The sequence below is a fragment of the Ailuropoda melanoleuca genome, chromosome 4 (genome assembly GCF_002007445.2).
Source record: "Ailuropoda melanoleuca isolate Jingjing chromosome 4, ASM200744v2, whole genome shotgun sequence".
NCBI classification, from domain to species: domain Eukaryota; kingdom Metazoa; phylum Chordata; class Mammalia; order Carnivora; family Ursidae; genus Ailuropoda; species Ailuropoda melanoleuca.
The window spans coordinates 94133544-94262094 of NC_048221.1; the positions used below are offsets into that span (position 1 = coordinate 94133544).

The 128551-nt window shown below is 47.6% G+C and overlaps 1 long non-coding RNA gene across 1 annotated transcript; it reads left to right on the forward strand.

Annotated features, from left to right (window-relative positions):
• The first annotated feature begins 6333 nt into the window (after positions 1-6333).
• On the forward strand, positions 6334-109461 carry LOC109488954. Its single transcript, XR_002141851.2, has 4 exons — positions 6334-6396; positions 6571-6656; positions 97368-97474; positions 109316-109461. It is a non-coding gene; the product is annotated as an uncharacterized LOC109488954 (long non-coding RNA).
• The last annotated feature ends 19090 nt before the right edge of the window (positions 109462-128551 follow it).

A 128551-nucleotide genomic window follows, 5' to 3' on the forward strand; every position in this document is an offset into this window, starting at 1 on the left:
TATTCATGCGAAAAGACTGAGCAGACCCTCACCCGGACTACTGGGGTCCTGAGCCAATTCTTTAGAAAGATCTTCTCCATGGGAAGTCCTTTGGTCTAGAGTGATGGGAATTCCAGATTTAGGGTACACAGAGGCCTTCAGGGAGAACAGAGGCAAGAACCCAGTCTACCTAGGGAGTGTCACAGCAGAAGCCTCAGCATGTGGACCTTGGGAACCCACACTGCCTTGCTCCTCTGGAATCCCTCAGGGCACTAGCAGGGGTGGGGTGAAGGGTGGGGGCCTGTGTCAAGGTGTGGGCAATGTACAAGGGAGCTGGGATCTGCTAGACTAGAAATGAGGGGTGGGTATTCACGGGGGTGGGGAGGCTGTCGAGGACATTGCGGATTGATGAGTGGTGTTCATAGGGTTGATGGCAACAATGATGCAGGTGACTGTATTTGCGACAGTGCCGATAGAGACAGTGTGACGGTGGTGATGAGGCACTAATGGCAGAGACTGATGGCCTCAGCTTCGCTCCACTGGACGCCCACATTTTTGGGGTGGAGTGGACTATCAGGTTGGTGAATCTTCCCCAGCTTTCTCTTCACCTGGATCCTGCCCCCTCATCTCCAGTCCTCAGGAACACTTTGGATTTCATTGGGCAGAGTCCTGGTCTTCACCCTTGAGCGCCCCTCCCCCAGTCCTCAGCCCTCAGCCAGGAGCTGACTGACCCATTCTCTCTGCAGAGAGCAGTGGTGTGGTGTCAGCGTCCCCGGTCACTTTGGAATCCAAGCAACTCAGGTTCTGGGGGAAGAGGTGGGGCCGGGAAAGGCAGGGTCAGGGCTACCGTGGAGTCCCTGCTTGGACCCTGCTCTTCAGCCAGGCCCTCCTCCCACTTAACCCAGGCCCAGGCAGGCCTCTGGCCTGCACTTCCTGTGCCACATGGCTTGGGCCCAGATTCCCCCTTCAATGTTTTAATTAGATCCTGAGCTCATTAGCTGCCCAAATGCCTTCCAGACACCCCACAGCTGCTCAGGCCCTCCCCACACCTGCCTGTCCAGCTGGGCGTCCCCCACACCTGGAAGACATTGAGGCCTCCAGCCAGGGCCCCAACTCCAGCCCCTCCTTGTGGCCTTGAACAGCCTTGAACAGCCTCCTCAGGAGAGGAGAAGCCGCCTGCTTGTCTGAGGGAGGGTGGGACGTCCCAGGAGGAGCTCCTGCAGGAAGCCTGGGAAGTGAGTTGTGGACCCAGCGCAGGAGACAGGGAAGTAAAGGGGGAAGAGAGGGATGACGCTTCTTGTCTGTCATGGCCAGGGGAGCCAGGTCTCTAGTCCTCTTCTGCCTCACCATGCTGAGGCCCTAACTGCTCGGGGCCCAGAGAGTTCGCCTTCTGGATGTGTGTCGTGGCCAAGAAAGGTGCACAAAGGAGGCAGATAGCTCAGAAAGGGGGCTGTGGGAAGCTGGGCTTTGATCTCAGCAGGCTTTCCTGTGGGATTTGCCAGCCCAAATCATCACTCAATAAGTGGCAGAAAGAGGGTCATATTCAAGGTAGTGGAAAATGACCCGGGCTTGAACTCAGATTGGCCCTAGTAGCAATCCCCCTTCCCACTCCACTGATTTGCACTGACTCAGGGGGCACCAACCACGCAGAATCAAATGAGTGAATTCATGTAATATTCACTGACCTAGTACTTGTGAGTGTTGTAAGATCTTTACAGATATGCACTCACTTCATCTCACCAAAACCTTATGGGCGAGGTCCTACCTGCCCCCCCTTAACAGATGAGAGCCAGAGCTGTCCAACAGCTTGCTCAAGCTCACACAGGTTCTAAGAGGCTGGTGGCGAAAGGATTCTGATCCCTACTTCTGTTCTCAGTCTTCATGTCCTGCTGCCTCTCTAGAATGTACTGTGAGTAGTGTTTCCTGGACTGGGGCAGTGGTGGCCCTATTTAAGTCTTCCTCCCAGTAACCCATAGCTACTGAAATTGCTGCCACCCCAGGGAAGATGAGAGATCCTGGCTGTGTGGTCAGGGGCAGGCAAGTTAGCTTATGTCTTCCAGACTCTGTTTCCATAGTGTCAACTGAGAGAAGCATCCTTAGCTCTCAGAGCTGCCTTGTGTATTAAGTAGGGAGTTGCAGATCTTCCCCATCGTTCTCTGTCACCACTGTGATCCCTGCCTGGTGGCCAAAAGTGTCAGCTGCAGCTCAGCACCCCTGCTCCCCAACCCCACCCAATCCCTAGGATGATGGGTTTTTTAAGCTGTAGATCCCTTTCACTGAAGGATATATGAGGGCCCCAATTTGTGAAAGTCAGTGAAAGCCGAGCTGATCTGGTTCAAGTCCAGTTTGGATGGGAATGATGTGGAGGTGGTTGGTGGGGGTGGGGGTGGCCGCCCCCAGCACTCCTCTGTCCTCTAAGGCACACTGAAGAGCTCTAGGCCTCCCCAGACCTCAGAGTTATTGTCCGGAAGGGTCAACTGCCCATATTTTCGGGAGTCATCTGGTGTCCTGGTTCGCTCCCCAGCCAGTTCCTCTAGAGTCCGAGGTAGGAATCTCTCTCTCCCTCACGTGGTGGTGATGACAGGCTGAATGACTGACTGAGTTGGTCTGGGAGGATACGTGGAAATCAGAGCAGTGAGCTAGGGTTCATGAACATGTGGGGAACAGAGCAGACGAGCAGAGAGCGAGCGTCCCTGCCCAACAGCCATCCATGCTGTGTGTGTGTGTTTAGTACCTTAAATAGTTTTTCCATCCACCCTCCACCCCTCATTGTCAGTTTCCCTGGCAGGAGGCTGGGAGGAGCTAGCTGCCAGGACCAGCTCTAAATGTCAAGGCCTGGAAAAATCCAACCATCCCCCAGGGCCCTACATTCCTACCCCAGGCAGCAAGATTGTGGGGGCAGGCACAGGAGGAGAATGACAAAGTGAACCCCCCACCCCCATCCTTCTATGTTCTACCTCTACAGGGTCATTCTACTGCTGGTCTGGCCCCTGGGCCTCCCATATCCAAGGTCCTTCCCAGCCATCCCACACACCTAGACCAACGCAGACCATGTCATGCCCTGCTGCTCAAGAACCTACACGGGCTCCCTATTGCCCAGCCGGGAAGCTATCTGGTCCTAGTGTAGTACTAGACTTCCTGCCATCAACTGGTCTCACCAACTTGGATCCTGGTTACTTCCAACATGGCTACTCTGTGCCCCCTTCTAGAATCACCTTTTCCAGGAAACCTTTGATCAACACCAATTTTTCTTACTACACAGTCTGTGCTTAGGGAGACAGCCCCCTATTTATCGTGAGTGGGAATATCATACCATGCTCAGTCGACTACGGCTGCTGGACAGTGGGGGACTTGTCTTCTGAGTCAGTCACAGCGAGATTGAATTCCATGTGCCCAGTCCTGCCCAGCTATGTGACTTTGGCCCACTCACTTCATGCTTGGGAACTTTCATTTCCTCACCTCCAAACAGGGATCACAGTCCCTCTCCCATCTACATGAACTTCTTAGTCCCCTGGAAGATCAAGGGTGTGAAAAGCACAAGTCTAATCCTGCTTTCCTAACGCGAGTTCCACGGCATGCTTTTAGATAATATTAGTCTGCTAGGGCTCCCATACAGAATACCAACAACAATACAAATTAATTTTCTCCCAGTTCTAGAGGCTAGAAGTTGAAGATCAAGGTGCTATCAGGGTTGGTTTTTGGTGAGACCTCTCTTCCTGGCTTGCGAGTGGCTGCCTTCTCCCTGTGACCTCAAATGGCCTTTCCTTTGTGGAAGTACATGGAGAGAGAGAGAGAGAGAGAGAGAGAGAGCGAGCGAGCTCTGGGGTCTCTTCCTTTGCTTGTAAAAACATCAGTCCCACCGGATTAGGGCCTCATTCTGAGGACCACATACAACCTTATCTTCAAATGCAGTCATATCAGAGCCTTCAACATATGAATTTTGAAGGGACACAGTTCAGTCTATACCAATGGGTTAAAGAGAAAAAGAGTTCCACAGTGGTGTAAGTGTGAAAAAGGATGAGTTCAAGCAAATTAAATAGGGTTCTTGACTGCTAGTCTTCTTGTCACCTTCCATTGTGAACAAAAATGCTCCAAGTGAGGCTGGAGGAGATAACAGTTTGTCTCCCAAACACGTTTGATCTTGATGTTCATTTCTGGCTGACCTCCTTGAGCTAGTGTTTGTAGAGCTCTATTTGGGACCCACTGCCCTAATCAATTGCCTATAGGCGAGGTCAACATCACTGTTTCAGAACGGAACAGTAACAGGGCAGCTCTTCCTGGTTAATGCTAGGTTTCTGATGAGTAATCCCAGTTTGACATGTCAGCCTGGCCTGCTAGAGTGCTGAGTGAGGTCCCCAAATCTACAGTTTCTTTTCTTTTTTCTTTTTCCCTCCCCCCCTTCCTTTTTTGTGTGAGGCCTAGCTAATACTGACTGGCAGCTGTACCCTCTCCTAGATCACAGCAGTTCAGCCTGGGGCCCTGGAGGGCAGCTCTTTGCCATCCTATGCCCTCACGTCTTTGCTACATTTCAGTTGCAGCTTTGCCTGGAGGCTGAATGACAGACAACCGTCAGTGTGGGTACCCTTTGTCTTCCCCTTTCACCTTACATGCGTGATCCCTAGGCCCCTTTGCTGGAATTGATGCTGACCTGGGACTTGTGATCCTCGGGGACTTTTTCTCCAGGGTCTGAGGACAGCAACATTATATCCCTTGGGCGCTTATTAGAAATGCAGAGTCTCAGGTTCCATTGCAGACCGATTGAACCAGAATCTGCATTTAGCAAGCTCCCAGGGATGTACAGGCAGGTTCATTAAAGTTTGAGAAGTACTAGTCTGGAGCAGTGGTTTTCAGAACCACAGGATATGACCCACAGTAGATTGTGAAAACAATGTCCTGGGTTGCAATCAGCATTTTAAAAATAAGAGTAGAATTGAAAATAGAGCATGCATTGACTTAACAAGGGCAAGTATTTTGGGAGAATCTTTATGTGTTCTGGGTTGCAGCATAAAAGTGTGTCACTACCAAACTTTGAAGACATCAGTCTAGGCTCACTCGGGGTGATGAGATAGGGAACTGGCTGTGGTGACCTATGCCTGGCCCTGCCCACCCCCTCCCTACCTGGCCTCTCTCCCACTGTCCTGGATGCCTAAGGGTTTCCCTTCACGGACCACACACACCTTGTCACCACACCCTGTGGCCCAATGCCTGGGCTTTGGGGTGTGGTGGGGGAGAGCTAGAACCAAAATGAGTGACTTTTAAAATAGGTCCTTCTCCAGCTTTCTTTTTCCTCAGCTCCTTCTCCCCCTTCCTTTTCTAGCTCCTTGCCCCGGTTCCTCTTTCTCCCTCTCCTGTTCCAAGCTGGAAGGCAAAGCCAAGTCCAGCTCATCAGAGACCGGAGTCTCTCTGCGTCTACACTGTAGATTTCTCCTTCCCAAGGCCCCCCACCCCATGCCGAGGAGTCAAAATAACCCGGCTGACCCCGCGCCGGCAGGGCCATTCCTACCTCTGGCAGTCGGCCACCAGCCCCACGTCTGCCAGAAAATTTATCTGATCTTTGAACCTAGCACTCCTCTGGAGATAAACCTGGGCGGCTGCTAAAGGCATCAGTGCACGCGGCCTTACAGTCGGAGAGCCGGGGCATGCGGAGGTGAGCAGGGCGGGGAGAGGGCAAGAGGCCCCGAGCAGAGTGGCTGCGGCCCTTTCTTCCTCCCCTCACCTCCGCCCCTGGCTCATGGCCAAATGGAATGCCTGAACATCTAGCAGGGGCTCTTCCCTTTGGAATTCCTCCCTTCCGCTCCTCATTATCACTACTGTGGATGACATAGGGTGATCCCAGGTCCCCATTTGCCTGGAATGGTTGGGATTCATACCTGTTGTCTGGGTATAATTATTAATAGTGTCCCTTTTCACTCTTAAGAGTGTTCCAATTTAGATTTTAAATTGTCACCATATATAAGGAAGCTAAACTAAAGAAAACCTTGCCAAAGGTCAAAAAGCTACTAAGCACTTCAGCCAGGACTTGACCCAAATCACAATCTCCTCCCAGAATGCCTCACAGCCCTCCCAGAATGCTGGACGCCCCTCCCAGGACGCCGCACGCATCTCCCAGGACAGCGCACGCGTCTCCCATCATGCCTCACGCCCCTCCCATCATGCCTCACGCCCCTCCCATCATGCCTCAAGCCCCATCCAGGATGCCGCATGCACCTCCCTGATGCTTCACGCCCCTCCCAGAATGCCTCACGCTGCTCGCCGCTCTCCGCTCTTCGGAGGCCTTCCGCCGCTGCCCGGATGCCTCACGGCCCTCTCAGAGGGGCTCACTTTTTGCCTCTCCCTCTACCCGTGTAAGGGTAGTGGGTATGGGAGCGTGAGCCTGTGTGCTGGGCTCCTAAACTCCTGACAGGCCTTGAGAGACAGGTGAAGTCACTTCGCTCTCTAATAATCTTCCCCAGCTATAGGGTGCAACAGAACCTGGAGAGGTTTCTGAAACCTCAGATTTTGGTTCATGGGTGGCAGGGCTGAGATGGAGGTTGAAGTTTTACCCAGGGCGTGGGATCTTTTCTCAGGGTGCTCTTTGGTTTTCCTCCTCAGGCTTGCTCAGAGTCCTGGCTGTGAAAAATGTGAAGTTCCTGTGGGGTGGAAGACACACAGGCTTCCTCTTCTTGTTCTCTCAAAGGGTGAGTATGGAATGTGGAGCGAGGCAGGTGGATCTGGGAGCTAGTGGTGGAGTGGGAAGGCAGGAGCTAGTGCTTTGTATGCTGATGGGCTTGGGGCCTGGGGCCTGGTGGCAGGATTTTGGGAGAGAAGGACAGCATTAGCTGCAGGCGCTTGTGTGCTGGCAGTAACTGCCCCATGAACTTGGACTTGGTGTTGGGATAACAACTTTGAGGCAAAAGGCCACCCCCAAAGGCTCCTGGTAGCCTTGTTTCTCCAGGCCACCCATGGGCACTGAACTGCTGACAGGTTTCTGGCTTCTATCAAGGCTACTGGCCACAGACTCAGGAGGCCTGGGATGTTGTCCCACTGGACCCAAGCCCTGAGGCTTTGCTGGGAATTTGCCATATCCAGTCCAAGGACTGTGTAGGAAACACAGGTGAAGGGGCACTGCAGGGTGCTTTCCCCAAGAAGCAACCTGCTGGTCAGGGATGGAAGAGCAACATATTCTCAAACACGCACACGTAGGCACATCCCGTATGTACCACATTCACAATATCCTCATAGCCCATGCACACCCACGCTTATACAAAACACAGGCACACTCCCATCTAGATACCTCACACATACTCATCCATATCTATGTACATGTGTACACATACATGTGCATAAGTACAAACACACACAGTCACACACACATTTGTGCACACGTGCATGCAGATAAATATGCATAGCAGATATAGATAAATATGCAAAGCAGATACTCACAAGTGTGTGCAGGAATGGGGACTGGGCCCCTGCCATGGGAGAGGGGAAGTGCGGAGCTCTGAGAACAGAGGCTGTGAATGGAGAGTGCCCTGGTTCTTAAGGAGTCGAAGCTCAGGAATACAGGAGAGGAAGGAGTGGGTGGCAGTTGGAGCTTAGGTGCAGTAGTTGGCATGGGAAGGTAGCATGACCAAGTCATCCTCAAGCAGGCTCCCACCCCATTGTCCACACTCCCAGTGTCCCAAGGAATGAACTTCTCTTTGCCCCTTCTGCCCCTTAGCCCTCTCCTCCTGACTTATTGGAGGAAAGAGAACAGATTACTTACAAAAAGAAACCCAAATCAAATTGGCACCAAACTTCTCCCTGGCAACGATGTACACAAGAAGGCAGTGAAATCTTATTTAAATAATTCCAGACTGGTCCGTATTGAAATGTGTTGGGGGAAACGAGGGGAAGGTGCTGTGTCTAGTGTTGAGTTGGAAGGTTGGAGAGAAAAGTTCTTCAGTCATCCTCTTAGAGGACACTTCCCGTCAGGATCATGTGGGTCAAAGACCTTTGAAAACCTAAGTGGAGCATTCAGACCAGCCTCCTTGGGCAGGATTAGAGTTAGCAGAAGAGTTGAAGGACTGTTTGGTGGGGAACTCCAGGGCAACGGTCCAGAGGTCAAGCAAGCTGGTGTGTTTGACAACTGTTTGGCCCTTTCAAATGTTCCAGAAGGTGCTTCTGAGTCATCCTGTCTGGGAGCAGTCATTCAGGACCTGCTTGCTGCAGGTAGCCCTGGATTTGCACAGGACAGACGTTCCTGCTCCTGGCCCACATGGCTGTCACTCAAGTGTAGCTAGACTGGTGCACCTTTGGGCCCATGAGGCTATGCTATGGTTTGGTGCATTCCGCTAATCCTATTTCAAGGTCAGAAGTCAGTCTGTGGTCAGGGTCAGGGTCAATTTTGTAGCTAGGGTCAGGGTTAATCTTTGGACAGGGTCAGTTTTGTGGCCAGTGTCAGAGGTTGGTCTTGGCTAGGATCGGAATCAGTCTGAGTCAGTGTCAGGGTTGGTCTGTGGCCACAGTTGTGGTCAGTCTGAGGTCACGTTGATGTGATCAGGATTAGGGCTGAGTGTGACTGGGAAGCAGTTTATCTTCAATGTAACTGATGTGGATGAGACTGACCTCACAAAGCCCTAGATGATGAAAGGTTGCCCAGCCCCTCCTCTAACGGAGACACGTGCAATGTCTTGAGATTTGAAGAGCTGAGTTCTGAAGTCCTTGCTGAAGCCTGGGGTTGGGAGAGCAGCAGATCTGCCAGGCCATGTGTCCCTACAGCTGGAAGGTCCCAGCTCACAACTAAAGGGACTCTTGCACATGGCTGCAGTCTGGGGGGTCCTATGGGAACTATGACAGATGGTGGCCCTGACTGGAGCTTGGCATCTGGAGGCCAGGCTTTGGCATGGAATGTGGCCCATGGCAAGGGCTCTTCAGATGTGCATGGCTGTGTGTGGGCCTTCAGCATGGATGGGTGACAACCCTCGTCCCATCCAGGCCCATTTTTTCATCCCCGAAAACAACCCGTGTACTTCGTGCTGCTCCTCTGCCGAAGAGAAAGGGCAATTGAATGGTTCCTTTGCCCTGAGCTCATGCCTCTTTCAGTGTGTTGTCCCAGAAACTGCTTGTTCTAGAAGGAGAAGCAGGGAAAGGAAGGGGCTCGGAAGGCTGGGAAGAGTACAGGCACCTCTGCTCTGGGTCAGCCCGGTGTTAGAACAAGCTTGCAGGGAATGGGGTGGCCTGACAAGAGGGCTGGAATCCTGGGACCCTCAGGTGCAGGTCACCCCAGTGGCATCACTTGAGACCCTGCTGTGCTCTAGACCCTGGCCTGGACTCTGCAGGAAATTAAGAGACGAGCCAGATTCAGTTGTGCAAGTCTTCACATAAAGGACTAGAGAAATGGATCCATTTACTGTATGTGGACTCACAGCGAATGTTAGAGTTGCTCCCCTGCGCAGTGGTCCTCAACCCAGGCTGCACACTAGAATCATCTGAGGAGCTTCCAAAAAGTGATGTGTGTACTTTCCTCTAGATGAGTTGTAGCCTGAATGTAGGTAAGTCAACAGCGAGGGAGGAGCCTGGGTATCTCCTAGGCCCTATGAGCAGAGGCTTCCTTAAAGAGAGTCGGAAATGGCAGTGACTCTGATGCTCATGAACAGCAGAAGCAAGAGCAGTAATAATAACAGCTACTCTTTGAGTCCCTGCCTCGAGCCCCCAAATGCTCACAACAACTGTGCTGGCTTTAAAACATGGCTGCCACGATCTCTGACAACTTTCCCAGTGAGAGGTGGCATCCACGTCTGCTCCCCTTGCACCCGGGCTCTGGGACAGCTTGGCCAACAGTATGTGGTAGAAGTAATGCTGTGTGAGCTTCTGGGACCAGGTCTTAAGAAACCGGTGGCTTTCACTTCCTAACCTTTGGGATATTTGCTTTGGAAACCATGGCAGTGAGGGAACCAGACAGCCACGTGGAGAGGTCACACATAGGTGATCTGACCAGTCGTTCCAGCGGAGGAGGTCCCCACTGACAGCTGCCTACCCACCGCCAGACAGGTGAGTGAGCTGGGCTTCAGACAGTTTCTTCCCCTGAGTGACTCACTCCCAACCTTAAGCCACCTCACTTGACACTGGATTGAGCAGAGATAACTCGTCCCCAATGAGTGCTGCTCCAATGCAGATTTATGAGCGAAATAAATGACAGTTGATGTGTTAAGCCAGGGGCTAGAAAACTTCCTCTGTAAAGGATGAGATGGTAACTTTTTGGTCTCTGTGGGCCCTTAGGCCTCTGTTGCAATGACTCACCTCTGTCGTCCTGTAAAAGCAGCCATAGGTAGCACGTAAATGAATGGGTGTGGCTGAGTTCCGGTAAAACTTTATGTATACTGATGTTTGAATTTTGTATAATTTAAACATGTCGTGAAATAGTATTCTTTTGATATTTTTTGCAACTCTTTAAAAACCTAAGGAAACATTCTAAGCCCATGGCTGTACAAAACCACAATGTGGCCCAGAGTTTGCTGACCCCTGTTTTAAGTCGTTAGGGTTGACGTGGTATGTGACGCACCCATAGATAACCCGAACAACAACCCAGCCATGTGGATGATTTTGTGAAATTTATGTGAAATTGAGGTACAGGGCATTAAGAAACTCCTTTGAATTTACAGCTACAGTAACTGTGAACTTAGCTCATTTACAAGAAAGAGGTCAAGTGGGTTGGCATGGTGAGATTAGAATTAAAAAGATCAGAGAAACAGCTGCTTGCTAGTTGCCAGCCGTATTCAGGGAAGAGAGGCTCAGGAAATGGCGGGGAGGGGGTCCACTTGCAGAGTTATTTTATTGGGCTTCCCTAGACCAAAGTAAAATTTCCCTCCAAATCAATCCACAACTCTTTTCGAGTTCCACATTCACCAAGCCATCTTCTGGGTAAGATTTTGTCTTCTCAGGTAGTAGCAGTTGTTATGATTAACATTTATTGAGTGCTTAGTGTATGCCAGACACTGTTTTAACCGCTTTGCATGTATTAACTCATGAAGTCTTCACGATAATCTGTTATTATCCCAAATTTGTAGTGAGAAAATGTAAGCTCAGAGAGCTTAAGTGAAAATAGAGGGCTAGGATTTAGACTCAGGCAACCTGGCTCCTGACCTCATGTACTTAATTATACTCTGTTATTCCTTTTTTTTTTTTTTAGGTTTTAAAACTTTTTATTGCATATTAAAAAAATTGTGCATTCCAATAATTATATACTCTGCTATTCCGTTCTCCACCCTGACCTTGGGAAAGGGTATCCTGGAGTGGAGGGTGTATTGTAAGCGCTAGGAAGGGACAGTCCCTGCTGCAGAAGAACAAATTGGCATCCGGTTTACACTCTGGCTTGGCTAAATTGAGTTACTGCAAGTCTGTGTCAGGTTCACTGAGACCCTTCCGCCTCCGAGGACTAGAGAGGCAAAGGCTTTCACCTGGAACGGGAGGCCCTGCAGCCTGGCTGGGGCCTGGAGGGCACCTGGCGGGGAGGGCAGATAGGCAGCTGGCTGCCCCTGTGGTTGCTGCCCGCACAGGTCATCCTGGTTCTTATTCTACTTGACATCTCAGCAGCATTCTACTTTATTCTCAGACTTTTTTTTTTTAATCACCTTCTCTTAACCTTCTAAATCTTTACAGCATCTGAAGAGATGTCCACTTTCTCCTCCTGATGTTGGTTTTTGTCTTCTGTCATTTCATCTCTCTTTCTGTCTCTTGATCATTCTCATTAGTGGTTTGTCAGTTGTATTGGTTCTTTCAAGGACTCAATTTTTCTCTTTGTTGAACCTCTTTATTATATGTTTCTTTTTCTATTTCATCACTCTCTGCTTTTATTTTTAATATTTCATTTTATAGTCTTCGGGTTTATTTTGGTGTTGTTCTAACTTAGCTCATTGATGCTTAGCTCGTTATTTTTCAGCCTTTTGAACTATATCTACTATAAGGCAGTAAATTTTCCTCCTTCTGCTTTGGTTGCATCATAGACTTTCATATATAATATTTTCATTATTGTACAGTTGAAAATATTTCCTAGTCTCCATATGATTTATTTATTTATTTAAAATATTTTATTTATTTATCGACAGAGATAGAGACAGCCAGCGAGAGAGGGAACACAAGCAGGGGGAGTGGGAGAGGAAGAAGCAGGCTCACAGCAGAGGAGCCTGATGTGGGGCTTGATCCCACAACGCCGGGATCACACCCTGAGCCGAAGGCAGACGCTTAACCGCTGTGCCACCCAGGCGCCCCTCCATATGATTTATTTTTGACACTTGGGTGTTTTTAAATTTCCAAACATAAAGGGATTTTTCTGTTACCTTTTTTTTCTTTTTATCACACTTTTCTTGTTTGCGCTGGGATTAGGGAGCATGCTCTATGATTTCATTCTTTCACATTTTTTGAAATCAGCCTTGGAACCAAGTATATGGTCTATTTATAGAAAACTTCAGGGGCACCTGGGTGGCTCAGTCATTAAGCATCTGCCTTCAGCTCAGGGCGTGATCCCAGAGTCCTGGGATCGAGCCCCACATCGGGCTCCTCCGCTGGGAACCTGCTTCTTCCTCTCCCACTCCCCCACTTCCTTCTCTCTCTGGTTGTGTCTCTCTCCATCAAATACATAAATAAAATCTTAAAAAAAAAAAAGAAAACTTCTAAGTGTGTTTGAACAAAAAATGTATCTTCTGCACTTGTTGAGTCCTGTCTTCTACATAGGGGCATTAGGTAAAATTTGTTAATCCTGTTTTTCAAAATTTCTATGCCTGTACTGGTATTTTTTTTCTTTTTAGTATGTCAGTGACTAACAGAATATCTTAAAATCTCCTACCATGATTGTGGATTTGTCAGCTTTTTTTGAAGTCCTGATAATTTTTATGTTTTACACTTTTGAGGTTCTGTTATTAGGTGCATAGAATTTAAATTAGTTTATATTTCTGATGAACTAAATCTGTTATGATTGTGAAGGAATCACCTTATCTTTAGTAATGCCTTTTCCTTGAAGTCTCTTGTCTGAAATGACACAGCTGCTTTAGCTGTTCTTTGGTAAGGGCCTCCATGGCATATACCCTTAAGTTTTGATATCTTCTGTAAACACATTTAGTTGGATTATAAAGTTATCTTTTTACATAGCATAATAGCGAAAAAAAAACCAGACGAAAAGTATGATTCCAACTACATAAAATTTCGCGATGTGAGGTGCCTTGAACTCACCCAGTGATGCAAATTTGGTTGGTGGTTCAGTGGAGAGCCTGTGTCTATTTTATGACCTCTCAGTGATGGCTTTTCTCGTCTTCTATTTCTCCTCTTTTCCTTCTTTCTTTTTTTTTTTTTTTCCCCTCTTCTCGCCAAATCTGTTCTGTGTCAAGTCAGCTCTGGACAGTCCTGGGGGGCATGTACGCGTGTGCGTGCATGTATGTGTATGCACATGAGTGTGTGTGTATGCATGTGCATGCGCGTGTGCATGTATGTGTGTACGTGCGGGTTGCATGTGTGCACGTGTGCACATGTATGTGTACGTGTGTGTACGTGTGCACACATGTGCACACATGTGTGCGTGTATGTGTGCATGTATGGGTTGCATGTGTGCACGTGTGCACATGTATGTGTATGTGCGTGTGTGCATGTATGTGTATGTGCGTGCATGCGTATGCATGTGCACACACGCGTGCATGTATGGTATGTGTGTACGTGTGGGTTGCATGTGTGTGCACGTGTGCACATATATGTGTATGCGTGTGTGTGTGCATGTTGAGCATGTGCACATGCCTAATCCTCTGACCTCATTTTTTCCAAGCTTCTCACACTACACCGTGATCACACTGGTCTTCTTTCCGCTCCTCAAAGACTGCAAGCTCTTCCCTACTCAGAGCCTTAGCATTTCAATCCTCTCCTCTGGCAATGGCTTCAAAGAACACCTGACCTAAGGTAGGCCCTTTTCCCAAATCACTTTTTATTATTTATCCTTTTTTATTATCTTCATAGCACTTATCACTACCTAAAATGATCTTGTGTTTGTTTTCTTGTTGATTTTACATTGCTGCCATGCCACTAGAAGGTAAACTTCTAAGAGCAGAGAGCTTGTTGTAACCCCAGTGCCCAGCAGAGAACTTCATGTGTGTGAGAAACTCGTTGCATCACTGTTGAGTAAATGAATGAATGAATGTGTTACTTCTCTCTGTCTCTCCTGCTCACATCAAGTATTCACCATGTCTTATGGTTTCCATTTCCTAAATATGTCTCAGGACTGCTCACGTCTCTTTACCTCCTTCTATGCCTGAGTTCGGGTTACTATCACTGCTCACCTGGACATCTGCAAGGGTCGCCTAACTGGTCTGCCCACATCCCGGCCGGGCCCCCTCCCGTCTACTCTGTGACCAGAGGATCCTTCTCACATATACATCGATTGGGTCAACCCCTGCTTAAAACCCTTCAGGGCTCCCTGTTGCCCTCAGGAGGAGTCCAGGGCACGATCTGGCCCCGACTCCCTCTTCTAACCGTGTCCTGCACCTCCTGTCTCTCCCCCTCTCCTTCTGAACACCAGCTATGCGGCCCTTCTTCCACATCTTCAGATGGCCTCCCTTCCCCTCACTCAGGCCTTTTACACACCGGCTCGTTGCCTAGAATCCCTTGCCCCCTCTGCCTTCCTGGCCTTCAGAGGCCTTCCCAATCCCTATCTGTCACCAGCTGGGCTTCCCATTGCCCTCCATCAATGTTTTTGGCGTACCTGGTTGTGAGGGGGCTCCTGGCTCTCGTTCCTTCTGCTACCCTCAGTAACTAGCATACCACCTGGCTCATGGCGGCTCTTGGGGCATCTTTGTGGAGTGAAGGGCCAGTGCCCCACACTGGGACATGCATGACCCAGCCACTTCCCCCACAATGTTGCAGAATCCCTGACAGCCACAGCCTGGGGAGCCTGAGGGGTGGCTCTTGGCATACTCCTTGCTGAGCTGTGCTGAGTACTTGGCCCTGGCTGTCAGGGACAGTGAGGGGAGGCCTGGGCCTTTTCACCTTCTAAAGTGGGGAGTGGGGTATTGCTTCTAACAAGACCACACCCAAGAGGGATTCCTCCAGATTGGAAGGCTGATAAAGGGAGGGCAAACACAGTGTACTAAGTGTGGATCATATTCTCGATAGAGAGAAACTGTTGGACCTTGTGGAATTTGGGACCCAGGCAGTGATGCTTCAGGACCTGTAGTACAGTAATGGAGATGGGGATGTTCTCTTCATTTCTCCAAGAGACCTTGATGGATCAGACCCTCCTCCAGGGAGGATCAGAAGGAAAGCAGTGCTTTGACATTCTGCAGGCTTGGTGACCTTGGGGGCTTGGGGACACCTGGGCATGGAGGGGGTTCTCAAGGGATAGTGGTATCAGAGGTAGGGTGAGACTTCTTCAGATGGCTTATGGTAAGCAGGTAGGTGAGGAGGCATATCTCCAATTGTCAGGGAGCCCCTGCTTGGGATGTGCTGGGAATGCATGGGATGCCTCTACATAGGCAGGAGGGCCTGAGACCTGGAGTCATGCACCTTATTTATTACTGTCTATAAACTCCTGAAGAAGGGCCATGCAGACTTCAAAATTTAGAACTCAGAACCAAGTTTGTGCCCCAAAGGAGCAACTGAGAGGAAGGGCCCTGAGTGGAAACTGTTAAGAGCAGAAAAGTTTGTCAAGGGTGTTGGCTCAAGCAGCACCTTGGCTCATCCTGGGGCCAGCTGGTCCTGAGGGAGGGAGGGCCCATGGTTGCTTTTTCTGGGCCCCCCCTGCCTGAGTCAGGTGCCTACTGCTTGCCTCAAAGATCCCTCAGGATTCTGGATTCCAGAATTTTCCATGTCTCTCACCTCCATTTCTGCCCTGGCCTGAGCCTTCTTGGAGAAGTGGCCTAAGCGTCAGTCCTCCCAGAATTGGAAGATGCATGGGGTCTTCACCAGCTGATTTGGGGAATGAGATATCCTCTGTTATCTGCCTCAGGGCACACCCATGCTTCCCTGATCAGGTTGGCAATTCCAGAAGATGCCATTAGAGCCACTTCTTGGTCTCCAGTTTGTTTGCAGACTTCCCCAGAGCCTTGGGCTCCATCGTCATCAAGATCCCTCCAGCTCCTCCCTTCAAGTCTCTGGCTTTCATTTCCTTTGGGAAAAGGAGATCCAAGCCGATTTGGGAAACGCTCCCTGCAGAGGAGGCTGGCACCATGTCCAGGTCGGCAAGGCTATATTTAACTGCTATATTTGCAGTTCCACTCACTTGTCCCAACCCCAAGTCCCGCCTGCCACCCTTCTCCCCCCCTCAGAAGCCTGTCCTGCACCATCAGGGCCCTGGGTCGCCCCTGCTCACCCTGCTCCAGCTGTGCAATTGTGGTCTGGGCCACAGGCTATTTTTTGCTTGGTGCCAAAGATTATTCAGTTATCAGGAATGTGTGTTTAAGTGGCCGTCTCCGGAACGAGGATTATAAATAGGAACTTGGGGTCAAGGCCTGGGCCCCTGTGTCCTCCTCCTCTTTGTCCCAGTTCCTTTCCTGCCTCCTGGATTTGACTTGGGGTGAACACCAGGAGGCCATGGCGAAGTTGTCTGGGGAAAGGACCATAGGCTGGAAGGCCAGAGGTCCAGGACTGACTGTATCCTGACAGGCAAGTCACCCAATCTCTTGAGACTTGCTTTCTCCATCTGGGAAATGAGGAGACTCAGACCCATTTGTTGAATGGCAAACACATAGTGGATCTCTGTTAGTCTATGGATGGAAATCCAGGTTAGACAGATGGGTATCTGGGAGAGGAAAGTATCAACCATTTGAATGCCAGTTTTTTTTTTTTTTTTTTTTGCTTTGTTTTGTTTTTGCAGGGGAGATAGCAGGGTATTAAAAAGAAAAGAATAATCAAGAAATTGTCTTGGGAGTAAACATGTAAAAGTGGAAGGGAAAGAGATGCAGGATTGCCTTTGGGGAGCCCCCAGTCTGATGGTGGAGGCTGGGCCCAGTCTCAGTTCCAGCACAGAGTGGCCTAAGCAGAATGGAGTGGGCACATTTGAGCACAGGTACTTGGGATAAGGCTAAATTTTTCTATGACAGAGTGAGGGCTGATTCTCAAGATGCCAGTTCTCTTAGACAACAGGTCCAGGCCAGAGGCCCTGGTCCAGGCAATTTGGCTGATGAGAGTGGTGAGGGTACCTCGTCAAGAAGGCAGGGCTACTTCCTTGTGACCAGTGGCCCCTCCTGTCCTGTGGAGAGCCATCCTCTATGACCTGGTTCAGGAAGCTTTGGCTCCACTTCACCCCACCCAGGGAGATGAGGGACAAGGACAGGGCTCCACCAAAATGTGGGGCTAGGACTGGTGGCTTCATGCTGTTCCCATGGGTTCCCCATCAGGCTCCTGCCTATGAAGGAGGGTGTTAGCAAGGGAAGGACACAGTGTCATCATTTTACCTCAGCTTTTCCATTGGTAAAATGACGGAAATAATGCTCAGCCTCCCTCCTTGGAGTTGTTAGTTATGAGAAAGATCAAAAAGGGTATTGTTACCATTGTAAATGGTAAGGATATCCTGAGCAGAAGGGCACTGGCTGGCCTGACAGGGGCCAGCCTTCTGACTGTAGGCCCCACGCTTTGGGCTTCAGTCTTCCCGTCAGATGTAGTTCTTTTATTTGCCCTGCTTTTTCAGTTCTCTTTCCCACTCTTCTCCCCACTGAAGCCTGGAGACCAGTTTTCCCCTCATTACAGCTTTCTGGACCCAGGAGGCACTTAGCTCTTTCTCCTCTTTGGGTGGGGCCAGCACCCGTCCCCTATTTTGTTAACAGGGTGGGGCTGCACTGGCGGTTAGGGCATGGCACCTGCAGCTTTAGTCCTTATTCTAGAGTCATCAGTATACACAAAAGTCTCTTCTTTCTGATCATGTTGGTGCATTGAATGTCCACTATAACTGGAATCGATTCTTTTGTATCTTGGTAATACTTTCATTTAAGTTCACAAGTGAGAAAACAAAATCCGTTGACAGACTACATTTTTGTTTTTAAAGAAAGTAGCCATAGGTGGAGGAATGAGGTGTTTCCAAATGGAGGTGGGGCTTGGGCAGGGGGCTTCCCCCGGGCTAATTCAGAGGGCTCTGCAGTACCCTGAGGAGGGTGGGCAAATGGCCAGGTTAGCCACCTGCCAGGATGGAACTCTGGGGATGGCAAGCACGTGGAGGGTCTTCATGACAGGCTCTTATGGAGCCCCTGCTGGGTTGTTGCCAAGGACTTCCTTTGCCTTTGCTTCTGGGGACTATTCTAGCTTGGTTTGACCATGCTGAGGGTCCTAGGGGACCTCAGTCCAGTTCCACAGGCAAAAGCAGGTGACATCTGAAGGAATTTTCCAAGAGGCCCCCATGTACAGTATTGGGGGGTGGTAATCAGGAAATAAAGAGGAAGTCAGAGAGAGGGGACATGCTTGGCTTCTTCAAGTCCTGGTCCCCATGCCCCACCTGGCCCCCTGCCCCTGGCTGCTCCTCAGCTGGCTCATGTGACAGCTTCGGGGATGGGAATGTGGACTTGTACTAGGCCTCCACCAAGATCCAGTCACACCTAGGACTGAATAAAGAGGGAGGCTTGAATAGTTTTATCTGGTGGCACAGCTGCCACCTCCCTTTTCAGTGACAAGACCAGGATGACTCCCAGCCCAGCAACTTCCTCAGCCTCTGGCCCTGTAGCCTCCACAGGAGAGAACCCATTTCCTTCCCTCTTCCGACATGAATGCTGCCCTTGCTCCTTGGTTTGTGGCTTCATCACTTCGGTCTTTGCTTTCATTGTCATACCCCCTTGTCTCATTTCATCCTCTCTGTCCCCTTCAGACCAAGCTGGCAGTGTTTCTGTTGGTATGACATCCTCTAGAGCCTCACCTAGGTGACCCAGACTGGACCTTCCTCCCGCTCCTGTCAGGCTTGCATCTTGAACCCTGCTGGCTTCAACTGCCTGTGTTGGATAATAGGCCTTCTGTCCTCCCCCAGGGGGCCTGGCCTAGAGACCCGTCTTCTCAAGAGAAGCAGGACTCTGACCCCAGAGCCAGCACTGGCGGCAAGGAGAAGTGGTATTGGCCAGCATATCCTCAGCCTGGAGACTCTGGAAGGCAGGGCCAAGATTCTAGACCTGGACCATATTGCCGGTGGGCAAGTCCACTTCTTTCAGGCAGAGGCAGGACCAGGGCACTGGGGTATTACTCTTCATAACAGCAATCTGAAGTGGACGTCATATCACTGGTGTACGGATGAGGAACCAGAGGCCCACAGAAGAACAGAGGGTTACCTGAGGTTATATAGCCAGTAAAAGACAGAGCTAGGACAAAAACCAGGCGTTGCTGCCTGCCCCTCAGCACTTCTTACTGTAGAGGTATGAGGTGATCTGCTAAGAGGTTACTGCCTTCAGTCCCAGTACCATCCTTAGGCTTGGGCATAAACGGCCCTGTGCCTTGGAGTTATTTCCTTGAGATATTTGAGGTCCCCTTCTGTGGTTAGAACTGACTGGGGTTGGCAGTGCCCTCTGAGTGGGGCACCCTGAGCTAGACTGAGCTAGATGATCTCCAGCCCCTCTTTCTCCTCCTCCAAGTACCCTCCAACCCTCTATCCCATGTGTGGCATTGGCCAAATGCTCCCAGAAGAAATGAGATTCATGCCTATGCAGTCATCCTGAGGCCTCATGGACAGGCTCAGTTGCAGGCAGGCAGTCTGGCAAGTGAATTGCTCCCCTGGCTGGTGAAGCATTTTTTTTGTGGGATCACACGAGACTGGGCTTTCAGAATGGTGCCAACACACTGATTTTGACTGACTCAAATTGTTTACATAGACAAGAACCTGGCAAAAAAAATTTTTTCCTGTGGTCCCATACACCTTAGGGATGGCTCTGCCATTCCCCTGACATTAAGCCATCCTGCTGTATTATTGCTTATTGTATTAATTGATTTTCCCTTTGTTGCCTTGAAACCTCTTTAAAAAGACCTACACCAAGGGAGATTTCCCAAATTCCCTTTATTACCCCCTCCCCACCATGTTTCACAATCCTTAGATTTTAAAATTGGATCCAGATCTGACTTCTAGGCCTTAATTCTTTAGCTCAAACAATCTCCCTTTGTCCTGGCCTCTGTGGACAGTGCTCAGCCCCACCTGACCCTTAGCCTTCTTGCAAAAAGGCAGGAGGCCCTCTCACACCCTGGGATTTCCAGGAGCCCTAAGATGTAATAAAACCTGTCACAGATCATATGGCTGTCCAAAGAGGTATGGATTGTCATTTTATACTTCCATTCTGAAGCGGGTCACTCTGGGTTGTCAGTGGAGAATGTGGCCAGAGAGCCTAAAGGGCAGGCATCATTTCTGCCTGGCACCTGCTCCTCTTTCCTCTTTTTTCAGCCGCCTTCTCCAGGTCCTGACCCCCTGCGCCTCCTTCTAAAGCATGCTCTGGCCTGTGCTCCCCAGTGAAATTGGGATGAGGGCTTGGAATGGAACAACCATGGTCTGGGGAGTGATCGTCCCTTGGCAGAGAGAAGCGAATGGACCATCCCTCATCCCGGGAGGTCAATGCTATGAACCACGTTTCCTTCCCAGCAGCATCTGCCCATGGGCCCCTTTCTGAGCCTCTTTGTCTCTCTCTTCTCAGTGGGGCTGTCAAAAGCTGAGCCTCACAGGTTGTGACTAATCACTAGCAGATTTTTTTTTTCCATCCAAGAAGAAGAAAAAGCTGAAGGAGATGAAGAAAAACCCCAACAGTGAATAACTCGGAAGAGTTTCCAACATGTGGGTGTTTTTCTGGGACCAAAGATCAGGAAGATTCCAAATGTAAACAATCCCAAAATAACTCAGCTCTCTCAACCCCAGGCATTCCCAGGACTGGATGTCCACACTCCCTCCCTCTCCCTCTGGGAACTCAAGGTCAGGGAGAGGTGGCAGGCTTGGGCACTGTGAAGAGTTGCTTCAGTGAGGCCTTCAGGCAGGGCATAGTCTCTTTGAGCCTGGAATCAAATCTTCTTCATCAGATAATAGTCTTTTTGAGAGAGGAACTTCTTTCTGCCTCATCAGATCAGGTCTCCCTGGGATCAGAGACCATGACTATGGCTCTCTTTGCGCAGAGTCATAACCCATTGTGCTTAAACCAAGCTCCTGAGGTTTCTTGCCAGCATAGTGTAATGGAAAGAATATGGACTTTGAAGTCACACAGGGTTGGAATCTTGGCTCCACCACTTATTAATTGTGTGGCCTTGAGTATGTTATTTAGCATCTGGGAATCTCAGTTTCCTCCTTGTAAAACTGGGGCAAGGATTCTTACCAGAGAAAATACTCTAACTAATGTGCCTAATAAGATGCCTGTTACCTTGAAAGGGCTCAGTGACTCTTCCCTTTCCCTCTCCCTTTTCCCATGTAGTTGGTTTAAGCTGGGGAAATCAGTACTTTCTTTTCTACCTCTCTCTTTGAAGGATTCTCTGTGTTCAACGGTAGAAATCATTCCTTCCCCACATAACTGAAAATCACTAGCGCATCTCATATGGAAGAATATATTCAATATATAGTTAAGAAAACATTCTAGAGGTGATCATGCTGGAGGAGATGGTGGAAGTCTCAGCAAAGAAGACGGAAGTGGTGATGGTGATGTTGATGGTAGTCATGGTGATGAGATGGTGGTGGAAGGAGTGGTGGTGATGTCAGAAATGATCATAGTTATGGACACCATGGAGCAGATGATGGAGAAGGTGGTTAAGGTGATGGTGGGGGCAGTGGTGGAGATGGTAGTGCAGGCTACACTGAAGTAAATGTGAGGGGAATGGCAGTGATGGGACTAACAGTGATGGTGGTCGTAGAGGCTATGTTAGAGGTGATGATGTTTGTGTTGTTTGGGAAGACTGTTCCACTTGATTTAGAGTCATGGTGAGATATATGATCAGGACTACCTTCAACAGTTGTCCTCTCCAGAAGAAAGGCACAGAGGGGGCAGGCAAAGCAAGGTAGAAGAATGTTTTGTGATTAACTGTTACTTTGGCCCTAAACTCCAATAGAAAACATTAGACTTCTTAATCATTGCTGATTGAACACACACGTTTATCTTGGCTACTTCCAGAAGCCCCACTAATGTGTCATTAATGGATTTTTTTTAAAAAGCATAAACCCACAGGGAAAAAGAGAATGGGAGAGGGAACAGGAGCAGACAAGAGAAGTCGAGAATTTGGAAATTAGAAGGTGTATGGATGAGTGGTACCTGACTTAGCAGACCACAGAAAGATGAAACTCAAGCCCACAAGGTTGTGGGGATAGATGGCAGGAACTGATAGGTAGCAAAATATTTTTAGCCACGGATTCCCAGAAAAGCCTGGGAATTGGAGGCACCAGTTATTTCCGAAGGCGGGTTCAGTATGAGGGTGGAAAATAGGAGGATTGATTGTAAGTTTTTAAAAAATGCAGTAAGAACCTCCCCATCCTGGATTTACTCCTCTACCCAGTGCATCCAGGTAACCATCCCCTTCCATGCTGGCAGAAGACAGAAGATTTATGCTTTGAGATGTTGAACCTAAAAGGTTCTGGACATTGGAGCACCAGACACAGCTAGGGGAGAGAGAAGAGTCATTCTGAAAATAAGCATTAAAGATAAGCCTGTTTCCTGAAAGGTGAAGCTCTCAGCTCTCTTCCTCATCAGTCCCCAGAACACTGGAAGCCAGGGTAATACCACACAGGCCAGATATTGGAAGAAAGTTTCCTGGGGAAACTGATCTTCCTAAGTTTTCTTCTACAGGTTTGGTATTTGGGCTCCTTATGAAACTGCAAGTCCCAATCAATTATCCTTTGGTGAAGCCCACGTGTCAATAACTTTCTTCTTCCACTTCTTCCAATGAGAACTGCAGTGCATCACACATCAGTATGAATGGACAGCTAAGAATTAGTTGATATTTCAAGAAGGCGTTCAACATGAAAGGCAGACATCCAAACTAAGAGGAAAAAGGAATAGAGAAAAAAAAAACAGTGAAGAAGAAAAGCACAGAAACTGATTAACATTTTTAGAATGATAAAAGAAGGTTATGCCTTCTTTAAATGAGAACTGGGAGTGATTTTTTTAAAAAAGGAGCAGAGTAAGAAAATTCTTGAACATGCAAATGTAACATGTAACATCCATATCTGATTAAAAGTCAAGAGTTGGACTATAAAATCAGGACAAAGTCCCAAAAAATACAACAAAGAAATGGAAATTGACAGAAAATTTAGATGGTCAGTCTAGGAGTAGCATATAGAGAGAAATAAAATTTAAAAAGGAGGAAAATTTCCTAGCACTGCAGAACGTAAATTTACAGATCAAAAATTTTCTATGAATATATGGCAAACTGAATTTAAACACAAAAACAACTCACCCTAAGGCACATTGCAGTGAAATCTCAGAACGTTGAAAGGAAAACTTTAAAAGTTTCCAGCATGGGGAAAGAAGTTTATGTACAAATTATTGTGAATTAGAATTGTATCACAGATCTCTATAGCATGTAAGTAGAAGAAAATGAACAATTCTTCTAAATCCTGAGGGAAATGATTTTCACAGAGTTCAATACCCAGGCAAACTAGCAATCGAGTATGGCAATAAAAATAAAGATATCTTTGGATATGAATGGTCTTAGAAATTTACCTCCTAAGCAGTATTTTCCAGGAGGATCTTGGGGAGTGTTATCCACCTTACTTAAGAAGTAAACCAAGGAAGAGGAAAGAGACAAAGGATCCTGTGATCAGGATAGAGACAAAGGGAAGTTGAGAATGATGGTGAAGAAAAGCGTCAGGATGACAGTGAAGTAAAATATGTAGAGAACAGTCAGTCCACATTAAGCCATGAGGATGCAGAACTCCAGGAGGGAGGTCTCCAAGAAGAAAATGAAACTGACGGTAATGTACGTTCAAAGGAAATTTTTAGTTCCATTGGAAAGTTCAGAGATGAATTCGTAAATGATACATGGAAAATTAAGCAAATGGCAAAGCAAGGTAATTATTATTTTCAAGGGAAACCAAACAGTTGTACAAGAAAGGAAAAGTGGTTTGATTGTGAATGATAGTAATGCAAATCCTGAATATGATTGTATTCAATATCAATGTTGCGTGTGTGCGAGAGAGAGAGAGTGAGAGAAAGAGAAAGATATGGCATAAGAGAGCTGAATTCTCATTTTCCATAGTAGAGGGTCAATAGATAAAACCTAACCCTGAAAAATATAAGAAATATCAGTATTACCGTGTCCATTAGAGATAAATACTAGAGGAAAGAGTTAAAATAATTCAAAGTGCTTGCCTCAGGAAAGGAGGACTCAAAAGTGAGCAGGATTGGAGCAGAAGTCTTATGGTTTTCATTATAAACCTTGTAGAACATTTTACTTTCAAAAATATGTACATGTATTACTTTGATTAAAAAAATAAAAATTTAAATAGAATATAAAAATGAGAACTCTACTGAGCCATGCTAGATTATGTGGAGAACTTCTTGACCAAATAAGTCAGTCCAAATGGCTCAGGACCAAAATCAGCTGAAAGACCTGCTCCATCTACTGCCTTTAGGTCCAAACCCAAGTCTTGGATGTGTCCATGTTCACCAGAAAGCCACAAAAGGGAGCACAAGAAACACAGAAACATCTTGCATTTGCTCCATTTCTCAAGCCTTTCCAGGACCATGTGGCTGCCACATGGAAGAAAGAGAGAGGAATGGAGAGAAGAGGTTCAAGCCAAAAATAAGGAGAGATGATTGGGCCTTCTCCCTGGGGGAGCAGGCCCTAACCCTCATACTGCACCCATGTGGGCTAGATGTTCAGTCTGGCACTCTTATCTCCCTAACTAGCACAGTGCACCATAAGATATTCTTAGACCTGAGTAACTATTGCAACACTCCTCCTTGAGGGTAGAGCAAACAGGGAGGGAAGAGCTGAAATCCAGTAGTGATGGTAGCAGTGAAGCTGGAGGTGATAGTGTGATGATGGAACTGCTAGAGGTGAGGAAGTGGCAATGACAATGGGAATTTCTAATGAACATAAAAGGGGGAGTGACTGGAGAAGTGATAGATACAGAGATGGTGCTAGTGATAGTAGAAGTGATATTGACGATGGTATTGGAAGTAGTGGTGCAAATAATTCTAGCGGGATGATGAAAGTGACTGTATTCATGATGATAGAGGTGATAGTGGCTGTAAAGATGAGATGTTAGAGGAGGGGATATTAGGAATGATAATGGAGGTGATATGGTGGTGACAGTGGCATGATGAGAGACATGGTATTAGTGGAGTTGATGGCTGTAATGGGAGGTAAACAAAGGGAAGTGATGGTAATGTGGATGGCACTGATGATTATAGCAATGAAGGTGGAAGTAATGGTGGTGGTGCTTGGTGCTGGGAATGGTGGGAATGATAGGAGTGATCATGGCATTGGTGTTGGAAGTGGTTGTGCTGAGAATGTCGGCAGTGATGATGGATTTCATAGTGGTGTGGATGCTGGAGTCATTATGGCCAAGATGGTGGACTTCATGATGGTGAGGATGGTGGTATTGGCAATGGAGGCAATGATGCTGGACTTAACAATGACAAACACAATATTATAAATATGAGAATATTGATCAAAATCATAAGACAGATGCATATGTAGGGCATCTAAAGACAACAGTCTGAATAGGTTATGCTATAGTAACAAACAGCCCCTTTGGGAGTATATATGGCAAAGTTTAATTCTCATGCTGTATGTTAGAAGGTGGTTCTGCTCTCATAGTCACCTATGGGCTGTGCTGATGGAGGATCCAATTCTATGTGCTTTTAGGATCACTGTGGCAGTAAGAAGAGAATGTGATGAGTCATGCATTGTTTCTGTATTAGTCAGCTTGGGCTAGGTTATGGGGTGGTAATGCAAAACCCCAAAATTTCTGTAGCTTTCAACGACAGAATTTTTCACTCAAGTTCTGTGTACATTGCTCAGAAGTGACACGTATCATCTCTGCCTAAGAAATGGCTGAAGTGAGACTAATTTCAAAAGAAGCAAGGAAGTGCAATCTTCTCAGGTGCCTAGAAAGAGAAGAGCTGGAATATTTGTGTACCCTTTAATGACAGTCATTGTTTGCTTGTAAGGTACAGAAGGGAGTAGGGACAATGTAGGTATCATGGAAGGCTACTGTGGTCATAGAAGAAAGACTTGGTCAATGTGGAGGGACTTATGGAAAGGGGAAAACAATTTAGAAGGAGGAGACACCAGGAGCTAGAGGCAGGACAAATTATGGCAAAGTTCACAAACATGCTTGCCATTGCTTCTCAGTTCCCCTGGTATTTCTGGGTTCCCAGAAATCCAACAGATTCTAGGAAAGTTTATTTGGAGCATAAGACTCATAGGCAGAAGCAGCAGAAGACAAGGATGGAAAGGTCAGCTAGAGCCATAGCATGGAGGGCTTTGAATGCCATGCTGAGATATTTTGCAGCATAAACCACAGATAAAATGTTACATAGCCAAGTAAGCTTAGGGGGTGCTGCATGCTCTATCACGCTCTTGTACATTAACTCTCTTCACACTGGGAAACCCACTGGTGATAACCCTGCCGTCTTCAATACGTGGCTTCCAATACTCTGGGTGTTAACATCCTGGTCAGCAGGATGGGAAAGGACAAGGAGTGGGGCATGGGAGAATTTTATGGGCCAGGCCAGGAGATGGTGCACATTGCTTCTGCTAAAGTACCATTGGATATAACTTAGTCGTGTGGTTGCACATAACTGCAAGGGAGGCTAGGAAGTGTAGTCCAGAAATTTGCTCAAACAGGAGAGATGAAGTTTTGGAGGGCAGCAAATGTTCTCTTCACAACAGCTCTCTTCAGATCTATAAAGGGCTTGAAAGTGAATGAAGGCTAAAACTTTCAGTATTGCTTCAGAGGGGAGGAAGAAATAGGGAGGCAGATGTTGGTTCAATGAATGGAAGGACTTCTTTGACTATTTTAACATAAGCCTGGACTGTCAGGATTGGGAGGGACCTGGTGTGGTCCAGTCCGCTTTCCAGGGCTTGAGACCCACTTCTAAGAACTCTGTTTAGAAACCTCTGGGGATGGAACCCTCTCCATGTATGAGGTAGCGGTTTCATTTCCAGAGGTCTAATGGCTGCAAGTGTTGGCCACTGAACTCACACAGAACTCTGAACAGGAGCATATGAGCAAAGGCATGTATTTTTACTTCTTGTGTCAGTCCCCACCTCCGTACCTTTCTCAACACCTGGCTGGCCCTTAGTTTTGTTTGATGGACACCTCACCCCCACAAATTTCTTCATATTCCTAAGTACAGGGCCACATATGTGGCAGCTTTTACTTCCATTCTGGGGGTAATGTTTTAAAGGTTGGATCTCTGAAGGTGCAGCCCAGGTGGGAGCTTAAAAAGTGACCTCTAGCCCTTGCTGTTCTGAGAGTCCACCCTCACCTCTGCTGCTCATCCTTATTGGCTGCAGGCTTGGCCTGGCTATCGTATCTTGCCAAGCTCCAACCCTCTCCCCATTCGCAGGCACCATTTCCTGTACCCTTGCGTTCTCTCCAGACGTTGTCAAATTATTGTTTTCCTGTGTTGAGAAAAAGACTTTCCTTAGTGTTCCCATATCTGTTCTCTTAGGCCAGCTTTGCAACCACATGGCTCTTCAAGGCACTTCGCTTCACGCGAATGTGTCTACTTAGAAGAGGCATTATATCATTCCGATAGGAGGCAGGATTACTGCAGTTAGTCAGGGGTTAGATCAGTTGGATTCTTTTCTCCCACTATTCAACCATCCATTCATCCATCAATCCATTCATTCAGCACCTTATTTATCAATCACCTACTGTGTGCTGGGCACATAGGCAAAGTGTCTACCACAGATCAGTGACTCAATAACTGGTAGCTCATTTCCTTCCCTCCCTTCCCTTAGAAAATTCTCCCTTCAGGTGAAATGACAACACCAAGAGGCCTCTAGTTCTAGATTCTGGGGAGAGCAGTACGGCTGTGGGATTGGCTGCCCCTGAGTGCAGGGTCCCCTGTCCCTCAGGCTCCCACAGTGGAGACAGTGATCTAAAGAGGGGTCACACCTGAGTGTTCAACCTCCAAGGCCACTTCTGACCTACAACATCTGTGATTGACAATGGCAATAACCCTGTTATTGGGGACAGTTCGATGTTCCCTGCAGGACAGGAAATCTAGTCTTTACAGTTGATAACCTCACAGGGATCCTGGGTAGTCCTCCAGGGATTTCTGATCCAGTCTTGCAGATGTCAGACCTGACCAGCATTTTGCTCTCTCTTCTGTAGTTCATTGATGGTCTCATTAACTGCAGTGTGTCTGATCGTATCCTGACTTCACGAGATGCAATGGGCTGGCTTCCTCCTGTTGCCTCCCCTTGGGAAGCAACATGATCTCATTTAGATTAGAATCTTCCACGCCAGACTATTCTTCAGGTATCTGGCTCCCAGAGAGCCACCCAATGGTCAGATGACTAGGGTAGCCCCACTCCCTGTGCAGGGAAACTTCTGGACAGCCATTTTTCCTAGCTACAGAGTCAGGTCTGCAAGTCTGTACCACTCCCAAGAGCATCATTCACATCACGGGGGCCTCCATTCTTACGGCTGCAGTGTGAATGGTGGCGCCTATGGTTGTACCATGTAACAGCCGTAAAGTAAAGTATACTTTACTTGCATCACTAATGTGCTCTCCTTGAATGCAAAGTACTGAAAGCTTCCAGAGCCCAATTCTGTGCTTTCAGTTGATCCTCGGAACACTCTAAGGTCAGGTGGCATTTCCATTTCATGCAGGGGAAACTGAGGAAGATAGACAGTGGCTTCCCCAGGGTCACACTGCTATGCATTGTGGAGCAGGAGGTGGGCCTGGCCCTATGCTCAGACTCTTAGCACAGTGCTCTGACTGCAGCATCGTGTGGCAGCTCCTTGCCTCCTACCCGATGTCTCCAGCCCCACCAAGCTCCTGCCACCCTGTCTACCTCCTCTGCTCTGTGTCCTATTTCTTTTGGGTCCCAGGACCCTCATTTACATAACAAGTATATGGTAAATAGCGTGGGCTGATGGGAGAGGACAGCAGTGCCATCTCTACAGGTAACACAGACACATTTTTTAAGGGGCCTTGTCATTAGGGCTTCCTTGGTCCCTTAAAATGGGAAGTGGAAGGGAAGGTAACACCTCTGCATCTGGCCTAGGATGAGGCAGGGGAGGCCAGTGCTGGGGTGGAGGGGAATACTGCTGGCGCCCTACATCCCACCTGATGTCTGTATCCCAGCCTTCTTCTTGTCCTCCGCTCCTGTCTGTCAGATGCTCCTGACATCCAGAAATCTGAGATGCCTGGAAAAGAGGGGAAGAGGCAGCAAGCGGCAATGAGCTCATCCTTACTGGCCGGCGCCGGGCGCCCCTGCGGGACCCTTTTTCCATGGCGGGGTCCAGACTCCTCGGGTGGCGATGACTTCAGGGCTAGAGATTCCCCACTGGCTGCCCCGGGGGATGGACACTGGCTTGTAGTGCATTCCAGCCATGCTCCCCTCAGCCCCGGCGACGTGAGAACCAGAACCCTCGACCCTCTGTCTCCCCGCTACTCTCCAGGGGAGCCTCAGGCCCAGCATGTCCCCAGCCATCTACTCGGCACCTCCTCCTGACCCAGACCTTTCCAGTCCCCACTCTTCCTGTTCCAGGGATGGAAAGCTCAGGACCAAGAGATGGGTCCCTCCTTCTTCTTCCCCTTGGCCTAGCTTTCCCTTCTGCCTTCCTTCTTTCTCCAGTAGGTCCCCAATCTGCCCCTGAGTCTTTGGTTCTGCTTGTCCAGCAGACAGCAGCTTGGACAGAGCCAGTGTCCCCAACACCGGACAATGATAGCCCCATGAAAGCTACCTGAAAGCTACATGAAAGCTACACTGTCTAGCCCTTGTCCAAACCTGCCTCCTGACTAGTCCCAAGAAGTCATTGATTCTCCCACCCCATCCCACATTGCCTTCACAGCTCTTTCCATTCTCCTGGTCTCCTTCATGATCTTGGGGTGTTTTATGGGGCCTGTGGATTGGGGTGTTCCTACCCAGTAATGACACCTCCCATGTCCATGCCAGCCACCATGCTCCAGCCTGGGACTCAAGAGTATTCCCATAGCTATAGGGCTTCCCCGTACTCTTCCCCTCACTCCCCCTCACCTACTCGCACTGCACGCCTCTTATCATTGTCCACACACTGTTAGTAATCCAGCCCACAGCCCGTCCCTTGGCTCCCACCCTCAGCCTTCCTTCTTGAAGCTCTTCACACTTGCTTCTCTGCTTCACTTCCACTGGCAGCTCAGCCTGCTCCACTCAGACCCCACAGCTGCACTGAGTCCGTGCTTACTGAGGTCACCAGTGACCTCATTGCCAGGTCGTTCTCTGACCTCACTCCTTTGACCTCTGTGGTAGCTTGTTATACTGACCATCCTCCTCCCTGGCCTTTCTGCTACCCTCTGAGTCAAAGGACCCCAAAATACAGTGGCTGAAGCGAGATGGAAATTCATTTCTCTCTCAAGGAGGCTGGGGAGATGGCTGGTGTGGCGGCTTGATGGCGTCAGGGTCCGGCTCCTTCTTGCTCTGCCATCTTCTCTGTGCCACTTAGGTTTCTTGGCCCTGGATGGCTGCTCCTGACCCTGTCATCCATGGGAAAGGGGCGACAAGGAGGGGAAGCCATGCAGCTTCCCTTCAGAGGCAGGACTCCGAAACTGCAATGTCCCTTCAGCTCACGTCCCACTGGTCAGAAGGCAGAAGATGGCCACACCTCGCTGGGAGCTGTGATGTCAAGCCAGGCAGAAATTCTGTTGCCATGTAAGGAGGAAAAGATGGATACTGGTGGACAACTACCGCTGATTGTTCCCTGTTAATATTTTCCCTGGGCAGTTCTCTATCTGCCCCTGAAATGTTGGTGCTCCCTTTTCTGGCCTGCTCTCCTCTCTCTCTACATGTTCTTTACTGGTGACTTAAAGCACCCACGGATTCAAACCCCACTTCCCGAAGTAAGGTGTTCTGCAGTCTGTATCTTTGCACAGAAGTACTTCCTGACCCTGCACTCGCACTTCCACCCCACAACTATAATTTGTTTTGGAGGTCCCACTAATACCTCAAAAGCAGTAGACCCCCAAACCTAACTCATTATTTTCTTCCCAAATCTCCTTTTCCCCATAGGGCTGTTGCTCCTGTGTGTGACACTACCCCTCTGGCCCCAGGCTCTCTCCATCAGTTCCCATGCAATCCGTCCCTCAAGCTCCCTCACAGCCATTCCTTTCTCACCGTCCCCCCCCCCGACCCCACCTTGGCCCAGGTGTCTTCCCTTTCCTTCTGGCCTTGCAGCTGCCTGCTACCTGTCCCTGTGCCTCCTGTTTGCCTCCCCAGGTATGCAGAGCAGCCAGACTGTCTAAATGTGTACCCCCTGCTTATACACCTTCCATGGTTCCCCACTGCCCACAGAGCTTATTCCAGCTGGCCGTGCCTCCTTCTTCCAGCCCGTGCCCTGCATCTTCCTATTCCCCCTTTGCCATTCCGAGTGGTTTCATGAGCTCTGAAAACTGCACATCCTGTTTCTTGGTCTGTGTTCCTCACCCATCCCTTTCTCTCCATCTGCCCAACATGGCAGATACCTGCTCAGCCCTCAGAACTTGGCCTAAGTGTTTATCTCTGTGAGAAGCCCCTTCTTACCCACTCCCATGCCTTTTGGGAGCTGTGAGATGTAACTCTAGCCCTTGGCCTCTGTGACACAGCCTCTGTCTATGTCAGAGCAGAACTGTAATGCTCCATTTCTGTATCCCTCTCACCTGCCTAGGGGCCCTCTGAGGGCATGTACTTCCCTTCTTCCTGGCCCCAGCATCAGGCACGGGGCCTAGAAAATAACAAACTTTCAGAAAGTGTTTGTTGAATGAATAATTGATCATGTCACCCTGGCTCAGAAAACATCAGTGACTCCTCATTGACTATATAAAAAAATCTAAGCCCCTTTCCAAGGCGTTTAAGGCCTCACATGATGGGACCATCAGGGTTTTCAGGCTCACTGTTCAGTCCTTCACCCAGACACAATGTATCTTGTCATAGGCTCCTGTTCTCTTAGGCTCCTGTTTTTTTTTTTGTCCCTTGCTTCTACCAACCTGGAGGGCCTTTTCTCCTCTTTTCACCTGTTGAACACCTACTCATCCTTCAGAACTCACTTGCATGGTACCTTCTTTTGGTCTGCCCAACTCAGTCACATATTCCTCGCTCTGGATTCCTGCTGCACATGCCTAATGGTTCTGTATTATTACTGTCAATAGAGTGCTGTGTCCAGCTGTGTTATTAACATCTCGTACCCCTCCTTCCATCTGGAGTTTCCTCTTTTCTCTGCTCTCCCCATCAGCACATGGTTGAAAAGAGGGAACTGCCTGGTATTTGGCAGCCCTGCCTTTACGGTCACTGTTGGGTCTTTGCCAAGCCGGATCAACCATAGCTCCTTACCCATCTGGTTCTAGTTCATTGGTTTAAGACCAACCCCTTCACTCAATCCAGGCCACTCAGAGTCATTCCCTGATACGTTTTCGTAAAACAAAAACTGAGATGGGGCGCCTGGATGGCTCAGTTGGTTAGGTGTCTGTCTTCGGCTCAGGTCATGATCCTGGGGTCCTGGCATTAAGCCCAGTGTTTGGCTCCCTGCTCAGCGGGGAGTCTGCTTCTCCCTCTTCTTCTCCCTCTGCCCCTCCTCCATCTTGTGCTCTCTCTCTCTCTCTCAAACAGATAAAATCTTTAAAAAAATGAAACAAAAACTGAGAAAGAGAACGAGGTAGAAGTAGTATGATGCAAAATTTAGAAGCCGTTAGAGGCCATGTCTTCTTTGTATGATGGAAGCCATTGTGCAGTAAGAGAAGGAAATGAACACGTAGAGATGCATGGAGATATATATATATAGTGAGAGAGGGAGAGAGAAGAAGATAGAAACTGGCCTAGAAGAGCTTGAAGGATTTCTGAAGCCCATTTGCATCCTTGCTCTTGCCATGACTTAGTTGGATTCTCTGAGTAAATAATATCCATCTTTTTTCTTAATCCGGTTGAGGTTGCAACCAAGAGTCCTGACTAATACATATACCTATTTGGTTCTGCACAGTACTGCAGCTATCTGAGTGCAAATGAGACCCCTCCTTCAGTCTGTCTCTGAGTTTGTAGAGGTGCAGCCACCCCATTGGGTACCCCCCACCCCCTAAGATGAGAGAGTCCCCTCTCAGGCCTATGGCCCTAGACCAGGGCTGGTTCATCTTTGCTAATTCATGACTAATGAATTGCTAATTCGTGACTAAATGCTCCCACACTGGGTGACTGGGTTGCTGCCTGACCATGGCTTTCTTCCCATTTAGGCTGTGTAAACCCATCAACAATCAGCAAATTAATAGTCTGTGAGCCAAGGTCACTCGTGGTTTGTTTACTGCAGCCGCTGTTCCCCTGGGCTGAGGAGTCCTTTCCACAGGTGTTTCTTCAGCCTGGGCTTAATTTATTCCTTTTCCCTTCCCTCCCTCACCCAGGCTAATTATTGCTTTTGTTTATAATTGAGTTAAGTAAACTGACCTCCATCTTCTCCAGCAGAAGCCTCCATGCCTACACGGTCCATTAATACCGTTGTGGTGTGGCTGGACATCAGCCAGGCTGTAGGACACCAAACATCTGGTAACTGAGAAGGCTTCAAGGGCTACTGCCGAAGGACAGTGTCAGGGCCGGGGGGAAGGGACGCGACAGCAAACTTTCATCGCCAGTGACCCGAGACTTGGCCTGGCACTCACACTAGACCATTCCTGAAGCGTAGTAGTGAGGTCAGCCTGGGTGTACATTCTGAGCTGTGGGCCAGGCCTGGGAGGGGAGAAAGATGTCTCCCTGGGAAGAGACCATGGAGTAGATCTGTGGAAGAAGCAATGGCCAAATGGTTGTGGATGAACAGAGGAAGCTTTGATGGGGGAGGGGAGGGGAGGACAGTCCTCTGTTCAGCTGGGCGCTACTGGCCAGTTACTGGCCCTTCCTGGCGCATCTGCCTGCAGGGGAACTGGAGATACAGGGATGGAGTCCAGCACTCTTCAAGGGCCCATTCCAACCAGGGACCCATAAATATTGGTCTGGTTTGGGTACAAAGACCAGCCCCAGGCCCATCAGCGGGGTGTTTTCAGCTGGGAGGAACAGACATACTCTTTCACTCTGGCTCTCATGTGGCCTAGCACATGGGGAGCTGTCTGGGTGGGGGCTACCAACCAGAGCTTGGCTGCCCCCCAGCCTCTTGCCCGAAGCCCTGACGTCACAGCCCAGACATCTGGCTGTCAGATCTGATTGAGCTCATGCTTGGAGAGAGCTGGCAGGCCAGGAAGCCTAACTTCACACACATTCATGCCTACCCAGCCAGGATCTGCCTTCCTCCTGGGGCAGAGCACTAACCACATAGAGTCTTGATGCTCTCGTGCATGGAATGGGGATCATGATAACATCTACCTGGGAGGCTTGTCACGAGGCTTAATGAAGACGATGAGCTGAATGTAATCAGCATACAGGACCTGGCAGATTTTAAACATCCAACTAGTGATAGCCACTACAGTATTACATAACAAGGTTCTCCTCTTATTCTCTGTGACACTAATGTGCTGTGTGATCTTAGGCAAGCCACTCTTTCTGAGTCTCAGTTTCTTTCTGTAAAGTGAGAGTATTTTCATCAAGCTTCCTTTTCTAATCCAAAGTTTCACTCTCTGTGAAATGAGGATAACATTATTTTCTTATTTTATCTATTGGGAGGATGGAAAGAAGGAGGCTCAAATGACATATAGTCAGTGTGATAAAGCTTTGAAAAATATAAAGAACTCTTCCAATTCAAGAGATAATAATGATAATGAGTCAAGATGATAAGTGCTAATTAATGCTAGTAGTTTCCCAATATGCTTTTCTTTGCTTGCTAAAGGGTTGGAGGGGAGAATTTCCAGTGTATGTGCTGGGGGGGAAGCCTGGCAGAGTGGTTCTGGGCAGAATGTAAATTATGCAAGGATGTGGCTGAATTGGAGACATTCAGCCAACTCTTGGGATATTTCCAGCGCATTAGGTGTGTGGTTTGGATAAGCTCTCCAAGTGGTTCTGAAACTCTTGACTCCCACCCCGTTCCCCTTCTTGGGTATTCCTGACTTTAGGTCAAGGCTTTGAGGCTTATTTAAATTCAATGCCCCAAGGATCCCATTCATAGCTATTGTCAGATACTCATGCCTGTGTGTGATTGGGATTCCTGTAAGGGAAGAGCCTGGGCTAAGAAGGTGGTAGACTTAGAATTGGAATAATAGGCGAGAGCTCCATAGAAGGAAAGGCTGCAGGCCAGTGGTCCTTACCTTACATGTCTCCCTTTTGTACTGGTAGAGATAGTTCAGCTGCTGTGTTCTCAAGAGCCAGCATAGGGTCTAGATTAGGGCATCTTGGCCTCTTTAATCCCATATTTCGCTCCCTGCCCTCCATTAATCTGCCCCTCTCTTAGAAGGAATTGTTACTATTTTTTGCATATCTCCATGACTCAAGCATAGTGTGGTAAACTTTTTTTTTTCTATACCTTGTATTGTGAGGATGATACACATTTTATTTTTCAAACATAGAGTATTATGATGTCAATTAAGTGTCTGAGGTTGGGATCCCCTAGAAGTAGTACTAAGAAAAGGATTTGAGTGCGAGTAAGGAAGTGCTCTCAGAAAGCACTGAGAGAGTGCAGAAAAGAGAAAGAGAAGGGAAGGAGCCAATAAAGGGAGTGCCATTGAGTAGCTATTGGTGTGGGGAAACTGGGGCACAATCTCACTAAGTTGTCCCAAGCAAGGGGAAGGAAGCTGAGGTATCTAAGCACCATCTCCCCATCTTTGACTGAGGACTGCCTCCAGGAGCACTGAGCCTCCATCAGCTCTGGCTTTCCTGTGCACCGGCCGGGACAGGTGCGTGGCAGATAGTCTGCAGTCTGGAGGTGGCACTGAAGACTGTGGCAGAGAACCAAGAGAGCCTACTGCAATATGCTTTTACAAATGAGGTGCATCCCCCACTCCACCTCACCAAGACTCTGATGTGCAATTCAGAGTTTGGGGTCTCTAGGCTGGTGCACTATGACACAGTTTTGGATAGTGCCATGGCCGGTCATCATGAGATGGGTAAAAAAATCTGTTGAGCCCCCTGTTGGAAGACAATGCTCCATGTGTCTCATTTTTCTACACATCTTGCCAGCACAGACATGGGTTTCCTTTGTTCTTGACTGCCTTTTCAAGGTTGTGTAGTTAGCAGTCTAGGGAGACAGAAGTGTCTCCCTGTGGAGTAGAGAGCAGCTTTGTTTGCTGTCCAGAACAGTAAAGAGAATGTCTACTTCTGGGTGAAAATTTAGGCATGCTTACCGCCTATTATAAAAGATTCAGGCTCCCTACGCTCAGAGATGTTCTGTGATGCAACCCACAGTGCAGGTATCACCTAGCCTCTTTTCCTAACCCTGTAGAAATTAGGGTTCCCGGCACTGGCACAAATGCTGATGCTCCGGATATTGTTATCACTGTGAGTAATAGAGTCCTTTGTCTCTGACGGAGGAGTCTCATGTCTTCTGCCATCATCCATGAAATAGTGGCAGGCAAGCTTTCTCGCGTGCCAGAAGGGTACAAATTTCAGCTCCTTCTACAGTTCTTGACACCTCTCCTACAGGCCCCCCAAATCAAGTGCTTGGTCATCATGTAAGTGATGTAAAGAGACATGAGAACTTCTGCTCACAAGCTCAAAATCTATCTGGGCAAATAAGATAAAAGATAGGAGGTAAAAAATCTGCAACATAGTCTGATCACTAATAGCATAGTGCTTGAATAGGGGCTTTGCAGATAGGGGTTTGGAGGGAGAGAGAGGAGCTAGAGCAAAGCGGGGAGTCTGGGAGTGCAGGCCAGTGCAGTCCACACCTGGTGTAGGTGAGGGTCAGCCCCAGCACAGAGAGGCAGGAGTGCCCAGCTAAAGAATGCACACTGAGTTCTGACAGTGATAGGGAGCCCTGGAAGCCCTTATATCCTGCTGCCGGTGTCTCCCGTGCACCATCCTTATTTTTGGGACTCACTGTTCTGACACCTTCATTTCCATTGGCTCACTGTGTCCAAGGTGTCTTGGAAAAATTCCCACAGAATACATGGCACTTTGGTGAGGCATGTAGTTGTTTGTGTGGCCTGGGAGCCAGGGCTGAGTCCAGAGTCCATAGATCCCTCACTCACACTCCTGGGCAGCAGCCAATGACCACCAGAAATGTCCAACAAGGAGATTTATAGCCGAGCTAGGAAGAGCATCCCTGTGAAGATACCTACACAGTCGTTTCAACAGGAGAATTTACAAGCATCCATCCTCCTTCACTTGCTACTGAGTGGAAAAATACACTGGGCCCAGAGCTGTGAGCTCCTTGCCAAGGCCTATGACTCATCCCTAAGTCATAAATAACGGGTCCCTTATGACAAAGCAGAGAAGGGAGCCGGGCCCAGGGCCACGTATTTATTAGAAAAGAGAGTAGAACCATTAGTCGGGGGGCTTGGTTTCCGGAAAACTCAAACCCACACCATGTTAGAAAAGGTCAGGAGGCACTTCCACAGGAATTCAGACCTGACTTGTTTTTCTTCATAATCTCAACCTTTCTTCTGGGCTGGAGACCCATGATGCATCCCCCCCAGAGTCATCCCCTGGCCACACCAGTCCCATGGATGAAGGCGAGGCTTCGCCACATCCCAGGCCCTGCTGGGTGCCTCCTGACAGCCATGAGGGGAGGGAGCACCATGTGCCCCGGTGACCACCACACCGTGAGCATCAGGAAACATTTATTGCCTCAAGTGTGACCCCTGGCAAGTTACGGCTCCTCCTGGAGCCTCCATTTTGAAAGGCTTCCCGGGCCGCTATCAGAATGAGGTGGGAGGGGAGCTGCAGGTGCTGTGGGGGCCACGGAACTGGCTCATGCATGTGACGGGCATAGTCTAGGGGCAAAGGGAAAGAGAAGGAAAGGTGTGCTTCTCTCTGGAATGTACTCTCTGGAGCTCTCTTCCTGTCTCTCTGCCTCTCTCTGTCTGTGGGTATATAGGACTGCAAATCCAAAGGGTAATGGATGCAGACAGGGAGGAACAATAAATCATTTGCAGACTGTCGATGAAACCTTTAATGCTTGAAGGAAATACAGGCATGTGTGATTCTGGGAAAGCTGAACTTGTTATCTTCCCCCAAACCCTCTCCTGTGTGTTCAGCACACACACTTTCAACACAGTTCAGACCAGAAAATTGGGTGTCTAGGATGATACCCCACTTCCCGCCTTCCTGCACCTGCTAAGGGCACCACCACCCCTCACCGGATGGCTTCCTCCTATCTTCTGGCTAAAGTCCACTCCCTTCGGTGTGACTCCCAGGCCTGGTGGTGCTGCACCATTGAGGCTGTCTGACCTCAGTCTCACCTGCCCAACACCTGCTCCCTCACCACAGCCCAGGGCCAGTGCCTCTGTCTGCATGCTGCTTCCTTAGAGCCACCTTGGCCAGGTATATACCAACCTCACCTCCTGAAGCCTCAGTGGCCCTTAACTGCTGCTGCCCATCCATGTCCCCAGCCTGGCCATGAGCACCTCTGGGCAGAGATGGTCTTACCGAATCCTCCCTGTCCGCACAGACCCTGCTGTACAGCTGGAGCCAGGGAGAACTCAAGGAGTGAACGATGAATGGCCAAAGAGATGAATGGAGTGGTGAATCAACCCTGCCTTTATGACAGCCCTTGGCACACCCAGGAATGTGTGCTGAGTCTGCTTCCCCTCTCTGAACTGTGCCCTATTTTCATTGCCGCCTTCTGGCCTCCAAAGCCAAGGGCCTTAACTAACAACTCCTGGCCTTGAGCACAGATGACTAACAGAAGCTCCATGCGTGAGTTAGCTGTTTGATCTTTGCTACCTCGGCTATGAGGGAGACTGCACTCTTCTACTCTGAGCCACGCTGGGCATTTCAGGCAGTGCATGAGGGCCGTGAGTCTTTGTTAATGTGGGTTTCCAGGGCTCTGGTTTTGGGTTATTGTGGTTGGAAATGCATTCCCCTATTGTGTTTCCGTGCATACTGCAATCAGAGCATGAGCATTAAAACAAAACGGAATCCCAACTGTTGGATCTAAGAAGCCTCGTAGGAATCTTCTGGACCAATCAATGCCTTCACCATAGAGATGAAGCCCTCAGAGACAAGGCTTTGGTCCACAGTCTTCAGTGCTGGTGGGAGGAGTGGCTCTGGAACCCCAGGGGTTCTTGGTGAACCCATTGCCCTGGGCAGTTGCCTCAGAGTCCTCACCTTGCCACTGCCCTCTTCCTCAGGTCTTGAGACCCCCGGGCTGGCCAAAGCCTCCATAGCCTCCCAGGCCCTTGCTGCATTTCTCTGCTGCCTTGCTGGTTTCCAGGTTTGCTTGTTTCTCCTCTGCCTTCCATTAAGCACCTGGCGCTCAGGCTTTATTGGGGGCATGAGAAGACCTAAGCCTTGTGGATGAGACCTGGGTCTCAGGTCTTAGAATCAAGTTCTGGGGACAGATTTAAGGTAGAGGGCCATCAAAGGACATTTCTGATCCTGTCCGAGTGCCTGGCAGGCTCAGCCAGGGCTGAGAAGGGCCTGCTGTGGAGTTACTACAGGCCCATCCATCTCAGTGGGGCCACTGGGCGCTGGCTAACTGGGGAGAACAAGCCCAGCCACAGGCCCCAGACAAGAGAAACAAGGGTGAATAAACACACAGCAACCCTGGGCTTGAGTCTTGAGTCCTTACCACCCAAGTCTTCTCAGAGTCAGGGGGACACTTAGTGAAGGTTCTCTGGAGGGGGATAAACTCTGGGAAGTTTCAGGGCAGAGACAGCCTGGGAAAAGAGGACAGGGGCCAGAAGGTTGCCCTCTTCTCTGGGAATTCTGGTTAGCGTTGGGGCTGGAGTAGTGCCGTGCCTCACAGCCCTGTGGCAGGTGGATGGGAAGGGAGGGGGAGTTAGATTCAGCCTAGAGGGGCCGTTCAGGCTGGTGCCCTGGGCTGGAGCCCTCAGCCTCACTTGCCTCAGGCTCCGGTTGGGGGGGGCATTACCTCCCTGCTGACAGGCTTCCCCACGCCCTTCTGAGCCATCTCTCCTTCCACCTGGTGGCCCTTGCTCCCTCAAACCCTGTCTCTGGAGAGACACAAAGTCTCCCGATGAGCAGGGAGAGCTGAATTGCTGGTGTCCCTCCTGACTCCAGTCAGAATCAACTGCGTGTGTGGGGGAATGAGAACAGAGAGACAGGGCTTCTAAAGGGCACGGAGGCATTAAGGGGGTGCTCAAGCTTTACCTGGGCAGAGGACGGCAGCTGGCCGTGCTGGTGGCGCACAGAAGTCCTCCCAGGGAGCTCTCCAGCTTGGAGAGAAGTCAGTACTGTTGGTCTCTCTCACTGCCGACTGCCGCCCTTGGCCCCCACCCTTCACCTCCCCAGCTCTGGAATCATCTGCATATTCCAGGTGTATGCCCAAGCTGTTTTCTCTACTCAGAGCACTCTTCCTACTAACTTCCTAACCCCATCTCAGCCTTCCTGCCCTGGATAATTCCTACTTGGTCTTCCAGAGCCCCTTCGGATACCAGGCACGTGATTAGCGTTTTTTAAACAAAACCCCAAGCCGTGATCAGGGGCTGCAGGGACCGAGAGGTCTGAATTCAGGCTCGGGTTTTTTTGCAGATAATCTGCATCTAATTTGCTTGTGATCTTGGGCAAATCTCTCCCGGTCTCTGGCCTCAACTTCTTTATCTGTCAATGAGGCGGCTAAGTTGGCTGAGCCGTGAGTCTTCCAGCTCTGACACACACCCTGGGTGGCAGTGAGGCCAAGGTCCCGGCCCCATGCTCTCCCCGCTGGCCTGCCTCACCCTCCCCAGCTGGGAGGAACATCCTGAACAGCGTTAAGAATAATAAACACGGGCTGATAAACATCAATAGGCCCACCCGGTGCCAAAAGGGAAAGAGGGAAGACTGTGCTGTGCTGGCTGGAGCCTCCCTGGACCAAGGAGCTGCTGCCAGCTCCTTAATCATCTGGAGACAGCCGGCCGGCTCCCCCAGCCCCGCCCCGGGCCCAGGGCAGGCAGAGGCCAGGCCAGGCCCTAGGGGAGCCAGCCACTGGGTCCTTAGCCACTGGCTGGCCACAGATGGCCCCCTGACCCCTGTGCCAGGGCCTCTTGCTGGGTGGGGGTTATGTCACCACCCCGCCTGAAACCTGCGGTGGCTCCCCACTGCCCACGAGACACAAGCTACATGCCCCAGCCTGGCATGGAAGGGCCCTCAGATGTAGGCTGTCTCTCCAGTCTCATGGCTCACCTGGTCATGGACTGCAGCCTTGGAGTGCGTCTTGCCATTTTCCAGAAATGCCAAGCTCTTATTCCTCTGAGATTTCTCACAGACGACTCCCTTTTGGGGAAGGCCTTGCTGCCCTGGCAAAATGCTACTTTGACACTCAATTTAGTCATGGGTTTAGAGTTAGCATTTTTAGCTGGAGGGGCTCTGTATTCTAATTATTTGGTTCATTGCCCAGCTGTCTCATAGACCATGACTATTGAGAGAGGAGCCCTGTTAGTGGAGAAGTAAGGCAGGCTGCCACCTGGAGCCCTCAGCGTCACCTGCCTTGGGTTCTAGAGGGACATCACCAGGAGCCAGGCATCACTTTGCCACGCAGTCTGAGGCAAATCACTTAGCCTCTCTGTGCCTCAGTTTCCAGTAAGGTAGGGTAGCATGAAAGGCTGCTGTCTGGCTTACATGGGCTGACACATCTGGAGCACTTAGAAGAGGCTGAGGCCCAGCAGGGCCCTCCAAGGTAGCTCTTTTTATTTAGGTTGCCACGTCATGCACTACCAGTGCTCGGCACATGGTAGGCCTCAGCCACATGTGTCGAATGACTGTGTGACTGTCTGACTCATGGCTACAGAAAGGACCATAGACCTGGCTCCTCCATCCAGTCCTGGTCTGTTATTGTTAGGCAGTGACTGTCTGCTGAGTGCCTGACTGTGGTGGCCAATGGTGTGGCCACAGGACAGGCACCCCCTGGGCAGGAGCTGCATATTTTTCCACCAGGACAGGGAGATCATTTCACGTGGAGCCTGTGGGTTTTGGTGTACTGGGGGACTTCTGGTTGCCTAGGCCTCTCCAGGGGTGCTGATGAACTCAGTGGTCGGTGGCTCTGGGTGCTGAGTCATGTCACTCTTGGAGTTAGTGGTGGCTGGGGAGGGAGGGTGGCCAAGGCAGGAAGTGGGCTGCTGTGTCCAGGGCAGGCTGCCCCTGTGACCTCCTGGGCCTCCGGGGCTCTTCCCAGAGTTAGTGACCTGGCTCATTCATTAAACCGCAAGTCCAAGGGCACCACCATTCCCAGGGAGGCTCGGCTCGCCGACTTCCAGCCTTCCCGCCTCCCTGGGGAAGCTGTGTCTCCCTGCTTTGGTTCCAATTTTCCATGTGGGATTTCCGGAGACACCAAATGGGTCATGTGATAGGAGACATGGTTCGGGAACTTCGTACATTTCTAAAATTCCTGACCCTGTTTTCAGATGCCTGTTCCCCTGTGCATACCCTTCCCCAAGCATACCCTTTTATTATGAGCAATATCCTCCTTTCCAGTGGAGAATAAGAAGCATTAGTAAATGCATGAATCAGAGTTCCAGTGGGTTGAGAATCATCTCTTAATTTGAGAAGGTCTTTCTGCTAGACTATGGTTAAGGCTTGTCTGCGGGGTCCTGGTGGGAAGTGTGCAGGTTGTGGAATACGAAGACCCTGGAGGAGACTCAAGCACTGTGCTATGGGTTGGGGATCATGTATGGTCTGTTTACTTACAGCAAGGGGCTGCCCTGGCCTGTCCATCAGGGAACTTGGGAATGACCTTGCCTCGGCTGTCCAGGGAAAGTCATGTTACAGCTCTGTGTATCTGTGGACCAGAGTAATGTGTGGGCACATGCCAGCTATGGGCTTTCCATTCTTAGTCGCTTAGAGATGGGGAATGTGTGCTAGATAGCCCTGAAAAATAGGTACCAAGAAATGGTTGGTTATGGGGGTGTCAGGCAGCGGACAGGGAGTAGGGAGTATACCTGGGGAGACTGGAGTTATAGAAGGAGGCAGGGCCAATGCCATTAACTAGAGGAGGTGGGGCTTGGAAGGAAGAGGGCACCCAGATACATGCCTAGCACTAGCTGTGAGCCAAGACCACACCTTTGAACAATCAGGAAAAGGTGCCAGAGCACAGCCCTGAGCCAGAGTGCAGGCTTGGTGGGCAATGGCTGGGCCGGATTTCAGCCTTCTGAGTGCCCCTCCTGCTGGACCCTTATGCAATGAAGGCATGACCCACACAACCTTTAGGCTATGGCCCAGAGCCCAGAAACAGAAGCACGTGTGTGTGTGTGTGTGTGTGTGTGTGTGTGCAAGCGGGAGCTTCCTGGATCAAGGACTGTGTCTCTTCTCCCCTCTATGTCCTCCTACTGTTCCTTCTAGGGGAATCTCTCCTCTATGGGGCCACAGTGTGGGGGCTGTGAGGCTAGCATGGAGGGGTTGGCTGCTGTAGCCTGGGGCCTTATTAATGGAGCACTGAGTGCGGCCAGGGTGCCCTCCTTCCCTCTGCTGAGGTGCCCTGGAGACAGCTGATTAAGCAGGTTGGCACCATGTCTGCAGTGATTTACGGGCTACCCAGAAGCCTCCGCCTGGAGAGCTGGGCTGCTGCATTATTCATGGAGGAGAGCTGTAAATCTGCACCTGGAGCTGGGAGCTGGCTCCAGCTCTGCCCTGGAAGATGAGGAAGGAGGGAAGGGGTGGGGGAGGAGGGGCAAGGTACTCAGAGTGCAGGGCAGTTCTGAACCCTGCTTGTTGGTCTGGCATGTAATGACCCCTGGAAGTCATCTTGTCCATTTCCTTGCATTTCAGCGGTGATACTTTATGCCTGCCTTTGCTGACGCTGGTCCAGCAATCCTCCTCTTGTCTAACCTGGATACTTTTTGCTGTAGCTGAAGTCCAGGGTTCCTGCCTGAGGCAGTTCTTAACAGGACTTTAAAATATCAGATCACATTTCTTTAGAACAAATGATCTGGCGAAAGCCCTATCAAGCAGTGGGGTTCTCCATTAGCAAAATCCAGACTGATCCTCTGCTAGTCTTACTTCTGGCTGTGGTTACTTTTATCTCATTCACTAATATCTCTGTGGGAGAAAATGCAGGGCAACACATAGCCTTGGGCGTGAGAGGAACCATTTGTGCAGTTAATTTCTTAAACTTGAGCTTGCATCAGAATCACTGGTAGGGGTTGTCAAAACGCTGATTTCTTGGCCCTGCCCCCAGTGTTTCTAAATCAGGAGGTCCCGAGTGCGGCATTTCTAACAAGTGTCCCTGTTGCTGCTGACCCAGGGATCACACCTTGAGAACCACTATCTTAGTGTAATTTAACCCAGCTTTGTTATGCTAACATCACCTAATGAGGGCAAGAACCATCAGTAAAATATGCAGTCATTAAATTCATTAATTAATTCATTCAATAAACACTGATACCTACAGATACGAAAAACTATGGTTCAGTGGGGAAGAGAAGGACATGTGAGCAGACTGGGCATTTGCTAAGTTGAATCAAGCAATTCAATATATTCAGCCTTTGTTGAAGTCTTATAAATGCCTTTACTGCCCACTGCTGTGATCTAAATAAATAGAGAAGCCATAGTAGCATGGTGCTTTCTTTTCCAAGGCTGACTGGAGAACCACTTAGAGATGGCATGGGCTGGGAGTTGGTCAAGTCCGAAGGTACTACTCTCCTAAAAAGGAGATGTCCTTCCAGATTGGGAGATGAGGGAGTCATCATAGAGGAGGTGAGACTCGAAGGATGAATTTGGGAAGGAGGGGAAACTGGTAAATATGGCTATCCATGCTAGAACAATCTCTTCAACTTCACAAATGTGACTGTCCACCTGCTTTCTGAGCTTTAGGCTGAAAAACCTTTCCTCTGACCTTACTGGTCCCAGGTCTTCAGTTTCTCATAGTTTCTCATCTGCATTTTCTCCTGGAACTTCCAGACAACAAATATGCTTGTCTCAAAGACTTGCAAGTGCAAACAGAGTAAAGAGTAAAAGTAGTCTGGGCAGTGTCCGAGCCTGAGTTGGGGGAGAGGATAAGTAAGGAAGAGGTTTTGTGACAGAGCAGAAATAGGCTGCAAGGAACTGTAATGGGGGTGCCTGGTTGGGAAAGGGAAGAGGGCGTGGGGTAAGGAGCAGGTTTTTTAGATGCTATAGCAGGAAGTCCTCTTAAGACCTCTCGAGACTGTACTCCATTCCCATCCTACTGCTCAGAAGGAAGCATTTTAAACTATTTTAGTGTTTCTTTTGGTATTTCTATCTGTATTTCTAACTAAAATGAATGCATTGCTTTCTCTTTATCCATTAACTTCGGACATTATTGACTTTCTATTATGATAAATGAAAATATAAACTCACTTATACACACTCTCCTACACCCCCTATTCTCCTAATATCATTAATACCCAGATCCTTAGTTAAAATCATTTTCAGTTTTCATCATTATGGTATAAATTGTTCTCACTGTTGACATAAATGGTATAGTCTAATTACATTTCATTTGTTGTACAACTTTTAGCTTTTCTTAAAGTTAATAATTGCCTCCGATTTTCATTTGTTTTATTTTCTTTAAATGGCTAAGTAATTTCACACTCTTTCATAGCTCTGCAAAATACCTCTCAGTGCAATTTTCTGATTGGTCAAGCCTACCAGATAATTTACCACTTTCATGTTCTCTCCTCTGGAGTCCTATCTTCTTGCACTCTGAGATATGCAGCTCTATCTGGACTCACTTCTCTCTCTGGCTACTGCACAGCCTCATCCTGCCCCTTCCTCTCTCTAACATCCTGGCATTGCCTTTGCCCTTTCTTATGTTTATTCCTAGTTGCTTTGACTCCATGTCATGCCTGCTTATTTCTTGATTTACTCTCTTGCTTTAGTGGTACACATCCTCCAATATCTTCCTGACAAAGTACAACAGAAATAAATGTTAGGAGATTATGAATGTCTGAAATGCCTTTATTCCACCCACAAACTAGACTGAATATAGGTGGAGAATTGTCAGGTGAAAATAAATTCCCCTCATATTTCTAGCTGCTAGTGTTGCTGTTGAAGGGCCCATGCCATTCTTATTCTCAATCCTTTGTTTGGCTATCTTTTCTCTTTAAAAGCTTTTAGATATTTATCTCTGGTATGCTAAAGTTTCATGACATTGGGTCTTGATGTGGATTTTTTTTTTTTTAAATTGAATTTCGGTCTGGAGACCCATGATCTTTAATTCTGGTATGTATGAACTATCTAGCTGGGGACAGTCAACCTAGAGAGTTGTAAGCAATAAGATTCTTATTGGCTTAAGCCATTAAATTTTGGAGTGGCTGTCATGTAGCAGTAGATAACCAGAATAGTGGGAGGAGAGAGCTTAGGGCTACACTGAATGATTCATTCTGCAGATTTTTTATTCAATGCTCTTTATTAGCTGGCTCCTTACCTCTACTCTCTCTACACTTAGATTCAAGAGCTTCTATGGTTTGGACATTTATTGGCCCAAATTTAACTAATGATAGTGGCTCCAACATTCAAATTGTAGTGTTCAAGATCTCTACTCTGATATAGGTCAAGCCTAGAATTTCGCACTATAATGATTCATAATTTTTTGATCCAATATCCTGACTGTAGCTAAAAACCTTTTTCATCAAGCTTGCTCCTCTCCCTAACCTAGGACATTTCCTTTCTAATCTTTTCTTCATAGTCCACCTGTATCTTTTGAGAAAATGGAATTAAAATTCCTTCTGCACAATGTCTTCCTAGAATTACTTCACTCGTGCAGTTCCTCCAGCAGATGTAATACAGACCTCTACCCAACAGCAGTTCTTGACTGCTAATGATTTTAACGGAGACAGGGTTTGCAGGCCCTGATGTAACCTGTATGATTGTCCCTCTAAAAGTCTTAGAAAAACTTAGAAAGAAATGAAAATGTGTAACATCACTGAAAACCAAGGCTGATGAACAACATATTATCAGATTATAAGAGGAATTCTTACTAAACACAATACTGATAAAGCTGTATCACAAAAGCAAAAACAAATGGCACACTCATGTTCCTTTTAATATAAAGCAGAACATTTCTTTTCTCCTCCTCTGGTTGCCCTGAGACATTCTGATACCAAATGAATTAAAAAACTATGAAACTGTCCCAGTACTGTGTGAGTGCAGATTATTTTGCCTTCCCACTAACATTTCTACATTCATTTGGAGACTGAAACTGCTGCAAAACAACAGGGCGATATAGGGTGACCTCAATGGTAGAACTTTGCATTCAAGGAGGTGTATGGCCCTCATGTGTAGCCCCACACCTGTGGGTGGGACAGAGCCTTAATAGATCTGGTAGCAAAATATGCTGGGAATCATAGTTTTCAAAGTTCCAGGAAGCCACGAAGTAGGGGTATGACAAAGCTCTACAACAGCATGGCAGTACCATATTAAAAGAAAGCCTGTGAAGCAGACCTTGTGAGTTGGGCTGAGGTCTCTATAAAATATAGAGCCCTCAAAAGCCCTGCTGCTGTAGATATGAGAAGGGGATCCAACTGATTCCCAATAAACAGTGGGACACCGAGGGAAATCTACACGTTTTTGTTTGATGCTAAATGGAATCTTGATATGTCTCTTTTATTTTGAAAATGAATAAAAAGGGAAAACACTCAACTTGATCTATTAAAAAAAGATGAACTGTGGAACATGAGAAAGGAAACTTTAGCTTGATGACTCAGATGTGCAGAGAGTAACAAGAATTCAATTTTAGAAAATTGTTTGGAACCCTCACTAAGTTGAAAAAAAATGTGGCCTCTGAACAGCTAAAGAAAATCATAAGGGGAAAGAAGACCATGATCAAATAAGATGAAATGAAAAGATGCCAAAGTGAGGCGAAAAGGGAACTAGGTAGGTTGTTGGAATGTGTCAGGTTACCTACTGCTATGAAATGAACTACGCTAAAACCTAGTGACCTAAATCACACCATTTGTTCTTCATAATTCTGTGGGAAGGAATTAGAGCAGAGTGAATTGGTCAGTTCTTCTGCTCCATCTGATGTGGGGTCTGCTCCATGAGGTGGTAGCGTTTAGTTGGGAAGTAGCTGGAGCTGGAATGTTCAAGATAACTTTACTTCTCATATCTGGCACCTGGTGGCTAGAGAACTGTGGGACCCTCTCTCTCATGTGGCTTAAGTTTCTTTATATGGCAGCTAGATCCCCAAAGTGAGAAAGTGGAAGCCGCCAACCCTCTTAAGACTGAGGATTGGAAGTCTTATGATATCCTTTCTGATGCATTCTATTGGTTAAATCAGGTCACAAGACCAGCCCAGATTAAAGGGGAGGGAAATAGTCTCCACCTCTTGATGGGAGGGGATGTGTGCGCGCACAGGTTTAGGAGGAATAACTCACAGTCATTTTTGCCGTCTTTCTACCCAGGAATTGTAGTTTCAAAGGAAGGATGGAAAAGAAACTTAAAAAAAAAATTAACATCCACACCAAAGGAGGTGAGGAGCAGAATCAACACTATGGAAAATTGGAATAGTGATGTGGAACACAAATTTGAGTAGTGGTCCCAGAATGTATGAGTGGATATAGAGATGAAAATAATGAATGAGAGACAGAGGACAAAGAAGCAAGGTCCTAATGGAAGTTCTTTTCTATGCCTGTGGAATTTCCCCTGTGAGGTGTCTTGGTGGCAGAACTGTCCCACACATAGAGTCTGAAAAGGCCAGAATTCTTTTTTTGTAATAATAATATTTTTTATTATATTATCTTAGTCACCATCAGTACATCCCTAGTTTTTTGATGTAAAGTTCCATGATTCATTAGTTGCGTATAACACCCAGTGTACCATGTAGTACATGCCCTCCTTACTACCCATCACCAGCCTATCCTATTCCCCCCCCCACGAAGCCCTCAGTTTGTTTCCAGAGTCCATAGTCTCTCATGGTTCATTCCCCCTTTTGTTTACCCCCCCTTTCTTCTTCCCTTTCTTCTCCTACCAATCTTCCTACTTATGTTCCATAAATGAGTGAAACCATATGATAATTGTCTTTCTCTGCTTGACTTATTTCGCTTAGCATGATCTCTTCCAGTCCCATCCATGTTGCAGCAAATGTTGAGAAACCGTTCTTTTTGATGGCTGAGTAATATTCCATTGTATATATGGACCACAACTTCTTAATCCAGTCATCTGTTGAAGGGCATCTCAGCTCCTTCCACAATTTAGCTATTGTGGACAATGCTGCTGTGAACATTGGGGTGCATATGGCCCTTCTCTTCACTACGTCTGTATCTTTGGGGTAAATACCCAGTAGTGCAATGGCTGGATCATAGGGTAGCTCAATTTTTAACTTTTTAAGGGACCTCCACACTGTTTTCCAGAGTGGCTGTACCAACTTGCATTCCCACCAACAATGTAGGAGGGATCCCCTTTCTCCACATCCTCTCCAACAATTGTTGTTTCTTGCCTTGTCTATCTTTGCCATTCTAACTGGCGTAAGGTGGTATCTCAGTGTGGTTTTGATTTGAATTTCCCTGATGGCTAATGATTTTGAACATTTTTTCATGTGTCTGTTAGCCATTTGTATGTCTTCATTGGAAAAGTGTCTGTTCATATCTTCTGCCCATTTTATGATTTGTTTATTTGTTTCTCATGTATTGAGTTTGAGAAGTTCTTTGTAGATCTTGGATACCAGTCTTTTATCTGTAGTGTCATTTGCAAATATCTTCTCCCATTCCGTGGGCTGCCTCTTAGTTTTTTTGACTGTTTCCTTGGCTGTGTAGAAGCTTTTTATCTTGATGAAGTCCCACAAGTTCATTTTTTCTTTTGTTTCTCTTGCCTTTGGAGATGTCATGAAAAAAGTTGCTGTGGCCGATGTCATAGAGGTTGCTGCCTATGTTCTCCTCTAGGATTTTGATGGATTCCTGTCTCGCATCGAGGTCTGAAAAGGCCAGAATTGTCTTTTCTCAGGCTGATTGCTGATGTACCAGCATGTGACCTGTGCCAGCCAGTCAGGCACATGCATCTGGAACTTTGAAAAGGAAGCTTGTAGCACAAAGATAAAAGGACTAAGGAGAATTTACTTGAAGGGTGGCAGCACTGGGTTCAGGACACCAGAAGCCGCAGCCAAGCTGCAGGGTCCAGGGCTGGAACAGTAATGCTGTGAGGAGCTCCCAGCATTTAATGGTAGCATCCTGGAGTCCTCATTGGATGTGTTCTGTGGTGCAACTTGGTTGTCATTCTGGTTGCTGCTGAGCCTCATTCTATGCTGCCCATTTTCTGAGCCTGAGTCTTGGGTTTTTTATATGTATATATATTTTTGTAAGATTCCCAGTAACAGTTTAATAAATTCTCACTACTAATGCAGCCAGAGTTAGTTTGAGTTGCTTGAAATTAAGATCCCTGACTTGTACAAGGATATGAACAAAGACTAACAGGTGTTGCTGTGGGAGGAAAACCAGGATAACAGGAAGAGGCAATGATCAGTCAAAACAAATTTTCTTTTTCTTTATAAAAGTCAAAAGGGAATCCAAGTATGTGTCCAGAAGTGTTTTTCTACATTTTAGGCAAGATAATAGAGATCTCATCTGGACATATCATGGAAATAATTATATTTCATAAGAAAAAAATATATAGGAATCAAGAAGTGAAAAAAATAGATTATTTGCAAGTTAGGATGACTTCAAACTTTTCATCTGCAGCTCTAACTGCCAAAAGAAAAGATAGCAATGTTCCCATTTCTTTAGTTTTGTGGGTAAGAGTCTGCAATCCACATTTTTTCTTTAAAAAGAATTTCTTGAAGATGTTTAGCCTGAAACTGAGTGAGTGATTCTCACACTTCATTCTTCTTTCTCAAGATTGTTTAAGCTATTCTAGGACCTTTGCCTTCAGCGCAAACTTCAGAATAAGCTTGTCCATGTATACAAAAAAAATCTTTCTGGGATTTTGATAGGAATTGCATTAAGTCTATAAATCAGTTTGAATAGGACTGAAATCTTTATTATGTTGAGCCATCTAGTCCATGAACACAGTATGTCTTTACCTTTATTTAGATTTTCCTTGATTTATTTCATCAACACTTTGTAAATTTTAGCAGATAGATCCTGTACACACGTGTTTTGTATATGTATACCTAAGTATTTAATTTTCCTTGGAGTTATTGTAAGTGGCATCATGTTTTACATTTCAGTTTCCATATGTTCATTGTTAGTGTATTGACGTGCAATTGATTTGTGTATGTTGACCCTGTATCTCATACTCTTACTAAACTCATATATTACAGTTTTTTTAATAGATTCTATGTGATTCTATATAGACAGTCATGTCATCTGAAAAAAAAGACAGTTTTATTTTTAAACTATATGCCTTTTATTCCTTTTTCTTGCCTTATTACGGGGGCTAGGACTTCTAGTACCATGCTGAATAAAAGCAGTGAGGGCAGACATTCTTGCCTGTTCCCGATCCTAAGAAAAAACAGTTTTTTTTTTTTACCATTAAGTCTGATGTTAGCTCTAGGTTTTTAAATAGATGCTCTTTATCAAGTTGAGGTAATTCTCCTCTATTCCTAATTTGCTAAGAGTTTATTATGTGGGTATTGGATTTTGTCAAATGCTTTATCATGGACTTAAATATAAAATATAAAGCTATAAAACTTTTAGAAGAAAATAGAAGATCTTGGGATCTGAATGTAAGCAAAGAGTTTTTAAATTTGACACCAAACTATGATCCATAGCAAATAAAATAAAATAAAATAAAGATAAATTAGACCTTATCAAAATTGAAAGCCTTTTCCCTTTGAGGGTTCATATGAAGGGGATAAGACAAGCCACAATATTTGCAAGTCACATATTCAACAATGACTGGTATTTAGAATATGTAAAGAACTTTAAAACTCAGTAGTTAAAAAAAAGTTCCCATTGGAAAATGGGGAAAAGAAATGAACAGATATTTCACATAGAGAGAATAGACAGATGGCAAATAAGCACCTGAATATATGTTCAACATTATTAGCTTCTTTATTCATCATAGCCCCAAACTGGAAACAACCCAGATGTTCTTCAGCAGGTGAATGGTTAAACCAACTGTGGTATATCCATACCATGGAATATCACTCAGCAATAAAAAGGAACCAACTATTGGCACATGTAATAACTTGTATGAAATTCGGGTGAAAAAAAGCCAGTCTCAAAAGGTTACATATTATATGATTCCATTTATATAACTTTCTTGAAACGACAGAATTACAGGAATGGAGAGCTGATTAATGGTTGCCAGGGGCCAGAGACAGGGTGTGGGGGCGAGGGAGTGGAAGCAGGAGTGGCTATAAAAGAGCAACACAAGGGATCCTTGTGATGGAGGAACTGTTCTCTATTTACTGTGGACGTGGATACAAGGACTCGGATGTACGACAAAATTCTACAGAATTAAAACACACACACACACACAAATACAAGTAGAACTGGGGAAATTTGAGTAAGATGGGTGAATTGAATCAATGTTAATATTCTGCTTGTAACTACAGTTTTGTAAAACATAACTTTGCAGGAAACCTGGTAAAGAATACATAAGGTCTCTTTATGACTTCCAACTACATGTGAATCTATAGTTATCTCAAAAAGTGTAATTAAAAAAATGAAACAGGCTGTTTACATTAGAAGCCGGGCAGAGATGCCCTCCATAACCATTATTTGTTGATACTGTTCTAGAAGTTTTAGCTAATACAATTATTTAGGAAACCAAAAGAAGAAACTAAGAAATAGGAAATGAAATTATCATAATTTGCATATAATAAATTTTTTCTACCTTGAAAACCCTAGGGAACAACAGAAGAGAGTTCATAAGGGAACCGGTCACAAATTGAACTCAGTTAACAAAGTCTTATAAAATAGCAATAGCTAACTAAGAAAACAAACAAAAAGATTTCCCTGGCATGAACTATTGAGAACTGTGAAGGACCCATAGGAATAAAACCATAAAACGTTGCTGAAAGGCATAAAAGAGGTCTTGAATAAATGGGAGGATATGCTGCTTGTTGGGAAGATTCAATATGCAAAAATGTCATTTTGCCACAATTTAATTTATACCTTTAATAAAATTCTGATAAACATCTCCGTGGAAGTTTTTCAGAACTTAAAGAGAATACAAAGTTCATTTGGAAAAATAAATGGGGAAGAAGTGCTTCACTATTATACTAAAACATTAAGCACTCAATGCAAGAAACTTAAAAAAAAAAGGAAAGAAAGAAAGAAAAGAAACCAAAGGAAACAAGGAAAGAAAGAGTAATAAAGCAGTGAGTTACACAAAGAAAAATAGAATTGATAAATATAACCAACAGCTCTTTCCTTGAAAAAAAGTAATAAACACATTCTCTCTGATACTGTTCATCATAATAAATCCTGGAAGAAATAAAGTGTAAGAAAAAATAAATCTGTAATTCTATTTTTTTTTAAGATTTTATTTATTTTAGAGAGAGACAGATTTCAAGCAGGCAGAGGGGCAGAGGGAGAGGAAGAAGCAGGCTCTCCACTGAGCAGGGAGCCTGATGTGGGGCTCGATCCCAGGACCCTGAGATCATGACCTGAGCCAAAGGCAGATGCTTAACCAACTGAGCCACCCAGGCACCCCTGTAATTCTATTCTTAGATTGGGAATAATATATGTATACATATTTTTAAAAATTAATTTGTTCAGTTGAGTTCTTTCTGACTAGCAGGTTGTTTCAATTTCTCTAGCTTTGTAATGTATTTAATTAGCATAGTAGTCACACTTTAAGTTCTCAAGTGATGAGCCCAGGGTTCAAATACAGACTCCAGATATTTAGTACTTCTGTAATAATGGCAAACTCTGTTAATGTCTCCCACGTGCAGGTAATTGTACTTCCCTGAATTTTTGGAAGGAGTGAATCAAATCCACAATGCATGTGAAACATTTAGCACAGTGCCAAGTACAGTATAAGCACTTGATAGATGCTATGTTTTTAGTGTATAGGAGGCAACATCCGAAGTCTTTCCTGGCTCCGTTAAGTCTTTCACCTCCATTTTAGAGTTGTATTGTCAAATTTTGAAGACTATCCCACTGAGATTGCATTGACTTTATAGATTTATTCAAGGCAGATGAACATCTTTACAAATATGCGTCTTCTTACTCAGGAAGAGTCCTGGTCTCTCCTCGTACTCAAGTCTCCTTCTATGTCCTCCTGTGAAAATATTCTACATTTCCTCAATTGATGTATATCACTAGCATCAAACCTCTAGGTACTTTGTAGTCTTTTGTTGATAGTGCAAATGGAATTTTTTTCCCTGTTGGCTTTTCAAGCTGGATATTGTTGATTTATGGGAAAGTTATTGATTTTGGAGTATTCATTCTCGATGGACTGGTACGCAAAAGTTTTGCTTTTTCCTTTCCAACATTTATTCTTTTTTTAGTCTTGATTTATCGACATCCATGAAATAGCTTGACTTGGATTCTGTTATTTGCAACCAAAAGACTGCTGACTAATATGTCTTGGAAAAGACTGAGTTTAAAAAAAAAATCCATTTAATGCCTGCTGTGATCTCCATGTATCTGCTTATATCTACTCATTTAAAGTGAAGAGATTTCCTAATGTTGACCCACCCCTGCATTCCTGCAGTTAAATCTGCTTGATCATGCATCTTGAAATGTATTGCTGAATTCAGTTTATTTACTTATGTGAAGTTTTGATTTCTTTAGGTTTGATATCAGAGTTTTGCTAGATTTATAAAATGCTTTGAAATATTGCCTCTATTTTTCTCTGGTCTTAGAACAGTTTATATAGTGCAATAATGATATATTCCCTGACAGTGTGAAATACTTCTAGGCCCATCATCTTTTGGCAGGTAGATCTATAAGTGTTTCTCAGTTTATTTCAAGCTTATTTCTCTATCCTTTTTCTCTTTCTTTGGAATCAGTTTTGGTATTCTATATTGCCTTCTTCCCAGCCTCCTTGCTATTTTTCCTTCCTCCCTTCTTAAATACCAGGAGCTACTGGGTAGATCTGGACAAGGTAGGGGTTCGCACAGGGTAGGCAGTGCCCATGACTCTAACTTGGGGTGTCAGGGTTTGATCAGGTTGAGGAGGAAGTCTGCATGGGGTGTGGTGGTAAGGAGAGGAAACTGGTTATGGTGGTAGGGGGTGATTCAATAAGTAAGTATGTAAAGAATATTGAGAGTCAGGTCCTCACTGTCAGCAAAGGGTGTTACAATTAGGGAAAAGAAGAAAACTAGAGTGAATCCTGTGGTATTGAATTGGAATTGGAGGTATGGGTGAACTCATGGTTTTCAATATAGAGCTCTGATACCGCAATAAATGCATGTAGTGTGTGTGTGTGGGGGGGTTGGTTTTCTATTGCTGTGTAATAAATGACCCCCAAACTTAGTACCTTAAAACAACAGGACATATTTATTATTTCATAATTTCTCTGCATCAGGAATCTAGGAGTGACTTAGCTGAGTGCCTCTGTCTCACAGTCTCACAAGGCTGCCATCAAACTGTCAGCTGGGGTTGTAGTCTCATGTGAAGGCTCTATTAGCGAAAGACCCATTACCAATCTCACACTCACGTGGTTTTTGGCAGGGCTCACTTCCTCACTGGCTGTTGGCTGGAGGCACCCTCCATCCCTTGCTATGTGGATCTCTTCTTAGGGCAGCTCACAACATGGTAACTGGCTTCCTTCAAAGTGATTAAGGGATAATATTTAAGATAGAAGTCAGTCATCTTGTAACCTGAATTTGAATGTGAGATAAACCTAAACTTGAATTTGAACTTTTGTCAGATTCTGCTTGTCAGAAGTGAGTCACTAATGTCCACTTCACTTTTGAGAAGAGAGGATTACATAAGTATTTGAATACCAGGAGGTGGGGATCAATTGGGGGGCAGTCCTGAGGCTGTCTACCACAGATAGATGATAGATACATAGGTAGATAGATAGATAGATAGATAATTGATAGATGATTGACAGATAGATGAGGATAGACATTTTTCACCTCTATGTCCTGAGAAACCTTAATAGCAATGAAATCATCTCCTGTCCAGATCTCTGATTTTTAAGTACCTTTCTAAAAGAACTTGAAAAAGTGGTGGATTCCAGGACTGGGGCAGAAGTACAAGATGAGGGAGGAGGTTAAGATGGCGGAGGAGTAGGGGACACCTTTTTCAGCCGGTCCCCTGAGTTGAGCTGGATAGGTACCAGACCAGCAGGGAATATCCACGGAATCAGCCTGAGACGCAGGAAGATACATCTGGATCTCTACAAATGAACATCTCCAGCGCTGAGTATCGAGGTACGAAGCGGGGAGCCGTGAAACCGCGCACAGATATCGGAAGCTAAACAGAAGGGGGAGGGAGCCGCCGTGTCAGGGCGCCGGGAAGCGGTAGCCACCTGCAAGGGGGAGCGGACAGACCGCGGACCCGCACGCTTGAGACAGCAGGCTGAGAAGGGAGCTCCGGGAGCGCACGCGGGACGGCTGGCGGTTGGCGGGCCACCTGCACGGGGGAGCAGGCGGACTCGCGGACGGCACCCGCGAGACAACAGACTTAGAACGCGAGCTCCAGGAGCGCGCGCGCAGGGCGGCTGGCGGGCCACCTGCACCGGGGAGCGGGCGGACCGCGGACCCGCACTCTGGAAACGGCAGACTGAGTCCGTGAGCCGGGAGCGTGCACCACCAAGCATCTCACGGAGCTCCGGAGCTCCGGTGTGCTCACTGGATCGAGGCTGAGACCGGGAGCTCCGGGAGCGTCCGCGGGGCGGCTGGCGGCTGGAGGGCCACCTGCACGGGGGAGCAGGCGGACTCGCGGTCAGCACCCGTGAGACACCAGACTGAGACGGGGAGCTCCGGGAGCCCGCGCGGGGCGGCTGGCGGCTGGCGGCTGGCGGGGTTGGAAACACAAAGGACAGAGACGTGCCGGCCCTGGAAGTGAGGGCTGGGACGCCGGGTGTGGGGCGCACAGCCCGGGATGCTGCAGGGTTGAGCAGCACCAACAGAAACAGAGTTAAAGTGGCCAGAACATCAGTGGAGAACGATCCGCGATCCCTCTGTTCTGAGACAGAGGCTGAATTTCAGCCGCTGCTGCTCTCTCAGAAGAGGCATAGCAAACCGCCAGGGAAAGCCGCCAGAGAACAAAAGCCCGGAAATACCGGCTCACAGGGTGCCCATCCCCATCCCCCCTCGCAAGGGACACAGAGACTCTACCCAAACAGGGTTTTCTGAGTACCGGCAGGCAGGCCCCTCCCCCAGAAGGCAGGCTGAAAAATCAAGAAGCCCACAACCCGGAGCGCCTGAGTGGCGCAGTCACCAAGCACCTGTCTTCGGATTAGGGTGTGATCACAACGCTCCGTAAGGAGTCCTTCATCGGGCTTCTCCACCGGGAACCTGCTTCTTCCTCTCCCACTCCTCTGCTTGGGTTCCCTTTCTTGCTGACTGTCTCTCTCTCTCTCAAATAAATAAATAAACTCTTTAAGGAAGAAGCCCACATCCCTAAGATCTCTATAAAACAAGGGCGCACGGCCTGGGTCCCAGTCAACACTTGGGCTCTGGACAACCCTGCAATCTCTCTTCATCAGAATGACGAGAAGGAGAAGTCCCCCCCAGCAAAGAAAAGATAATGAGTCTGTGGCCTCTGCCACAGAATTGGCCTCGGCCACAGAATTAATACATATGGATGTATCCCAATTATCAGAAATGGAATTCAGAGCAACAATGGTCAAGATGATGAGTAAACTTGAAAAAAGCATCAGAGAAAGCGTTGCTGAGAATATAGAATCCCTAAGGGCAGAAATGAGAGCGAATCTGACAGAAATTAAAAACTCAGTGGGCCAAATACAGTCAAAACTAGAGGCTCTGACGGCCAGGGTCACCGAGGCAGAGGAACGCGTTAGCGAATTGGAGGATGGGTTAGTAGAAGAAAAAACGAAAATAGAAGCTGGTCTTAAAAAAATCCACGCCCACGAATGTAGATTACGGGAGATTACTGACTCTATGAAACGATCCAATGTCAGAATCATCGGCATCCCTGAAGGGGTGGAGAAAAACAGAGGTCTAGAAGAGATATTTGAACAAATTGTAGCTGAAAACTTCCCTAATCTAGCAAGGGAAACAAGCATTCGTGTCCAAGAGGCAGAGAGGACCCCATCCAAGCTCAACCAGGACAAACCTACGCCACGGCATGTCATAGTGCAATTCGCAAATATTAGATCCAAGGATACAGTATTGAAAGCGGCCAGGGCAAAGAAATTTCTCACGTACCAAGGCAAAGGTATCAGGATTACGTCAGACCTGTCTACAGAGACCTGGAATGAGAGAAAGGCTTGGGGGGGCATTTTTAAAGCTCTTTCAGAGAAAAACATGCAGCCAAGGATCCTTTATCCAGCAAAGCTGTCATTCAGAATTGATGGAGAAATAAAGACGTTCCAAAATCGCCAATCATTAACCAATTTCGTAACCACGAAACCAGCCCTACAGGAGATATTAAGGGGGGCTCTATAAAGGTAAAAAGGCCCCAAGAGTGATACAGAGCAGCAAGTCACAACCGATACAAAGACTTTAAAGAGAAATGGCATCATTAAAATCATATCTGTCAATAATCTCTATCAATCTAAATGGCTTAAACTCTCCCATAAAACGCCACAGGGTTGCAGATTGGATAAAAAGACATGACCCATCCATTTGCTGTCTACAAGAGACTCATTTTGAACCCAAAGATGCATTCAGACTTAGAGTAAGGGGATGGAGTACCATCTTCCACGCAAATGGACCTCAAAAGAAAGCTGGAGTAGCAATTCTCATATCAGATAGACTGGATTTTAAACTAGAGGCCATAGAGAGAGATACAGAAGGGCACTATATTATTCTTAAAGGAAGTATTCAACAAGTGGATATGACAATTATTAATATATATGCCCCCAACAGGGGAGCAGCAAGATACACAAGCCAACTCTTAACCAAAATAAAGAGACATATAGATAAGAACACAGTAATAGTAGGGGACCTCAACACCCCACTATCAGAAATAGACAGAACACCCTGGCAAAAACTAAGCAAAGAATCAAAGGCTTTGAATGCCATACTCGACGAGTTGGACCTCATAGATATATATAGAACACTACACCCCAGAACCAAAGAATACTCATTCTATTCAAATGCCCATGGAACATTCTCAAGAATAGATCATGCTCTGGGACACAAAACAGGTCTCAGCCAATACCAAAAGATTGAAATTATCCCCTGCATATTCTCAGACCACAACGCTCTGAAATTGGAACTCAACCACAAGGAAAAACCTGGAAGAAACTCAAACACTTGGAGGCTAAGAACCATCCTGCTCAAGAATGACTCGATAAACCAGGAAATCAAAAAACAAATTAAACAATTTATGGAGACCAACGAGAATGAATACACAACGGTCCAAAACCTATGGGATACTGCAAAGGCAGTCCTAAGGGGGAAATACATAGCCATCCAAGCCTCACTCAAAAGAATAGAAAAATCTAAAATGCAGTTTCTATATTCTCACCTCAAGAAACTGGAACAGCAACAGAGGGACAGGCCTAACCCACTGACAAGGAAGGAGTTGACCAAGATTAGAGCAGAAATCAATGAATTAGAGACCAGAACCACAGTAGAGCAGATCAACAGGACTAGAAGCTGGTTCTTTGAGAGAATCCATAAAATTGATAGACCACTGGCAAAACTTGTCCAAAAACAAAGAGAAAGGACTGAGATTATTAAAATTATGACTGAAAAGGGAGAGGTCACGACCAGCACCATTGAAATTGCAAGGATTATTAGAAACTTTTATCAACAGCTATATGCCAAAAAACTAAACAATCTGGAAGAGATGGAGGCCTTCCTGGAAACCTATAAACTACCAAGACTGAAACAGGAAGAAATAGATTTCTTAAATAGGCCAATTAACTATGAAGAAATTGAGTCAGTGATAAACAACCTTCCAAATAATAAAACTCCAGGCCCAGACGGTTTTCCTGGGGAATTCTACCAAACATTCAAAGAAGAAATAATACCTATTCTCCTAAAGCTATTTCAAAAAATAGAAACAGAAGGAAAGCTACCAAACTCATTCTATGAGGCTAATATTACCTTGATCCCCAAACCAGGCAAAGACCCCCTCAAAAAGGAGAATTACAGACCGATTTCTCTAATGAATATGGATGCCAAAATCCTCAACAAGATCCTTGCTAATAGAATCCAACAGTACATTAAAAGGATTATCCATCATGACCAAGTGGGATTCATACCTGGGATGCAAGCATGGTTCAACACTCGCAAATCAATCAATGTGATACATCATATCAACAAGAAAAGACTCAAGAACCATATGATCCTCTCAATTGATGCAGAAAAAGCATTTGACAAAATACAGCATCCTTTCCTGATTAAAACCCTTCAGAGTGTAGGAATAGAGGGTACATTTCTCAATCTCATAAAAGCCATCTATGAAAAGCCTACTGCAAGCATTATTCTCAATGGGGAAAAGCTGGAAGCCTTTCCCTTAAGATCAGGAACACGACAAGGATGCCCACTCTCGCCACTATTATTCAACATAGTACTAGAAGTCCTTGCAACAGCAATCAGAAGACAAAAAGGGATCAAAGGTATCCAAATCGGCAAAGAAGAAGTCAAACTGTCTCTCTTTGCAGATGACATGATACTCTATATGGAAAACCCAAAGGAATCCACTCCCAAACTATTAGAAGTTATAGAACAATTCAGTAAGGTGGCAGGATACAAAATCAATGCCCAGAAATCAGTTGCATTTCTATACACGAATAACGAGACTGAAGAAAGAGAAATTAGGGAATCCATCCCATTTACAATAACACCAAAAACCATGCGTTACCTTGGAATTAACTTAACCAGAGACGTAAAGGACCTATATGCTAGAAACTATAGATCACTTTTGAAAGATATTGAGGAAGACATAAAAAGATGGAAAAATATTCCATGCTCATGGATTGGAAGAATTAACATAGTTAAAATGTCCATACTACCCAGAGCAATCTACACTTTCAATGCTATCCCGATCAAAATACCGAGGACATTTTTCAAAGAACTGGAACAAATAGTCCTTAAATTTGTATGGAACCAGAAAAGGCCCCGAATCTCCAAGGAACTGTTGAAAAGGAAAAACAAAGCTGGGGGCATCACAATGCCGGATTTCGAGCTGTACTACAAAGCTGTGATCACAAAGACAGCATGGTACTGGCACAAAAACAGACACATCGACCAATGGAACAGAATAGAGAACCCAGAAATGGACCCTCGGCTCTTTGGGCAACTAATCTTTGATAAAGCAGGAAAAAACATCCGGTGGAAAAAAGACAGTCTCTTCAATAAATGGTGCTGGGAAAATTGGACAGCTACATGCAAAAGAATGAAACTTGACCACTCTCTCACACCATACACAAAAATAAACTCCAAATGGATGAAAGACCTCAATGTGAGACAGGAATCCATCAAAATTCTAGAGGAGAACATAGGCAACAACTTCTATGACATCGGCCAGAGCAACCTTTTTCACGACACATCTCCAAAGGCAAGAGAAATAAAAGATAAAATGAACTTATGGGACTTTATCAGGATAAAGAGCTTCTGCACAGCCAAGGAAACAGTCAAAAAAACTAAGAGACAGCCCACGGAATGGGAGAATATATTTGCAAAGGACACCACAGATAAAGGACTGGTATCCAAGATCTACAAAGAACTTCTCAAACTCAATACACGAGAAACAAATAAACAAATCATAAAATGGGCAGAAGATATGAACAGACACTTTTCCAATGAAGACATACAAATGGCTAACAGACACATGAAAAAATGTTCAAAATCATTAGCCATCAGGGAAATTCAAATCAAAACCACACTGAGATACCACCTTACGCCAGTTAGAATGGCAAAGATAGACAAGGCAAGAAACAACAATTGTTGGAGAGGATGTGGAGAAAGGGGATCCCTCCTACATTGTTGGTGGGAATGCAAGTTGGTACAGCCACTCTGGAAAACAGTGTGGAGGTCCCTTAAAAAGTTAAAAATTGAACTACCCTATGACCCAGCCATTGCACTACTGGGTGTTTACCCCAAAGATACAGACGTAGTAAAGAGAAGGGCCATATGCACCCCAATGTTCATAGCTGCATTGTCCACAATAGCCAAATCATGGAAGGAGCCGAGATGCCCTTCAACAGATGACTGGATTAAGAAGCTGTGGTCCATATATACAATGGAATATTACTCAGCTATCAGAAAGAACGAATTCTCAACATTTGCTGCAACATGGACGGCACTGGAGGAGATAATGCTAAGTGAAATAAGTCAAGCAGAGAAAGACAATTATCATATGATTTCTCTCATCTATGGAACATAAGAACTAGGATGATCGGTAGGGGAAGAAAGGGATAAAGAAAAGGGGGGTAATCAGAAGGGGGAATGAAACATGAGAGACTATGGACTATGAGAAACAAACTGAAGACTTCAGAGGGGAGGGGGTGGGGGAATGGGATAGACTGGTGATGGGTAGTAAGGAGGGCACGTATTGCATGGTGCACTGGGTGTTATACGCAACTAATGAAGCATCAAACTTTACATCGGAATCTGGGGATGTACTGTATGGTGATTAACACAATGTAATAAAATAAAATTAAAAAAAAAAAAGAAGTACAAGATGAGCCTGGAATCCTGTTGTTGAAGAAAGTAAAGAAATGCTCAAGGAATAATGAGTACAGGTCAAGAGGGACATAGAGACCTGACTAAAGAGGTAATACTAGCCAATCTAGGATAATTTGACACAATATAAGAGAATAGTAACAGATTTTTACCATGGAATGAAATAGGAATTGGGGGTCCACAGCGATAAACTAAATAAGTGAATATCTAAGTGGAAAGGAGAGCAAAACCTTTTCTTAAAAGTAGAATGTTGGGATGCCTGGGTGCCTCAGTTGGTTAAGTGTCTGCCTTCAGCTCAGGTCATGATCCCAGGGTCCTGCACCGAGTCCTGCATCCTGCTCCCTGCTCAGTGGGGAGCCTGCTTCTCCCTCTGCCTGCCGCTCCTCCTGCTTGCACTCTCTCTCTCTCTTTCTGACAAATACACAAATAAGATCTTAAAAAAAAAAAAAAGTAGAATGTCAACCAATGTAGAAGGGATGATGGAATTTGAAAATCACCATTTGGCAACCATCGTAGTAATAAGTGATTCAGCCAAGAACCATCATTGGATATTACAAGGGTAGATGAGAAACTAGTTACATAGTCTCAGAATACTTTCCCATAAAATAATTATTGATTACGAAGGGCTTTGGAAGAAGAGTCACTTAACAGAAGACACTCCCTTAATTCAATAACTGAGGTCGAAATGAAATCATCTGACCCATGATAAGATGCAATGAAGAACCATATTACGTGATGTTTTTGTTCAAAATATGTAACATGAGGGGTGCCTGGGTGGCTGAGTTGATAAGCATCTGCCTTCCGTTCAGGTCATGATCCCAGGGTCCTGGGATTGAGCCCCATATCGGGCTCCCTCCTCAGTGGGGAGCCTGCTTCTTCCTCTCCCTCTGCCCCTCCCCCCACTTGTGTACTTGCTCTCTTTCTCTCTCTCAAATAAATAAATAAAATCTTTAAAAAAATGTAATATGGGGAAATACCAGACAGACCCAAACTGAGGGCCATTCAACAAAATAGCTGACTTGTATCCTCAAATGTATCAAGGTCAAGAGAGTGTTACAGAACAAAAATTCAATGAGTACATTTGAAGATCTAATTGGCTTTATTAAGTGATTGGTGAATTGGGCAGCATCTCATCTAGCAAATAGATGATCTGAGGAGATGTACAAAATGGAAGATTTTTCTAGTCAGGAGGGCGTGGCAAGGAAGTTATTGGCAAAAGAGAAGAAAGAGTTGTTGTTCCAGGCCAGGGTATGTTTTTTTGGAGGGGGGGTGGGGGACGTGGTAGGGGGATGGTAGGGTCTTTATCCTGCAGATGGCCTCACTAGTGCTGGCCAGGAAATTTCAGAACAACTGTTAAAATGTCACATTCCCCAGGGTAAGTTGAAACTGTAAGTCTCAGTTTGCTGTCATGAGGGGCAAATGGCTCCATTTTGAGCTTGTTGTTTCCTTTTTAGCAAGAGTAAAGAAAAGACTGAGGTATGGTTCCAGATTGAAGGGAAATGATAACTAAATGCAACATGTGATTCCAGATTGAAGCTGCTTGCTTATGGAGATTGTGGAGTTAGTTGGGTAAACTTGAACGTGGTCTGTGGATTGGACGGTAGAAGTGTATCAATATTGTTATTCTGGTTCCGATGGTTGTATTGAGATTTGTATTGAGATTATGTGGGAGGATGTCCTCGCTTTAAGGAAATGCACACTCACGTATTGGGGGCTATAGAAGCATCCTGTGGGCAAATTATTCTCAAATGATTTAGGGGGAAAAGTTCTTGGTGTTGTTTCTAGCAACCTTTCTTTAGGTCTGAAATTATTTCTACGTAAAAAGAAAAAGAAAGGAGACAGTGGATGAAGCATATGATCCCAACTATGTCAAATAAACAAACGTATCAATAAAAAAAAAGAGGAAAGAGAAAAAAATCAGTTATCTTAGTATCAGTTTGTGTGTAGTATTTTCTCCTAATTTGAAATTCTCTTCTGTCATGGTTGTATGCCTTTCTCCTCCACTGTATTATGTCTCTGTGGCCATGATGTCTTTTTCCCTTGATTTGCCCTGCTAGAGGAAGTGTGTAATGACTCAGAGCATGACTTCTGGGCATGGACCAACCTGGAACCCAACACTTAACTCCCAACACCTCAGTTTTCCTGTCTATAAAATGGGCATATCTGTACTTCCTACCACATGGGTCCATCCTGAGATGAATGTCTGAATATTAAAGTATTTAGCGTGATCCTTGGCCATTAGCTGAATACCCAATCAATAGCCTAATTATGGTCTTTTCAAAGATCCAGCTCTTAAATTTGTCAGATATATAGTTTTTTATTATTTTTAATTTATCACCTTCTTATTCACTATTTTCAATTCTTCCTCTAGCTTTTCATAGCTTCACTCTTTTGCTCGTTTACTTGCCCTTGTCTTGAATACTTGTTTCATTTAATTTCTTCTTTTTAATGAGAAAAACAAAACTATATGTATTGTGTTCTTTAGAGCTTTGTGTTTTCTCTTTGGTATAGCTCTTCATTGTTTCTTAAAACAATCATTAATTACAGTTTCAATGTTCTCTTTGACTCTCCAGCTATTAAGACAAGTTTCCCAGCTCTCCAGAGTGGCTTCATTTTGTTTCTTTGTTTCTCTTTTGCTATTAACTTCTACTTTTGTTGCATTGTGGTTTGAATTTGTGCATAGTACTATTTCGGCTTTTGAGGTTTTAATGAGATTTTCTTTGCGGCCTAAGATATGATCAAATTTATAACTCTTCTTTGGCCATTTGAAATGAATATGTATTTTCTGTTTCTAGAGAACACATTCTTATATAGATCTGTTAAATCAAAATTTTAATAATAGGTTTGAACCCTTCTGTATTCTCATGGAATTTCTGTCTACTTGGTCTCTCAGAAATGGTAAGGCATATTAATCCTTCTGTTATCACTCTGGTTTTGTTCAATTACTCCTTAATTTCTAGCCTTTTTGGCCTTGTACATTTAATGCAATATTCAGTGCACACAGATTCACGGTTCTTATATTCTCATTAGTTTCTACAATTTGCCAATATAAGATACACTCCCCCCCCCCGCCTTAAGGTAGTTAAGGGCTTTTTTGCTGTGAATTCTGCATTGTTTGATATGAATATTGCTTTCTTTTTGTTTGTCCTTGGGTAATGGACACTGAGTAGATTGTCCATCTTTCTCCTGGAAGGTGGTCCACTTTGTGAGGAGTTCTGAAGATCCTGTCCCCAGCCACATTTGTTTGCCCCAGAGATGGGCAGCTGATACAGGTGGGGCCAAGCAGAATCCTCCCTGAGTGTGGGATAAAAATTTTTACTCAGCCTTGTCACTCTCTGGATCTAAGGGGACACACACTTGATTGCTACCTGTGCCGTGGCCATCTTCCTGTAGGTACACTGGAAAACAGAGGGAGTGGATTACTGCAAATGGTGAAAAGAAAGTGGGCCCAACCATGAGAGACTGGGGAATCCCCAGCATTGTGGTCCCAGTGTTATTTTAGTCCTGAGGCTCTGGAGTCTGGATATTTAATCATTTGTCTCATATGATAATATTTTCTCCTCTTTATGCTTCCTTATGTTTTCCTTTTTCATTTTGTCATTTGCCCAGGTTTGCTTTGCAAGTTTCTTTATATTTAGAATTTAGAAAGTCACCCTCCCCATTTCTAGCCTACCCTGGTTCCTTCAATCACACACACACACACACACACATCCCATATATATATTATTGCCTTACCAAACTCAAAAAGAACATAGTATATATTTATTTCCCCTGTATATGATGATTTCATGCTTTTAAAATTTCCTCCCTACTTCTTACCTCCCATTTTTCTTGACATAAAAAATTAAGATTAGTATTATGAATTTATTTCTTACATGTATGTATACTTTCTCTTACAGTAATTATTTTGGACATTTACATACCTTCTTTTTCAATAATTATTTTGGACATTAGACATTATATTTGGACATCAGTAATGCTAATATTGATTTTTTATAAATTAACCTTGACTTCTAATTTCCCCATTCCTTTCTTGCTCAGCTGGAATATTTGAGCAAATTTTTTTTGCATGTTTGAGTGTGTGGTATACACTTGAATGCTTAAATGTTTGAAAAATGTCTTTTAATTGACCTCACAAATAAATCACAGCTTTCTTGTCTTGAATGCAGTCTTTTCCTCTTGGAACTTTGTTGATATTATTGTATTTATCATATTTTGTTTGTATTTAGGTTTGTAAAGGAGAAGACTGATTTCAGTTCAACCGTTTTTACCCTGACGTGCAAATTTTTCCCCCCCAAATAATTAAAGGATTTGAAACTTTATCCCTGAGATCCTAAAATTTCACCAGGTGAGGTTTAAACACGGCTTCTCTTACATCTGTAATGCTTGGTCCTTCACAGGACCTTCTACTCCTGAGATTAAAGATACTGTTCATCTCTCACATTTCCCACCTGATTCGCCTTCTTCTCTTTCTCCCAGAATAGTGCTGGGGAAGTTGTTTTGAAATGTAGGCTTTTGGGGCAGCCACTCTGGAAAACAGTATGGTGGTTCCTCAAAAAGATGAAAATAGAGCTACCCTATAGCCCAGCAATTGCAGTGCTGGGTATTTACCCCAAAGATACAAATGTAGTGATCCAAAGGGGCACCTGCACCCATTGCTTATAACAGCAGTGTCCACATAGCCAGTTTATGGGAAGAGCCCAGATGTCCATCGACAGATGAATGGATAAAGAAGATGTGGTATATGTATACAGTGGAATATCACTCAGTCATCAAAGAAATGAAATCTTGCCATTTGCAATGACAATGGATGGAACTAGGGGTTTTATGCTAAGCTAAATAAGTCAGTCAGACAAAGACAATTATCATAGGATCTCACTCATGTGGAATTTAAGAAACAAAACAGAGGATCATCAGGGAACAGAGGAAAAAATAAAACAAGATGAAACCAGAGAGGGAGACAAACCATAAGAGACTCTTAATCTTAGGAAACAAACTGAGGGTTGCTGGAAGGGAGGGGGGATGGGGAGATGGGGTAACTGGGTGATGTACTAAGGAGGGCACGTGATGTAATGAGCACTGGGTGTTATATAAGACTGATGAATCACTGACCTCTACCTCTGAAACCAACAATACATTATATGTTAATTAATTGAATTTAAATTAAAAAAAAGAAATTAGGCTTTGTTATTATTCCGGTTTGGGGAGGCCACAGATCAGGAGATGACTGGCATTGAAAGGATAGTTTGTTACTCACAGTTCCCAAGAGGAAGGGGGCCCACCACAGCACACAGGGCCACGTGGGGAAGCACCAGGGTCAGTCAGGAGGCAGAGGGCGTGAGAGGAAAGCATGGGCAAGAGACTTCATTGTGGTTTCTGTAAAAAGGAATGGGCAGAGTAAGCAGGTTTAGGATTGCCTAGTTTGGATGATTTCAGCAGACTCTGGGGCCAAAGGGCTGTCTCTGATTGATTGTCTTGTAGTTGGCCCCGGGGTGGTTAGGGCAGGTGGATAAAGGAGGTGGTTGGGCATGAGCTCAGGATTGGTTGGTTTGCTCATGAAAGGTGCTTTCAGGTGAGTCCTTTCCTATCTCCAGACACTGGCCAGCGCTGGGAGAGGCAGTCTCTCTGGAGATGCAGGTCCCCAGCTATCAAAGCATCAGGAAATACAGAAAACAGAAAGGCATGATGAATACAGAAGTAGCTCCCAGAAGCCCCCAAATAACTCTATCTATAGTTATGTTTGCTTGATTGCTTTATAATAATATAATAATATTAGTATAACATATTATGTTTTTTCCCAGTCATATTAGAGGGTTTTTTCTCCCAAACCACCACTTTTTATTTCATTGTTCCTTTCTATTTTTGTTATTTATTTTTATTTTATTATTTTTGGCTTTCATCTTTATTATTTCCTTTTTTTTCTACTTCTTTTTTGGTTTGCTCCATTATTCTGTTTTCAACTTCTTGAGGTGAATTCTCCGTCTATTTATTTTATATCTTTCTTGGTTTCTAGTAAACGTATTTAGACTTAGACATTTCTCTTGAGGGACAGCTTCAGAAATTTTGATATGCCATGCTCTCATTCTTGTTCAGTTCTAAAGTGTTCATAAGTTTTTAAATAATTTCCTCTTTAACTTATAAATTATTTGGCAGTGGAATTGTTTTGCTTGCTTGTTTCCAAATATATGGGTTTTTTTGGGGGTGCCCTCTTTTGATGATTTCTTTTGGGTTTTATGGTAAGGCAGTCAGAACATGTGGTCTGTTTCATATTGAGTCTTGGGATTTGATGAGACTAGTTTTACCATGCAGTTCAGATTGAATATTACAAATGACCCACGCATGCTTGAATGATATGTGTTTTCTGTTTATTGGATGCCAAGTACTATATAGCTCTATCACATCAAATGTATAATTTTATTGTTTGAATACTTGTATTCAGATATTTTATAATCTGAGCAACTGTTGACTGCATGATCTATTCATTTCTGAGTGAGTGGCCCATTCTGATTATGGATTTGTCAGCGTCCCCTTTCAGTACTGCCAATTACATGTTTTGAGTTTGTATTGTTAGTTGTATACAAGGTATTACTGTTATGCCATTTTAATGGACGCTTCTTTTTTAAGACTAGGAGGTGTTTGTCATTTCCATAAAGTTAAAATTTTCCTCTACTAACTAATACTTCACCAGTCCCCTTTTGATTAGCATTGTGTGTGTGTGTGTGTGTGTGTTGCATAACCTTGCCAATACTTCTGTCTTAATTTTAGATATTTTTTTCATAAATAGCATATATATGAATTAAAGGGAAAAACATGAAATTTTGTCTTTTTTTTTAAGATTCACTTATTTGAGAGAGCGTGCGCATGTGAGCAGTGTGAGAGGGGCAGAGAGAGGGGGAGAGAGTCTCAAGCAGACTCTGTGCTGAGCACGGAGCCTGATGCAGGGCTCGACCTCATGAACCTGAGATCACCACCTGAGCTGAAACCAAGAGTCGGCCACCCAACCGACTGTGCCCCCCAGGTGTCCCCATAAAAATTTGTCTTTTAATAAAGGTTTCACACACTCAAATTCATTTATTTCGAGTATCAGTATATTTGAAATTACTTCTGCAATATCATTTTTGTTTTTGTTTACCATGCTTTACTTTGCTTCCTCATTTCCCCTCCATTCCTACTTTCTGTTGAATCCATTTTTTTGTTCATTTTTGTCTCCACATGTTTGGCAATGGCACATCCCACTTCTGTCCTTTGGGTGGGCAGTCTCGTCTGTGGGTTCATCTCTCCTGGTATGTTCTCTTACATGCTCTTCCCTACAGGGTGCTTTTGTGGTTGCCTCAGCTCCAGCCCCGTGGGCTTCGGAGTTGTGGACAAGGTATTCATGTGGACAACTTTGCATGTCTTCTCCATGTGGATGGAGGAATTCTGAACTGTCCACCTACACAGGAAACACAACCAGGGCTTGATTTCTTTCTAAGGCTGCATCTTCATTTCTGGTCTGGGATAGACAGTGTGTGTCCAGATACCTGCCTGATGTGGGCAGAGTCAATCCAGCCTTCCGGGGTGGGCCAGCTGGAAGTTCACGGCTCCCCGGCTTCACACAGGAGCCCCCTCTGGGCACAGTGACTCGTCTCTGTTCTAGTTCTTTGCTGAGCTTCAGTGTCTGTTTATCACTTTGGTTTCCTTCTCCATTATTGTCCTGTGAATATCTTCCTTTCTTTACTCTCTCTGACATGGTTATATACATACCTACTAAATAAGCAAACATGTCTGCATTCCTCTGTGCGGAGATGGAGCTGGGAGGCTGACTTCTTGACTTGAGAGTCCCATATTAATTATTCATATATAAATTAGACTGAAGCTGAATGACAGTTCGTGTTGGAACACTTCTGGGTGAAATTCCCCTCTGGGAAGATTCAGGAAGGAGGGGCCCTATCCTCCTCAAGCAGCCCTAAGACCCCACCTTCTTGGTTTCTCCTGTGCCTTCCCAGTTGGCTCTGGGCTCTTGAGTGGGACCCGGCCACCCTTACTGCCCCTGCTCCTAAACTCACTGGCATGGATGGGGAAGCCCAACAACTTCTCCAGAAATACCCACAAGTGGTTTGAAGGTCAAAAATGGCAACCCAGCAATGCAATAGCAGAAACAGAAGAGCAATGATACAGAGGGATGGGGTAAGGCTAAGAAAGAGCTTTTCCCGGGGGTAGTTTCTGGACTACTCTGGACACCAAACAAATGTGTTCAGACATTTGCCCGAGGTAGTGTTGGGCTGGCTCTACTCTAGAGCTGCTGGCTGGGAGGACGCCCAGGCTCTGGAGCCTCCTTCCTGTCTGTGGGCTCTGGCCTCAGGGTGCTCAGTACTTGGTGCTGGAGCTGACCAGGGTTTAGGGTGTAGCCCGGACCCCTTGCACGGTTCCCCAACCTTCTTCTTGCCTTCATGAGTCAAGCAAATTCACTGCCTGCTTGTTGACATTCTTGGAGCCTCTCTGCTTCCTGCCTACTCAGGAGAGCACGCAAATCCTAAGGATCATTTATTAAGCACTTATATGTGCTTCATGGCAGACAGACCCTGAGCTAAGAGCTGCGTCTTCTTTCACCCCGTTGGGCCCTTGTATGAGTGCTATCATGGTGTGGGGGCCGATGTTATCACCATTTTACAGATGAGGACGCTGAGGCTTATAGAATTTAAGCCCTGGCCCGTGTTCACACACCTGGTGCATGGCAGAGTTGGCAATGAAACCCAGATTTATCTCATCTCAAAGGCTGGCCTTTTTCCTCTCTGCATTTCTGGTGAGGATACAATAAGAGGCAGTTGTAATATCAATGTTTGCTTCCAAGGCAGCTTCCAAATTGCCAATCTTGGCTGGGGGAAAGGGGCTCCACTATTCACCACTTCTCCAGAAAGTAGTACAGCACGTCCAAGGTCTTCTGGAAGGAACTCTGTGCATTGCGAAAGAAAGCTGATGAGATCTTTCAGGCAGCTTTGGGAGGCAGGGAGGTGGTTCTGGGGAACTGGGAGGCAGGAGATGTCAGGTGCAGAGTGATAAAGGCCAGCCCTGACCACAGGGAAAGGGGGAAGTGGTAGAAGGATGTCTGGGGGCACTTATGCCCTAAAACAGCCCTCACACCAGTCAGGCAGCTGCCACTTAGGGGCAGTCTCTCTGCACCCTCCCGTCCCCTTCTACGGAGATCCCCTCTGAGCACCAGGTTCCAGCATCTCTCCCAGTTTAAACCAGCTTCAGAACCACCTTATCTGGAGGGGCTAATTTATAGTCTAACTGCTTTCCCTCTAACTATCTCCCAGAAATGTGAGACAGCGGGGGGTACTTATGCAGGAGGAGGGGGAAGACACCCCAAGGGAAGGGTTAGTGCCCATGCTCTCCACAGAGCTCAGAGCAACTTCCAGGGGACTCCTTCCCATGTCTTGCAGCCCAGTCCCTACTGCTGCAGTGTGTGTTCCAGGGCTCATGCCTGCGGAGGGCCCTATGCACTGTCCACGGGTTTGCCTGGAAAAGGAAGTCTCTGCACTTAGGTAACTGGGTCACCAGTGCGCTGGACCTGTCTGCCAAGATGCCCAACTGCACTTGTGCCCATCTGCCACTTGAGAGACCCTACTGATGCTTGGTCCAGGGACGAGTCAGCTCCTTGTCTTGTACGAGGCCTGGACAGCTCCAGGCTCCAGCCACCTGGATCTGGGTTGTGTGAAATTAGACCTCCCTGATCCTGCCATCCTGACCTCAGAGGGGCTGAATGACCCTGTAGTCTGAAAGCTCTCTGGCCCAGGGCTCTTGGAATCCTTGTCTCCCCTGAGGCTCATTTCTCCTTACCCCACTTGGCCTCTCTGAAACAGGATGGTGTGGCTGATAGAAATGGACTCCCTGTCCTTTCCCTCTGCTGAACACTGCTGTGTACATCTAGAGGAATTCATCTGCTTCCTCCTCCTAGAAAGAGAAGACTGTCAGTCAGGATGGGCTAAGTTATACCACAGTAACAAACCTCAAATTCTAGGTGGTTTGGAGCAGTGAAGACTTATTTCTCACTCATGCTGCATTGTCTACTGTGGGTTGGCTGGGGTCCTGTCCACGACATCCTTTTGTGGGACCCAGGCTGATGGAGCAGCTCTTTGGAATAGTACCCTCTGCTGTGACAAAGGGAGGGCCCTGGAGGGCTTGACAATGACAGTGAAATGCTTTAGCCTGGAAATGGTACACATCACATGGTCCACCAACTACAAGGGGACAGGGAAAGTGTTCAGAAGGCAGGAGGGTGGAAATATAAACCACGGCATTTGCAGTGTGATTAAGCAAGGACACATTTCTGGAAGGGTGAGGAGCTAGGGTTTCAGGTGGGTAGTCAGAAGTCACCAGGGACCCAGGGAGATCTATTCTCCCAATTGTCCCTTCATTCAACACTATTGACTTTGAAGCTAGACTGTCCTGGTTTAAGTTTGAATGCTGCCATGAGCTGGTCGTGGGACTTTGGGCAAATTGCTTAGCTACTCTAAGCCTCAGTTTTCTCATCTGTAAAATGGGAGCACTACCAGCCAAGATACCACAGCCAGTAAGTGCTAGGACCAAGATTCCCAGTCACCTGGATCTGGGTCCACAGCCAGTTCTTCTTTCAAAACCCTAAGTCTTCACTGGTTAAAAAGTAAATAAATAAAAATACCCCCCCGCTCCGGGGAGTGCCTGGGTGGCTCAGTCAGTTAAGCGTCTGACTCTAGGTTTCAGCTCAGGTCCTGATCTCCTGGTTGTGGGACCACACCCCATGTCAGGCTCTGCGCTGGGCAGGGAGTTTACCTGAGATACTCTCCCTCCCTCTTGCCCCCCCCACTAGCACACGTGTACTATCTCTCAAAAAAAAAAAAAAAACCCTCCCCCCCAGCTGCTTAATAATACCCACGTGGCACAAGATGGCAGTGGAACCTCTCCCTACTTGCCCATTCTCTGCCTTCTATCCCAGGTCCCACATTTCTCCCCAGCAGTCCTGGGCATTCTGGATCCTCCCTCCAACCTCCAGCTCCAGACTGGCTAGAGGGTGGAGCTTGTTCTCAGCTCCTCTCCAGTCATTTGCTGAGGACTGATGGCCGGTCTGCTTCAGACTTGTTCAGCCCAGGTTCTCACCTGCCTCCTGCCTCTCACTGCACAAGGAGTGACCCCAGCACAGCTGGCAGCCCTGATGCCCAGGCTTCCTCAGCCCTGAGGTGCACTTGGGAGGGTGCTGCGGAGTCCCCTCTGCAGAAAGGAGGGAAAGATTACAGAATCACTCCAAACGAGGCAAAGCAAAGCCATTTATCTTGGGACATTAGTCACTGAGCTGCTGACACAGGAAAACATGCTGTAGTCTTGGCAATTGCTGTTTACATTAAAACAGGATGATTTGTGGAGTTGGAGGCTCGAGATCCTTGCAGACTACCCACCCACCTCAGACTGTCCTGGGAAGTGCCAGAGGCTGGGGGAGAATGGCCGGCCTTGTCCTGGGCAAAACAGGTGCCCAAGGTCGTAGCCCTATTCCCTTCCAGCTGCACATTGGCTGTGGGGCCACAGAAGGTACCTCAGCCTCCCAGGGCCATACTCACTGGGTTCAAGGTCAGCATCACATTTTATGTGTGTTCTCTTTTTCTTGGCTATGACTGTTCAGTATTTGGAAGGAAGGGCTTTCAAACCCCACACTTCCCTGTATTCCAAAGGAAGATGACACCAACAATGAAGATTGGAGACCATATACATACCCCCTCCCTCTCTCTCTCCCTCTTGCTCTCCTTCCCCCTCCTTTCTCCCTCTCCCTCTCCCTCCCTCCCTTCCTGCCCCTGACACACACACACACACACACACACACACCGATGAAAATTGCCCTGCTGAGAGCTGATGCTCTCTTCCCAGCTTAAGTAATACAGAATCGATAAATCAGGAGAAAGGAAACTTAGGAGAAGTTGGAGGCCCAACATTTTCTCCCAGTCTTCCCTTTCAAGACTTATGATTTGGTTTGAAGCAAATCCCAGGGGACCTCTCATCCACAGTCATGCATAGGATAGGTGCCTTCTCCAGCCCTGGGTCCATCCTCAGTGCTCTTGGCTGTCAGGTTCTTCACATCCATACTCCACCTGGAGAGTCAAGGGTGGAGCCCACTACTTGGTCTGAGCCAATGAGAGAATCATATTCTCCCAGTCTCGGTGATTGGTTCAGAAATGGAAATTTGACGCGGTCATAGCCAATGAGCTTCAAGGAAACACTTGTATTTCTGAGAGAGTAGAGCACCAGCCAGAAAGGGAGGGGAGTGACGGTGTGCATGTTTCTGGCATAGAATTTCTTCTCCTGGGCAGTGTGGTATCAAGAGGTCAGGCACTGTTGCTTGGAGGGAACAGCTGGAAGTTGCTGGAGGGTCACCTTGTGAAGGGGAGGTTAGAGCAAAGACACAGAAACAGAATCTCTGATGATGTCCTTTAAGCCTCTGGGTAGAGCTTCTCTGGCTCAGCTTGTTGAGTTTGGGTTGAAAGCCAACACGTTCCCTTTGTTATTTAAGTCAGTCTGAGGTGGCCTTTGTGTCACATGCAGACACAAGAGCCTGACGAGTACAATCAGTAAATGTGATTGGGACACAGAAGACCTTGAAATCCAGCCTCTGAGCCTTTACACAGGCTGTTCCACTACTGAGAACACCATTGTGTTCTTGCAGAGCTCTAGTCCTTTTCCAGTACCTTGTGATGGAATCTCCTCCCTTAGAAGTGTTCCCCAACTCTGGGATCCAGACTGTACTTGGGGCATGCTCTATGCTGCAGGATAACGCCCATGTGCTGATTGGTTCCAATCCATCTTCTGCACCGGAAGATGGACATGTCCTTGCTTCCAGTTCCTGTGGCCCCTGACACACAGTAGCTGGACTGTTCTGCTGAGCAGCTATACTGGTGAGAGGGACGAGTGGGGGATGGGGGAAGGCCGGCAGACCTCAGGGGGAAGGACCAGAAGAATCCAGATCAGAAGTTGTGAAGGCCTGAGGTGGGCAATGCAAGTGAGATTTGGGTCAAGGAGGAACATTGCTTTTTAAAACAAGGGGGAGGGGCGCCTGGGTGGCACAGCGGTTAAGCGTCTGCCTTCGGCTCAGGGCATGATCCCGGCGTTATGGGATCGAGCCCCGCATCAGGCTCTTCTGCTATGAGCCTGCCTCTTCCTCTCCCACTCCCCCTGCTTGTGTTCCCTCTCTCGCTGGCTGTCTCTATCTCTGTTGAATAAATAAATAAAATCTTAAAAAAAATAATAAAACAAGGGGGAAACCCTGTATGTAAGCTGGAGCTGAGAGCTGTCCACCTTCATGTGGGAAGTGTGATGAGTGGTGTGGAGGTCCTAGGGCAGAATGACAGGAGAATAGCTTCAAGTTGGGGTGGGGTGGAGAGGGGGTGGGGCAGTCTCCGGCCACAGCAAGGCATCCTACTCTTCTCTGCTCCCCTGGCAGGACAGCCAAGCCAGCAGGTATTCGACACCCCATGCTGACCTGAGTCATCCAAAATGGTGGGTGGGAAAAGTAAGTGATCCTGATTGACTTTGGAGGGCACTTTCATACTTCAAGTGGCAGAGGGGTATCTGAGGTCCTGGATGTAACTCTAAACTGATCATGAGCATTGGCCTAGGAGTGGGGAATAAGCATGCCGTCCCTGCTTCTAATCTCCCCCAACTGAGCTAATGACAGTTTGAGGATGCACAGAACTAGTCTGGGTGGCACTGTCTTTTACCTTTGGGCTCTGGAAGGCCTGGTCTTCCACCCTGGCTGCTGTCAAGGGGGGCTAAGGGGCATCCAGGAGTCCTGGGGTGGGGTGGAAGACTTCAGGCTTCCATCCCAGCAGGGAGCAGACCTAAAAGTGGGGAGCCAGGGGCGTGGGCAAAAGGGAGGAGTGAGGAGGGGCCGCTTCCAGAGGTGTTTGAGGGCACGTCAGGTCTGCCCACTCCTGGCCACCAGAGCAGGACCTCCAGACTTCCATTGCCAGCAGGGGAAGAGACTTCCAGTGTTCTCCTTGGCCAGTCTTCTGGCTCAGTGCTGACGCAGGGGCGGACATTGGGGTGGTCGAGCGTAGCCTAGCTAGGAAGGGAGTCAGACTCTAGGTTGTCCCCACCCAGAAGCAACTCCCTAAAACTTTCAGCGGAGAAGTTGGTGCCACCCAGCCAAGGGGCAAATCCAGCCAGGCTGGGTCTTTTGCCCACCTGGATTAAGGGTAATAAGCATCCCATCTCAGGTGCATGCGTAAAACCTGGGGTCCCGCCGAGCTGCCATACTGCAGCCCTCTGGCTAAGAGGCACTTGGGGGGCTCCTAAGCTCTGCTCTCAGTTGGCCTTAGTTCCACTGTATGCCCAATTCTTGGCTTTGCTCCTCTTCCCTTAGGCCTGGGCCATTGCACCCTCTCTCCCATCCTTATGCCCCATGCCACCCCACCCTTCCCACTGGCAGGGACCCTGCTTCCCTCCTGATACAAAGGCCTAAGCTGGGGCACAGTCACCAGCAGGCCCTCTGAGCAATTTTCAGATCCCTGGTGGCTTCCCCCTTCCCCTGAATGGGCCTGCACAGTGTTGGCCTGGAGCCCCCAGTAGCTTCTGACTTGGATTGGGGAATGGAGGGAAGTAAGGCAGTCCTACCTCTCCAGTCCCCTCCTGCCCCTGCTTGCCCTCCCTAACTTGCTGCTCAGCCACACTCAGGCACAAGTCTTTATTTAGATACTTCATTCCTCTTGGGTATATATCGAGGAGTGGAACGGCTGAATCGTATAGTTGGTATGATGTTTAATTTTGGAACAAACTCACATAGTTTTCTAAAGTACTTGTCCCATCTTGCGTTCTCTCCAGCAGTGTGTGAGAGCACCAGCTGTCCCACCTATTTGCCAGCACTTGGTCGTCTTGTCTTCGATTAGGGCTGAGGGCAGGTGGGTTATAGCAGCAAGACTAAAGGGACAGAGCTGGAGTTGAGAGGGCAGGCAGAGAGTAAACCAAGAAGAAAGATTAGGTTTGGAAATGCTCCATACTGTTCGCATCTCTTGCCATTGCTTATCAGCCCTGTGAGCTTGGGAAAGTACTTGAAGCTTGCCGTGCTACCAGGTTCTCACCTGTATCACATCTACCTTTGTTGAGATTAAACGAGGTCATATATGGAAACATATTTTCACAGTGCCCGGCACCAGGGCTGCTGTTCGTCTATACAGCACCTTTGTGCGAATTAGGTAAAGGTGCCCCTTTATCTGGGTTGACTCGGCCCTGGGCTAGGGTGTTGGGAACTGCATTTTGATGCTAGTGTTCCCTAGATGGGGCGGCTTTGGTAGCACGCGAACTGCACAGTTATTCGCAGTGATTCTCTTTGTCCCATAAATTCTCAACAAAACACACTGAACAAATGAAGCGGAAAGTAAGAGGTGAACGTATTTGTCAATGGGGCCTTGTGTATGTGCTCACCTCCTTCCCACAGCCCTTGCAGTCATTCTGGTGACTTCCCTACTTCTACCACCTGCACTTTGAGTCTCTGAGACTTGAAGCACCAACCTCCAGGTCAAATCCCACTTGGGGAAATGTCTTTGGAGGTTGGTACCTGTAAGGAGTCATAGAGAACCGGCTTACTTTCATAGTCTGGTTCTTGGAAATACTTCAGTGTCACAGAGATGTGCTTGCGACAATAGCATTTATGGTCACCGGATTTGGTCTTTGTTTAGGGAGGGGCAGATAGAGGCACAAAATAGTTGGGGGCTTCAGGAAATATGGCCAGAGCAGAGAGGTCCTGAGGACCAAGACACAAAACCATAGGACGTCAGAAATGTCACTGGGTTTCTGAGGTGAAGCCTTTGGTCAGGGAAGCATCTCTGCTTGATCTGGCCCAAACAGACAGTATAGGCCAGGACGTATTTCCCTAAAATGAACTCAAGGGAGACAGCCTTAGCTCAAAACAGCAGCTCGGGAGATGAACAACTCAATGGAACCAGGCCTTTTGATTTATGTGTTTACATCCTCAAAAGGAGCCTTTCTTTACCTGAAGGACTTTTGGCCCGGTTCCTTTAATTATGAGAACAGGACATGTAAACTTTGTTTATGGAGAGGCTGGGGTGGGCCAGGAGGCAGAGGTCCTCAGAGCTGGGGGCTGGGCAGCCCTGAGAAGCAGGAGAAGTTTGCCTGTGAGCTCTTTGTCTTCTGTGCCTCAGCCCCCGCACACAGTAGGTCTCCCTGGTTGAGTGATGCATCAGTCACTTCTGAGACTCTCATGAGTCCCTGGAGAAGCAGTGTTGTCTTTCCAAAATTCAGTTTACCAGTGACCTCGGGAGTTGAACTGTGTGTGTAGTGAGGGGTGCCCCATCCCAGGGCATTCACCTGCTGGAGACAAGGGGGATTGGAAGGGAGAGAACACAGCAGGCGAGCACTTTTCAGCAGGGTGAAGTTGGGGGAGATCAACTTCCTTTTTTTTTTTGCCCGCCAGAAATAGATCAAAGTGAACTGTTCTTTCTGTTTCCAGCATAAGAGTGTGAGGTTAGACTTCAGGAGGCTCTGTTCACCCAAGGGAACTCAGTAAAACCCCCTTCCTTCCCTCCAGTCTTTCAGGGCCCAACCTTGCCCGGCCCAGGAGAGTTGGCCAGATACAGCTAGGGCCCCAGGGGAGAAGTGACAGTCCCAAGGCAGTGCGCCAGGGTGCAGGCTGGCAGCGTTAGTGCAGAAAGGCTGCCTGGAAGGGACGACGGTGGCTAAGGGTGGCACGGGGGTCAGGCTGGAAGGGTGCCTCCGTGCTCCCTGCTCCCGCCCCCTCCCACCATCCCTTCTCTCCCTTCTCTCCCTTCTCTCCCTTCTCTCGATTCTCCTCCAGCAGGCGCAGTGCTGCCTCTGAAGGTTAAAGTCACCTTCCTTGGCGCTCCCGCTCTCCCGCTCTCCCGACTACCCGCCGCTGCTGGAGTGGGGAAGCGAGCGACATAAATCCTTCCCCGTCCCTGTCCCGTGGTGCTTGCCGCGGGGAGGAGGCTCCTATGGCTGTAAATCACCGTCCCCGCCCGCGGGCCGCCTGCCCTTCATCACCGTGCTTTACAGCGCTGACACCGGCCAGGATTTAGTGGGCCCAGCCAGATAGAGGCCGCCTCATTGAAATGCCCCCTCCACCCGTCCCACCTCCTCCCCTTGGAATTAAGGGCACCCATAAATCCTGGAGATGCTTATTTGCATATCCATCTGCATACATTTGCCCCTCAAATTGCCTGCGTTGGGACTCATAGAATCCTGGAGCCTGCTGGGACTGGGAGTTTCTGTTGTTCCCAACTCTGGTTGGAGAAGGGGAAACGGGGGCAGTGGAGGGACAGGGACCTGTCTTTGGCACAGTAGAAGGCAGGGGCAGAGTGGGGGGTTGGCCCAGGAGGGATTTAGCCAGAAGTAGGTCCAGCAGTCAGAAATTGAGTGAGGGACAGTGAGCAGATTCAAGGTTTGGGCTCTGGATAGGCTGAGAGGCCAGGGGCTGCAGGGGTGAGGGCAGTGGCAGGGTAAGGCCCAGAGGCCAGAGGACACATCTCAGGGAGGTTCCAAGGTGGTGGGGGCAGCAGAGGGAGCAAAGGCCGGCCCTTGAGGGAAGGACCATCAGGTGTGGGCTCACCAGGAGGCCTCTCTACAGAAGAGGGGTGGTTGGGGGAGTAGGTGCTGCCTGTGGTGGTGGCCCAGGCAGGCCTCACAAGGCAGACTGAGGGCAGGGGCTAGGAATGTACACACCAGGGCCCGCCTGGCTCCTTCTGCCTCATGGTGGTGCCAGCCATGACCAGGCCCCTATCTGAACATGAATCATCTGTTGGAAAGGGTCAAGGCCTGGTGGAAGCCTGTGGAGCAGACCAATTCTTCGAGTCTGCTCCCCTGCCCCACACCCCCAACATCAGCCCAGCCCCTACTGTGCCTGAGAGCATCACCCATTGGTTCAGGGATGGCTTCTCTGGGCAACTTTCGACAGGCCCTCTCCAAGGGTGAGTGCCCACCGAGCCCCTCCCTCATGCTCTTTTGCACTCAGGGTAGGACCCTAAAGCTAAGGCTCAGAACTCCGTAGGTTCTCAGGGCGAAGTGGGGTCATGGTAGGGCCAGCAAGACTTGCCCTCCTTGACCCTAGGTCCCCCTCAGTCTTCCAAGGAGAAGCCCCATGGTGGGGACCCAGTATCTCCAGCTGAGTCCAGGGCTAGCTGAAGACCAAGTCAGGGAGGTGCTCTGCCCAGGTAGGATGCCTCTGGCTCTGAATGTCTGCCTCCTCTCTTGTCCCTGCTCTTCTGTCCCTCACCCTTGTGGTGTGTGCTTCATATGTTTCTGATTGACTCATAAAAAATGCCTTCTCATCACAGGCTTATTTTGCAACAGTGTGGGGAAGAGCAGGCTTTGGGGGAAACCTGCTGCTCCTTCTGAAATCCAGAGTTCTGACAGGATTGGGATGGGTTCTTCCAACCCATTGCCATAGCCAGGCCTGGGGGTTCCCTTCTTCCCTACCCCAGGGTAGGACCTGGAGGCCCACATGTGGAGCCCTCCTCTCAAAATCTCCTTTCACTGGCTCAGTCCCCCTCTCCACCCTAGGCCACCTCCCCCCCCCATCCCACCACAAGAAGGCTGGTGAACAAATCCCAAACAGAACAGACTGGGTTAGGGGCTCTGTGGGGCTGAGCCCTAATACCAATGTCTCTGCCCTGAGCCTTCTCTGATCCCCCCAGGGCTCTGTCCTGAGCAGCCCAGATGAGACCAGCTGCCCCAAGATGTCCCCAACATTCCCAGCTCAGGGAGTGGTTGATGGCAGGAATGGGCCAGGAATGGCCGTTGGGAAGCTGCCCCCAGCAACACTAGTGCCTTCTTCTTTCTGCTCCCCTTGCCGTGTCCCAGCCCCTGCCCCACCTCTCCACAGCCATCTTGGGGCTGTTCTGTTTTCTCTTCTCTCTTGAGCTTCCAGTGGCCTCCCCTGGCTTGGGGGAGATGCCTCTTTTCTCCAGCCCCATGCCTTTAGGGCAAACGGCCCCCACGAAGTAGATAGAGGGGCTGCCAGGATGCCAGGACACCCCATCTTACAGTGGGGGTGGAAGAGAACAACAGAGATGAGACACCACTCTGTCTCTGCAGCTTTCTAATAAGAAAGAGTAATTGTAAAGGATGGGATAAGGCCCTCGAATAGCTCTGGGATTGTGGGAATCACAGAGGCAGGGGAATGGCTCAGAAGGCTGTCCCAGAGCCACCCCAGCTGACATTTGCTGGGATTCTTAGAAAGCGCCACACAGACTTTGTGGCGGCACTGCAGCAGGCCTGGGCAGAAGAGCCCCCCATCTGGAAGCCTTTAAGGTCTCCCTCCCCCTCTTCTCCAAATAGCTTGTTTCCAGAAAACAGGAGGAGAAGTTACCCAACAACAAGCTGGGGCTTCCTGTGGGGCTGGCGGCCCCCTCCCCTGCCTCTCCCTGCACATCAGGCCCTCACCTGCTCCCCAGGCTCTGCTCAGCCAAGCTAGTTACATCCTGTGGAGGTGGTTTCTGTCTGCTGGAATAAGATATGGGTGCACAGCTCGCCTCCACCAGGAAGCCCTCCAGAGCCACCTCTCATCATTCCAGGAACTCCTCCACCTCCGTGGTGAACACACATACCTAGTCTGTGTCCTCTCAATTCTGTTCTAGGCCTGTTGGTTTATTTGCAGGTGTTCTCTTTTCCCCCCCAGTCTGGGTTGGAAGAGTAGGGGTTGGTGACTGTTCCTTTTATTTTACATAATGGAAAATTGAGGCCCAGAGAGGCGAAAGGACTTGCACCAATACAGACAGAGTGGGAAGTAGACTGCAGCTTCCCTCCTGTCCAGTCCAAGGATCATCCGCACAGTTGTGCCTCTCTCCCCGGACTGACAGCACAGGCCAGAGAGAGCCCCCAAGTTCTGGTGTGCTGGCTTGACGTGGGCTTTGGCATGGCCAGTGCGGTGCCTCAGTGCTGGAGCTGGCAGAAGCCAGAGGTAGAAATGCTGGGGAGATGGGCAGGACTGGCTGCTGAGTGGGGAGGTGTAGTCTTCAGAGGAAGGAATTGGGGCCCATGAGTGCTGACCCCTAGTCCGAAGTCCCTGGCTGCCTAGCCTGCACCCTGACTGATTGATCAGGCTCCTGACCTGCTCACTTGGCATCTGAGGGCTTCTGATTTGGGGCAACTACGAATGAAAAATCTCCAACAGAAAAAGGTTTTTTAACTTTTAAATAACCAGAGTTCAGATTTAGATGGCATCGCAGTCCCTGAAAGATCTCACCATCAAGTCAGTGAACGCTGGGTCTCAGTTTCCTTGTCTTTAAAATGGGGATAAGAGCACATAGGCTTCATGAGGAAGATGGAAATGGGCTTTGAAGGATAGGAAGGAGGAACAAGGAGAACTTTCTAGAGCAAAGCATGGGCAAAGATTCAGAGGGCTGATTGGGCAGTGGCTGCTTTTGAGTACGGAGGAGGCCAGGTTCTATCTCTTTTACTAGCTGTGTGACCCAGGACAAGTTCCTTAACTTGTCTGTGCCTCAATTCCTCACTTGTATAAAGAGGATTATAATAGCATATCTGAGAGAGGGAAGGCCATATTTGTAAAAAGTGTGGTAATATCTGTAAAATTCTTACAGTCGTGCCTGACACATAGTAAGTGCCCCATGAGAGGCTTGTGTGTTTATTTATTCATATATTTAACAATATGGTTTTCTCTGTACTATCGATTTTAATTCCTGTAAGCAACACAAGATGGCGTTTACTCAAGCTTGTGACTCCTGGATACTGGGCCTGAGGGCCAGGGCCGTTCAGGGAGAAAGATCCTGGGTTTTATTTACTCCAGCTTCCTCACTCAAGATGCTGCTGGTGTCTGGAAGGTCCTCCGGACTCCCTGAATTCTTCCCAGTGCTGTGGGGGAGTTCCTCTGTGCTCTGGGGCAGAAAGGGAGGTGGGGTGAGGTGGGGGTGGGGGCTTTCTAGGGGTGAGGGCTAGGCTCAAGGCTCCAGAGCTTTCCAGTTCCACTGTGTCCACGACCCTGGGGTGGTGAACAGGGGTCCGAATAGGAGACCACTGTCTCAGGCCACGCTGGCCTGCACCAGGGATGAGAGATCCCATGACCCCTGACACCAGGGGCAGGCTAGGTAGAAGTGGGTGAGTTTGTGGGAGGGGGCATGGCATGTGTGACCAAGGATTGCAGCTCCAAGTGAGAACTAAGCAGGAGCAGATGGAGCCCAGAGCACAAAGTTCCTGTTTTCAAGCAAATGTCTGGGACAATAAAAGTCAGGGGGGCAGCTGGGGTGGGAGGTGGGGTTGGGGTTGGAGGGGAACTAGACACAAACAGCGTGGGGGGTATTAAAAGGAAGATCTTATGTCAGCAGAATTAGCTCTTATTCAGAGTTGCCATTGAATTGGTTGGGGAATGGGGGTGGCCTTTCCAGCACCCTGCCCAGGGCCCTGGGGCAGCAAGCTAGGGCCCAGGCTGGTCTGAGGAGACCAGGAGTGGTCTGGGCCTGTGCCCACTGGGGACACCAGACAGCAATTGCCCTGCCATTTCTTGGCCTTTGATGCCTGGCATCAAGGCAGGGCCAGGCCCTCCTGGCCGCTGGGCTCTGGGCAACCCCTCCTTGTCCTTAGGGTCCAGACTGTGTGATAGTGTTGGCTGGGCAGATCAGGCCAGCCTGGCATCCATGGTAGGCCCCAAATGAGCTAGAGCGGGAGGGATGTGGGCCTTTCCCCACGTGGGGTCAACCAAGAGCTGCAACTGTGGGTATGGCTCACATCTGCTTGTGCATGCCTGTGCTTATCACGCGGGCTCCATGTCTTAGACACCCAAGTACTGGACACAGAGATCACTAACACCAGGCCATGGGGGGCTGGGGGCTGGGGCCCATATGGCCCAGATCGATGGCAAGAGCCAAGGCACAGAGCCTGCAGCCAGCCTACTGAGAAGACAGAAGGTCTATCTTGATGGAGCAAGAAGGAGCTGTAACATTGGCCACACAAGCTGGTCTTTCACGGGCCCCCAGCTGGGAGGGATTCTGAGCTGGTTTAGAGGGGAGGCCCCTACACAGGCCTTCCTCAGAGGGACTCCCTTAGCTCCCCCACTGACCTCCAGGGCTCCATTCTGGGAGGTCTTCCATTCTCCTGCTCTTGTTCCTACCAGACCTGAGCCCCCTCAGGGAACTAGCCCCAGGGGTCATTCACTGCTGAAAGGAGGGCCACCTGGGGCTCTGCTCTCAGTGTCCCTGGGGTGCAGGTGAGCCCCTGGTGATGCATTACAGAGATGTGTAAGGGGCCTGCACTCCCCAGGGAAGCTTTACTGGGTGCCTTTGCCTAGGATGCTCTTGGGAGGGTTCGGGTTCAGGGAGCTGATTCAGCTCAGGGCAAACCACTTCTTGCCTGGCTCCTTCCACCCTGGTGTCTGTCAGCTGGTGCTGCCTCGTTTTCCCTTCAGCTGAAGTCTGCGAGGGCGTGCCAGGCTCAGGGCGGGCCAAGGGTAGGAGGTGGGCAGTGTGGAGGCTCTGAAAGGAAGGCAGGGGTAGGCCAAAGCTTCTGCAGTCACAAACCTGCAGGTCAGGGGAAAGGGTCCTTGAGTAGAGTGACAGCAGTGCTCCTGCCTGCCTGCGTGCCTGCAGCAGGGCCCTGGCTCTCTGTGGTGCCCGCCCATGTGGAGAGGATTAGGGCCCGGAAAGACATGTTTTTCCCCCTTCTTTCTTGGAAGGAGGATCAAGGGGACCCGGTGACAGCCCAGAGATTCTGAGCGTGTGGACAGCCCCACTTCCCTTCCCGTCCGTCTCCCAGGCAGCCTGGGAGATGCACACCATCTGCTGGCAGTCCCAGACCTTGAGTTCCCAGCCAGCCCAGAGAAGAAGCCCCTGGCAGTTTCTGCCGGTCCATTCCTGGAGCCCTGAGAGGGCGACCCGGGGGGAGCACTGGGCTGGGGGCTTCACTGGAACAAGGCAGCGGGCATTATGCAAGACGGTTATTGGGCTTAATGGACCTAAGAATAGTTAGGAGCTGCAAAGTTGTAGGCACCTCTCTCCACCCTGACTTCCCTGTGAAGCCAGGGGCCAATGCTGGTTCAGGGGAAGGAGTTACAGGACCTGCTGGCCCTGGAAGGTGGGGTTGGGATTGGGGCTGAGACCGAGGGTGGCCCTGGGATCCTGCTCTTGTCTGTGTGTTGTGTGTGTGTGTGTGTGGGGGGGTGTAATTCCTGAGCCCAGATCCATGCACACACACACCACAGTGCCCCGCACGCTGCTCGAATATAGCAGGTACTCAATATGTATTTGATGAATGGATGAATGAGTTAGTGAATGAACATCCCTGATAGTTCTAGCCCTGGGGGCTCTTCTTCCTCTGTACTCAGAGCCTTATTTTTTGAGTCTTCTCCATTCTTTATTCCTGCCTGGTGATATGTACTGGGTTATTTGGGGGTGCTTACGTCACTCTCTTAATTCTCAGCACGGAAGAAAATTGTGGTTCCTGGGGTAAAAGCCCTGATCTCAGCCCCACAAAGTTTCTACATGCTGGTCTTGGGCTTCAGCCAGTCCCCGCCACTGGTTTCTTGGGACATGTGTTAGGCCTTGCAGAGTTCAGGGTTGGACACAGAATGGCAGTTAACATTCCAGGCTGGGCTGCGCCCCTGTGAGCAGTCAGGTGGTTGGGAGCATGCTTTAGTTGGCTATGCTAGATCCAAGGCTTAGGGAGCAAGCAGAATTAGGACCAAGACAGGGACTGCTAATCTGGAAATATGTGTGAGGCCAGGCATCCCCCATGCCCCCTAAGACCCCATTCCCCCCTGCTCTGTATGAGGTGTGTGCATGTGTGCTCAGCACAGGCAAGAATGAAATGTAAGATATTGAACTTTGGTCTGCATAGGGATGGAGCAGTCAGAATGGACACCAGGCAGAAGCAGCTGTGTTGCCCTCTTGCTTCTCCCCTCCCCTCCCCTGCCCTTCCCTCCCCTGTCCTAACCCCCACCCCTCTTTCTCCCTCTTCCTTCTTCTTTCTCTTGGGCACTGCAAGTGGTATAAGTGCTTTATTGCAGTTGCCCTCCTACTACCGTGCCGATGGCTGAGGGGCTAGAAATTTCCAGGCTAGTCCAGGTCCTGACCGTGAGGGATGGCTCCGTCTCCCTGTCCTCCTCTGAGGGCTCAGCATAGGAGGACATGGCAGGACTGGGCACGTGTGGGCAACGGGCTGGAGTCCTTAGTCATGGGCTAGCAGTGGGGAGTGGAGGACTCTGAACTTGGTGTTCATGCTTGGTTTTCAACATGACCTTCTTTGGAAGTGACTCAGTATGACCAAAGCTACTCTCTGCCACACACCCAACAGGACTCCCAAGGATCCCAGTTCCCGAGCCATGTGCCCTAGGGTTGCTGAACCGCAGAATGGGTGGGGAAGTGGCTGAGATCCGGCCCGTGACAGGAGCTGGCACCTTTGGCTGAACCTCACTCTGTGTCTGGGTGTGCACCCACGTGCGTGTGTTCCTGTATGGACAAGAGTCAGTCCAAGTGGGGAAGCGGGTGCCTCTGTGCGCACACATGCCCATGAGTGAGCGTAGGGTAATGTGCTGCGTGGGGACACGTGCACGTATGTACATGGACGTATGTGATTCTGTGTGGGGCTTACGTGCCTGTGTGTGCATGCTCATGAACGGAAGGCTTGGCTGGGAAACCCAAATCTCCCCCTCCCAGTCCTCAACCCCTGTTCCCTGGGGCCCTGATGGAGGAGAACAGAGAGTCCCCAAACCCTGCGATCTGGGGCGGTGGCTTCTGTTCGATCCCCCCGTTCCCCCCCTTTCTTTCTTGACACAAATAGCCTGTGGAACAAAGGGAGCTGGGGATTTGGATTATTTATACAGTCAACATTAAGCAACTTGTGGTCTATTTAAATTCTTCTTTATTAGGCCGGGAAATTCCATGGCAAACACTCAGGCTGTAAGGAGCCCTCCAACACGGCAGCTCCCAGCTCCAGCCATTGCGTTGGGTTCCTCCTTTCTTCTCCTGCTCCCACACCTCTGACCCCTGCTTCTTCCATTCAGCTTCCGGAGGCCATGGCCAACCCCCCTTCCCCACGGCATGGCCTCTGGATTGCCCTCGTTTCCTCCATTTCCTCCCATCCCTTCTACTTCCACTTCTCAAATCTCCACCGAAGACCCCCTGCCTCACTCCCCTCATGCTTTCTTCAACTTGGGAGGGGCGGCTGGACACCAAGACTGACTGGGCAGAGTGAGTTCTGTAGGCCCTGTGTGGGGCGACGGGAGGAAAGTAGGGCTTGTGGGAAGGTTGGGGAGGGGCAGGTTGTGGCTGGTCTGGTGATTTCCTCAGGGGCTTCGGGAGGCTCAGAGGCCTTGTGCTTCCCCAGGGTGCCTCTTTAGACAGTGTGAGTAGCGAAAGATAGGCTCCTACCCACAGGAGGAGCTGCCAGCGGATTCAAGCCAGTGACAGCCTGAGACCAGTTGAAGGACTTGGGGCTCATCCTGAGGATGAGGGGTGGCGTGGACTCTGCTGTCACCTGGGCCAACACCTAGGGTTGTATGACCTGGGCTGCAGCAGAGGATTTGTCTGGGCCAAAGTGAGGGAGGGGTGTAGTGTGGGGGTCTGCAGGGCCTGGCTTCTTGCCCCCTGCAGAGGACTCTCCACCTTCCCAGCCATGGCTTGCCATCTCAGTAGCCCTGAGGGCTCACCCAGCTCATCTGGCTGAGGGCAGGAGGGAAGCTCGGGGGAAGTTGCGGCAGAGCAGCCGGGGTCCTAGAGAATCCCAGTGGGCAGCCCCTGTGTCCTGTTCCTGGGTATTGCCCCTCCCTAGCCCTCTGCTCTCAAAGACTGTCCTGTCACCGCCCTGACCCCCACCGACATCTCCTCTTCCCTTGTTTCTCTCCATGAGACTGGAAGCCCCCTGAGGAGAGAGAACAGAGAATGCAAACATTACCTTATAACCCGGTGCCTGGAAGACAGGTGAGAGCAGGAGCTCGATAAGTGCTTCATGGACTCAAGGAAACGGCACTCTCAGGGGTTCTGGTGCAGCCCAGTCCTTCACTTCTCTGCTGGTAACCTTGCTGCCGGAACCCTCCCTTTTCATGCCTTTCCCAGGGGACAGAGCCTGTGCCCAGTTTGAGAGGGAGCCCACTCAGGGCTGAAAGGCCCTTCTCAGAACCTCTCCTGATACTGTGCTGGGAGAAGGGACTCCAGCCCCAGGAGTTCGGGAAGGGCTGTCAATGCGGATGAGGACTCCAGAGGTAAAGGTGACCACTCCCGGCTCCAGCTGCTGGAGACTAGGCCAGACTAAGCCAGGGCTTCAGCTATTGTTTTAGCTGACTTGAGGGCTTCGAATGAGCCGTGAGTCCCCCCCTCCAGGCAGACAGGGCAGGGGAGAAGCTGCCCCTCTCAGACTGCAGTCTCCAAACAGCAGCCAGCCGGAGAGGGCGGGGAGACGGACCTAGAGTTTGCTGCCAATTATCACCTCGCTGTCGGCCCTGCCCTCTGGGCCTGTCCCTGCTGCCACCTCTGGGCCTGTGTTTCTGATTAGTGGCCCCAGCTGTGCAACATTAGTTGCATTTTTCCCGGATGAATCTTGGTTGGGACTTCCTGCCACGGGTCTGAACCAGCTGCCTGCCTTTGCCGCCTGCTTCTCATCCCCGTCCCCTGGGCTGCCCCAAATGCCCGCACTCCTAGGGGGCTCTTCCTCAGGCGCTCAGGGGTTTGTCTCCTGGGGCTGGGGGTGACGTCCCTCAGCCTGCCTGGGGCAGCGCTCGGGACAGCCGTTGCTCACCAAGCAGAATCCACTCAGCTTTTCAGATGTGTGGCTTCGGAGCGATTGGTGGGGCCCCAGACCTGAGCATCCGTGCAGGTGCCAGTGGGCCAGGGGAAAGCAGGTCAAGGCCAGGGCTGTTTGGGCAGGTCTGAGAACGTTGTTCAGGGAGGTCTCCAAAGGCAGAGGGCATCACCTTCTGGCTTTCTGGGTCTGTTCTTTGTCCAGTCACGGTTTTGATTTTAATGGAGTCATAGTTTCCTGTTGAAAGCCAGAGCTGTATCAGTGCTCCCTTCTATGGCTTCCCCAGTGCACTTCAGGGGGCCGCTCAGAGAGGACACCGACCCAACACCTGAGAGGTGCTGAGCTTCCTGGCCCGCAGGTATGGAAGTGTGAGCTGGAGAATAAAATCATTTAGATGTCTTGTGATCCTCACTCTATTCCTGTAAGAGGACGGGCACAGGAGGCACCCCTTTCAGAGGAGGAAGCTGAGGATGGGGAATGAGTACGTGCATGAATGAGGGAGTGTTGGATTGTGGGCCAGAACCCACATGTGAGGCCTGCTTAGTTCAGCGTGAGTTTGATCAATGTGCTTCCTCTCTGGACCCAACCAGACTTTGAGAGCCTGGCAGCTGGAACATCCTCTTTCTTCTCACCCCTCTTCCCAGATTCCTGGCCCGCGTTCAAACAGTCTGACAGCCCTGTACCAGACAAGCTTGATTCTCACTGTCCCTCCTTGCCCCAACAGCCTGCCCTCAGCCATAGTCTTTGCGCTCTGCCAGGGTCTGCAACCTAGGACAGGTCTCTGGAAAGCAAAATCCCAGGAGGATTCTTGAGGCTGTCATCAGCCTGAATAGGAAGTCCTGAATAGGAAGCAGCCTGCTTGTGTCCCCTGTGCCCAGGGCAGGCCCAGCACATGGTGTAACCCAGGCTGAAGAGTGGTCCAAGCAGCTGGCAGGAGTCAAGCAGAGAGTAGCACAGAGAACTGGCCACAGTTGGCATTGGGGACTCCAGGGAGCTCCAGGGAGCTGGGGAGAGCTGCTGGCTCTGGGAAGGAAGCAGAGGCTGGAGGCAGGTGGCCTGAGGTCTCCCGAGGGAGAAGAGGCTTGTGTCCTGGAAGCATCTGGCTCTTGGAAATGCTGACCAGAGGAGAGCTGGTGGCAGTGCTCGGTGCCAAACATTCTGGGTGGGATACTGTTCTGTGTCCAGAGAGGACAAGATGCTGCTGCTGAGAGCTGGGCGTGTTGCAGGCTATCCTTCACCTGGGCCATTGCAGAGGCACAGTGCTCACAGCCTTGGCCCATTCCAGGAGCCCCGGACAGCAGGCTTCTCAAATGGTCCCAGAGCATCTCCCGGCCCAGTGCAGTAGGTGGGGTCCAGCAGGGGCCAGAGACCCTGCCCTGGGGAAGTCTCCCTCCCAAGGGGGAACGTGGTACCCCTGCCCTCAGGCCATTCTTCAGCTAACGATGGGTTGACACATCATAACCTGCAGGTCTCCTTCATCCTGGAACTAATGGTTTTATTCCTTCAATTCTTTTGTTATTTTAGGCAAAACGTGAGCTGTCTCTTTAATTATCTGCAAGGAATTGCCAACAACTCCATTTGGCTAGATTGAGACTATGAATGAAACTTGTGTTTGTCTCTCACGGTCTTGGTTGGTTTTAGCCTTTGCCGTCCCTTGGATGGCTGGTGACAGAGTGCTGTGTGTACAGATTGGCTAGTGGGAACACAGTGTCAGTTTGGCCGGGCCTTGTCAACAGGATCTTGGGGTGGGGTGGACCCCACCATGTGGACATTTTGCATGAGAAAGAAATTCCCCTTGTGAGAGATAACTCCTTCGGCCTCCATCACTTACCTGTGGAGACAGGGAGCTCACCATCTGCTGGTCGGTTTTAATTTCTGTCCTGTACTCTAGGGCTGCAGGCCAGGCCAGGGGGTCACTGAAGGCTCTCCTCCAGAAGAGGCTCCCACAGGGTCCCCTGGAGCCCCCTGGTGGTCACTGTGCAGGTGTGCTGCGCTCCCCGGGGTTCTCTGGCAGCCCTCAAGTGCACAAAGGGAGCTTCTTCCCTTTGCAGGGGCCTCCTTGTGCTCGCCTTGTGGCTGGCAGAGGCCCTTGAGTTAGAGTTTCCTTGTGGCCCACCAGGCATAAGGTGGGCACGAGGCACGAGGTCTAGGTCAAGGCCCATCATCTCTCCTTGCAGTGACCCACTTTGGGCACCTCTTCGTGAACATTCTCACCCTACGCTGCCACGTCCTCAGGGTGAAACTGAGATTTCTGTGTTGAAAGGCCCCTACCTTTTAACAGAGGGCGAGCACTCATCGCGAGGAAGAGGAAGGGACTGCAGACAAGAAAAGCCGGGAAGCAAGGCCATGTCATCCTTGCTTGACATCCGGCCAGGGCCCCTGGCACCAACTAGTCAGACAGCTCAGCCTCAGAGCTAAGCTGCTCTGGGCTTAAATGTCCTGGTCACTGTTGGTCCAAAGGAGAGGAGGCCTTTGTCATACCTGGGAGACCAGGAGAAGGGGTGTAACACCCACAGTGTCCTGGTTTGGAACTTGGCTGCCTGCCTGCAGCCCCAGGGATAGGGTCTCTGAAGGAGGACCCTCCCTCTTCCCCACCACCAGCCGCACCACCATAGCCACATGTACATTCCCGCCAACTGCAGCCTTTCAAAGCCATGCCTTGGTTCGAGAGCAGGAGGGCACTCTACCATATGGTAGAGGCTAGGCTGAGACTTTGAATCAGAATCACTGAACAGCTGGAGAGAATGGAAGGGAAGTGAGGGGCCAGCGAGGCTCTAGTCATCCGTTGGGCCAAACCCATGCGACGAGGACACTCCAGCCCAGCATCTGGAGCTGTCCCAGCACCCTCAGGCCAAGGAGCACAGGAACACCTTGAGACTGCCCCACACTCCAGTCCCACCATAGACAACGGGCAGTGAGGGCTTGTCTCCTGGCCCTCGCAGGGACTAACTCCACGTCCACTCGGTTTGGGCTTTTCATCCTGTCATAGCAGCACAGTAGGGAGTCTGGGCCTGTCCGATTCCTTTAGACAGCCTCCCCCAGCCGGAGCTGAAGCCCACGCCTGGAAGGCTTTCCTGCAGCCCATGGGGTTTCCTCTCCAGCCCTCGGGCAAAAAACCATTCCAACAAAAACCTCCATAGCTTCCCAAGAACTTGCCATAATTTATAGGCACCAGGCAGCCCAAATCCATGCAGAGAAAAGTCACATTCCTCCTCAAGAGGAAACCCAGCCAGCTGAGTTGGAGGTGGTGGGGGGCGGTGTGCCGATTCTGCGCAAAGATACATCCATTTACAAAACCCACAGGGTAAAGACATCTGAAAAGCCAGAGGTGAGCCCACGTCACCTAAGGGTGACCCATTATCTCCAAAGACGGGGGTGGGGGTGGTCTTAGGAACAAGGAGGGCTAGTTTTAATTTACCCAAAAGGTGAACAAAGGGACGCTTTTTTCCTCAAAGGCAAATTCAAGCCACTTCCTTTAGAGAAGTCCAAAAAGATTTGCAAATTTTTAATGAGTCTTTCCAGCACTGATGCCGTTATCCAGTTTAACTTTTACAATAAACTGGGGAGACGAAGTGTTATCATCCCCATTTTAGGAAGGAAGAAACTAAGGTTCGGGGAGCCTAAGTCACTTCTACACTGGTGAGGTACCAAAGGAGGCAGACTGCAGAGCTGGGTCTGCAGCTTCCACAGCCCATGCTGGGGGTGCGCCGAGGGAGAGGGGACCCCAGGATATGGAGGACATCAGGTCAGGAGAGAAGGCCTTGTGGGACTGCGCGGGGAGAGGCGAGTGAGTGCCAGACACTGCCGCCCCTCCCCCTTCCTCTCTTCCTCTTCCACTGAGTTGACCTTTAAATTATGGCATCAGCTGCCATGCCAGACACGCTGTGATTTCCCCTTACTCCATCTGCCTAGCCTTCTACTGGCGCAGTTTCTCCTCTTGCTGCTTTCCCCTCCCTCCTTCCCACTCACTCCTTTTCTCTCCTCTAACCGGACAGCTGCCTCCTCAGGTGTCCCCATTCACAGCATGCCAGCCTTGCAGGAGGCCCTGCTGCAGGTGGGCATTGCTGGCCTTACCCTGGCCGCCCCCCCTCCCCTCGCCCCGCGCTGGGACTTTGCGGTCCCCAAAATCACATCTGCAAGGTCCTGCTCTGCCTTCCCTCCTAGGGCACCGCAAACCTTCCCACCAGTCCCTCCAGGTTGCCTGCTGTCCAGTGGGGCTCTTTCTGCTTGCTTCTGCAGCTACCCCAGCCTCACCCCTCCCAAAAGCCTCAGGCAGGGATGTACCCTCCATTTAATGTTCATTTACATTTGGCCCCAGGCCTAAAGGATATTTTTTGCCTACCACTGTAGAATATAGCAGACATTAAATCTTATCAGTTTAATTTTCTCCCAGATAATAGGACAGCCTTTGATTTTTTTTTCAAACTATGGAAAAAGTGTCAAAGAAAAGTGGAACATTAATCAAGGGACTTTGATGAAAGGAAAGAAAGTGTTTTCCTAAGAGCTCAACATGTGGTGCAGCTGCTGGTGGATATTTAAATGACGTTTTTCATATGTTGCTGTAAAAAAAAAATCTCTTTGAGTTGATTCTGGAAATATATTCCAATTTGCTACAATGCCAGTGGTTTTAAAATTATTTAGAAATAAAATGTGTTTATGATTTCTGCTCTACTTTGTATATTTGTCTGCTGCAGACCTCTTTCCTTTGAGGAGTGCTTCGCCTGTCTGTCCCAGAAGCTGCGAGGCTCTTTAGGACAGAAACACTCAGCCCAGGGGTCCTCAAAGATGGGAACCATGTTTTCTTCCTCTGTGGCCTTTGGCCCAGCTCATCACTCTGTCCCAGAGGTTTAACGACAACAGGAGGGATTTAGGGAAAGAAGGTGGTGGGGGATGTCATTATGACTAGGCATGTCTGGGGAAACCTTTATAAAAGCCATGATTTCTCCTGCAAATGAGAAAGAAATTAACTCATTCGACTCCTAGGGTCCCTTACAAGCCTGCATACCTGAGTGGAGGAAATCCAGAGGCCTCTGGGCTCTCCTGTGTGAGGCTTATCGGGGTCCAGAAGAGAGCCAGTGCCACTTGGGATGGGGGAGACCTGAGTGTTAACCTCATTTTTGGAGGGGAAGTCCCCTCCCACCCTGCTGGAATCCCTTCCTCAGAAGATCATTTAGAGCTTGCCCAACTCCTGCCCTCTGGAGGACAAGCTTCATAACCCTGCCGTCCTTGGGAACTTGCCGATCCTCACATCAGGGGAGGGAGAGCGTGTTCTGAGATGCCCCCTTTGCAGGATGCACGCTGAGGCCTCTGCTGCAGGGGCTCTGACCAGGAGGGCAAGGCCTGAGCAGCAGCAGTGAGGGATCAGTTTCCAGAGAGAGAAAGGCCCCACAGACCCTCCCCAGGGTCAGGAGGGCAAATGGCCTAGAGGCTTGCTGTCCTTCCCCAAGGCCAGGCTGCCCCTGGGAGATCTGGCCCCGGCCCTGCCCTGGCAGTGGGTCCTGTCCTTGCTGACCAGTGGGGGGCACACTCTCCCTAGTTTTCCTCTCTCCACTGGAGTTTGGACCTGAGGGAATGTGCAGGGGTGCTGTTGCATCTCCCCTGCCAGAGGCTTCCTGGGGGTGCATGTGGGAGATACGGGTGAAGGCCTGATCCTTCCCCATCTGCCGGGGCCATCTCCAGCCCCCTAGCTGTTGTCTTGTCTTGTACTGGCCTGTGGCGTCCCCCAGGTCCTCACAGGCAAAATCATTTATGGGTATATGTGGTTTGGGTGAGAGGAAACACCTGCTCAGACGTAGGGCTGAGATGAGCATTGCTGAATTTCTTTGGCAGTGAGGTCAAGCCCAAACTCCAGCCTCCACTCCTTCCAGAACAGTCTGCCCCCTCCCTCCTAATCTTATGTCCTGTACTTCTTACCTCTCCCTGCTCGTTCCACACCGTGCCCCGAGTGTCCAGCCCAGTCCTACCTCTGCTCTGGGCCCCAGAGAAATGCCTTCTAGTTGGCCCATCCAGGGCCCCACCTTCTCCAAAGGTCCTCATTGTCCTGCTCCAGAGAACATGCTGAAGGAAGCTGGGGAAGGAACAAGTCCAGGTTTTGCCTAGGCAGTTACCCGTCTGTGTTGTTCTTGTCTTACATCCTTGTACAGTGAGCCCCTGTGCAGGGTGGTGAGGGCCCTTCCTTTGTTTCCCCTGACACTGCTTGGTGCAGGCTGAGGCTCAGAGCAGATGCTCCTGGGGGGTTTTACAGTAGCCCCTTAGACAAAGCCTATGGTGCTCATGGAGCCTGAGTCCCAGGACGTTGCTCTAACGTAGCTGTCACGACAGTCCCATGCTCTTGCCCGTCACTGATGCAAAATGCTATATGACAGAAGACTGTTGGGGGCTCACAGGAAATGAATCCCCCATCCTAAGATAGAGACACAGGAAGACAGGTCCTTTGCCTTCCTCTGCTCATATTCATACCTAGATGGGATGCCAAGAATTCCTGCAGCATCTGGAGATGAAGCTGAGACACAGGAGATCAAGTGGAATTGCAGAAATGTGGAGCAGGAGAATAAGAGATCATCCATTTCTCTCACTGTTGCGTCTGGTTGGAGATGGATGTCGTGTTATTCACAGCTATATAGCAGCCACCTGGCAGGGTGAGAGTTGGGGTGGTGCCCAGAGAAACCCCATGGCTGCCACTGAACTGGGACTGCCTGATACCAGAGCCTTCCCTCTCTCCCTTCCTCCTTCTTTCCAGAAAGAGAGAAGAGGTCTGAGTTTTGTCTTAGACCACCTGAGACTAAATGGGGATGGCCAGGCCTGCCTCGCTGGGCCATTGAGTACTATCTCAGATAACACACATATGAAAGGCTCATCAGATGGCCCTTCCCTTCCCCATTCCCCTGCTGTCTTGCTTGCAAAACTATCTTTGTATGTCTTCTGTGCTGCATGTTGAACGTAGTCATTAGTCTGGAAAAGGCCTCAAATGGAAAAATTCCCGTGCCTGCCCAGTCTTGAGCCAATCAGATCCAAAATGCTTTCAACAAGAAGGAGCACTGCAGAGCCCCACGGTCGTCAGAGCACTGTATTTTGTGATTTAATGTCATTGGAAGATGAACCGTATCTCAGAGTGGACCCGAGAAAACAAAGGTTGCCCCTCCGCAGGTGCTGCATGACATTCGGGGTAGCCCCAGCGGCCCCATGCCGTGCTGTGCTAGGGATGGGTCTCAGCAGCCCAGGTCATACCCTAATAGTTGCCCCTGAGAATTCTAGCAACTGGGGGTCTGGGCCTGGTGACAACATGCCCAGCAGGGTAAAGGGCAGAACCCTGCCTCACCTGTCCAGTGCTCTTGACTTTCGAGTGTTAAGTACAACCCAATGTTAACTGGACCCCCAAGGAGTTAGCTAAACCTTGTGCCCTGAAAGCCAGAGCCAACCAATGAAGCAAGGTGGTAAGGTTTCAAGTTTCACCATGAACTGGCAGGTAGAAACAAGCCTGAACTGCAGCCAGAAGAATTTGAGTGAGTGCAAGGAGACATCTTGAAAAAATGGATGGACCACTGGTAGAAATGGGCAACCAGTAACATTTTCTCTGCTTCTCTTTTAGGCTTGGGTGTCTTTAAAGGTGGGAGGGCTACTCAGAAGACAGGTTTGGAACTGATGCTCTCCTAAGCCAGATGCTAGAATTAAGTGACCTCCTGACCCTCTTGCCCCTCTCCAGGCCTGGAGAGGGGTGCATGCACTCAGTTTCAGTTCCAAAACACCAAGGCTGAAGGGTTGTATGGCCTGTCTCTTATTTACTGGGACTTTCAGGAAACCCAAATGCAAAACAATTGGAGTGGGGGGGAGGCTCTAAATTTCTCCAAATGAAAATACTTTCCAGTTGGGTAAATTCCTTTGTGGGGTTACTTCCTAGCATTTTTCTCTCTCTCAGTCGTGTTAGAAGTTTGGTCATCCAGTTTCATGAACACACAGAAGGACAATGGGAGCTACAATTCTGTAAATGTGCCTCTATCTCTGGCAGGGAAGGTTGCGACTAAGACAATGGTGAGCTGTCTACTGAGAGCTGGATTCTAGGAAGAAGGAGAGCACAGCTGGGGAAAAGACCCTCGTGGACATCTAGACATTCAGGTAGGAGAGGAGCAGACAGTGCTTACCTTGAGCCGGGGCCTTAGCGATGGGAAAGTCAGAGCAGAAGGGGATCTGGGCTAGAAAAGGCAAAGGTAGTATGTCGAAGATTTCATGAACGTTGAAATAGGCCCAGTAGAAGGACTCAGTGACTCTGGGGGTGAAGTTACTCCAGTTTTGGAAGCTACTCCAAGGGCATTCCTCTGGATATAAAAACACATTACATTAGAGTTCTCTTGACCAGTGTTTGCTGTTAGTTTTAAAGAAAAGTCCTCTCTCTCTCTCTTTTTTTTTTAATGCTCACCCATGTGGTAAATTGTAAAAAGGCCATAAATTCTTCCACTCCCCAATGGCCTTGCAATGTGACATTGTTGACCTTCCCATCAGGAGCCGAAGTCCGTTTCCCCATCTCTTGAATCTCTGCTGACCCGGTGACTTACTTTAGACCTTGAGACATTAGCAAACTTGATACAAGCTGAGGCGTGGCAAGCCCCCATGTACAATGGTGTTAAGCTTAGAACCCTGCGACCACTGTGTGCCTGACTGAGCCTGAGCTAGCCTGCTGGAGGGTGAGGGGCCACATGAAGGAGAACTGAGTGCCCCTTCGGGTATGGGCGAGGCCATCGGTGTTCATCCAGGTGCTAGCTGACCTATCAGCTGACTATAGACACGCAAGAAAGCCTAGTGAAGATCAGCTGAGGCAGCCCACACCAGAATAACTTCCCACCTAATCCAAGAATCACGGGCTAAATAATTAAATGGTTATCAAGCCACTCATGTTGGGGGTTGATCGTCATGCAGTGAAAGCCAACTAACTCAACCTCAACAACTCATTGTGTGTTGAACTCATAGATTGTGTTCAGTCAAGGTTTTCCAAACAGAGCTGAATTTTGTAGAATCCACTATAGAGATAATCACCTGGATAAGAGGATATGTGACATTGGGTGGCGGTAATGGGTGTTGATGCTAGTACTGGTGTTGATAGTTGTGGGATTTTTGGTGATAGCAGTGGGGGTGGTGATGCTGGCAGTGTGCAGTGATGTTTGTGATGGTGAGTGTGTGATGGTTGTGGTGCGGATGAGAAAACTAGCTCCAGGCCACATCGGTGGGGATGGTGATGTACAAGTTGATGGTGTTTATGAAAGTGATTATGATGGTGGCAAGGCTTGTGGTGGAGATATTAATAGTCACAGTAATGATAACTGGGGAGGATCATGGTGGTGGTGGTCATGACTTTTGGTGATGGTGATGATAATTATGGTGAAAACAATGGAGAAGGTGACAAAGATGGGGATGATGAAGGCAGTTGATGTTTACTGGATGTTGGCAATGGTGATAATTGTCATGACCGTTGTGATGGTGGTGAAGATGATACTTTTAATGGCAATAAACTACAGATGTGCTCTTTATGGTGAGCAAGCCACATGGCCTGGATTTCTCCTTCCCATTATAACACCGAAACCTAGCTTCCAAGGTAAGAGGTGTTTTCTAAGAAAATAACCTATGAGCTGAGAAGATTAGAACCTTGGGCTTCACTTCCTTTTTCGACAAGGATTGACGAACTAGAACCTTAATTGAAGTGGAAAAGGAATGGGGAACCTCAGCTATCAGCATTGGCTGCCTCTTTGAAGGCAGAATGAGAGAAAAGCCATGCAGGGCACACAAAAGGCTGGCCAGCTGGTGGAGAGAAGAGAAGACAGATCTCCTATCACCTCAAGCCAGAGGCCACAGATCTGGGTCTCCCGGAGCTCTAAGAGCATGCTCCTCCACCCTGGAAAAAGCCCAGCAGCTAGAGAGAGAGAGGCACGGACCAGGAGAATATGGCCAGAGTGAATCACTGTGGCCGTGTATGGGAAAGGCCTCAAGGGGCCAAAGGCTCAGTCTTGATGTGGCTTGGAATGCTTATCATCTGGCCACCTGAGTTGGGAGGGGCCCACTTGTGACTTCGCTCTGCCCCAGCCACACTGCAGTATGAGCTGTGGAGTGCACTCTGAGCCAGAGGATGGGGAGAGAGTGAAATAAGATGCTGACGACAGACTGCTGGCTTGGTGGGCAGTGTGATCCTTGGGGCCATGCGGAGGTCAGACATGGGGAGGACAGGGTGGGCCAGAGCTGTCCCAGCTGCAGTGCAGCTGCTCCCTGACCGGTCATCCAGACCTTACCGAGGACTAGGAATGCTGTGGTGGTTTTATCACTAAACGTGGGTCCTCCTGCTGGTCTGCTGAATACAGTTCTGGCTTCTCTGTTGGTTCCCAGGATCCTGCTCTGCGAATGCACACCCATGTTTCCCTCTGGCCAAATGGGACCTCCCACCCATTTACCTGCTGTCACTGAACACAGAGGCATAGATGGAAACTCTGTGGAGTATGCTGGGCTGGGGATACCTTGTTCCCATGGCAGAGCCCCCTCCTCAAACATGATCCTGAACAGGCCCAAGACAGGTGTCAACAGAAGTGGGGAGAGAGTAGGGGAGGGCCAAAGGGAGGGGAAGTGCCCAGAGCTTATGGAAGGCCCTGAAATGTCTGCAGAACTAGACTAGGAAATAAAACTCTAAGAGATGTTTCAAAGGCCCTGTAGGGAGAAGAAAGACACAACGTCTTGAGCCCCAGCTGGGACTTGAGAAAGCTGCAGAATTTCAGAACATGGGTTAGTGTCTTTAGCTAGCTTGAAAAAGCTCATTTCTGTTCCTGGGTCTTAATGAAGGCATATCCTGTAAAAAGGTGCTTGCCCGAGGGGTGAGTTGGAACTGACGTGTAGCCAGGCCAGACTCTCCTCATCAAGGCCCATGCCCTGCTACTGGGCTGCACCCTCCCAGAAGAAGGAACATCTTTTCCTAATCCCACAGAGGCATTGTATAGGCTAGCTGGAGCTCTGGTTTAAATGTGCCTAGAGTATCAATTCCAGCTGAGGTTGTTTCCATCCCTGTTGCTCCAATCGGGCACTCAGCCTTCAGCTGGTCAGTTAGAAGGAACAGGACAGAGTCTTTTGAGCTCTTTCCTACGAAAGCCTCAAGTGAGCTGAGTCAGCCCGATATCTGCAGCCAGCACAGATGGGCCCGCTTTCAAGGTACTTTCTATAGTCAAAGGAAAGAGACCATGATTATCTAAATGATTATCGAAGTATCATGATGTTCAGGATAATGATAAGAGCATATGATAGGGAATTTACTTTACCTGAAGGCCAGGTAAGATAACCATTTCTGAGGAACAGACACTGCTGTTGGAATGCGAATAATGTGTAAAAGTTGGCAAAAAGAAGAGAGTGAGGATGGGGGGGATGGGGACAAGTGTGGTGGGCAGGGGAAGAGCATGTGTGAAGGTGTGAAGAAGTTGGCACATGGCGGGTCCAGTATGGCTGTAGTGAGAGGACGCCTACTCTCTGAGATCAGAGGGTAGTCAGGGGCCAGTGTACAGAAATCTGTATGTCAAGGTAGGTGTTGATCTGATCTGTGTTCTGAAAAATCTTCCCAGCTGCCAAGTGGAAGTGGACTGGGGGCAGGGAGGTGGCAGGCTGGTCAATGGTGGCTTCATTAGTAAGGCTGCGGCAGTGGAATTTTTACTAAAAGGAGTTCTGGGAATCTAGCCTCCAGTCTTCCATACCCCAGACTTGGGAGGGACCAGCTTTATTCTTTCTCAGACTTCATCTTGGGCTGGGATCCCTGACTCTATTTTATAACCGTATTTTTAAAATGGAGAAAAGAGACAGAAACCGGAAGAGCCCGGCACTTTGTACATTGCAGGGTCTTGCTCAGTATTTGGCAAATGAAGGAACGGTAGAGAAACGCAAGGCAGTGTCAGTGAAAAACAACAGTGCAGATGCCCCCTCTTCATGCAGTTTAATGAAGTTCTGTACAAGTTAGGCGGGTAGAGATATAAAGGTCAATATGGAGAAGGGAAAGAAGAACTTAGACTTTGCAGAGGAGCTTGCATTAAAAGAAATTGTTATTGGGGCACCTGGATGGCTCAGTCAGTTAAGTGGCCAACTCTTGGTTTTCGCTCAGGTCATGATCTTAGGGTTGTGAGATTGAACCCTGCATCAGACTTCATGTTCAGCCTGGAGTTTGCTTGAGATTCTTAATCTCTCTATCTGCCACCCACCTCCCACTAGCACGCTCTCTCTCTTTCTCAAAAAACATATTTTTCAAACAATCCTTAATAGGTACATTTTGGGGCATTTGGGGAAAGGGGAGGGAAAAAGCAGGGGCAAAGAAGTGAGGTGGTTGGGACTCTGGCCCCCTCTGGGATCATCCTCCCCAGTGTTCCTGCCACCAGAGCCTTGGGTTCCCCCACTGTGCCATCCACCTCTCAGGAGCTCCAGAGCTCTCTCTCTCAAGTCCACAGTCTCCATATGCAGGGGAGGTGGGCAGTGGAGGGCATCCAGGACAGTGCTGGGTGTTCTGGAGGCAACATCTCTGCCTGGGACTCTTCTTTCAACCAGTTGAGGCCACTCTTTGGACCTGTCCCACCAGAATCCCAGCTATATCCAGATAGACAGGCCATCACTTAGCACACGGAGTTTCAGGAGCCACATGGGCCCCAGGGATGAGATGAGTGTGAAAGAAGTGCCATCCACACTTAGAGAGACTCAGAGTGCCAGTGGGGACCCAGGTGAGGGTCAGGGGAGAGACCCATAGACTTTTTTGTTTTCCTCAGATGTGGGCAAAGTTCATTTTAATTGCAAAGCCTTCATCTACAGCACATTCCGTAATGAACACACAGGAGAGCTGTGGCTTTCGAACATATGAATATATAAAAGTCCCTTGAAATTCAGGTAATCAGGATGAGAGCATTCCACAAGGAAAGCACCCCTCATTTTTCTGAAGACTGTTTTATGTTTTAAAAGATGACTAGGCATACTTGGAATTTCAGAGTAGTAGGATGGACTTTGCAGCCCAGAGAAGAAGAAAACCTTTTTTTTTCATATTATTAGGCAAATGCGTATCAGCAACTCCACTTGATAAAGCAAGATGGATGCCCTCCTTGAATCAGGCAAGGGCAGAACACTAAGTGAAAGACGCGCTGGGTGCGGATGGGAAAGCAGGGGAAAGGGAGCACCAGATACCAGATACCAGGCTGGGGGCCCTGACAGGGAGGGAGAGGGTGAGGAGGCTTTGCAGGAGGTTGGAGGAGGGGTTGTAGAGATCTGGGCCAAGATTCCTGCAGGCAACTTAGAGCCAGAAAGCTTGAGAGGTGACTGGAGGGCAGAGTGAGGTGGGTAGGGAAGGAGCCAGGCTGTTCCTAGGAGCCCAGACCACCTTGGTGGCCTCCCTGTCACTCCCTCTGGAATGCAGTGGAAGAATACAAGGTCTTGGCCTTTCCTGGGGTCTGGAGTCTGGGGATAGGAGATAGCAGCCTCCCTGTGCTCTGGGTGCTGGCAATAGGAAATGCCCTTGGATCTGACCCCTGGAGAAGGGGTGCTAAGGACAGGGAGAAAGAGGCAGGGCGGTAGAGCTGCGGATGCACACGTGAGGGAGGCTAGGGAAACTGGATCCCTCTACAACAGTCGTTAGGTTTTCAGAGTTGGGTCCAGTGGGACTCCTTGCCCCTGAGGACCTCCAGAACAAGGCCAAGCTTTGAGCACCCACACTCCAGTCTGGGGGGATGGAGACACTTGATGGAGCCTGGCGAGCTCCGTATGGCTGCAGAGCCTGTAGCCTGAAGGATCGGGGACCATCCCCAAGGCTGTGGTGACACTGGGCACCCAGGAGGAGAGGAAGGCCTGAGGAGCCAACCAGGCAATGGAGAGCCACAGGACTTGAGCTGGTGAAGGAAATTGGTCTTCTGGGTGATGGTCTGAGTCATTTTAGAGAAGAGGCAAACCTGGTGTGAGGGTCGAGGGACATGAACCAGCAGGTGTCCATTGCGCAGTGCCTTTCCTTGTCTGTTTTCCGTCAAGTCATGGGCTCTACTTTCTCACTAATCCTTTTGTAGTGGGTTCAGGCCTCTGCACAAATATTGGGTGTCTCCCTTGTGCTGGCACTGCTTGAGGGACTTAGGGAACATCAGTGAACAAGAGATACCAAGATCCCCACCCACACGGGGTTCACATTATAGTGAGAGCCCAGGCAGTCTGGAGGAGCAGTGGGTGGGAAGTGTTGTGAATCTGGGAGCAAGGACGGGGCTCTGGCCTCCGGAAGGAGACGTAAGAGCAAGACCCAGTCCTGGGCTTCAAAATAGTGCTAAGAGGTCTCAAGGTGGAGATTCCGACTTGGGGGATGGGTTTGGATGGATCCTGAGTCTCAGGTACAAGGTGTTTATCAGACTGCAGGTATGAGATCAAGGCTGCCAGAGGATGAGCCTACTCTCCTCATGCTCCTCCTTCCTCTAGCCAGCCTGAGGATGAGTGCTGTGCCGCTGGCTGTCCCCGGAAAGCAGACCATCCTTTCTTCTATGCGGTCCTCAGTCTTCTACCTGCACATGGAGAAGTTGGACCAGGTAGCTCTGCTAGCGTGATATCAGGCTGTGACAAAGTCAACATTTTCAACAGAAGATCCCCAAAGAGAGGCATTTCTTCTGGAATGCCTCAGATGCTTTTGTTTGCCTCCTGGGCGCTCTGGCAACTAGGGTTTCCTATCAACCCCTGACTGCCAGTGAGGTGAGGGGTTGAGATTTGTCTCCATTTTGCAAATGGGCATATCCATCCCTGACCATTTGTGGTGAGCTTCTGGGAGAATTGGCCTGGCTGCTTTCCTCACACAGGTGGGACCCAGAGCAGGAGGCTGGAGTGGAACATACCTTAGGCCTCCCAGATGCAGTGAGAAAAGGAGGGTAGGTAGGGCCCAAGCCCTACAGTCTCAAGGTGATGCCTATGGTATGAAGGACCCTAAATGTGCACTTTGGAGGAGGAAGGAGAATGTATCAGGAAATCCCATGTCTTCATCTCACTCCCTTTTCCCTGGTTCCTAGGGGATGGGGTGAGCTGAGAATGGAGACTGGGGACCAGGAATCCCTGGTGGCCTGCCCCATGGTAGAGGGAAGGGTGGGACATGCCATGGAAGTCCTGGTCAAGGTTCTTGAAAGAACAACAGTGGTACATGTGTCCAGCTTTGGCCCATCATCGGCCTTCTGGTGTGCTAGAGCTCTTGGGCAACCTTGGCATAACCTTGACCCTTGGCCACTTGTCTCTCCACTCTGCTTCTCAGCCTGAGGCTGGTACCCCTCCCAAGCACTTTGTCTCCTCCCTGGGACTATCTTTACTCCCTCTGTATTTGTGTCTGACCCTCTTTTTCTTCCTACTTAGGATCTCCCTCCCAATCAGTGGTCAATCTGTGTGATTATTGCTGCATCTATGCCACAAAACCAGTCTCTTGAGAACATTGACTGGATTCCTCTAGAAGACTCTAAGTGGCTCTGCTGAGATGTACCATCTTTTTGTGTCATGGAGTCCTCCCAGCCTGGGAGGACAGCTCTCTCTAGTGGGTCTTTGCTCTTCTCTGGGGATGCGGTGGCATTGCACACCCCCAGCTCTGGCCCCTTCTCCCTGCTCTTTGCCTCCGATCCTCAGCCCAAGCTGCCTGCATCCCTCCCTCTGCAGGCAGCCTCCTGGCTGACTTCACTCCCTGTCACATTCCTGGCTGTGAAAGGGACCTCTTCCAGGGCCCTGGGGAGATGACATGAGTTTGTTTGTTTTTCTCCTGTCTCCACTTCAAGGGCTCCACTGGCAAAAACAACACCCTGATGACTTCCAGCTCTTCCCCTCCTTTGCCTTGAACATGGGAAAGACGTCCTCCACTCTCAGATGTGTCAGCTGAGGAAAGAGGAGAACAGGGGCTGGCTTTAGGAAGGTCACTTGCTCCCACTGCCTTTTTGAGGAGCAGTCATAGAATCACTTGTCATCCACAAAGCTCTCCCTGTGGGTCTAGTCTCAGGAGCCCCTCAGGGGAGACAGGAATACCATTGTTTAAGAAGAAAGGCTAGAGGAAGGCAAGCCTCAACCCAAAGGAATGAATCTTATGGGAAAATACCGATTTGAGGATCAGAACACCTTTCCAATACCTCACACAAAACTGTGCACGAACAAACCTCCTCATAGCAATGGTGCATATTCCTGAACTGTGCTAAACTTCGAAAATCATGACTATAAGAGCCTTCCCTCTCATGGGAGGGCTGTCACACAGAACCAGTGAGGAGGGATTGTGCATGGGACACAGTGTGTGTCCACCGTCTAGGTGCCAAAGATGAGCTTGCTGAGGACCAGACTCTCTTTTACAGGATAGAGAATAGTCGCGGTTCTCTTTAAGGAATAGTGTTTGGGTCAAAGAGGCTAATGCTGAGAGCCCAGTGGAAGGACAAGGTGAATGAATACAGACATTCTAAATACTACATCATCCTCCACAACCTTGGCATTGGTGGGGCTGCCATCTGGGGCCTCAGGCCTATTGTTGAGAATGGCCTAAGTTCTAGGGTGAGGAAGAAATTGAACTATCTCCAAGGATAGAGCAGAGCTTTACTACCACTTTCCTGGTGTACAAACTCCAAACAAGCCCAGAGGCCACAGAGAAATGGTCCCAGGGCTAGAGAGCCCTTTCTGATGGCAAGTGTGTTTCTGTGAAACAGTGAATACAGGGATAACTCTAAGGTCAATTAGGAGCCCTTAAGGAGCCAAACCAGAGCCACCGGGTTGTCCAGTTCATCTCCCATGGATTCTCTGAGAACAAAGGAAGACTATGGGTTCACAGTGCTGAAATAGGCGCTGATAGAGGAAAACACAGAGAAGTAGAGGAGGAGAGATTCAGCTTCTTCACATCCTCAAAGTTCACGCCTGTGTCCCTCGCTTTGCCCAGGGCCCAGCCACTTGGCCTGAGGAGAAACTGTTGTTCACTTGAGGTTGTAGAAAAGAAACAGTGTCATCTTGAGCTCCCTTAAGTACCTGTTTTTTGTGTCTCCTCTGGTGGACAAAATTCTGGATTAATTGTTCCCACAAGACCAGATCTCATGGTCCTTCCCTCTAAGTCCTTTGCCTGATGAGAAAACAAGAAATAGCCTTTAGGAAGTCCCTATCTGTCCTGATCATTAAAATACAGTTCTTGTCCCTGGAAAACCCAGGTCTTACAGCTCAGGTCTGACACCCCTGGGGATCTGTTGGTCAGCCTGAAAAAGAGAGCAGTCATAGATGTGAGGCAGATGCACAGGAACACAAAATGGACAGTGACCGCAGCTGCCACATGGAGCTCCTTGTCACTGTGCTGGGGGTGCTTGGTTGACTGTGGAGAGTGGGACCACTGGAGGTTGGTCGGGAGAGCCTTCTGGGGGGTTTGCAAGGTTAGTATGGCTCATGGATTTGTAGAGAAAAGAGGTATTGCAGAGGAGAAGCTGGTAGGCGCAAGCAGTCCTGTGCAGCTATGCTCCAACATTAATAGTGCTACTGAAGGGCGCTGGCAACAGCATTCTAGTGTCTCGGGACATGGAAAGGCCCCCCTATCCATGCTGAGTTGTCTTCTCTGTCTTTCCCCTACATATTTTCTCCTGGTCTGTGTTTTAAAACATACCTCATACGGGCCATCTATATTCCTCTTGACATATGGCGTCCAGAACTTGTTCTCTCATCCACTCACTCAATGCATATATATGTAGCATCTTCTATGTTCTAGATATTATGCAGGGTTACAAAGATTAGTAAGACCCAGTTTGGTTCTCAGGGAGCCCTTATTAGCACTGCTCAATAGAATGCAGCATGTTTAATAGAACTTTTTGTGGTGATGGAAATGCTCTCTGTGAAGTCTCATGGGAGTCACTGGTCTCTTCGGGCTGTGGAGCACCTAAAATGTGGCTAGGGTAGCCGAGGAACTGAATTTTTATTCTATTTAATTATAATTAATTTAAATTGAATAGCAACATGTGACCAATGTGAACCATATTAGACAGCCTATACATAACTGAAAAGAGAGACAAGGAATCAGACTGTTACACTATTAGGACAGTGCAATCAGGCCTGCCATTGTGGTCTGGTCAAGGAAGTAGGGGAGAGGGAGTGACTGATCTGCCTGGAAATTAGAAAGTCTTCCCAGATGAGATGACCTTTGAGCTAAGTCAGGGATGATGAACAGGACATACGTGATGATGAGGAGGGGGCATGTGTGGGCAACAGGCTCAAACTAGTGATTCCTGCATTTTTGCTAGACTTCCCAGCTGGGCTCTTCCATAGATTAACCAACAGAGCTGGACTTTAACAAGGAGATACAGATGTGCTCTGCCTGCTGGCCTGGCTCTCTGCCCTCCTCAGTTCCCAGGGAGGTGGGTGATGACAGATGGACTCATGACTCTCCCTAGATTGAGGGATCCAAGGGGCTGAACTGACCCTAGGAATGATGATTGCACCCAGGGGAGAGGGTGCGGGGTATCTGGAGACCATATGGGAAGCTGGGAAGCATTTAGGGGAAGAGGATTGACGCAGGGGGAGGAGGTTACTGGGAGCCAGTTTCCCAGTAGAGGCCAAGAGTCACTCCCAGGGTCAACTCCATCCTCCTGTCCAGATGGAGAAATGGGGGAGGGGTACTGGGACCCTATGAGGCTGCTGGAAAACTGTCATTGTGGGGCTGGGGCAAAGAGTGGGTGATGAGATCTCCTGTGTTCGAGTCGTTGGTGGTTGGCCCACACCACTCCCATCAGACTAGGGTCTGCCAGGGGTAAGGCCCAGTGTGTGGTCAGGGAAAAGAGAGTTTGAAATGTAAATATTTAACTTCTACACACCTGAATTAGGGCTTTTGATCTACCTTTTCAAGATTTACCCCTTCCTAGGCTTTCCTATCTTAAGATGGTATCACCATCCAACAAAGTTGCTTCATCTAGAAATCTAGGAGTATTCATGGATTCTCCATGCTCCTTTATTTCCTACATTGTCTTCATCATCAGGTTCTCTTGATTCTCCCTCCAACACACATCTCTAGTCCACTTACTTCTTCCCATTTCCACTGATGCCATTCTGGTCCAAGTTTCTATAATTTCTCATCTGGAAATTTCCCTTTAACTGGTTTCCCCATTTCCTTTGCTGCCTTTTGCTACCCATTTTACATGGAATTCAGAGCAATTTAAAACAAAAAAGAAATCAGATTACTTTATTTACCTGCCTAAAGTATTTCACATCTTACTTAGAATGAAAGCCATACTCCTTAACATGGTCAAAGAGGATCTGCATGATTTAGCCCATTCATTCAGTGTCATCTCACATGAATCTGTCCCAGCACATGATGCTCCTATTGTTCTTGTCTTCCGGATCCTTGAACAAGTAGTAAAGCCTTTTCTTACTGCCAAGACTTCACCCATGTTGTGGCCTCCCTTCCTCTTCATTAAGGTGGCTTCTTCTCACCCTTGACACCTCCATGTGTGTACCTGCTCTACTCCTCTTCCATAGTACACTCTTCTTTTCCCTCATAATAGAATTTGAAATTTATTTTCTTGTTAACTGTCTCTTTCATTAGACTCTGAACTCTGTCAAAGCAAGGCCATGTCTAATGTGTTCACCATCAGCTAATGGACTGCTTTGCACGCAGAAAGAACTAGGTGGGTATTTATCCAAAACATGAATCAATGGTATTTCTCCTTATGTGGGCCTAGGAAATCACCACTTTTCCCTGTTAGGAAGAGCTGGCTAGCCCCAAAATTGTCTTCAGCTATTATTGAGGTTTGTCCTACACTTTTCCACACTCCCTTCACCATATCTAAAATAATAAGTTAGACTTTTCAAGAATTACCAAAGCCCTGTGGGTTTCCAAGGCTCTATTCATTTCGATGTCCAGTCTAGTGTTTCTAAACATAAGCACTATTAGTTGCATGAACATTGTGATGGGGTCAATCTTTTCTCAGCCTGAGTCTGGCTGGGATTTCCATAAATTTTTTCTTTTCTTAGAAATGCTCCCTGTCTAGAAGAATGTGGATGGTGTGAGAATTGGAGGACTTGATCTTTGAGAACCATTTGGGCAGCAGTTTTGGAGGGGACCAGACAGCTAATCCTGGTGAAGAGGACTCTGTGACCCAGAAGACGCCTCAGATGCAGCCAGGAACAAGGGGATTACTGCCTTACTTCTCTGAATTTTCAATTCCAACATAGCTGTAGCCCTGTTATGAGCAGTTATGAGCAGACCAGCCTCCAGGGAAGTACAGTGATGAGGCTAAGAGCTCAAGTTTGGGAGGTAGACTGCCTGAGCTCAAAACCTGTATATCTGTATGTAAGTCACTGGCTCTCTGCACGTGTCTTCATCTGTCTTCTAAGTACCTCTTCCTGTCCATCAGATCTTGATCCTGTTCTTTGCCCCCATGACTTTCCCTATAGAGCCCACGTGGAAGGAGCAGTTGGTGGATTGGGATATCCTGAGTATCTGCCTCTTACATGGTTACTGTCAGTGCCTTGGGTCCAGGAAGGGCAAAAGCCTAAAACCTGGGCCTGAGAACAGAGGATGTTACCATATTCTTTTTCTATATCCTTGAACCTTGGCTCATACATGCTCTCCACATGGACTCAGTAAATTTTTCTGCACTAACCAGGAACTACCCCTGAAATAGAAAAATATCACAACTTAGTTCTTACTTTTTATAAAGAAAGTTTGTTCATCCCCCCCCCCACATTATAAAAGCAATTCATAGAAATACAGAAACTGTCTAATGGTAAGAAATTTATTCATGTAATTCATTACACAAATAAAAGAGAAAAAATGCATCATCATAGCCATAGATATTTAATAAAGTTCAACCATATATATATATATATATATTTTTTTTTAAGATTTTATTTATTTATTTGACAGAGATAGAGACAGCCAGCAAGAGAGGGAACACAAGCAGGGGGAGTGGGAGAGGAAGAAACAGGCTCATAGCGGAGGAGACTGATGTGGCTCGATCCCATAACACCGGGATCATGCCCTGAGCCGAAGGCAGACGCTTAACCGCTGTGCCACACAGGTGCCCCTCAAGATATATTTTTAATTAAAAAATTTCAATTTGTTGGACCTACCATGGTATTTTTCTTCCTCGGTAAAGAATATCAAATGTTATCCAAATCACTTCATTTGGAATGTTAAAATACTAGAGGCATTCCCATTAAAGTCAGGGAATACTATTGCTACAATTTTTCAGCACAGTTCTGGACAACCCAGATGATGCAATAAGAAAAGAAAAATTGAGTAGCATAAATATTGGAAATGAAGAGAAAAAAAAACCCATTATTTTCAGATTATTAAATTGCCTCCATATTGAACATCTATTTCTTCTCCAGCATCTCTTGCCTCTTCTTCCCAAAAAAGCTTACAAAATTCACTTCAGGACCTACTTCTTCACACACTTAATCTATGTGGTCTCTATGGAGCTCCTTCCTCAGCAACAGTAGTGAAACATGTGACCCTAGCCCAACCAATCAAAACACTCCATTCTCCCGGGTTATTTGGCGATGGCCATGTACCAACCATAAAAAGAGTGAATTTTATATATCCAAAGATCAAGGATAAAGATGGAGAAAAACCACGTCCTCCTGATGTTAGTCATTGTCCTGGACTTTCCATTGTCAGAGCAAATAAATTTCTTGTTCACTTAAGGCAGATTAAAAAACTAATAGCATTATTGAGATATAATTCACATATTGTGTAATTTACACATTTAAGATGTACAATTTAATACCTTTTAGTATATTCCCAGAGTTGTACAACCATCACAACACCTCTCCAGCCCTAGGCAACCACTAATATACTTTCTGTCTCTATAGATATGCCTATTCTCAACATTTTATATAAATGGAATCATGTATTACGTAATCTTTTGGTAGTGAATTCTTTTACTTAGCATGTTTCCCATGTTCATCCATGTTGTAACATGTGTCAGTATTCCATTCCTTTTTATTGCCAATAATATTCCATAGTATGGGTATACCATATTTTATCCATTCACTCATTCATTCATTTATTCATTCATTAGGTGATGGACATTTCTACTTTTTGGTTATGAAGAATAACACTGTTATGAACATTTGTGTACAAGTTTTTGAATGAACATCTGTTTTCAGTTCTCTTGACTATTTACCTAGGAGTGGTGTTGCTGGATCATATAGTCACTCTACGTTTAATATTTTGAGGAACTGCCAGACTATTTTCCAAAGTGGTTACACAATTTTGTATTCCCATCAGCAGTATATTAGGGTTCAAATATCTCTACTTGTTATTCCTGGTCTTTTTTGATTATAACCATCCTAGTGGTTCTTGATATGATATCTCATTGTGGTTTTGATTGGCATTTCTCTCCTGGTTAATGATATTGAGTGTCTTCTTTTTTTTTTTTCTAAGATTTTATTTATTTATTCATGACAGACAGAGAGAGGCAGAGGCAGGGGGAGAAGCAGCCTCCCTGCTGAATAGGGAGCCTGATGTGGGACTTGATTCCAGGACCCTGGGATCATGACTTGAGCCGAAGGCATACACTTAACCATCTAAGCCACCCAGGCACCCAAATATTGAGTATCTTCTCACGTGTTATTGTCCATCTGCATATCTACTCTGGAGAAATGTTTATTTAGATCCTTTGGAAGTTTTTTTTTTTCTTTTCATCTTCTAATTTGGGGATGAGGAAGGACTTCCTAGGGAATACACAAAACTCAGAAGTCTTAAAGGAAAATATTGAAAGATCTAACTACATGAAAATTTTAAATATCTGTATTTTCAAAGACAAACACAGTTAAACGAAAATCACCTTCCCTCTGCTTTAGAGGAGAAAATATTTAAAGGGCATGTAACAAGGATCAATGTTAATAATATAAGAAAGAAATTCTACAAATCAATAAGAACAAAAGCAACTGAAAGGCAGAGAGGGCAAATGGTAAGAATGAGCATTTCATGGAAGTGCCAACAGCTAATTAACATATGAAATGGTGCCCAACCATTCTGTAGATCGGGGACTACAAATTACATAAACAAGGAGTTACATTTTTTTCACCAATAGTTTGGCAAAACTTTTTAGATCACTATTATCCAGCATTAATAGTGGGTCTCAGGAGATAGGAATCTCAAACACCTAGTTGGCATGTACATCATTACAACCTTCTTGGAGGTCATGGAAGGATCTATTCACATTGAAGTAGTAACAGGACAGATTTCAGGATAGTAAGGCAGTTGGCTTTGGCTTTGTGCTTTTTAGTGTGATGAAGTCCCACTTGTCTGTTTCAGTTATGCGGGATGAATAAGTTCTAGAGATCTTCTGTACAATGTCATTCTTATGGTTAATAATACTATAGTGTATACTTAAAAATTTTTAAGTGTATATATAATATATAAATGAAAAATAACAAATCAGAGATAATCTGCTTTTCAGGGATGCTCAAATAGGAAATGATGAGAACCTACACAAAAAACTGGTAAAAATTAGTGTTCCTGATTCCTACCAAGATGCAGATATTTATGAACATGATGGCTCCCTCCCCAAGAGCCAGCCCCAGAAAATCTATAGAAAGAAATACAGAATCTGGTAAATAAAAGCACAACCATTACCAACACCAGGCGCGCGCGCGCACACACACACACACACACACACCAAAAACAACCCCCAAAGCTAGAATCATCTGGGGAGACCTAAGGCTGCTTTGAGTGGTGTGTTGGGTGTGGCATAGGCCAAGATAGAGAGTGGTTGATGATAACAATGAGAGATTAAATTAGAGAAAAGTGGTTTAAAGTCTGTTCTTATTTCCCCTGTATCACGTTTGGACAGACACTGTGTGCATCTTATTACAGATTTTGGAGGCAATGGCCCAGGAATGTGGGCAAGTGTCCATGGGGATAGTAGCAAGGAAGTGCACAAACCCTTCTGGAAGGGGGTAGCTGGGGAGAACATGTTGGGACTGGCTCAGCCCTGCAGCATTCTAGTCTCCCCTCTCTTACCCCAGACTGGTGGATGGTCTCTAGAGAGACCATCTCCTTCTGATCTGAGGAGTTGCTCTGTAGTATGATGAAAAACAGGTGCCTGGGGCTCTCTGCATATGACTGGGGGTGGCCTTCACCTTTCACCCTTCCTCAGCTATTCTCAGAGCTGAGGCCCCTGGAAAATATGTGCCAAAATAACTCAACTCCTGGGGGAGTGTTACCACCTCAATAGGAAAACCACAATTGGATGACACATTTCCTCTGAAGCAGAAATTTTAGAAAAATAGATAAAAAAACTTAAAATAAACTAAATACATTTAGTGAAATAGAGCACAAAATATGTAATATGAAACAAGAACAAGAAGTCTTAGAAAGTAGCAACAAGAAATATTAGACAAGAAAAACATAATAGTTGAGATGAACATAATAGATTAAATAGTGGGACGGATACAGCTGAAGAACAAAATAGTGAATTGGAAGATCAGATGGACGAAGTCTCCCAGAAGGTAGAGGGAAAGGATAAAGAAATAGAAAATCTACAAGAAAAGTTAGGAAACCCAGAGGATGGTAGTACAGTGTTAACATCCAGATGATAGGAGTCCCAAGAGAAGGTAAATATATGTAGTAAGAAGAATATATTTGATGAATAATAGAGCTATATTTCCCCAAATTAAAAACAATCTCAGATAAAAAGGATTGATAGAGTACGAATAAGGAAGAGAAGGAAAACCTCACCCCTAGAGACACTATAGCAAATTTTAAGAATATCAAAGACAAAAAGAACATTTAAAAGCTTCTATAGAGAAAGAAGTGAGCAATTGCAAAGGAATGAGAGTCACAGCATCAGACTTCTGAACAGAAACACCAGATACAAAAAGACAATAGAATAATATGTTTCAAATCTTGAAGGAAAAACTTGAAACAAGGGCTTTTATATCTAATCAAGTTGACATGTGAATGACAATGCATAATAAAAATATTCTTCATGATACAAGGCCTCAAGTCACCAGCTCCAAAAGTCCCACATTGAAAACTTTTTGAAGTATCCTTTACGAAAACGAATGAGATAATGCTAAGTGAAATAAGTCAAGCAGAGAAAGACAATTGTCATATGATTTCTCTCATCTATGGAACATAAGAACTAGGAAGATCGGTAGGGGAAGAAAGGGATAAAGAAAGGGGAGGGTAATCAGAAAGGGGAATGAAGCATGAGAGACTATGGACTCTGAGAAACAAACTGAGGGCCTCAGAGGGGAGGGGGTTGGGGAATGGGATAGACTGGTGATGGGTAGTAAGGAGGGCACGTATTGCATGGTGCGCTGGGTGTTATACGCAACTAATGAATCATCGAACTTTACATCGGAAACCAGGGATGTACTGTATGGTGACTAACATAATATAATAAAAAAAATTAAAAAAAAAAACGAATTCAAGCAATGCAGCAAGATATATTAGAAGCAAAGGTAATAAAACATCTTGGTAAATTTATTTGTGTATTTTTATGGACAGGATCAAAGGAAAAAAGGGAAGAACCTATACAACATGGATGAATCTTAGTAGCACAATTTTGACTGAAAAAAGGTATTTTGGAAAGTGCTGGTGCTCAGCCATTATCACCCAAGTTTGAAAACAAGTAAAACATATATATATATATATATATATACACTTAATATATATATGTGTGTGTGTGTGTGTATATATATTTAACTATACATATGCATCTGATATACCTACCTATTTTTAAAAGTAAGAGAATGGTAAACGTGATATTCAGCATAGTTACTCTGAGAAAATGGGGTCAGGGGACAGGATGGGAAAGGAATATAGGAGTTGTAAGTTATCTGTAATGTTAGGTGGTGGTATGTGGATGTTCAGTTTCTTATAAATTAACAAAGATATAAATAAAAAATAAAGGAGGGCCATGTATGAACCACGATGCTAGTGTGCCATGAACTAGGATTGGTATTACTGTAGCTTTTGCACCTGAAATCCATAAGAAAATGCAGTTAAGGGAATGCATGATGGTCCCATCCATTTGTCTTCTAAAGGTTGCACACTGGTTCACAGCCAGTGTGCACAGAGTCAGCCTGGCCAGAAACAGACCCCAAGGTTCACATGTGGCCCCTGGCAGGGCTCCCTCACCTTAGATGCCTACAAGAATATGTTACAAGGAGGGGTTTGAACACATGGCCAAGGAGAGGTGAGCTAGAGAGTGATCAACGCACAAGTTCTGAGTTCAGATAGCCCGGGTTCAGCCCCCATCAGCGCCATCCGATTGCTGAACACCCTCTAAGCCTGGTGAAATGATACACGATCAAATCTCAAAGCACTTGGTGCAGGGCACGTGCTCAAAAATACTAGCAAAATATATAATGAGAATGAGGATTAGAATAATAAAATAAGAATAAGAAATAAGAAGCACTTCTCCAGAAAAAAAAAATCTTGGGGGATTTGGGTTGGGTTCTTTGACCTAAGATTGTTGTTGAATTCTGGAATTCTGTGATCGTTCCTCAACCTCTGTCATTTGCCTTTAGTTTTGCTTTGTTTGTTTCTTAGTTTCCTAGTAAACATTTTGAAAAAGTCCAACCTTATTTTGGCTGAGTGAAGGGGGAAAAGGTCTTGGCTGTATGAGCCTTGAGGAAACTACTGCATTCCGGCTGAAGGCTGCTGCCCAGGCCTCCTGAGCTGCAGGGTTGGGATGGGGACAGTAAGTGGACCTCACCTTCCTTGAGCCCCTGCTCAGAGCCAGGCACCCCATTCATTGTTTTCATGAAGGTCAGAGTAAGGTTGGGTAGTGTTGCATCCAGTCCTAAAATGCCAGGGTTCTATCCATTAGATTTCCTAGGTCTGAGTGTGTGAAGGTTAACTCAAAGAAGCAGTTAGCAAGTCTGTTCTTCATCACCTTGTTCGGGGGGTGGGGGGGTGGTTTGTTGAATGGCAGGGCCCTTGCAGGCCATCCCAGCAGGAGTCCACCTGCCCCTGAATGCTCTAAGGTGCTCTGCCCTCTCCAGGCCCCCTGGAGGTCTGAGCCTAGCGCTGGTCCTCATCGCTATGCGGCCGCTTCTGTTGCTAGTAAGGACACAGAGGTGCAGAGATGCGTGCGATCAACTTTCCCCGCTTTTGGAAGCCAGTGGCCTCTGGGCCTTCCTGAGGTCATGTACGCTTCTGCGGATCAACCAGGCTCTCCCCGCAGTTTGTGCTGGGGTTTCTGGGAGTTTCCCGGATTGTCTCCAGTTTGCCTGAAATGCAGCCTCTTCTCTCCATCCCGCTGCCCCTCCAGCTCCCTTCCGGCAAACCCTTGGGAAGGTGCCAGTGTTCCCTCTCCCAGCGTGCGAAAGCTTGGATCACTGAGGGCCCCGGGTCCTCACTGGCAGCTGGCACTGCGCACAGGGACAGCCCGTGGGTGGGGCTGGTCTTGGGGAGGGTAGCAGCCCCAAGAGGTGGCTGCCGATAGATGTGGTCCTGGCCCCATGCTGACTCCTCCGTGACATCTGAGTCTTCGTTGTGTTCGACGCTTCATCTTTTGTCTTCCTGCTTTCCTGAAATAAGGAATGACAAATCATCCCAGAACCGGAGCCACATGTCCCCAAATGCGTGTGGCTCAGCATCGGTCATGTTTTTCCAATTATCCCTTGTTCCGAATGCCACAGTTAATACGCGTGTGCACACTCACACACATACCCAGGACAATTTTTAGCTAGACATTCAGGCTCCTCTTTTCCCAGAACCCCATGGCCCTTCAAGGCCGTGCCCCACCCAGCCCCTCCATGTCTGCTCCATGCCCCCCGCAGCCCCCTGGCCTCTGGGCTCACCCCTGCTCTGGGAAGGCCACTGCTTCAAGACAGAATGTACTTATTTTTGTGTTGCTTGGAACACCCTCCCATCCGCCTCGGGATTTCTAAATCCTGCCCATCCTTAGGACCCAAGGCAAGGCGGTCTGCCATGACTGCTTCCCAAGGCCTGGCATCCACGCCCATGCCGCAGAAACCCGAGTTCCTCCTGCACACGCGCATCCAAATGAGCGTCCCCAGCCTTTCTGTATCTAAGAGGACTTACCGTTAAGTTTTTAAAAATGGTGTTTGGGGCTGATAACAAAAGGAGAATAGGTTCACTGGAATACAAATAAAAAAAATAAAAAATAAATAAAAATCACTCCATTCCTTTACCTAGAGGTAACCACTAATCACGTCTCCATGAGGATCTGAAAGAAAGGCTTTTCTTTTTTTTTAAGATGGACACACACACACACACACACACACACATTTTAAAGAAAAAGAGTTGAAGTCGTACTTTCATATGGCCTTATAACAGCTTTTTCCACCTTAACAATGTAACAGCTTTCCACAAAGAACCCCAAAGAACAACATAACAGCTTTCTACAAAGAACCCCTTTCCACAACAAACCCCTGTCAAAAGATTCCATGCATGACCACAGAAAAGCATTTATACTTTTTAGAAAAACAATTTATTATGGAAAATTTCAAACATACGAAAGTAGAGACAACAGTATCATAGCCCCCCATGTACTCATCATTCAGCTTCAGTAATTATTAACATTCTCCCCTGGTTTCGTCCACCCCCTGCCTTTTTTCCCTTGAGTATTTTAAAGGAGAGCCCAGATATGATTTTATTTCACTGTAAATAGCAATTGTCTTTATAAAGGTCTGCTGTTGGAGACTAGGCTTAGTAACCTACACGCTGTTTGCATGCAGGCCCACTTTCTAGCAAATGTGTGTTTCATTCATGACAGCAGCATCCATGATTTGAAAAATAGTCACACGTACATGTGCACCAGCCTTCGGTTGGTGTTTGTAGGGCATATGGATGTACAGCTCCTTTGCAAGAGTTCCAGCCTGCAAACCAGGCACTGCTGGTCTGATCCACTCACCCAGGCGTTCCATCAAATTGCCTAGCATTTGTCTCTAGTTGGTTCTCACATGTGAGTTTTCTCTCTCAGCCTTAGCACACCGCCATTGTGTTCTTCCGGTGTCTGTGCTGCACGGAAGGCTGTAGGCATCAAGCCGAATTCCAGCCATCAAGATGCTCGGGGGTCTTCTAGACCCACCTTCTCATTCTTCATGTGAGGAGGCCAAAGCCGTGCAGGAGGAAGGACCCCCTCTGGGGCAGGGCCAGGACGAAATCTCAAGTCCCGTCTCTCCCAGCCTGTTTTCTGCACCTGATCACTCTGCCTGTGGACAGAACTTTGCGGAGGGGCCAGGACATGGGGAAAGTGTGACCTTGAGAATGGCAGCTTTAGCATCTTGGCTGAGCTGCTGTTGTGTTGGCCCCTCATGAAGGGTTCTAGGGAGGTTTGGTGCTTGGATCCTCCTGCTCACCTCCCTTCCTTCTAGGTTTCCTGCCAAGGGAGGCTTGAACATAAGGATAAAATCCAAAAGGGAAACAAAGTAGTAGCTTCCTAATCTCGGCGCGAGTGCCCAGCCTCTCCTCAGGGCGGGGCTGCTCTGCTATGCTAGGCTGGAAAGGAGGCTCCGCCTGGAAACACGATGGGAACTTCCTGTTCCCTGGTCCCTGTGTCTCCATGTGTCAGCCCTGCGTGGCAGACTCTGCGTCCACTACCCTGACCCTCTGTAGGCTGGCCGTGCCTTGTCCACCCAGCCACAGGCAAGCTGTGAAGGACATGACTGCCTTTGCCCCTGGGAGCCAGGTTATAGCATCGTAAGGGACAGTTGGCAGGAGGCTGGCTGGGCCTGCCTAGGAGAGCTGAGTCCCAGGAAGGAAAGAAGGAGGTGGCACCTGGGTAACCCCCCACCCCACCCTCGTGAAACTTGGCCAGGGGAGCATCTAGCTCTGACGGCATTGGCAGCTCTTTTAGCCAGCGGCAGATAAGAGGGAGATGAGAACAAAGTCCCAGTTGTCCCCTGCCAACCTTCCCTGGATTGGAGAAAATCTGGGATAAACCACCCCTCCCCCCATGAGCCAAGCTGAACTGTGGGGGTCTGAATCTTGTGCCCTCCCCTGCATATCCAAAAGTTTAATGTTTACTGTTTTGACTGTAATCTATGGTTACTTTGTTAAAACCTTGATCAGTCAATCAGTCGATGTCTTTGTGAACCACCATGCTGATGGTGTGCCTCCAGTTATAACAAATTGTGCCACACAAAGTCGACATATTTTATTCTTTTTTTTTGTTTTGTTTACTATCCTTATGCCAGAAGTTTTAGATCTGAAAGCTAATTTTCTTCTCCCGTCCTCCCTCCTTCTCTCCCTTCCTTTCTTCCATCCACCTGCGTCTTTGGGGCACTTACTGAGGGTCAGATTTTCTGCTAGGCTTAGGGCTTCTGCCGTTCAAAGACTTCCAGATGAGGAGGAGGCAGCTGGACAGAGGCAGTGAGAAGGAGAGGGGCCTGCGAGAAAAGCAGTTGGGAAAACTTGGCCAGCCATTAGACACACCATCGACTTCATGCATCCTCAGCCCTGGCCCTGAGGAACAGAAATCAGATTCACCATAGCAGCCGAAGCAAAGCCTCCGCTCTGGAGTCCTGCCAGCCGAGCTCCTGGATCTCCAAAGTGAGGAGGCTCAGGGCAAGACCTCGCCTTTGCTGCACAAGACACAGGGGCCCTGGCTCTTCAGGGTGTCCAGGGCTGTTCTGAGAGCCCCAGGAATTACTCGGTCATCTCAGACAGCCTAGCTCTTTCCGTTAGCACAGAGTCTCGCAGGCACTGCATACAGGAGAGCAGGTGCAAGCTCACGCGTATGCGCCCACGCGCACACGCTCACAGTGGGATAAAGCTCCCGTCCCTCCCCTAGTCTACATACTCCAGGTTTCCTCCCCACCCGCTCATTCCTATCACTAAGAAGCAAATACATTCAAATGGATTCTTCCTTTCTATGTATTCGATTGATTACAGACATTTATTAAGCAGGCACTATGTGTTTAATTTTAGACTGGATGTCTTTGGAGATAGAAGAAAAAAATACAGAAGTCCTCCTCTCCCTGGCCCCATTAGGAAGATTTTATTATGGCTAAAAGGGGTCAATCTAACATTCAGAAATTGAGGGAAAGACAGGCCATCCAATGGTCAATTGCGAGGTTCAGGTTCTTGGTCTGGGAACTCTGAGTGGGAAGTGGCCTTGGAGGCTCCCTGGAGAAGTTTCGAGGGGGATCTGTGACATGAGTCCTGGACAAGTTGGGGGTAAGCTGTCTTCCAAGGGTGGGAGGAGGAGAGTGGTGCCCCACGTGGAGGGAGAATGTAGGCAGAAGTGCGAGGCAGGAATGAGCCCAGCCTGCCCCCGGGATGGAGAGGAGCCAGGCCTGGGTGGAGGGCAGGTGCGCAAGCCAGAGAAGAGCGTGAGGAAAAGGCTGGTGTGGGAACAGCCGATGGCAGGGGCCTGCGTCAGACACGTTTGTAGGACACTCTGCCTGGAATTTTTCTGTAGAGGTAGAGAATTTGGGTCTGCATGTATTTTTAGCCTCGTCTTTTCCGCCCTCTTCTAAGCAGCGATCCTGAGAGCTTTCAGCCTGAGGTCATCTGTTTTCCTAGTCCCTGTTCCAGGGAAGCAGATGCCAGCACCACCACCTCACATGGAGGCTGCTGCCGCCCCAGCGCTGACCCCAGGAGAGCAACGTGTCCACTGGACCACAGGAGCAGCCTGCGGGAGGCCACCCCCATGGCAGGCTCAGCAGTGCTGAGCTCTGCCAGAATGGCACCCCTCTGTTCTGGCATGACCCTCCGTGGTTGTGAGAAGCCCCCAGATGCCTGTCCCTACTTCCCTTCGGGGCCGACAGGGACACCCCTCAGGCTGGGAGGCTGTGGAGAGACCTGGGGTGTCAGATCCTGCTTTCGGGACTCTCCTGGTTATAGGGGACTCTGCCCTTCTTACCTTCCTGCCTGCCTGCCTACTCCCCCTCTGTTGCAGGCTCAGCTCCTTCCTTCACTGCCACCACTGCGGCTACTTCCCGAGACCCACTGGCTCCACTGCGGCATTTGCAGCACACCCTTGGTCACCCCTGCAGGAAAGCACATTTGCTTCTTTGCCTTCTAGGCCCACATTTTCAAGTCCCTGGTAGCATGACTACTGGGGAAAAAAACAGGACCCAAACCAACTCATAATCTCCCCTCTGGAGCATAAGTCCTTTCAGCCATCTTGTTCCTGGCAGAGGTACCAATCTCTACTCTCCAGACTGGAAGGCCCTCAGGCCCCTCGCCTCCCCTTTAATGCTTCTATCCAGTGAGATGACGAGACAGATTCATTCTTTCTCCATCTGTCTTTTGCACGGACGCTATGCCCGCCTCTTCAGTCTCGGCTCCCATCGATCTTGGTTGGATGAGCCCAGCAGCCTGAGCTGGCCTCTTTCCTGCAAGGCATGCTTACCCTGCTGCTCTACACGGCCACTTCCCACCCAGTGGGGAAGTCTCCTGTGTCACCTCTTTTCTTGTCTTATCAAATCTCAAGTCCTCTCCTTGGCTGCCCAGTCCCCACCTCGTCCCCTCCTCCTGTTCAGCTTTAGCTTCTCTCTTCCTCCACTCCACTCACTGGGGACTGATCCCCATCCCAGGAACGTATCAAGCTCATCCTATCTCAAGGTCTTTGTCCTGGGCTTCCCCCGCCTTCTCCTATCTCTCCACTCCATTTCAAGTCCCCAGCAAGGATTTAATCCTCCAAAGGGGAACTTTACTTCCTGGCCCAAAGCATACAACACATTCCAGCCTGGAAATGTCCTCAGAGACAGTTTGCAAGTCAGAGAAGAAAACTCATCTCATTGTTAAAATGCTTTCTCTATTATTTTGTTTGTACCACAGTGGTATAACCCAGCTTGATCGTTCAGATTTATGAGTTTGTGTCTTCTGCAAAGCTTGGAAGACATGAGTAGACACGAAAGAGATTTCCTGGGAGAAATGCCTGTGAATGATAAAGGGAAGGGAGCTAGAGAAGGTGAGATGAGCCTTCACATAGCAGTGCAGCTCTGCCCCGGGCGAAGGACAGAGGAACGGAAGGAAGACTGGGTGGGGGGAAGAGTCTGAGACTGCGGGGCAGTTACAACCAAGTCTCAGTCGGGATGAGGAGTCTGATGGGGCGTCCCTTGGCTGCAGTCAGCTGACCAAAATGTCCTGCATCTCCAGGAATGGTCCAGCTTGAGTGCCCCTGCTGGGTTTCATCATCGGCTACAGTTGCCCCTCGGAAGCATGGCCTCAGCGCAAACACTGGGGCAGATCCAGCAGGGCAGCAGCTGGAGCCGTCTTTTCCTATGTTCATCAAAACAGGAGTTCTGAACAGTGCATTTGCATGGCTGTCTCTTGAGGCTTGATTTCTGCTGCTGAAGAAATATTAGAGTAAGGCCTCAGATACTGAATCATTCCAAAGCTGAAGAGTAGAGCCAAAATTATTGGAATGAGCTATGCATTCCTAAAGAGAATTCCTTGAGAGAAGGGGGATCTGTCTTCATTATCACATGAAGGTATCATTGCCATGATTACCATCGTCACCACCACCATTTCCACCAGCATCACCACCATCACTACCGTGGCCACCTTAACCATCATCATTGTCATTATCACCACATGGTCATCTTGACTGCCATCACCGCTTTCACCACCTTAATCACATCTTCACCTCCATCACCACCATCATTACTGCCATCACTCTGACCACCACCATCATACCGCCACCATCACCACCAGCACAGCCACAGTCACCATCATCACTACCACCATCAGTGTCATCACAATGATGAAGTCAGAGAGTCTGGCGTGGGGGAAAGGATTCTGATTACAAGACCTAACACCTGGGCTTTAACCCTGTGTCTGCCACTGGTTTTCTGTACAACCTCAGGCAACCGTCCCTGTGAATCTTTATTTCATTTTTCCATGTACCAAATAACTACAGTGCATCTTCTCTAAACCAGGCAGTCCTGGGTGAAGCAAAGGGTAGGCTGAGATTGTTGTAAGTCTGATTGACTGCCAATTCTGAAGCCAAAGAATCAATGGCATTGTGTGATGATTGATCACACCCACGGTTTCATGAGAACAGTGGTCATGGTAGCTGCAGAATGGGATGTGACCTTGCCCTGGTTAGAATACCCAAGGGCAATAAAAGAGGTTTTATATTTTATCCAGTTCCTGTGGGGAGTCAAAAAATACATCAATAAACTCAAAGTCCTCAGGAAGGAGGAGGAAATTCAGTAGAGGATTTAGGGCTTAAACTTCAGCATATATCTATTGAGGCACAGGGAGGGTAAGGCTTCCCCCACGGGTAGCACAGCACAGTATAGCTGAGCCGAGTCTGTGATTCTCAGCCGCCAAGTCTTCTCTGGAGCTGCTGGAGGATGATGGTGGCTGGGGCGCGGCCTGTCTGGGATGGGGACAGGAATGTTGCTAGAATACAGCTCGAGGGTGAAATGAAGGCCATAGGCCCTGGGTGATGACAGAGGCAGCTGCTGCAAGCCAGAGTCCCAGCCACATCTGGGCTTCTGATTGCACAACCCAGCTGTCGGCTGGGCCTTCCTACTCCCCAGTGGGATGGGCTGGCTGGGGGACTGGAAGAGGGTGGGCTGGAGGCCTTGGGAAAATTCAGCACCTGCAGATGGATCTGGTGAGTCCCTTCTCTTTTCAGAGGATTCCCTGGCTAAGGATGAAAGTGGGGGGCAGGAAGCCAAGGGGTCCTTCTCAGTTTTTAGTATTCCCTTTGTTTCCACCAGCCTCTGCTCTCTAGGTCACCCCATGTTCCTGAAAAGGGAATTTCCATAGTTCCCTTCCCACCCATCCTAGGGACTGGGCAGGGGTGGAGGGTGAACGGAGGGGCAAAGGGGAGGTGGAAATTCCCTTAAAGTTGGCAATAGTGGGGGATGCCATGTGTAGGACTGAAACTACTAATCTGTGACTTTAAGTCCATTCCAGGAATGATATGTTTTCTGCTCTATCCCCCTCCACCCCCTCCTGGAACCCCTCTATTCCCTGGAACCTGAAATAGGTCATGATCCTGCTTGAGCTGTCCACCTTTTCATCAATCTATGCCCCTTATCTGATCCCTTTTCATGAAAATGTTAAGGCTGAGACCTGGCAAGAGGAAGACAGAGCCCTGAACCACCCCTGAGGTCAAGTGCTGTGTCTCACTTGGGAATGGAGTTCCCTCAGTCCTGCCCCACAGTCCTGGGGCTCCTTAGGGAATGAACGCAGAGTACTCAAGGGACTGGAGAGATGGGGACCTTCCTTCTTCATGATCAGGAGGAGCTAGGCTCTATGACGAGTGAGCTGCTCATTTTGGTGCTTCACTTTCTTATCTGAGAACTGGCACAAGAGCCCAGAAAATACTACATTTTCTCAATTTGAAGGCTTTGTGTTTAGTTGTGTTGTTATTTGGTGAGGGGAGCTTTGAGGGGGGAGTAGGTCTTCTTTGTCAGTAGAATTTGGGGTTTTCCAAAAAGGAGGCAAAATTCGAACTATCCAGGTTTCTTTCTGCAGTTGTGGCTTGGATAGAGGTGAAAGGGCTGGGTGAGAAAGTAGAGTCCTCTCTCTTCTTTCCATGACCCCATACCTACCTCACTTCCCACTCAAGGGGCACAGTCTCCAAGGGCTGAAAAGGAACTTAAAAACATGTCCAGGCTGTGTTCAGACACATCTGGGAGCAGGAATCACAGAATACTCCCCCAAAAATCTAACCTATCTCAGGACCACTTGGAGGGTGAAAGATTTATTTTTCATGTGGAATTGGAAAAGATCCCCTTGGAGCTTTGTGGTTTGAGTTCTACCCTTAGGGACGACAGAGAATAAGTACCATCCTTTAAGAAAATGATGTATCTTAGATTTTCTCTTATTTTGATAACATTTTCATAGTGTTTTCCCCTTTTTATTTATTTATTTATGTATTTTTACAGTCAAAACATTGATAATATTTTTATTATCAAAATGTATTATCTAGTTAAGACATGTACATTGCCAAACTAGAATTAGAAGTGTTTAAAAACTGATGCCCTCTGAAGAGAGAAATGCAAGTTCATTACCAATTCTACATGAAACCAGCTAGTATTACAAGAAAACAGATCTGTAATACACAGACAAGAAGTAGTGAATACTGGGAAATTACTATATAGAATAATGGATTTAAGTACAAGAAAACAGGTCCTACAAAGTGTGATTCTCCTTGGGATGCCTTTGCTGATGACATTATTTTATGCAGTAGACTAAAAACAAGATACAAATATGATGCATGTTATTGTAGGAAGTGTCAGGCATTTTACATGTTGACATGACACATCACCCTCTCACCTAAAGCATCGGTGGGGAAGGTGAAGGAGGATAGTAGGTGGATCCAGTGACTGATTGTCATTCCAAATTCTGACTCCATTTGGGGTCTCTAGAGGTTATAGAAACACACTAGGGATAAGGCACCAAAAAATAAAATAAAATTAAGGTATAAAGTTTCAGAGGTTTATCAGAATGGAAATTTGTAGCTCATACATAGAATTCTAGGAGTAAAAAACCTAGGATTTTTTTCCCTTTTTAAACATGCTTTCTAGATCCCTCCCCATTGAGAAGTTCTTTCTTTTTACCAACATTCTTTTTAAAGTGTTGAGCCCACCACTGACCACTGTGCATCAGTGGTGATGTTGAGCCTGCAGAACCTTTCTCAATGAGGACATGGCACTTCCATTCCTTCATTCCAAGCAGAAAATTTTTGGGTGTGTCTTTTCACTTATTTGTTTCCTACTAAGGTTGTAGTCAGTTAAAATTCTCAGGCCCTTTACACATTATAAAGTAGTCTCCTATATCCTTGGCAATCTGAATTTGGCTGTTTTCTTTGACCTTGATATAACATTGTGTATTAAATCTATATTTTTGAATACTTTACTTTGTTAGACCATCTTACATTTTCAGTGAATTTATTAGTTTTCTATTGCTGCCGCAATAGAAAATCACAATCTTCGTGGCTTAGAACAACATAAATTTGTTATCTTACAATTCTGGGGATCAGAAATCTAAAATGGGTTTCACTGAGCTAAAATCAAAGTGTAGGCAGGGCTGCATAATTCTGGAGGCTCTAGGAGGAAATCAGGTTCCTTGCCTTTTCTAGCTTCATTCCTTGGCTCATGATACCTTTCTCCAACTTTAAAGCCAGCAACATAGATCTTCAAACCTCTCTGACTCTACTTCTGTCATCACATCCCCTTCTTTGACTCTTCAAAGGATTTTTTTTATTACATTGGGCCTACCCAGATAATCCAGAATAATCTCTCCTTCTCAAGGTGTTTAATGTAATTACACCTACAAAGTCCCCTTTTCCATGTAAGGTTACATATTCATGGGTTCCAGGGAATAGAACTTGGACATGTTTTGGGGGGGGCATTGTTCTGCCTACCACAGTCAGTCAAGATTTTTGGTCCTGATTCTATCACCTAATGCATTAGTTAATCCTATTATATTAATCCTAATATATAGCATCTGTTAGCATTCAGTCATTATTCTAATCCAAATTATTGATTAAAAAAAAAACATTGAGGAAGACAGGATTTTGAACACTAAAATCCTTCTTCAGGCTGACCCTGATTCATTAGTTAAGTCTATAGACAGCCTTCCTTTTCCCTTTCCTATATTCCTTCTTTTTCTTCTACCTTCCCTCCCTTCTTTACGTGAATCCAATTTGTATAAGCAGTGCACCAAGTTCCAAACTATATGAGGGGACAATATAAAAATTGTTCCCTCCAAATTGGATCTTTATGATATACTGGTGATGAAATATTATTGAACAATTATATCAGTTAATATTAGATTTGGCAGTGCTTACTAGAAATCCAACTTAAATGCTTTAACAAAAATCTGTTTACTTTCCCCCATGAGAGAAGCCTAAAGGTAGGCAGCCCAAAGTTGGTAGATGTGCATTTATCTTATTTGGAAGATACATATTTATTTCTGTTTTATGAGACTTACATTTTCTTTATGTTACTCTGTGACAAAGTCTAGAGTTACTCAACCTATAAACTCTTTTTCTAAACAGTATGAAGACCAAGCACTCCCAAAATTTTATTAACGTTATTTTCCAGTATTTTATTCCCACTTATGTAATACCCCAACGTTAACCATCACAATAATTACTGTTTTATAGATTTGATACTTGTTTAGATTCACCTACATGCTGATCAATTTCTTTGCTCATTATAGTTTCTCTCATCCCATTGCTAACCTCTGGGTACAATTTCTTTCCTCCTGAAAAGCACCCTTCTGTAGTATACTCCCTCTACATTTATGAAAATATTATTTCAATTTCATTTTTGACTTTATAGTAACTGAGTGTGGAATTGTAGTTGACATTGAATGAATTGCAGGGTTTATTACTGTGAAGATGCTCCACTCACTAATTGACTTCTTTTGTTGCTGATGAAAGTCTGCTGTTTAAATGTTGATCCTTTGTGAGTGATCGTTTTCCTCTGGCTACTTTTAATATCTCCTCATTATCTTTTGGGTTCTGCAATTTCACTGTGGTGTGTCTAGATATGGATTTATTTTTATATATCCCATTTGAAGGGGTTATTTCTTGAATGTGAGTTATATCTTTCATCAAGAACTTGGAAGGTTCTTAGCCATTATCTGCAAATATAGCCTCTCCTTCATTCTCTGTTCTCCCATTCAGAAACTTTGATTAGAAACATGCTGTATTTCTCATTTTATCTTCCATATTTCTTAAACTCTCATTATATTGCCCATTTGTGTTTCTTTCTGTCCTGCAGTTTTTGGCAACTGCAATTCAGAAATGACTTCCAGTTTACTGATCCTCTCTTCAGCTGTGTTTAATATGCCCATTCACTGAGTTTTTAATTTTGATGATTCTATTTTTCATTTCTAGAAGTTCTACTTGGTTATTTTTAAAACTCATCTGATCTTTCTTAGGGAGCATTTTGTTCTTTTCTCATATATTTAATTTTTTGTCTTTGATAATTAAAATGTTTATTTCACACTATTTGGTAGTTCTATTATCTGAAATCTATTATCTGAAATCTTTGGTAGTTCTATTATCTATAATCTGAAAGTAATCCAACTACCTTGTTTTGCTTACTAACTCTTGCTCATGACGGAATTTTTTTCCTTCTGAGTTTTATCTTCAGAAGGTCTTTATTTATAGGCATCATGTGCAATCTGGGTTGAGTTTTTTTTTTAATTTTATTTTATTATATTATGTTAATCACCATACAGTACATCCCCAGATTCCGATGTAAAGTTTGATGCTTCATTAGTTGCGTATAACACCCAGTGCACCATGCAATACGTGCCCTCCTTACTACCCATCACCAGTCTATCCC